At 43.1% G+C, this 111,209-nt stretch overlaps 2 protein-coding genes across 3 annotated transcripts; both read right to left on the bottom strand.

Moving 5' to 3' along the window:
• Window positions 1–669: 669 nt before the first annotated feature.
• Window positions 670–27,098, bottom strand: LOC141259127 (carboxypeptidase B-like). Of its 2 annotated transcripts, XM_073674647.1 has the most exons (11): window positions 26,756–27,098; window positions 26,603–26,678; window positions 25,302–25,426; window positions 24,458–24,554; window positions 22,550–22,651; window positions 19,970–20,071; window positions 8,649–8,759; window positions 8,459–8,549; window positions 3,862–4,064; window positions 3,001–3,085; window positions 670–924 (listed from the first exon to the last, which is right to left on the bottom strand). In XM_073674647.1, the coding sequence occupies exons 1-11, from the start codon at window positions 26,818–26,820 to the stop codon at window positions 737–739; spliced, it is 1,245 nt and encodes a 414-aa protein (XP_073530748.1). In that variant the 5' UTR covers window positions 26,821–27,098; the 3' UTR covers window positions 670–736. The 2 variants fall into 2 exon arrangements, with proteins under 2 accessions (XP_073530748.1, XP_073530749.1); XM_073674648.1 differs by lacking the exon at window positions 3,001–3,085 and having other exon boundaries at window positions 26,756–27,097.
• A 22,713-nt stretch (window positions 27,099–49,811) lies between these two features.
• On the bottom strand, window positions 49,812–110,478 carry LOC141259129 (mast cell carboxypeptidase A-like). Its single transcript, XM_073674649.1, has 11 exons — window positions 110,325–110,478; window positions 110,128–110,203; window positions 104,399–104,523; window positions 68,665–68,761; window positions 68,475–68,576; window positions 62,302–62,403; window positions 61,966–62,076; window positions 58,277–58,367; window positions 54,329–54,531; window positions 52,240–52,324; window positions 49,812–50,264 (listed from the first exon to the last, which is right to left on the bottom strand). Exons 1-11 carry the CDS (start codon window positions 110,393–110,395, stop codon window positions 50,077–50,079), a joined length of 1,251 nt encoding a protein of 416 aa, XP_073530750.1. The 5' UTR covers window positions 110,396–110,478; the 3' UTR covers window positions 49,812–50,076.
• Window positions 110,479–111,209: the final 731 nt, after the last annotated feature.

The raw sequence follows: 111,209 nt of genomic DNA on the forward strand, positions 1-111,209 counted from the left end.
TCATTGTTTCTTTTGATTCCTTCTCAGAATAATCACAAAGTATGTCTGGTTTTAGGTGGATGTTCATACAAGGGAATCAAAAGAACACCAGAGGGCACCATAACAAGAATGTAACAGCAATATCTGTTACTCACTTGTCCTTCAACAGGTGCCTGATTGCATATCTGATTGCATATCTGATTGCACATACAACTCTGTTGTTCCTCTGTGCTATCCAAATTCCTGAAACAAGGTTACTGATCGCCTACTCCATTCTGCTGTTCCTGTGTGCTATCCACACTCTTGCAAAAAGGTGCCTGATTTCCTATACAACTCTGCTGTTCCTGTGTGCTATCTTCACTCCTGTAACAAGGTACCTGATTGCCTAATCAGTCTGCTGTCTCTGTGTGATCCATACTGCTGAATCAAGGTGCTGTCTGCACATTGGTCTCTGCTACACCTAGTACTTCCAGCTTCACAGATCCACAAGCCGTCTGTTTCATGTGCCATATGGCAAGTCCAGCTCCACTGCATCAACATTTACAGGTTTGTGCATGTCACCCTGAGCTACAGCTTAGTGAATCCACCTCACCAGGTGAGCCCCTAACAATATTACATTTTACAGAAGTAAAAAAAAATCTCATTGTTCGAGTACCTGTATATTCCCTATAAATAAATAAATGTCAAAGCTGCTGATAACTCATTTATTTTTATGATTTGTGCTCAGTGAAGAATACAATAAATATGACAAGACTTGTTAGGAAATGTGAGACAGAACATAATTGGCGATGTACTTGATGGCCAGTGTAGTTTCTTTACAGGTTGCTCTTATCTTAGACTCAGGGAGGAGGAAGCCGTGCTTGCCCCTGTCCCGCAGCTCGAAGGTGAAGGCATACTGGATTCCTTGTGAATAGGCCCAGTCATCTGAAGATCCAGAAGTGGGATCTAGAAGATGTAATTTCATTATGTTAATTTTATTATATTCATTAATAGTATTGTCTCGTTATGTTTTAATTTTTTAAATCTTTCTTTTCTTTCCTTGCCATAAAATAGAAGTCACTTCCCGATAAAAAACAGCCTACATGACCTTAACTGGAAACGCACTTGCTGAATTTCTTTACAAGTCAACCATCTTTGTTTAGCCATTAATTTAGCCCACTCTTTCTTTTCCTCTTTTTTACAATGTCTTCAAGTGTTTCCACTTGTATAAAGGAGAAGTCTGGTTTACATTAATTATCACCTATCTTATGGATAGGTGGAAAGTGTTAGATCTGTGTGTTAGGTGGAAAGTGTTAGATCTGTGTGGTCTCCATTGCTCGTACAACTACTGATGGCCAAAACCAGGGACTTGTGTCCAGGAGCGTAACGACCGCGGTAGCAGAGGTCGCGTTCGAGACTGGGCCTGTGTGGGTGGGATCCCGTGCAAAAGAGGAGCCGACACCAGCAGAAACTTCAACTGAATGTGGGTCCTCGGATGTACATCCAGTTGAAGTGTATTGCTGTGCACAGACCCGTCAGGTCCGTGCACAGCAATACATGCTACCGGCCAATCAGAGGCCAGCAGCTGATGTCGGCGTGCATGTGATGGGGCACATGGCAGTGATGTCATTCGCTCCCGTTGCTTACACGCTGAAGTCAGCAGCCGACTTCAGAAGAGGACGCTGCACAGCGGGGAAGCGAATGGGAGATGAGTATAATAGTTTATTTTTTTCCATGCGTTAAAGAACAGTGAAAAAGAGGGTAAATTAGAATCAGACTTAGAATTGCCACTAAGTAATATATAATATGTCCATACTTATCAGTCATCGCAATCTCCTAGTCGGATTATATTGGGGCCATCGTTAATATATCAAAGGGGAAGGAGTTCGAAGCACAAAACAACGATAATAGCCCAATAGTTAGAAAATTAGAAAAATACTTTATTGAATATTTAAACAACAGAAAGTCTGGGGAGACGATAGATACACATAGATATACATGTAATTGCAAAAATCAATACACACTTGCGAAAAAAATTAAAAACAAGCACAACATCACACGAAGTGTGACAATATCATGGAGAGTGTCCGTTATTGAGAAAAAATGAAATGGACAATGTGCTGCGCTATATAGGTCACATGTGCATATAATCGTTAATATTCCATCAAAGAAAGAGCAGCAACATCACCATGAAAGATGGTCACATACATCATCCCCGCGGTATATAAATATGGATGTCAAGGGGACTTGAGGAAGGCACGCAGCGCCGAAACGCGCGTCGGGGATACACACACACGGAGTGTGCTTTCTTTGCTTCCCCTTACAGAGGTAAAATAGTCTTTTTTTGATTGACATCCATATTTATATACCGCGGGGATGATGTATGTGACCATCTTTCATGGTGATGTTGTTGCTCTTTCTTTGATGGAATATTAATGATTATATGCACATGTGACCTACATAGTGCAGCACATTGTCCATTTCATTTTTTCTCAGTAACGGACACTCTCCATGATATTGTCACACTTCGTGTGATGTTGTGCTTGTTTTTAATTTTTTTCGCAAGTGTATTGATTCTTGCAATTACATGTATATCTATGTGTATCTATCGTCTCCCCAGACTTTCTGTTTTAAATATTCAATAAAGTATTTTTCTAATTTTCTAACTATTGGGCTATTATCGTTGTTTTGTGCTTCGCACTCCTTCCCCATTAAAGAACAGTGGCAGAACGGGGGATATACAGTATATACCAGCATCGGGCCCAGGATGTGACCTATTACAGGATGGGTCCAGGATAAGTGACATACACCAGGATAAGGGACATATTACAAGAATTGGGCCCAGGATAAGGGACATACAGTATATACCAGGTTAAGGGACATATTACCAGGATGAGGCCCTATGTTATTAGTGTATATTCCTATTATACAATATTATAGAAATGAAGCCATTTTTTCTCATTTGTCTTACTACTGAAAGGAATGGAAAATCTAAACGCAAACATTCATTAAAATATAAAAATCAGAAAGTGAGTGGCTTACAAATTGTGGATGCGGAGGGTCCATAGACATATTTTGTTTTATAAAGACTGGATAATTTTGATATGGCTCCTTTAGCTATTTCATCCTGGGTAAAAACAGAATACTTTCTTTGCTAGTGTAATGAATAAAACAGTCAATATTTTCAGAATATTAATGTTTTGTAATGCAATTCTACCAAAGACATGGTGGGGTGGTCTGCCGTCTCAGTGGCAGAAGTTATTGTAAAGTATAAAGTTATCAAATGGAATAATAACTTCAGTCAGGGATCCAATACTGGATCATCAATGTATTGCCAAGTATGAATGTATTGTCAGATAAACACATAAATAGAGACGAGTGAATCGCTTTGAGGCAAATTCAATTAGCCTTGAATTTCATAATTTTTTTTGTCTTTTTCCAGAATCCAAATTTTTTCAAATTTAATTTTCACAAATCCAGGAAAATGATGTTATTTCTCTGGATTCCACTAACCAGGACCTTATCTGTCTATGGTCATCATCTTCTGGCGTCTGGCATCTTTATCATCTCTAGCCAACAATGTCATAACATTACGGGACAAATGCCACGAAACATCATGACAGTCAAAGAAAATGACAAGACCGGGTTAAGGCTGAATGAAGGGACAGGTGAGGAACCTATTAGTACACTGGAGAGACCTCCGAGTATAATAATATAAATTTGATCCATATAGAATAAATTTGACACAAATTGAATTTTCTGGAAAAATTTAAGTGAACTGACAAAATCTAATTTTATCAGATTCGCTCATCACTATAGACAATGGAAATCGCTTCTTCACTACATTTTTTTCCCCTTAACTCTAGCTCCACAGTGAAGTTAGTTATGTTAACAGTTACTTGCCAGTTCCTTCGAATTTGGTGCTGGATCAAATGTGTAGGAGTAGGGGTACAATAACATCTGGGAGTATGCATGGATACTTATGTAGGCTTTGATTGACTTTAGGCGGTTGAAGATGAAGTTGGCTACATTTTTTGTTTCTTCCTCAGATCCTGGTGACTTTCCACAGTAGACTTCAGTGCAGGGATCATCTGACGATCCAATCTCTAAAAGGCACAAATTAATTTCAGTTAATATTTTGGGTCATTTGAAATATATTTTGGCTAATTTGACCTCTTTATGAGAGACACCTGCCTTTTCACTATTGGAGTTTTCATCTATGGGAATTAAACCTGTGTTGCCCAAGGAGGGCAACATAAAATCAAGTGAGCAAGATTTCTGTGGAACAGTTTCTGTATGAATTCACATTAGGATGGGAAAATCAAACAATGAGGCATGGTCATCAATGATAGATTAGCCGGGGCCAGTTGTTAAAAACTACCATGTGGGGTTTTCTGATGCAACACAGTTGAGAGTAACCCTCGAACATTGGGATAAAAAAAAAGCATCCGGTGAAAGGGGATCCTATGGATTTAAACAGGAAGACATGAGAAGCATTCTGATGAACAGGCGGCGCATAGTCAAATACAATACTGGTTCTCAAACTAATGTGTCTGGATGCAGAACTCATCATTCCTTAACATGGATGGGATATAACAACAGTGAGTGCCATTGCTAAGGAATACAGGAAGGCACAACTTCAGTGGACAAAAATTGGATCACTGGGCAGTGGAAAAATATTGCCAGGTCAGATGAATCCAGATTTCTGTTGCACAATGCTGATGACAGGGTCAGAATTTTGCACAAGTAGAATGAAGCAATGAACCCTTAATGCTAAATGTAAACAGTTCAGGTTGGCAGAGGTAGAGTAATGGTGTGGGGAATGTTTTCTTGGCACACCCTAGGTCCTTTGATAACTGTGGAAGGATGTTTGTACAGTAGGGCCACACTAAGCATTGTGTACAACCAAGTTCATGTCTTCATAGCAGCTGTTTACCCTATGTCCGGAGAACCCTTTGAGCAGGACCGTGTACCACGCCACAAGGGCTGTATTGGTTCAAGGCACATGACAGCGAGTTTTCCTTGCTATTCTAGTCCCCAGATCTGTATTCTATAGAATATCTCAGGGACAAGGCAGAACTGAACGTCGGTGCATCCATCTACGAATTACAGTTCTGATGGCCAAACGAGATCTAGCTCACTAGATGGGAATCTCTAATAAGAAGGACACTCTGCATACACACGTGGTCAAAATTGCTGGTACCCCACGTTTAATGAAAGAAAAACCCACAATGGTCACAGAAATAACTTGGATCTGACAAAAGTAGTAATAAATTAAAAATACATGAAAATGAACAAATGAAAGTCAGTCATTGCTTTTCAACCCTGCTTCCACAGAATTTAAAAATAAATTAAAGTCATGAAATAGGCCTGGACAGAAATGATGATACTCTAAACTTAATATTTTGTTGAACAACCTTTTGAGGCAATCACTGCAATCAAACGATTCCTGTAACTGTCAATGAGACTTCTGCACCTCTCGACAGGTATTTTGGCCCACTCCTCATGAAAAACTGCTCCCGTTGTCACGTGTTTGAAGGTTGCCTTTTCCAGACGGCATGTTTCAGCTCTTTTCAAAGATGCTCAATAGGACTTAGCTCAGGGCTCATAGAAGGTCACTTCAGACTAGTCCAATGTTTTCCTCTTAGCCATTCTTGGGTGTTTTTAGCTGTGTATTTTGGGTCATTATCCTGTTGCAAGACCCATAACCTGCGACTGTGACCAAGCTTTCTGACACTGGGCAGCACATTTCTCTGTAGAATCCTTTGATAGTCTTGAGATTTCATTGTACCCTGCACAGATTCAAGACACCCTGTGCCAGATGTAGCAAAGCAGCACCAGAACATAACATAGCCTCCACCATGTTTCACAGTAGGGACAGTGTTCTTTTCTTGATATGCTTCATTTTTCCATCTGTGAACATAGAGCTGATGTGCCTTGTCAAAAACTTCCATTTTTGTCTCATCTGTCCATAGGACATTCTCCCAGAAGCTTTGTGGCTTGTCAACATGTAGTTTGGCAAATTCCAGTCTGGCTTTTTTATGATTTTTTTTTTTCCCATGAAGTCCACTTTGGATCAAACAATGACAGATGGTGCGATCTGACACTGATGTTCCTTGAGCTTGAAGTTCACCTTTAATCTCTTTAGAAGTTATCCTGGGCTCTTTTGTTACCATTCGTATTATCCGTCTCTTTGATTTGTCAATTTTTTTTCCTACGGCCACGTCCAAGGAGGTTGGCTACAGTCCCATGGATCTTAAATTTCTGAATAATATATGCAACTGTAGTCACAGGAACATCAAGCTGCTTGGAGATGGTCTTATAACCTTTACCTTTAACATGCTTGTCTATAATTTTCTTTCTAATCTCCTGAGACAACTCTTTCCTTTGCTTCCTCTGGTCCATGTTGAGTGTGCTGCACACCATGTCACCAAACAGCACAGTGAGTATCTGTAGCCCTATATACAGGCCCACTGACTGATTACAAGATTGTAGACACCTGTGATGCTAATTAGTGGACACAACTTGATTTAACATGTCCCTTTTGTCACATTATTTTCAGGGGTACCATCATTTCTGTCCAGGCCTTTTTCACGAGTTTAATTTATTTAAAAATTCTGTAGAAGCAGGGCTGAAAAGCAATGACTGACTTTCATTTGTTCATTTTCAGAGATTTTTATTTTATTATTACTTTTGTCAGATTCAAGTTATTTCTGTGACCATTGTGGGTTTTTCTTTCATTACACGAAGGGTACCAACAATTTGGTGTACTTGAAGCATGGAATCCACAGAATATTTAAAACATATACAAGAGAATTCCAGTGGAAAATGTATTAGTTATACATTGGTTTAAAATAATCTTTCAATGAGTAATCTTTTGGGAACATCATTCAGCACTTTCAGTATCTGCTCATTAGTTTCTCAAGTTTGTATTTAAAGGGAACCTGTCACTTGTTTTATGCCTTATAAACTACCCATCACCCTGAAATCATATAAATGGGATTCGCACAACCCCTTTATATCCTCATAGGTGTCCATGCATACCCCTGAAAAAGTGTTTTATACATGTCTCGTGCTGCATGTAAATTGTACCATCTGGTCCGATGGGTGAATCCAAATCACGTTCAGTGACGCCACGGTCCCTTCAAACGTAATTTTTTCTATCTGGTTGGATGTGGATAACGTCTCTACATCATCCACATAGTGCTCGAAGTCTCGCGCCTGCACAGTGGAATCAGACACCTTTGCAGGCGCCCCTCACTCTGTGTTATTGAACAGTCAAGGAGCTGGTGACATAGAAGTGAAGCCGACACCTGCGCATTGCATGACTTTACGCTGCTGGTCTCTGATTCCACTGTGCCGAAGCCAGACTTTGAGCATTGTGTGGATGATGCAGAGACATCATCCACTTCCATCCAGATAGAAGATGCGGAGTTTGAAGAAACCGGGGCTGCGATGATCTCAATCTGTATTTGCCCATCTGACCGGACCACACAATTTGCATGCAGCGCAGGGCATGAATAAAGCACTTTTTCAGAAGCATGTAGGGGCACCTATGAGGATATAAAGCAGTTGTAGGAACCTCATTTACATGATTTTGATAGTGATAGATGTGGTTTATAAGGCAAAAAAATGGCGACAGGTTCCCTTTAGGTAGGAAAACTGTTGATTAAAGGGGAATTATAAGCTTGCCTATTCTGTCAGGGTGGCCAGCATAACAGTGAACATCACGGTTTCCTTAAAAGAATCGTTTGCCATTTTGGAAATATTTGTTATGGAACTGTGAGTCTGTAATTGGTAAGTAAAACTTTGTACACTACCAAACTATGCATTACACTATTCTTACCTCCCAACTGGCTGCTTTGGAGAAACTGTCCCTATTAGACATGAGCAAATAAATTCACCGCACTCTGGTCCAGCAACTAGGTGGGTATTCTGTGGCCATTGGACGTGATGACTAGGAACCGCCACAGCTTCAGGCATCCACGCTTACTCTTTCGATTAGCTGCCTGGCACAACGTTGTGTGTGCTTCACGCTGCAACAATGACCTTGAGCCACCAGGCTGGCTTATCAAAAGAGGAGCCACGGTTCCATCAGGTTCGAGCTCCAATGACCACAAAATAGTGACCTGGCTGCTGGAACAGGGTCCTCCGAATCGTTCCGCTCATCTCTAGTCCCTTCTTTTGACCCAGATTGCTCCATTTAACTTTACTTCCAAATTGTCATTTTTTTTACTTGATTATTAGATTTGTATTAATAAATTTACCATATCTCTCCAGAAAGCATTTGCTTGGTTTATAGCTAAATATTATACTCCAAAGGGTATATTATTTCTTGCTTTGTAGATATTTTAACAATAAATATCTCTAAATTCAAATGATTTTTGTGCTGAGGTGCGGACAAAAAGCTATTTAAGTGCATACATGTGACCGTAAGTGTCTCTCTTTGTCCATTCACATAATTGGGAAATTTGCTACGAATTATATATTGATTTCTTACCGCACCATGATATGTTAAAGTTCCTGTTTAGGTCTGTGCCAAAACAGGCTCCATCTGATGCTGGTGAGCGATTCTTTCTCCACATACGATCCTATAAAATGAATTTTTTATTTTTACTCATTATTTATTAGTGTTGGTTGAGGGCCATTGAATGTGACCTTGACATTAGTTATAAAAAAAAAGTTATTACCTTTGTCCAGGTATAAATATAACCATCTATGTTAATTACAGGGAGAATGTAGAAATTCAAGTTCGTCAATAGTTTCTTTATTCCTTTATCTTTGTAATAGCCTGAAACAAGCTGAAGAGCAATGATTTACACAGTCATAACCTTGTTAAGATTTTTCTTAGATATCTAACCACAACTCGATACATTTTGCCAAACCAACCTACATACATGGAACATCATCCTCATCATACTAATTAGGATAAATGCACTATGAGAAGTATATTGATGCTGCATGATCATTAATTGACTTAATAATGTTTTTATAATGTGCAATACTAAGGAAATCCTAAAAACATGATCTGTTGGGTGCCGTAAGGACCGAGTTTAGGAAACACTGCTCCAGACCAACAAAAGGGAGAAGAATGTGATTTGCTACCAGACTTCATGGGCTGTGGATTCTCTCCCCAGAGAACAAAAGGATCAGGCATGTTAAAATCCAACAGCCTTTTAGGAATGTTGAGACAGTTGACTGATCCATGGAAATCAGTGGATTCAGACAACATTAATCTAATATGCATTTTATCTTCATTTACCAAACTAACTGCAGGTTTGGACATGCACAAGCCGTACAAATTCTGTAGATTATTCTCCTTGAAGAGAAGAGTCAAGCTAAATTATTCTTCATTTATTATCTTTTATTATCTTATCCTTTAATAATTCTGTATATAAGTCTATAGAACAGCAGGTCCAGATGAATTTTAAAAGAACATGGGAGTAAATTTATGTAACATCAGTACTAAAGAAATACCTTTAATCAGTAATTATCAAAAAAAAAGGTTACAAAAAAGTTTTCCCCTATCCATTTGGTAGGGGATAACTTGCCAATCGATGGGGTCTGACCTTTGGGCTCCCAAGCAATTATGAGATCAGTACTATAGAAATACATCTAATCAGTCATCTCCCACCTCCCCTAAAAAAACAAGTTATTTTCTATCTATTTGATAGGGGATTCAGGAACCCTCAGCAATTATTCTCCCCAAAAAACAAGTTATCCCCTATCCATTTGGTAGGAGATAATTTACTAATCTCTGGAGTCTTACCTCTGGAACCCCCAACAATTCGGAAATCTGAGCAGAGGTGTGCATTCTCGGCCTCTTCTCCATTTATTGTCTATGGGACTGATGAGTGTAGTACTTGGCTATATCCAGCAGTCCCACTGACAATGAATGTATTGGAGGCCGAACATGAGCACCTCCACCCCATGCTGTTCAAAGACCTCAATCTCATAACCGCTGGGGTCCCAGAGGTTAGATCCCAAGCAATCAGCAAATTATTCCCTATACAATAAATAAGGGATATCATGTTATTTTGGGAATTACCAGTAAGTAGATTCTAGGAAAATCTAGCAAGACCTTGACCATGGTTTGCTGGGAGGACAGCTGACATCCCATCAGCATGTTAGAAAGCATTGTCCATGATCAAGTTAGTATTTTCTGAATAACAGTAAAAAATATTCAACATACAGTATCTTTTCACTTCTGGAAGTGTAATAAGTGTAATGTCTGTAGGTGCTGTGTTTGTGCTTAGCATTATAGTTGAGAAATACTTATTTTCCCAGAATGTAATCTAATGTGACTTGGCACATGTGCTGTTATTTACCGACAATACACCAGGACAAACATTGGAGCAAAGAAGAACAAAAAGTATTTCCATTATCATGACATAAAATATTTATGGAATACAGATCTGAAGACATAAAGCAGATAAGAGTTGAGAAGATTTTGCCAAAACGAGCAAAACGATTTGATGCAAATTGAATTTGAGTAGAATTTTATTAAAGGGAATCTATCAGTAGGATCACCCCTCCTAAGCTGTCTATGTGGACATGCAGGTCATAGGAAGCTGAATAAAGTGATACCTTGATATCTGTGATCTGATGTCTTATTCCAGAGAAATACACGTTTTTCTTATATGTAAATGAGCTGTTCAGGACTATGAGCTGGACACTGATCTGCATTAGAAGTTGCCTCCAGAGTTTATTGTTTACCAGTGTGAGACAAGTAATTAACACAGAACAGGAGAAATGAACTTTGTCTTTTTACAAACACATTTTTTGCTTCTCTCTGAGCTCTGCTGTATTGTAACAATATTACGCCCTATCTGCCTGTGAGATGGAAGTTGAAGGTGAGAGGAACCTGCAGATGTGTTAGGTATAATACACAAAGCTCTGCAGTGAGATCAGGAGAGCAGAGAACGGCCATCACACATCACACTGGTAACTGCCCCTTCATGTATAATAATCTCTGGAGGCAGATTCTTAAGAAGAGAGTAGTAGTCTGCACACAAAATAGAGATTCAGTTGATATGGGGAGAGAAATAGGAGAGGTTCCCGGAGTAGTGCCAGACTCAGTGGTTGATCAGTGATTTGGCGTAGGTGGCATCTATTGTATCTGCATCTGAATTACAGTTACACTTTTTTATATTAATTTATAATACACTGTAAGGCTATGTGCCCACGATGTAGAAATGCTCAGGATTTTTTCCTGAGCGTTTCTGCATCTCCCTGGCAGAAAAAAACGCTTGCGGATTGTACATGCGGTTTGTACATGCGTTTTTCCTGCCAGGGACATGCGGAAGTGAAGCGTTCTTCACTTGCATTTCTGCATGCGGGTTGACAAGCGCTTTCCAAGCGATTAGCATCACTTGGAAAGTGCTTGTCAACTTGGTCACACTATATAAATCCATGCAAAAGGCATGAATTTATATAGTGTGACCCCAAAGAATGTTTAAAAATAAAAAAATAAATGTATACTTACCCTCCGATGGCCCCCGGCGTCCTGCTCACTCCGTTCTCCCTTGCCGGCAGCAGTGTATTGAAGGACCTGCCGACGTCAGCATCGCGTGACCCGTCACATGACTCTGACGTCAGCGCAGGTCCTTCAATCCACCACGAAGTGCCGGGAAGCAAGGAGGAGCGCACCGCGGGCCGCCCGAAGGTAAATATATATTTATTTTTTATTTTATTCTTTTTTTACAGATTTTTTATGGTACCTGGGTGTGGAGGAGAGTCTCCTCTCCTCTACACCCGGGTACCATCCGCACATTAGAACGCGCCAATTACGCAAGTACAGATGCAGTCTTGCGGAATTGACGCATTCTAATGCAAGTCAATGGCGGCGAAAACGCAGCACTTCCGCAAAATAATTGGTAGTGCTGCGTTTTTTTCCGCAATGATAATCCGCAGCGGAAATTTCCACAGCATGTGCACAGCACATGCGGATTATCATTGGGGGCCATGGCAGGCCTTCTACCATGCGTTTTTTAAGCGTTTCTGCATCGTTTTTGCCTCTGCGGAAACGCTTAAAAAATGCATCGTGGGCACACAGCCTAAAGCAGCAGCAAGCCAATACAATATTTTTTACAGAAAATGTATGAAATCAGGATTAGTCAGAAATGGTGGACTTGCTAGTCACAAGATTTTTCAGTTTTTCTGCAATCCGTAACTTTTTTTTTAAATGCACTAACAAAATTCTCCAAAATTGAACTGCAACTGTTTACCTCACAAAAGTGTGTATTTGGCTGTGTGCACACGATGCGTTTTTAATGCGTTTCCGCAGCGTTTGTGCAGCTGCGGAAACGCATTAAAAACGCATTAAAAACGCATGGTATAAGGGCAGCAATGGTCCCCAATGATAATCCGCATGTGCTGTGCCCATGCTGCGGATTTTTCCGCAGCGTTTATGATGCGCTCAAAAATCCGCAGCATGTCCATTAATTTTGCGGAAACGCTGCGTTTTCGCCGCCATTGACTTGCATTAGACCGCATGGATTACGCATCACTGTATATGTAGATGCGTAATCCACGCGTTCTAATGTGCGGATGGTACCCGGGTGTGGAGGAGAGGAGAGTCTCATCCACACCCAGGTACCATTAAAAAATCTGTAAAAAAGAATAAAATAAAAAATAAATGTATACTTACCTTCTGTCGGCCCGCGCACCGCTCCTGCTTGGTTCCCGGCACTTTGCAGTGAGTTGAAAGACCTGCGCTGACGTCAGAGTCATGTGACGGGTCACGTGACGCTGACGTCAGCAGGTTTTTCAATTCAAAGTTGCCGGCAGCCGGGACCGAGCAAAACAAGACAGCGCGGGCCATCGGAGGGTAAAGTATATATTTATTTTTACGACTCTCTCGGGTCACACTATATAAATTATTGCTGTTTGCATGGATTTATATAGTGTGACCTAGTTGTCAAGCACTTTCCAGGTGATGCTAAAATCGCCTGGAAAGCGCTTGTCAATCCACATGCGGAAACGCATGTGGAAACGCATGTGAATCCGCATGTATTCCGCAGGAAAAACGCATGCACAATCTGCATGCGTTTTTTCTGCCAGGGAGATGCAGAAATGATGCAGAAATTTTCTGCTTCATTTCTGCATCGTGTGCACATAGCCTTTCAAAAGAGTTTTTTTTGCACATCTGTTTTTATTGGTCAATTTTTACATTAGTACACACCACACCAACAGAGTGCCTTGTTGTAGGTGCTAGCTTTTCGGACATGTACCAAAGTAGCATTTCTTATCACATCATTTTTGAGAAAGGGTGAATTTTTTTTTAAAAATTGAGGTCACTTAACTGTGCATGTCTGTTTTTGCACTCCCGTTTTCCTAGTTGAATTTCACAATTGTACGCGCTACACCTATATTGCGGCTTCTTGCCACATTTTTACTTTCAATATGTGTACCTAATTAACATTTCTTATAATTTCTTCTTATCCTTTTTGGCAAGGGTTGAATAACTGACGTATCAAAAGTTCATTATATTGTTGTATAAAATGTGTAGTAACAGAATGTGGGAGCCACTACAGAGGCAGAAGGGCCACCACCACCACTGGCAATAGTCATCTGGGCAGTAGAAGTACCTATGCATGTCACAATTGGTCTCCTTTACTTCCAGCAAGTGCATTAGTTGGGGGAAGCAGATGGTGTTAAAGGGAACCTGTCACGTCTTAGTTGCTATGTAAACTGTCCCCATTGCTTTGTTAGTGATGCAATGTGCATCACTAACAAGCTTTTTTCATTAAAATCGGTGGTAGAATAATGATTTTCTAATATTATATATACTTTGTCCTACCTGCTCATATTCAGTCATAGGGGTGTGATTCTCATATTCAGTCATGGGCAGCACTGCATTCACTCACTGCTGGCGCCACCCATGTTATGAATACTGCTCCCGGCAAGGTTGTGTCTAGATTAGAGTTGATTTTTTGAGGCCCTCACATCAGCAACTCCCATCTAGTCTCCTCAGCAGTGAAGCGTGTAGATTGGAGTTGATTTTTTGTGGTCTTCACTTTAGCCACTCCGATCTAGACGCTTCACTGCTGAGGAGACTAGATCATAGTTGCTGGAGTGAGGGCCTCAAAAAATCAACTCCAATCTAGACGCAACCTTGCCGGGAGCAGTATTCAAATACATTGGCGGCGCGAGAAGTGAGTGAATGTGGTGCCGTCCCCTGACTGAATAGCAGGATCACACCCCTATGACTGAATACAGCAGGTTGGACAAAGTGTACATAAGGTTATAAAATCATTATACTACTGTGGTATCCCACAAAGTGGCCATTTCTATGGGATACCGGATATATAGTGTGTTTCATATAAATGCTGTTTTTTTGCGTGAGCTGTGCATTGTGAATACATTGTGAGACCTGCTGACAGGCAGCCCAAAAAGAGTAATCTTCCTCTCACAGGCTTGATCATGTGACCGAGCTCTGTTTAATATGCAGAAGCTTCTGGAAAAATGCCTCAGCCAATGACTGCAGCTCTAACAGTCACATGGGAGTGGGAGGAGCTAAATCCTGTGAGGTAGTTAAGGGTTGAAGTGGCAGTTGGTGGGCAGACATTTTGAGAAGAGGAAGCCATTTTGTAGGTGAAGGAGTTACCTACCTGCTCCCTGACTGCTGTGCTTAAAAAGGGGACAGACACAATAAAGGGAACCAGAGGCGTAGCTAGGGTTTTGGTTCAGGGGGGGCAAAACTTCTGAGTGGGCCCCTTACCAGGTAGCCCAGATTACAGCTATGATGGCGCACCCAGATAGTGGATGTAGGAAAACCTCAGCAGATGACAGCGCTGTTACTAAAAATAATCTCTATACAATGACCAGCATTGATACTACCGCCATATGGTGACATATATTGATAGATGCCAGTCCTGCAGAACATATAAGAGATCACAGTATGGTTATATATTGTAACTTACAGCTGACGTTCTTTCTGATAAAATTGTTCATTTTTCCTGTCTTTTCCATCTGGCCCAGACTGACACAACAACTCCTCCATCCAGGACTTAGTCTCAGGTCTGCAGAGATCACAACGCAGACACATTTGACTCCTTACATTTCAGGCCCTGTCCCCATCTATTCCCAACCTGCACAAACTCCTCATCCTGCTGATACCCCAATAGTGAGCCGCTGCTGTATGTGTCCCTATTACTGCACCTGCTGTGCACCCTCTAGATGGTTAAACAAACCTCTAGAATATAGTAATGCCATCTGTAAGTGTCCTAGAAAACAGTGCCCACATTTTGCCCCCTAGAAAATAATAATACCCTCTGTGTGCCCCTTTGACTGTCATATTAACCTGAGTTCCCCTATAACGATAATTGCCCACTTAACATTAAAAAATGTCTTGAGTCTCCCCCCATGTACAGCTCCCCTCTACACAGTGTGATGCTCTCCTATACACAGTATAATGCTCCCTCAACGTATAGTACCCCACACATTATACTGACCCCTTAGTAGCCTCCAAACTGATGGCTCCAACACTATATGATGGCCCCCACACTGCACAAAGACCCCACATTATCTCCCACACTGTATGATGGCCCCCACACTGTGCCAAGACCCCACATTATTTCCCACACTGTATGATGGCCCCCACACTATACAAAGACCCCACATTATCTCCCACACTGTATCAAAGCCCCCACACTGTGCATAGACCCCACATTATCTTCCACATTGTATGATGGCCCCCACACTGTGCAAAGACCCCACATTATATGACCCTAACTGTAATCCCCACACTGTATAAATAGCCTACATATAGTTTAATGCACCAGATAGTCCTTCATATAATATAATCCCCTCATAGGCAGAGTCCGTAGCATAATCCCCCCCATAGGCAGTCTGTAGAATAACCCCTCCATAGGCAGTCTGTAGCATAATCCCCCCCATAGGCAGTTTGTAGCATAATCCCCCCCATAGGCAGTCTGTATTACTGTAGTATAATCTCCCTCCCCCCATAAACCAAGTATGTAGCATAATATCCCCCCCAATAGGAAAAATAAATAAATAAACACAGTACTCACCTCTCCTCCTCGTTCCCTCGCTGCTCCGGGCGCCTAGCCCGCACACATCTTCAGCACAGCGGCCGGGCGCCAGGTGATGACGTCATTGACGTCAGACGCAGAGGGGGGACTGATGGGAGAGGGAGTGTCACACTCCTTCTCTCATCAGTTAACTTGCGGCGGTGACGGGCGGGGGAGCCCGATGCTGGCACCCGGGCCTCCCCCCCTCCTGCTCAAGGGCCGCATATCGTCCGCCGGGCAGTGCAGGGACATCCAGTCTCCCTGCTCTGCCTGGAATGTAACTGTAAAGGTGTGCTGTGCACGCCGATACAGTTACAGTAGTGTAGCTCTGGGTGGGCCCCCTCAGAGCGCGGTGCCCGAGGCGACGCTACTGAAGGGAACTAATAGTCTTCATATCAGGAAGATTACAATTGCACCTCTAGGAGGAAGAATTACCTCAGGGCAGAAACAGAGCACAGTGCTGAGGAAGAAATATTCAGATTTAATGAAACCAGAGGTTACCAAGATCTGCCTGTCTGCAGGTACACAGCAGTCTTCAACCGTGAGTGTAGTCCTGTACCTCAGTTTCCTACCATTTGTGAATAAGAATTTGCCCCATTATCCTCAGTAAAGAGACTTCTGTTTAAGTTCTTAAGGCTTCTTTATGACTTGGGCTCGGGTGCACAGACTACTACCACCATCATCACCCTCTACCTGGAGGCATTTACTGGAGAAACATTATATTGTGGAGTTTCATGTGGGTGTGTAATTTGAGAAGAGAGGACTCTTCTCCTGACAGAAAACTGGCCACAGCGAGATACATTGTATACTGCGAGGAGTACAGCACCCTGCCATACACTACATGAGATTACCACAAGAAATGGTGTCACAAACAGGATTTACCTCTGTGCCTTATACAACCCCTGGCAAAAATTATGGAATCACCGAGCTCGGAGGATGTTCATTCAGTTGTTTAATGTTGTTGAAAAAAAGCAGATCACAGACATGGCACAAAACTAAAGTCATTTCAAATGGCAACTTTAGGGCTTTAAGAAACACCACAAGAAATCAAGATTAAAAATGTACTCAGTAAGGGTAATTTTTTTCAGACCAAGCAGAGGGAAAAAATTATGGAATCACTCAATTCTGAGGAAAAAATTATGGAATCACCCTGTAAATTTTCATTTCCAAAACTAACACCTGCATCAAATTAGATCTGCTCATTAGTCTGCATCTGAAAAGGAGTGATCACACCTTGGAGAGCTGTTGCATCAAGTGGACTGACATGAATCATGGCTCCAACACGAGAATTGCTAGCTCACGTTGTGCTCCACGAGAGCCGGCGGCTCTGAACAGCGGTACACAGCGGGTACTGACTAAAAAACACTCATCAGAGCCGCCGAGTAATCCTGTGTTCAGCGAGACCCGGCGACGATGATAAACGTTGACTTCACTACCCGGCGCCTGTGAATAACGGTCACTTCACTGCTATTCACACTCTCCGGAGCCAGATTCAAGGAACGTAGACTACGACGGAGTCTTGGGGAACATTTTGAATAATAAATTGGTGAATGAGGGACAGTCTCTTGTGTTTATTTCTGTCTGTTTATGTTTTTCCGGTATCCTTTTCTGGACTACTTCGGATTCGGTGGATTACTGCAGACCTACATGCGATTTTTAATCTTTTTTTTAATAATTTGGTGAACGAGGGATAGTGTAGGGTAATTCAAATAAAGTGTTTTTTTCTGTGTGTGTGTTTTTTCTTTTTATTACCGGGTTAGTAATGGGAGTGTCTGATACACACCTCTCTATTACTAACCCCAGGGATTGATGGTAGCTGTGATTTTTGACAAATCACAGCTGTCATCAACCCCAACTACCATAACCCTGATTGCCACCGCAACAGGGCAATCGGAAAGAGACATGCAAAGCACCAGAATTGGCACAGCTAATGGAATATGCCAATTCTAGGGCGACTCTGGGCTGGTATTTTTAGGCTCAGAAAGGCCCAATAAACAGAGACCTTTCCAGCCTGATAATATGAGCCAGCAGCTGTGTGATTTATCTTTGCATATCTAACATCTAAACATCTCTTATTTCTATTCTGCATTCTATTCCAGTACGTGTCACACGGATGCTGCAGATGGATGCCACACGGATACCACACAGATGACACTAACGGACACGGATAGCACCGGTACTGATTCTTCCAGTACCGGAAATATCAGGATGTGTGAAGGAGGCATACGTAGAGGATACCCTGTTGATTGAGCTTTTACAGACACACATTGTCTCTGAGGTGGCCTATACAGGAGAAATACAGTATTAATATGTCAGTGGCTCTCCTCTGTATCTTATATGGGGCGTTCATTAAAGATTTCCCCTGACCCACTTCTATTTATCAAAAGAAGCTGAAACTTTACATGTGCAATGATATAAGTCTCCATAGGTTACGTGCCAATTTGCAACTCAGAACTGATAACGGTCTTGATTTTACAGGTACTGAAGTGGTGTGAAGTTTGATTATGGATCCAGTGGAATACAGAGCAGTCATCAAGTTCCTTTACTTGAAAGGCCGCACACCAAAGGAGAAGTTTGATGAGATGAAAGAGGTTTATGATGATGATTCCCCATCATATGATGTAGTCAAGAACTGGCATCGTCAATTGAAATGGACTTCGGTGCATTCAGCTCCAATTCCAGTGCGACCCCACTCTGCTATTGATAATCACACCATCCATCCAGCAAGTGGAGATTGCCATTTTGGAAAATCGCCGCATAACCATTCGCCACCTAGCCCAAAATGTCAAGATTAGTGTTGGGTCCGTGGAAAAAATCATCAAAGACCATCTTCACATGCATAAGGTATCCGCTCGCTGGGTTCCCTGGCTGCTCATACCTTTCCAGAAGCATGAACGAGTTGAATGCTCTCAGGCTCTATTGATGATGTGCCAAGGAAGCCAGGAGGACTTTTTCAACAGACTGATCACACAGGATGAAAGCTGGGTCCATCACTATGATCCTGAGACTAAAGTCCAGTCGATGCAATGGAAGCATCATGACTCACCTCCTCCAAAGAAGGCACGTGCCCAACCCTCGGCAGGCAAGGTCATGCTCACAGTATTTTGGGACCAGCACGGAGTAGTATTGATGGATTTCCTAGCAAAGGGTACCATGATCACTGGAGCATTCTATGCTTCACTGCTGCCTAAATTGCGGGAGGCCATCAAAACCAAGAGACATGGCATGCTCACCAAAGGTGTCCACCTTCTGCAAGATAATGCACCAGTTCACAACTCACATGTTGCCCAAATGGAAGCATGCGCCTGTGGCTTTGAAATTCTACCGCATCCCCCTTATTCACCCTACCTCGCACCATCGGACTTCCACCTCTATCCAAAAATGAAGTTATTTTTGAAGGGCAAGCATTTTCCAGATGATGAGACTCTGATTTCCGAAGTCATGACATGGCTTTTGGAGCAACCTGTCGACTTCTACAAGCGGTGTTTACAGTTGCTTAAAGAGATGGGAGAAGTGTGTGTCCCTAGGTGGCTCCTATGTAGAGAAGGACTAATAACTGTGCCAAATTTCAGTCCTCTCAGTCCACATGAAGTGGGTCAGGGGAAATATTTAATGAACGCCCCTTGTAGATGGAGTCTTCAGTGGGGGAACCCTCTCAGAAGGCTATATGTCCTAACAGAACATATGAAAAGGAGCTGTGTTGAAACAACCTGTTAAAGGGATTGTTTGAGATGAAGAAAAAAGTTGTTTTTTAATGAAACATCACCACATGCAATCATGATTTCATCTGATAGTATTCCTTCATAGCAGACACAGCCTGTGGATTAACATGGCACTGTTTCTAGAAAAGGGCCCCATTTTTATCAATCTTGGAAAATTACAATGGAAAGAACCCTGTATTGCAAAGAGTATGTAGCGCACTACCTTGAAATGTATGAGCCACTACGACTATGGATACTTCTACTAATAATACTGACCTCTCTAACAAACCACTGACAGAAGGCAGGTGAGATCCATTCTCTGGCATGTATACCACAATCCATGAAGATGGCAGGGCCTGCGATGCTTGACTTCCCAACCTTTCCAGCATAATGAAAACACATTGTAAGTATTGTACTGTACAGAGCATGACAAGCATTATCTATTGTTATCTCTTTTAAACTTTTGTTTCAGCATGTATAACACAGGATTTATCTAACAAGTAGATGCTGAATTTTTGTAGCATTATTCGACAGATTACTTATCACAAAAGACCTCTGTTATTCATTGATCTCTTGATTTTTTTCCTTGCTCTCAGATACATGGTGTGCATAATTTAAATTATTTCCATGATTAAAAATGCCTGCTAAATAATAGTATCATGCATAATACAGCAACTGAACTAGCTGTGGTCTGAAAATGATCATGCCAAGTCATGTCTTGGAAGCCGCTTTATTGATTCCGAAGGTAAAATATTGAATAAATTAAATAGATCTGTATTCCTATAACGTTTATGTGATTTTGAAATATTTAATCAGTCAGTACCACTCATATTTTGGATCTTAAACTGAATCTGTCAGCAGGTTTTGCTATGTAATCTGACAACAGCATGAGGTAGGGACAGAGAACGTAATTCCAGTGATGTATAACTTAGTTTACTGGGTGCAGCAGTTGCGACATAATCACAATTTTCTCTGTTGCAGATCTAACACAGCTGGTAATGCTGAGCTCCGTATAACCCCACCCACACCACTGGTTGGCAGCTTTCTGTGTAAGATGTATCTGGGAAGAAAGCTGCTAATCAGTGCTGTGGGAGTTCTTGGACTAGAAGCCATGAGATCAGTTGTCCTGTAGTGATAATCTCCTGCTGATAAAACACTGATTGTATTGAAACAGCAATACATTGCCAAATAAGTGACACATCACTGGAATCAGGGCATCTGCACTAACATTATGATGCTCTCAGATAACATAGCAAAGTTTACTGAACGATAACTTGGGGGGAATTATATACAGTAGAAAGCTGCTAATCAGTGCTGTGGGAGTTCTTGGACTAGAAGCCATGAGATCAGTTGTCCTGTAGTGATAATCTCCTGCTGATAAAACACTGATTGTATTGAAACAGCAATACATTGCCAAATAAGTGACACATCACTGGAATCAGGGCATCTGCACTAACATTATGATGCTCTCAGATAACATAGCAAAGTTTACTGAACGATAACTTGGGGGGAATTATATACAGTAGATAGCGGGCACACATCTTGAAGAACGTTTCCTTTACAATACGGAGCAGTTTCCACACACAGTTTCAATTCTTTCCTCTTTAGTCATCTGTCCTGTACCTTCAACATTTCTTTCTACTTCACCACAGCTCAGCTCACTACTACAGTCCAGTAAGCAAGAGTCCTTTACTCAACCCGCAGTTCCGCATCTTCTTTCCCATCTAGGAAACTATATTGCCAGTATGGCCAGTACTTATCCTCTCTGGCCCTATGCTTTGGAACTCCCACTCACTTCATCTTACATACTCTCTCCTATTTAGGCCCGTTACCTCTGTGAGTTATAAAGTCTGGGCCATACTGCTAGGCGTCCTGACCCAGGAGCCATCTCTGATCGATCACTCTATTCTTTTGGTCACTTCTCTCTCATTCTCTCCTCTAGGATCTTGCTATTTTTTGTCTCTGTCTCCTTTCTAGTTAGGGACACCCATGTCATACAGCACTGCTCACATCTGACCTTAAGTCCACTTTCTATGCACTCTATGCCCTTTCTAACATTCTAACAGGAAACTACCTCTGTCCCCTTAGCTTAGCTCCTCCCACTCGGGGCTAGTCCCAATCGTTAACTCTCACTTTCTCTACTGTCAAGCAGCACACAACAATAACATCATAAACACAAGTCATAATTTACATTAGGCAATTTGTCCACCTACTTACACAGTCTGTAAGGAAGGCTGTACTAACAGTCAGGAGGTGATTCAGAAAATATGAAAACCTGTAATACTTTGTACGTTTCACCAAATCATGCCTAGAAAACATTTTTTAATATAAAGATAAAGTGGACAACCCCTTTAATATGGTCATATGCTGAAAGGCACCTGACTTCTAAATCAGAAACCTAATCTGCTAAATGTATGAGACAAGTAGAGTTAAAGGGATTAATCACTATTTTTTTATTGATGGACTATTCTTAGGATGGGCCGTCAATATCTGATTGTTGGGATGGAAGGTCTCAGATGCTGCTGGAACACAGCAGCTCCATCAAAAGAGCTCAATCAATTTGAATAGGGGGTGGATCGGCAGTACCCGGCCATGGCTTCTATAGAAATGGCAGAGCTGCTGTGTTTCGGCAGCATCCAAGAGCTTCTGGCTATTGCCACCAGTAACAGCTGCCGGTTTTCACACCCTCACCGATCAAATATTGATGGCCTATCCTAATGATAGGACATCAATATAAAAGTGGTGGCAACCCCCTTTAAGGAGGCGCTAGTAAGAGGTGGATAAATATGTTATTTAGTTTTCATACACGGCTCTAGAAACTTGCAGAATAAGTCATATTTTTTTATATTTTCTCACCCTAAGAACATACATTGGCCGGCCTTCATAGGTTTTACCAATTGTAATGCGTCTGACAAGATGTGAATGTTCAGTAGTCATCTCGCTCATCCAATGAACAATCTGGATAAAACATATAAAGGAAAAAATGTATTTAGCATCAATAAAGGAAACTTTATAAATATAACCTAGTACACAAGTAGAAAAAAAGCAAGCTAACATAGGAGTGAATGTGACAAAATCACTAAAGGCTTTGTACCTATTTGCACATTTTTTTTATTGTTCATGCGCTTCTATTTGCAAAGTTAAGCAACTTTCTAAATAGTCTACATTTAAAATGTGCTCCTTTTTGGTGCTGCAAGTGAAGACAACAGCACTCTTGATACACACAGAACTCACATCAGCCTATATTACAGAGAGAGACACTCCCACAAGAAAAAAATCTGAATGGTAGCTTAGGCATATCAGAGGGGCAGTGGTGTAACTGGAGTCCGATGGGCCCTGGTGTAAGATTTGGCTTGCCCCCCCATCCTGGTATAAATATTTATTGTGGGGAAAATAAGTATTTGATACACTGCCAATTTTGCAAGTTTTTCCACCTACAAAGAATGGAGAGGTCTGTAATTTTTATCATAGGTACACTTCGACTGTGAGAGACATAATCGAAAAAAAAAAACCTTTTAATTGCTCCTGCGCTGTATGTAAATCAGATGGCTCGGTCCATTGCGTGTCATTGCTGCAGTGTCCGTGCCTCCTCTCTACTCCTAATGGCTGTCCTCCGGCTTTGATTTCTGTGGATGACACATCCTGCGTCATTCACATAGCCCAGCGAAATAACGTGCCTGCGCAGTAGCATCGCCGGCTCGCGCAGGCGCACTTTACTCTGCCCTACTGGTTCCAGTACATGGGAGCCGGAATGACATGTCTCGATGCATGCGCAGTTATGTTTTATGCCTTTCCCGCAGTAGGGCAGAGCAAAGTGCGTATGCGCAAGCCGGCGATGCCACTGTGCAGGCGAGAGATTTTGTTGGCTATGTGGATGACGCAAGACATTTTTTTTATAATCTATTTAAATTGTTTAGATTTTAGATTTTATTAAATGCTATTTCTAGTGCATAATTATGAAGAGGGGGGGGGGGGGGGTGGGGGGGATGGGGTATTTTGCCTGAGCTTCTGTTAATGGTGTTTGTAGAAGAAAATAGCCAGAATAGATTGGCTCTGATTCATACACTTCGGATCCGTAGACTTCTGCGGGAGAGTTTTCTACGGATGCACTGATCTGTGCTAAGGTGATTGGACTGAGGGAGGAAAGAGGTCAATTGTGAACAGCCGCTGTTGTGAATGGTATATCCTGTGCTATCTATATACAGGTGATACCTTTCATTGTAAACCTGTCTGTGATAACACAACCTGGTGAGTGATTTAGTGTGTTGAGGGTCTGTGTATGTTCGGGTTTTTATTTGTTCTGGTCTGGATTGGGTTCTCTACTTGTTATAGGAGTCTTGTCAGGGATCAGTTTTATTTTCGAGGTCTTGGTGTTTGAATTTATTTCTGTTTGTATTTTGAAGTGGTTTGAGGTACCTGTTTTGGGGATCTTCTAGGTCTGTTTTTATTTTTAGGGCTTGTCTGGAGCTTGTACTTATTCTGGGGTCTAGTTTAGTGAGTGGCTGCAGTGGTTACATGTGATCGTGATGTCACCGCTGCAGCCTGTAAACAATCACTGGAAGCAACAACGGAGAGGCAGCGCTAGATCAGGTGAAGAATAAGTATTGCTGGATTTGCTATTTTCAACATCCACATTCCTAAGGGCTGAATACGGTGAAAGTGGACTACTCAATATACTATTAAAATAAGCACAAAAAATAAATAACATTCAGTCATTCAAAGCCAGACACCAAACATCTATGTGCAGTATGTTAAGGTTCTTACAGTGTCCCAATCATTGTACTTAATATATTTATGCGTCCAAATCCTAGAATTGTCCCGCTGAGCTTCAATTCCTGCTTGGAGGTCATGGAATAAAACCCTAATATAAAGGAATAAGTGATATATGTTACTTTCCAGTTGTCATTGCCTAACCTATTACCCTACATTACATTTAAATCAGATCCTCTTAATATATGTTTTCTTTACATATGCACCTTATAACATCACAATTATGGAAGGGACAAAGAAAAATAATTATTTACTAATAATAACTTTTAACAGGTTTCTGCACCAGATTATAAGGAGGACAAAATTGTCCCTTTCTGAGTGATATAGTAGAGATAAGAAACAGTCCAGCAATACCTTTACATGGTCAGTCTGTCCCTCTGTTATTGAGAAATCACCGTTTGAATTAATATGCAAATGAAGCTGTAGTTCTAAAGCCTCTGTCATTCCAGCTCTATTCAGCACCATTTCATTCTACCTGACTGATAGCCTCTATACTGTGTGACTTCAGGCAAAAGAGCCGTCACCCAAGCAGAGGAGGCAGGTCTGAGCGGGGAATAGAGCTGGAGTGACAAAGGTTTCAGATCTTCAGTCTTATATGCATATTAATTCAAACTCTGATTTCTCAGTAATGGACTGGCTATGCAAATGTATCATTGGACTTGTCTTTGAAAGAGCTACAGTTGCATACAAGTAGTTTGGGGGCAAAATCCTGCTGATAGATTCCTTTTAAGAGCGATAACACATTTACTGCTCGAATTAAATAGCTTTTTTGTCCCATTAAATAAGTAAAATTAATTGTTTACAATTAAATATCTGCGGATCAAATAATGACACCTACTCATGGTGTACAGAATGCTGCTTCAAAAGATGAAGGACAGTTTCAGTCTGATTGACATGAATATGGAAATCCACTGTCATCCCTGGAGCAATTCTTGATGATGAATCTGGGCGCCAAAAATCGAACTTATAAAAAATATACAAATACAATATGGTTAGTGCTTCAAACTGTGGAGATAAAGCAAATGAAATGGTATAAAGCCCCCCATACACCTTAGGTATCTGCCTGGCCGAAAGCTATCTCACCCAACTCGCTACGAGAGAGATGCTGCCAGGCATGGCTTATCTCTGGAAGATCACCAGAGCGCTATGTTTCTGTGATGCTATAGAAAAATGGCTGCACAGGAGATTCCACAAGGTTGGGTTAGGTGCTGTCGGAGGCAGTCAGACTCCAATAACAATGAAAAATAAAAATGAAAAATATGAAAAATAACAATGAAAAATATGAAAAATAATAATGAAAAATAACAATGAAAAATAAAAGGTATTTTTGCATTATCTTTCTAAACACAGCATTCACATGAGTGCTATGCATGAAAAGGAGGCAATGGTGCTGCCGAAACATCTATTGCTCCAGCAATCACATGATAGGATCACTAGCTTCTGCACAGACCCAAGAGTGACAGCTTTCAGCGCTATTTTACTCCTTATCTTATGCTGATTTGGCAACTACATATTATAGGGGAAATAAGTGCTAGAAAAAAAATATCAAACACAAATCTGAGGTCTTTTCTGACCTGTTGAGGGACACATCATAAAAAAATGAAGCAGCAGTAAAAAGTACAATATAAAAAGAATCATACTTATTAATGATAAAATACAACTGCCAGTGACAAAGCCATGGCCCAGATGCAGTGACCTTAACTAGAGCATATAATATATCACAATAGTCGTCTCCAATAATGGAAAAAGCACAAATTTTATTTTAGGATTTTTATTTTACTTCATTTAAATAAAAAATTAGAATGTGTAAAAAGTTATTTCACTTTTATTCACACATTAAAAGGACAACATTGCTAAAAAAAATCCCCTATAACTGCTACTTGGTTAAAATGGTAACATAATACATACAAATGGTAACATATTGGTCACAAAAAAACTCCAAAACAAAACACAAAAAACAGCTCTAGGTGTTTGATTTTTCTGCTACTTGCAAGAAATTGGAAAATTGTACTAGTTATTAAAGACCAAGATTCATTTCAAGAGGGAAAAGGTTTAACTAGAAATTCATTGTAGGAAAATATTTTTTTAATCAGACCTCACTAAAGCTCCTCATATGCGTTACTCAATATGACTACTTACATTAAATGTCTTGTCCATACTTTTAATAAGCTTCACATGTTCTTCTGTCTCCAGCTCAATCTGGATCACCTTGTGTCTGGAATTAATTTTGGAGATTACTATGTAAAGTTTTCCTGTTTCCATTAACATTTAGAAATAGTGTAGAAAAGTTACCCATGAAAACTGGTTGATACAAAACCGACAGAAGAGGCACAAAACCAAATCCACAGCAATCTCATTGTGTTCACACGAGTTATTTGGTTGGTTTGAGTGCTGTTCTCTTCTTTTTGTAGATAATGTTTCCTGGTTGTGATATTTCTCCTCCTCAGCTCTGTAAGAGGATTTCCTGGCTTATGTGACTATTATGCTTCGTTTCATTTTCTGATTTGCTTTACATTTCTATTCTTCACCATTTTTAAGATGTTTTGCTTGCTGTCAGCGAATGAGAATGTGACACCCCAGGGGTCTGGTTGCCACAGTAATAGAGATATTATGTCTGAGAGCAAGTGGGAGGTTTCTCTGGTCAGGAGCCCTAAGCATGCAACACTGCCCGCCCAGACCTGGGAGGGGAGGAATTGGCCCTTATAAACTGGGTCTGGGGCGGGATTAGTGAGTGAAGCTGCAGACAGAGTCAGAGTCTGGAGAGGGAAAGTGAGATCAGGAGCTCTGTAGGAGCAGAGGCAGAAGGCCAGGGGCTGTGAGCAGAGATATAGCTCGCCCTGGCTGAGGACACTAAAACCGGACACAGGAGTCCGAGGCTGTGGGGACTGATCTATACCCAGCAGCAGAAACCAGCCGGCAGGGGATTCCAGGTCCTCTGGCCATAGAAGCCCGGAGGCTCAGTCACAAAGAAGGGACCAGCGCCGCCATCCAGGAGCGGAGGCTAACAGAAGGCCCCAAGTCACCAGCCATACGGGTGAGCACCACACGGTATACTCAGGGACGTGGGCTACTTGTAACCGCTGACAGCAAGGTAGCCAGGAAGAGTGCAGATAAACGGGGAGGCCTACAACTCCACCTGGCCAGGGGAACTCCTGCTTGCTCGCAGACTGACCAGGCCCCTTATACTAGCCAGTACTCCTGGGAGGGTCTGCCTTGTACCATCAGTAAAGACCCTGAACTGCACCTCACGTCTCTGTGATTCCTTGCCGCTCCTGCACCATTAGCACTGGGACCCTCACACCATCACTCCCATCATCTCTCACATTAGCTGCCCTGAGGCCATACTTCTCCCGTGGGGAGTTATCCCATACTCGGCTGCGCAAACAACATCAGCCTCAGCGGTCTGCAGCGCAGCGGCGGTCCCCACTGACCGCAATCCACGGGTGGCGTAGTCGGACATTTGCTATACATTAAGACTGCCACTGGTTTGACCACCCTGGGCACGGACCGGGTCACCGCCACACGGAGACTACAACCCCCAGCATTCTACAACAGGCCCGGTTCCGGGTTCCCCTGCACAACACAGGCCCAGGGGGCGCGTCAACTTTGGCGTAGTCGGCAGGATTTCGTGCCCGCAACCACCAGGTACTGCGTGCCTGAAAAAGAGACTTTTATACTTACCTGTGGTGAAGTTTCCCGCCGTCCGGAGTCGTTTCCCGCCATCCGGAGCCGATTCCCGCCATCAGACGCCATCTTGGACCGTTTCCCGCCGTCTTCTGCCTTCTTCCCGCCATCCGCAGCTGCTTCCCGCCTTCGGACGCCATCTTCGGGACGCCGCACGGGAAGAAGAGGGGCGTGGACGCTGAAAGCGCGCGAGATCCGAAGCTCCGCCCCACGCTCTGACGCTGCGCAAGGTCCTGGAAGGGAGGAAGAGCGACGCTGACGTCATCGGAGCGCGACGCCAGGTCCTCAACCCCGACGATCGACTGCGGAGCCGCGGCCTACGGAAGAAGAGCATCGCAAGGTAGGCCATGGTCCACTAGGGGGGAGGAGGATGCCGGATACCGAGGGGAGCTCCACTGCCACAGCCACCGCCAGCGCAACCGCTGCAGCAGTCATGCCATTCACCATGCCCTATATCCCGGGGGCAACCTGGCTACCCCAGTACTCAGGGGAGTCACATACTCTAAATGACTTTAGAGAAAGACTGGATAGCCTCTTCCAGGTGTACCCCCTCACAGAAGAGCAAAAAGTGAGCATCCTGGTGGCCCAATTAATCGGGGCAGCCCAAAGGGAGGTAAAGTCCTGGCCACCTGGGAGGAAGAGGACTGTCAGAGACATACTAACCCGGCTGAAAGACACATTTGACACCCGCACCTCAGCCGAAATAAAACTAAGATTTTATGGGTGCAAACAACGGGCACATGAGAGTATAAGAGACTATGCTCTAAACCTACAAGAGGCCCTGAGAGCCATTAAGCAGGCAGACCCTGACAGCGTGGGAAATGAAGATAAGCTGTTGACTGAACAATTTATTGAGGGTCTACTGTGAAATGCCCATCGAACCCAGTTGCGGGCAATGGCCTTACAGGACCCTGACCTGGACTTTGCACAGTTCAAGGACAGAGCCATCCGGGTGCTCCGAGAACCGGCACCAGGTGGCGCTGTGACCCACAGGCGCCCTGCTATCACTTACCACCAGGAGACGGCGCCCTTGTCTGCAGGGCCTGTGGGAGCTGATGCGCAGGCTTTAAACAGTGACCCGGCTACAGACCTGCACCATCAGGTCCAAGAGCTGACTAAGAGCGTTGCCGCGCTAACCAGAACTGTGCAGTCTTTACAGGTCTCTTCTCCAGGAAAGATCCAGCTGGCCTCCGGAGGACGTCCCGTGGCGCCGACAGGTGGGATTCAAAGAGGTGACCATTAAGATTGGTAAAGTCGAACTGGCGGCACAAGGACTGATTATAGTGGACATAGACCGTCATGAGAGCCACCCTAGAATAACCTTGGGGACTAATGTGATTGAAAATTGTCTTGCAGAGGTGATTCTCATTTTACAGCAGGTTGCCAAGAACGCCAATTCCGGCCAGCAGCGTGTGCTCCAAAAAGAGATCTGGGCACTGATGAAGCGGCAACAGGTGGAACTATCTGGTGGTGAGATAGGTAGCGTGAGAATGTGTGACCCGTTCCCTATTGCCATGCCCCCAAAAAGTGAGATGATGATTTGGTGCCAGGCAGCTATTGGTCTAAGAGGTAAAAACTACCAAGCAATGGTAGAACCCGTCTACTCAGACAGTAGGCCCACCATTTTGACAGCACGGGGGGTGGTCGATGTACGCCATGGGAGGGTGCCCGTTCGCATCATAAATATCGGGGAGAGAGAAGTACACCTGCCCCGGTATACCACGCTAGCCAAATTGTTCACCGTAAACCAGAATTCTGTACAGGCCGTGGAACCCTTGCCTCCATCTCAACCGGAGGAAGGTAACGGCTCTAAGAAACCAATGGAGGACTGGTGTCAGCAACTGCATTTGGGTACTGACTCCACTCCCTCACACCAGAAACAGGGAGTCTATCGGGTGGTTCGAGAGTACGAGAGAGTGTTTAGTAAACACCCGCTAGACTTCGGGCGAGTAAAGGGGGTAGAACACCACATCCCCACGGGAGACCATCCTCCCATAAAGGAGAGATACCGACCCGTACCCCCGGCACACTACCAACACGCCAAGGGGATGCTTAGAGACATGAAGGAGGCTGGGGTAATCAGGGACAGCTGTAGCCCCTGGGCAGCTCCACTAGTCTTAGTGAAAAAGAAAGACAACACCATGAGAATGTGTGTAGACTACAGGAAGGTCAACCGTATCACACACAAAGATGCGTACCCGTTACCAAGGATAGAAGAGTCCTTAGCTGCATTAAAATCCGCTAACTTCTCTACTTTGGATCTCACTAGCGGGTACTGGCAGGTTCCTGTAGCAGAGGCGGACCGGGAGAAGACCGCATTCACCACCCCGATGGGTCTCAGCGAATTTAACTGTATGCAGTTCGGGCTCTGCAACGCACCAGGAACCTTCCAACGGTTGATGGAATGCTGTCTGGGACACAGGAACTTCGAGACGGTCCTGTTATACCTGGACGATGTCATCGTCTATTCCAAGACCTACGAGGACCACCTGAAACACCTGGCGGAAGTGTTCGAAGCTCTGGCGAATTACGGCCTAAAGGTGAAACCCTCCAAGTGTCACCTCCTGAAACCAAAGGTGCAGTACCTGGGACACGTGGTGAGTGCTGACGGAGTGGCTCCCGACCCTGATAAGATCACAGTAATTAAGGACTGGCCAAGACCCTCCGGCATAAAGGAAGTGCGGCAGTTCCTCGGGTTGGTAGGCTACTACCGAAGATTCATTCCCGGTTTCACCAAAATGGCAGCCCCTATGCAGGACCTCCTGATAGGTCAATCTCGGAAAGCCAAAAACCAGAAGCCGCCCTTCAGGTGGGAAAAGCTGGAAGAGGAGTCCTTTTGCCAGCTGAAGATGGCCCTCACGGGGGATGAAATCCTGGCATATCCAGACTACAGCCAGCCCTTTATCCTCCACACGGACGCAAGCAACATCGGGCTAGGAGCCGTACTGTCCCAGATCCAGCAAGGGAAAGAATGGGTAATCGCTTATGCCAGCCGAAAACTACGGCCCACGGAGAGGAACGCTGAGAATTATAGCTCATTCAAGCTGGAGTTCCTGGCAGTAGTGTGGGCAGTGACCGAACGTTTCAAGCATTACCTTGCCTCCTCCAAATTCACCGTGTACACGGATAACAACCCGTTGACACACCTGGACACTGCAAGGCTCGGTGCCCTGGAACAGAGATGGATGGCCCGCCTGTCCAACTTTGAATTCACCATCAAATACCGGGCAGGACGCTCAAATGCCAACGCGGATGCCCTGTCTAGAATGCCGAACTTACCGGACGTAGGAGAAGATCCAGAAGATCTGGAAGAAGTTGAGCTCCCTGCGTTCCATCGTCATGGGATTACCCTGTATTCCCACCGTGTGAAGGACAGGCGCTCCGTGACGTTCAATCCCTTGCCCCACTACAACTGGGCGGAGACGCAAGACAGTGATCCCGCAGTCCATTTGGTGAAGGAAATGCTGACCCAGGCCGATGCCCGTCTTGACCCAGATGCTCCGGAGGAGACCAAGCAACTGTGGAAGGAGAAAAGTAAGCTGTTCCTCTACAGGGAGAAGCTGTGCCGGAGAATGGTTAACTCTCGAACGCATGAGTTGACCTGGCAGGTAGTGGTCCCAAGACGAGACGCGGCTATGGTTCTGGAGGCATACCACAATGGAGTAGGGCATTTCGGATGGAAGAAGCTGGAGTTCTTGTTGCGTGAACGGTTCTACTGGGTAGGCATGAGAGGAGCCATCGAGAGGTGGTGCAGAGACTGTGGCCCGTGCCACCTGAGAAGAAAGGACCGTGCTAGCCAGAAGACCCCCTTGCAGCCCATCATCACCAGACAGCCACTGGAACTGGTAGCCCTGGACCATGTGAAACTGGCTCCAAGCAGATCTGGGTATGTCTACGCCCTCACAATCGTAGATCATTACTCCCGGTTCCTGGTGGTGGTCCCGGTCAAGGACTTAACGGCTCAAACAGCAGCTAGAGCCTTCCAGCAGCACTTCTTCCGTCCACACGGGTACCCGGACCAAGTGTTGACAGACCAAGGACCAGCCTTCGAAGCGGAGGTCTTCCAGGAGTTCTGCAACCTGTATGGCTGCAAGAAGATAAGAACAACGCCCTATCACCCTCAAACCAATGGACTCTGCGAGAAGATGAACCAGGTGGTGATAGATCTGCTAAAGACATTGCCCCTGGAAGAACGCAATCTGTGGCCTGAGAAACTGCCCGATCTGGTGGACCAGTATAACCACATCCCTGTAGGTTCCACCAACTGTACCCCGGCTTACCTAATGAGAGCAAGACCTGGTAAGCTGCCTATTGACCTGGATATGGGAGTCCTGACGCCTGAGGACACCTCGCCAGAGGCAGACTGGGATACAGAACGGCAGCAGCAGTATCGGAAAGTACAGGAGAGCGTCGAGCGAAGTCTGTCTCAAGCTAGAGAAAAGCAAGAGAAGGCTTATAACCAGTATGCTCCCGCTGTTCCCCTGGTACCTGGAGAGCAGGTCTTGAAGAGGAAGAGGCGGCTCCACAAGTTGGACGACCAGTGGGAGAAGGACCCGTACACCGTACTGCCATCAAGCCATGAGAACCCAAAAATCTGCGTAATCAGTAAGGATGGAGGAGAAACCACAGCCATTGTCTCCAGAGACCACCTGAAGAAGTGTCCCGAGCAGCTGCAAAGCCCTGAAGAAGATCAAGAAAACCCTAAACCCGCAGAGGAAAGGGAAGAAATGATCAGTACCGTACTCGGAGACTTCCCCCGGTCTTGGACACAAGTAAACGGCGCTGTCGTGGTACCCGTCCTCACCTTTCTCCAGCCAGCCCCGCAAGTGCCTACAGAGGAACCGGTAGAGCTGGAAGAGCAGCCGGCCCAAGAGGTAGAAGAGTCCGCACCAGCAGTCCAGGAGAATCAACCCTCTGCTAGTAGCGAGCCTGCCGTGCCCCTAGTGAGCCAAAGAGTGCGCAGAAAGCTGCCCAGCTTGCCCATAACACCTCCTACACCCTGTAGTGCAGAACCAGTTAGTGAGCTCCGTAGGTCCACTAGAGTCACTAGAGGTCAGATGCCCGCTCGCTGGAGAATCTAAACCAATGCACTGTAAAGTTGACTGTTTATTGAAAAATGTTTATGGTTTATGTTTGTTGCCTGTTACTAATTATGTTTCTCAGTTACCCTGCAGATTTATTTGGACTAACAGGTTATGGACACTGGATAACCGGAACAGTTTTGTAGATAGTTACACCTTGGTGCCTCTTGTGAAGACGGCCGCGGAAGAGAAAACCTGTCTGGCGTGGCCTCCTTGCGGCCCAAAGTAGTTAGTCTACCCTTGCAGCCACGCCCAAGGACAACGCAAGGGGTTTGCTTTGGACAGGTCCCCTATTCTGTGCCAAGACTTCGCCTTGTTGGGTGACATGGACACCCCCTTTGTTTCATAAACTTCACCTTGGGTGATATGGACACCCGGTCACGGAAACGCCGTGACCTCTACAGACTAAAGTTTCTTGTGAATATGTTATTGTATTATTGTTATACCTTGTATTTATGTTTCTTTAAAAAATGTGTTTAGTCCCGGAGTACTAAAATTTACTAGGGGGGAATGTGACACCCCAGGGGTCTGGTTGCCACAGTAATAGAGATATTATGTCTGAGAGCAAGTGGGAGGTTTCTCTGGTCAGGAGCCCTAAGCATGCAACACTGCCCGCCCAGACCTGGGAGGGGAGGAATCGGCCCTTATAAACTGGGTCTGGGGCGGGATTAGTGAGTGAAGCTGCAGACAGAGTCAGAGTCTGGAGAGGGAAAGTGAGATCAGGAGCTCTGTAGGAGCAGAGGCAGAAGGCCAGGGGCTGTGAGCAGAGATATAGCTCGCCCTGGCTGAGGACACTAAAACCGGACACAGGAGTCCGAGGCTGTGGGGACTGATCTATACCCAGCAGCAGAAACCAGCCGGCAGGGGATTCCAGGTCCTCTGGCCATAGAAGCCCGGAGGCTCAGTCACAAAGAAGGGACCAGCGCCGCCATCCAGGAGCGGAGGCTAACAGAAGGCCCCAAGTCACCAGCCATACGGGTGAGCACCACACGGTATACTCAGGGACGTGGGCTACTTGTAACCGCTGACAGCAAGGTAGCCAGGAAGAGTGCAGATAAACGGGGAGGCCTACAACTCCACCTGGCCAGGGGAACTCCTGCTTGCTCGCAGACTGACCAGGCCCCTTATACTAGCCAGTACTCCTGGGAGGGTCTGCCTTGTACCATCAGTAAAGACCCTGAACTGCACCTCACGTCTCTGTGATTCCTTGCCGCTCCTGCACCATTAGCACTGGGACCCTCACACCATCACTCCCATCATCTCTCACATTAGCTGCCCTGAGGCCATACTTCTCCCGTGGGGAGTTATCCCATACTCGGCTGCGCAAACAACATCAGCCTCAGCGGTCTGCAGCGCAGCGGCGGTCCCCACTGACCGCAATCCACGGGTGGCGTAGTCGGACATTTGCTATACATTAAGACTGCCACTGGTTTGACCACCCTGGGCACGGACCGGGTCACCGCCACACGGAGACTACAACCCCCAGCATTCTACAACAGGCCCGGTTCCGGGTTCCCCTGCACAACACAGGCCCAGGGGGCGCGTCAAGAACACTTTATTTTTACAACATTTTGAGTTTGAAGTCTGTGGGTGTAAATGTGTTTCAATCAGTGATAGTGTTATGGCTCTATGTGTTTTTGTCCACCAATAAAAATGATTCATTTTTTGTAGAGTTCCGATGTGTCAGTCATTAAAAATCTGGTGAAATAGCAGATGCATATAAAGCTAAAATTGCCCAGCAGTGGTGTACCACTATGGGAGGCCCGGTGCCAGCAGCAGTACTGGGCTCCACTGACCCAACGTCACACTTTCAACTATATCGGCATCCTGGATACCAATACAGCTGAAATGATGGAAGAGGGAGGCGTTCCCTCCCTCTTCCATCATTCTTCTTTTGTGTCTGATTTCTCAGTGCAGCAGGCGCGATGATGTCACCACATCGCGCCCACTGTCCCGAGCAGTGAAGAGATTCAGAACAAACGCTACGCAGACTAGATCTGGGGAAGGGGAATATTTATTTTTTCATTTTTTGAAAAATAAATCAATGAGATTTGTGGGGGCCATCATACTGTTTGGGTGCATTATATTATATGGAAGGCTATGTGGGTTCAATTATATTGCATGGAAGGCAATGTGGGGCCTATTACACTGTATGGAGGACTATTTGGGGCCCTTTATACTGTATGGAAGGCAATGTGGGGCCCATTATACTGTATGGAGGATTATGTGGGGCCCATTATACTGTATGGAGGACTATTTGGGACCCTTTATACCGTATGGAGGACTATGTGGGGCCCATTATAATGTATGGAGGATTATGTGAGGCCCGTTATACTGGATGGAAGGCAATGTTGGGCCCATTATACTGTATGGGGGACTATGTGGGGCCCATTATACTGAACTGGGGCAATGTGGGGCCCACTATACTGTATTAAAAGCAATGTGGGGCCCATTATACTGTATGGAGGACTATGTGGGCCCAAGTATACTGCATGGAAAGCGATGTGGGACACATTATTCTGTATGGAGGGCTATGTTGAGCCTTTTATATTATATGGAGGGCTATATGGGGCCCATTACATTATATGGACAGCTATGTGGGAGCCTTTATACTTTATGGAGGAGTATGTGGGGGGCATTATACAATTTTGAGGGCTATGTGGAGGCCATTATACTATTTGCAGTTCTATGTGGGGGGCTATTATACTGTTTGCAGAGCAATGTGGGGCATTATACTGTTTCGAGTCCTATGTGGGGGGCCATTATACTGTTTACAGGGCAATGTGGAGGGCCATTATTGTGTTTGGAGGTCTGTGTTGGGGACATTATACTGTTTGGAGGGCTATGTGGAGGCCATTATACTGTTTGCAGGGCTATGTGTGGGGCCATTATACTGTATGCAAGCAATTATATGATGTGAAGGTTTGTGTTTGGTCCATAATACTGTTTGCAGGACTATGTGGAGGGACATTACAATGTTTGCAGGTCTGTGTGGGGGAGCATTATACTGTTTGGAAGGCTATGTGGAGGCCATTATACTGTTTGCAGGGCTATGTGGGGGCCATCATACTGTTTGCAGGTCTATGTGGGGCGCTATTATACTGTTTGCAGAGCAATATGGGGAGCCTTACACTGTTTACTGGGCTATGTAGGAGGCCATTATACTGTTTGCAGGGCTATGTGTGTGTGTGGGGGGGCATTTTACTGTATGAGAGCAATTATACAGAGTCAAGGTTTATGCGGGGTCCATAATACTGTGTGGAGGACTGTGTGGGGGTCATTATGCTCTTTGAAGGGCTGTGTGGGGGCCATTATACTGTTTTGAGGGCTAGTGAGGGTCATTATATGGTGTGGATTGTTGCATTGGGGCCATCATACTGTGTGGAGGGGTGTGGGGGCCATTATACTGTATGGAGACCCATTATACTGTATGGAGGGCTTTGTAGTTATCACAGTTGAGCATCATGCTGTATTGGGGTCACCATACCTTGCCGGTTGGGTTGAGGGAGTAGAGTAGGTTCATCATACTGTGCATGTGGAGGGTACTATGGAGGAATTCACTGTGGGGGTATCATAATATGTTTGGGTGGACACTTTTGTTGGCATCATACTTTATGGGGCAATGAAAGGGGAATCTGCTCTTCTATGACCCCGCTGAATATTATTATTTTTTTTTCTTGAGGTGGTCCCAATTAGAACTTCTTTTACAAAGACCCATGATCTCTATGTATGCCCCTGTGTGCCAGTGTGTGTTAATGTACCTGGAAAAAGCAGTGGAAGTACATTGTCGCGCACTAGTGGGTTTAAGGCCTAATTTGCATATAGTTTCTAAAATAGATTTCTCACGACTGGCACATAGGATCTCTACAAAATATGTATAATTTTTATTGGGAGACAAGCGATTATACAGACATACCACTACTTACATATGTAAAATCATGCTGACAGTTATCTTTAATTTGGGTGTTTGTTTCTATGCATATGAAGGTGAAAATTATGTTCAGTAAATGTTACACGCACGCCGCTAGGTCTTTAATTTGGGTGTTTGTTTCTATGCATGTGAAGGTGAAAATTATGTTCAGTAAATGTTACACGCACGCCGCTAGGTTCAGATAGGGGCGAGACAAGTTACATGAGACCATAGACCATGTGCTGCAGCTTCTCTCAGACACACAGGGGTATTGACCCTCAGGCACAGACACGTTGGTTGTTTCACTTGCTGACCAGACACACTTGACAAGAGTCCTCATAAATGGTAGAACAGTAGCATTTAATAAGAAGCCGCACAGCCAATGCAAGTTAAGTCTTATGAGCAACAGGCTCCAGTGACAAACAGTACAGTTTCCTTAGCAGCACAGCAGTTCACAGTCTTCCCAGTAGTACAGGACAGCACACTTCTAATGCAAAGGCATATTAATGAACACAGAATTCTTTACAGCACAGTGAGATGGAGGAGGGGGGAGGGTGTGCTGAGCGAGATGATCCCTGTGACACCATTTATTCCAGTCCTTATCTTTCTGCCTGACAATACTCTGCACTGTTAGTTCAGGAACTCTACCTGCCCTGTGCTTAGCTTCACTCCTGACTTGAATCCTTTTCACTTGCATGGGTGCTTCTGTGAGATACAGAACACACACACCACCTTTCTCGTCGGCTCCAGACAGTAAACAACTTCCCCACAATTCCCCTGCGTCTTTGCTAAAACACTCCCCTTCTCCTGTGACTGTGTTAACCCCTATAGTAGCTGGATGCTTCTTGAGCACAACACTTCCTGTCTCATGTGCTTGTGTTACTTCTAATAGTTGCTGAATGCTTTTAAAGCAACAGCACTACTTCTGCATGTCACACTCTGCAACAGCACTACTTCTGCATGTCACATAAAACTGTTTGAATTTATTTAGTCTGCAATTGTCTTCTTTATTTAAAGGAAAGCACTATAGAATACCCCACATTACATATTGTTTCAAGTAAGCAGTTATTACAATAATGAGAGAGAACTTCCAAAACTATTTTTTACATATGTGGATTTGATTTTAAAAGATGTTTTACTAATTCTTTTATAATACAACTGAGAAAACTATGCAATCTAATCTGTCAGAGGCAGAACATTTACAGTTTGTCTTTTTGCTATCTGAGATCTGAAAAACAGTTTGAGCATGCTAATCTGGCCACATCATTGAACAGTGGCTGCAGAGCTGAATGCAAAGTAATTTTTATTCCTTTAATTATCATCTCGGTTGCCAAGATTAGAGCTTGTAAAGGAAGTGGTAATCTTCTGGTAATAAAACATTCAATGTATTAAAATAACAGCAAACAGCCTAATAAGTGACATATCCCTGAAATCTGTGTCTCAACCCCTTACTTCAGGCTGTCCTCAGATTACATAGCAAAACCCTGTCGACAGATTCCCTTTAATCACATCAATTAATATCCTTAGGACATGACTCATTTCTCATTTGCATTTTTTTTAATACAGTACCACATTAAATGGAACTTGACAGCTGCCTGATCCATCGGTAGCATGTATCAGATACATGATGCATGATTTCAGTCAGGTATGTTTAAGTCTGAAATGCTGCGGTGTCTCTCCTTCCTTTTGATGTCCGTTTTTAAATATCTTCCATGTGGAAAATGAATACTTATCAACAGAAACTTTTGTTGCATCATCTAGTACAGTGGTCACCAATGAGTGATTGGGAGTCAGACGTGGCTTTCATCTTCCAGCTATGCATCTTGTGAGCCCTGACTTTATGACCAGTGGTATGTTAAACTGTATAACTTGCTTGCACCTCTAAAAAGAGAGGAGAGCTACATAGTCTTATAACTGCAGTGATGGTGTGCCCTCATTTATAATATTTAAAGGTTGCCCACTAGTGATGAGCGAGTATGTTTTGTTAACCCTTTCGCCAAGTATGCTCGGCAGAGCACCGAGTATTTATAGAATGCTCGGGCTTTAAATTTTCGACGCTCCATAAACATGATTTGCAACTGTTTGACTGATTTAATACATGTGAGGAATGCTGGAAAAACAGGCATTCCTCGCATGTATTAAATCTGTCAAACAGTTGCAAATCATGTTCACGGAGCGACGAAAACTTAAAGCCCGAGCACGCTATAAATACTCGGTGCTCGGCCGAGTATACTCGGCGAAGGGGTTAGCAAAACATACTTGCTCATCACTAGTCGCAAATCATGTTCACGGAGCAACGAAAACTTAAAGCCCGAGCACGCTATAAATACTCGGTGCTCGGCCGAGTATACTCGGCGAAAGGGTTAACAAAACATACTCGCTCATCACTATTGCCCACATGTTACCATGCTGCTACATGCTAATCACGTGCTAATAAGGCAGCTTATGCAACATGGCAATGTTCAAAATCCTACAAAGAAATTTGAGCCATTACCGCCAGATAATACCTACAGAGAAGGAAATAATTATTTGATCCCTTGCTGTTTTTGTAAGTTTGCCCATTGACAAAGACATGAACAGTCTATAATTTTAAGGGTAGATTAATTTTAACATTGAGAGATAGAATATCCCCCCAAAAAATCAAGAAAATCAGATTGTATAAAGTAGATAAATGTATTTGCATTTTGCAGTGAGAAATAAGTATTTGATTCCTCTTGCAAACAACACTTAATACTTGGTGGCAAGACCCTTGTTGGCAAGCACAGCAGTCAGACGTTTTTTGTAGTTGATGATGAGGGTTGCGCACATGTCAGGAGGAATTTTGGTCCACTCCTTTTTGCAGATTATCTCTAAATCATTCAGATTTTAAATCTGTCGCTTGGCAACTCAGAGCTTCAACTCTCTCCATAAGTTTTCTACGGGATTAAGGTCTGGAGACTGGCTAGGCCACTCCATGACCTTAATGTGATTCTTTTTGAGCCACTCCTTTGTTGCCTTGGCTGTATGCATTGTCTTGCCGGAATACCCAGCCACGACCGATTGGCGGAGGGAAGATGGTTGTCACTCAGAATTTTACGGTACATGGCTCCATCCATTCTCCCATTGATGCGGTGAAGTAGTCCTGTGCCCTTAGCAGAGAAACACCCCCAATACATAATGTTTCCCCCTCCATGCTTGACAGTGGGGACGGTGTTCTTTGGGTCATAGGCAGCATTTCTCTTCCTCTAAACACGGCGAGTTGAGTTAATGCCAAAGAGGTCAATTTTTGTCTCATCTGACCACAGCACCTTCTTCCAATAATTCACAGAATCATCCAGGTGTTCATTGGTAAACTTCAGATGGACCTGCACATGTGCCTTCTTGAGCAGGGGGACCTTGCGGGCACAGCAGGATTTTAAACCTTTAAGGCGTAATGTGTTACCAATGGTTTTCTTGGTGACTGTGGTCCCAGCTGCGTTGAGATCATTAACAAATTCCCCCCGTGTAGTTTTAGGCTGATCTCTCACCTTCCTCATTATCAAGTATACCCCACAAAGTGAGATTTTGCATGGTGCCCCAGATTGATGTCAATTGACAGTCATTTTGTATTTCTTCCATTTTCTTACTATTGCACCAACAGTTGTCTCCTTCTCACCCAGCATCTTACTTATGGTTTTGTAGCCCATTCCAGCTTTGTGCAGGTCTATGATTTTGTCTCTGACATCCTTAGAAAGCTCTTTGGTCTTGCCCATGTTGTAGAGGCTAGAGTCTGACTGATTAATTGAGTCTGTGGACAGGAGTCTTTTATACAGGTGACTATGTAAGACAGCTGTCTTTAATGCAGGTAACGAGTTGATTAGGAGTGTATAACTGGTCTGTAGAAGCCAGAACTCATAATGGTTTATAGGGGATCAAATACTTATTTCTCACTGCAAAATGCAAATAAATTTATCTAATTTATACGATGTGATTTTCTTGATTTTTTGGGATATTCTATCTCTCAATGTTAAAATTAACCTATCCTTAAAATTATAGACTGTTCATGTCTTTGTCAGTGGGCAAACTTAGAAAAACAGGAAGGGATCAAATAATTATTTCCTTCACTGTGTGTGTTAGTGTCACAGTTCATTCATTTCAAAACCTTTTGCTCTCTTCTGATATCAGTAGCATAGCATCGGAATTGCAATACGTAGTTTGAATTAATCAAAAACACTCAGCTGCTAGATTTAAATGTTGTTCACCATTAATAAGCTAAAATGCATAAATCAGATAGAAAGGAAATTACTACATTTCCACCGCATGGATAAGGGTAAAGACATACAAAGGGATTGAATGGACAGAAAACTACTTAAAGGAGTTGTCCACTACTCGTACAACCCCTCCTGAATCCCTATGCCCCCCCGTAAAATAATAGGACTATTATTAATAATTTTTAATTCATTATTAATAGGATAATAGGCTGGATCTATCTCACTTACTCTCCAGGGGCTTGCATATCATAACACTTCTTGCGGCCAATCAGAGGTGGTTTCGCTCTCCTCTCCTACATAATTGACATTGGGAGGAAGTGAGCGAGCAGCAGCTCTCACTTCTTTTGAATGTCTTGATTTTTCTGAAGGAGGGGAGAATGAAGCCTGCACTGATTGGCATGTCAGGCGAGCCCCGGGAAAGCCAGTGCCAAGTGGAATGGCGCTAGTACCAGAAGTGAGAAGGAGTGGTCCGAGTAGTAGACAACCACATTAAGGAAAATTTACCACAGCTGATGTAGATGAGCGCTTAAATTACCGAAAAATGATTAACCAATCTTCCCCAAATTTTTCACATAGGTAAATCAGGTACTTGAGAAGGTTTTACATCTAGTCTCAGGTCTCTAGGATCTACTGTTCTTGACATATTTGCAAAAAAAGCCTGAATACAGAAAATCAAAGATTAACTGAAATCTCTTCAGGACACCACTAGAGAGAAGTAAAATTTCTGTGCATAACAACTGTGACGATACAGCCTATAATCTTAATAAGACAGACGTTTAGATTTGTTAATCTAAGAAAAATACACTATTGTGGTTCTGTTGACTTGTGAATGTATGTGTATTTATATGCCTGGTCAATAAGAACAGACCAATATTTGTATAACTCTGATTGTTGTCTCCTCTTTGATTCTGGAACAATGATGTTTGCTAATATGCTAATTACATATTGTACTAAAAGCCAGATGAATGTTGATTTAAAGTGCCCCCTACTATACCAACTATGTAAATAGATTATCTCAAACAATGATACTGGAGCCCTGTGAGTAATTTCCTCCCTAACCCCTTACCTGTGAATGTGTACTTGAAGGACAACTGTAACCATTTTAAGGGACATGTGCTTCTGTAGCAGTCAGACTTAAAAACAGAGAATCAAGGAGAAGCAAGAGGACATTCAGACTCTCTGAGACCATCAGCTTGGAAGCATGGATTTTACCAAAGAGACACAGATTTGGATTCTACATGATTCTAGTCTAAGGGTATATAGCCCTGACTGGAAAGATACGGATCTGTTCCATTGACCATCAGAGAGCCCATGGATATATATGGGGAGACCAGCTTAGGACGATGAAGTCACCTGGACCTATGGATATGTTGTTTGGGGTTGCCAGGAGGGACCCACTAGCTGTCTGGAACCCATGGAAACTCTCGGAGAGGTCAGGGTGGGACCCTTGGGTCTCCTGGCCTTGTACCTTGATGGACTGCTTTCTTCCTAAGCTTGCCGCTACCTTCTCTCTGTGGGGGCCCGCCAGAAACGAGGGGCCACTGGTTGAGGTAGTTGGCCCTGGAAGTCCCAAAGTTGCAGCTGTTCTATCCCACGGAGCGGATGGGTGAGACTGTGTAATGTTGTACCATCTTGGGAATTTGCTGGGACTGTTCTACGTGTTTATTGTCCGCTTTGTGGTTCAATAAAGTATTGCCACACTGTTTTACCCACACCCTGTGTTGTCTGAGTAGTGTTACGCACACGGAAGCCCTGGGTCTTCACAACCACTACAGTGGGTATTTAGTCAGCCACCAATTGTGCAAGTTCTCCCACTTAAAAAGATGAGAGAGGCCTGTAATTAACATCATAGGTAGACCTCAACTATGAGAGACAAAATGAGAAAACAAATCCTGAAAATCACATTGTCTGATTTGGAAAGAATTTTTTTTTCAAATTTTGGTGGAAAATAAGTATTTAGTCAATTACAAAAGTTCATCTCAATACTTTGTTATATATCCTTTGTTGGCAATGACAGAGGTCAAACGTTTTCTGTAAGTCTTCACAAGGTTGACACATACTGTTGCTGGTATGTTGGCCCATTCCTCCATGCAGATCTCCTCTAGAGCAGTGATGTTTTGGGGCTGTCACTGGGCAACACGGACTTTCAACTCCCTTCAAAGGTTTTCTATAGGGTTTAGATTTGGAGACTGGCTAGGCCACTCCAGGACCTTGAAATGCTTCTTACAAAGCCACTCCATCGTTGCCCTGGCAGTGTGCTTGGGATCATTGTCATGCTGAAAGACCCAGCCACGTTTCATCTTCAATGCCCTTGCTGATGAAAGGAGGTTTGCACTCAAAATCTCACAATACATGGCCCCATTCATTCTTTCATGTACACGGATCAGTCGTCCTGGTCCCTTGGCAGAGAAACAGCCTAAAAGCATGATTTTGCCACTCCCAATGCTTCACAGTAGGTATGGTGTTCTTTGGATGCAACTCAGCATTCTTTCTCCTCCAAACACGACGAGTTGTGTTTCTTCCAAACAGTTCTACTTTGGTTTCATGTGACCATATGACATTCTCTCAATACTCTTCTGAATCATCCAAATGCACACTATCAAACTTCAGACGGGCCCGGACATGTAATGGCTTAAGCAGAGGGACACGTCTGGCACTGCAGGATCTGAGTCCCTGGCGGCGTAGTGTGTTACTGATGGTAGCCTGTGTAACGTTGGTCCCAGCTCTCTGAAGTTCATTCACTAAGTTCTGGGATTTTTGCTCACTGTTCTTGAGATCATTTTGACCCCACGGGGTGAGATCTTGTGTGGAAGAGGGAGATTATCAGTGGTCTTGTATGTCTTCCATTTTCTAATTATTGCTCCCACAGTTGATTTCTTTACACCAAGCTGCTTGCCTATTGCAGATTCAGTCTTCCCAGCCTGGTGCAGGGCTACAATTTTGTTTCTGGTGTCCTTCGACAGCTCTTTGGTCTTCACCATAGTGGAGTTTGGAGTGTGACTGTTTGAGGTTGCGGACAGGTGTCTTTTATACTGATAACAAGTTCAAACAGGTGCCATTACTACAGGTAATGAGTGGAGGACAGATGAGCCTCTTAAAAAAGAAGTTACAGGTCTGTGAGAGCCAGAAATCTTGCTTGTTTGTAATTAACCAAATAGTTATTTTCCACCAAAATTTGAAAAAAATTTCTTTCCAAATCAGACAATGTGATTTTCAGGATTTGTTTTCTCATTTTGTCTCTCATAGTTGAGGTCTACCTAAGATGTCAATTACAGGCCTCTCTCATCTTTTTAAGTGGGAGAACTTGCACAATTGGTGGCTGACTAAATATTTTTTCCCCACTGTATGTGGGATTCATATTAGTTGGAAACAAACTTTTTAACCACACATAGAAACAACAAACAGTTAATTTAAATTGTCTCGTGTACAGACTGGAAATTCTACTATATTATATAAAAAAAAATTATATGAATAAATTATATAATAATAATAATAATTAAAAAATATTTGGAATGTCATAACAAATAAACATATACAGTGCCTTGAAAAAGTATTCATACCCTGTGAACTTTTCCACATTTTTTCCACGTTACAAGCTTAAATGTTTATTATTTGGATTTCATGGGATAGACCAACACAAGGTAGCAAGTATTTGTAGAGTATAAATTGCAGCTGACAATTTGCATAAAAAATGCATCAAAAAATGCTGAAAAAACCATGATGTGTGAACATATCCTAACAGATTTCCCTTCAGGATTGCCTTGTGTGCAACACCATCTATGTTCTCATGAACCTTGACCAGCTTTCCTGTCCCTGCAGAAGAAAAGCATCCCGATAGCATGATGCTGCTCCACCATGTTTGATAGTGGGGATGGTTTTTTAGAGTGATGTGCTATCAGGACTCGAACCTAGTGATTCCTATGTACTAGGCAGCAGCTCTTTCCTTTGAATTATTCAGCTCTTTGGACAGTTGCTTGCTAATTCAGCTACCAGTACCTGTGTTGTACCTGATTGACTCTACTTTGTAGTTTCCTGATTCAACACTCTAGTTAAGCCTGGCCTTGCAAGATTATTGCACTTCCAATCTTTAGTCAAGCTCTCTCACTGCATTTGCTGCTACTCCATATTGGACTGCTGTTACCGTGTATCAACCTCTGGCTTCCCACTGATAACTTTACCTGCTGCTCCTCCTTACTATACTGCTGTTTCCCTTTACTGATGGATTCACACTGACAATGCTACCTGTTGCTCCTCTATCCTGCTGTTCCTATGTACCGACTACTGGCTTCCCAATGTCTGCGCTACCTGCCTGTGCTACCCTTAGTGGTTTCAATAATAAGACTCCCACCCAGACCCAGATAATTTCATGTACACTGTTACTTTTCCACCACACATAGCATTTTGCATTTAGCCCCAAAAGTTCTCTGACCTGAGCACCTTCTTCCACATGCTAGCTGTGTCCCCTACATGGCTTTTTGCAAACTGCCAATGGGACTTCTTATGGCTTGCTTTCCAAAATGCTTTTCTTCTTGTTACTCTTCCATAAAGGTCAGATTTTTGGAGTATACGACTAATAGTTGAGGATCTCTGCAGCTCCTCCAAAGTGACCATGGGCCCCTTGGCTGCTTCACTAATTAATGCTCTCCTTGCTTGAAATATCAGTTTAGGTAGCAGGCCATGTATTTTTAGGTTTTCAGTTGTGCCATTGTGGCGCCCAGGGGATGGGGACTACTCGGCGCCCGGGCCTTAATGCTTGGTCTTGGGGGATGTCGCGGTGGTCGGCTCCCGGGGTCTCACCCTGGGGTCTCTCTTAAAAAAGGGGGAAAATGAAATGTCAAAGTTCGTGATGCCACCTGTGGTGTCTGGTGAGGATCACCAGTGCTGCGGCAGTCCACTGAGGCCGGTGTTACGGCAGCTTTGATGGTGTAGCTCCCCACAGGTGGAGCTAGGCCTCAGGGCAGTGATGTTTGACGAGGTGCACGATTTGGCGGTGACCTAGCCGGGTCCAAGGAAGGACAGGGGACACACACACACGGTTTGCTACTGTACCTTTTACTGGTGGAAATGCAGGTACCGTCCGGAGCACTGTAGGGTGAGGGGTGCACTGCAGGACTCTCCCCAGTGAGCAGGTGTAGGGCCTCCTGTTTCTTCACTGCTTAGTGCTAGTCTCTGGCCTGCCTGGAGCTAGGCCTAACTTAGTCTCTGTTCTGCATCGGCTGATCCTGTGGTAGGGCCTTCTGTTGGAGTACACACTCCCTGGTATATGGGGCCTCGGTAACTCCTGACCCTGGTATAACAGTCAGCGTTTCGTATACCTGGAACATGTAGTTTGCCAGCGGTTCTGGTTGTCTTCTGCTGGGTGTAAAGAATCCCTGCAGACTCGGACCCGGTGTCCGGTATATGGTTCAAAGGGTGAGCTGGTAAAGCTCCTCTGCCCCCAATGCTATTCATTCCTCTAGCCTTCAGCCTACTCGGGCCCTCACTAGGCTATACACACTGGCAGTTAGCTGGCTGCCTCTTCTGCTGCTCTCTGAGCGTCAGCAACGCTCCTAGCTCCCTTAACTCGAGCTGCTTGAGTCTGACTGAGCTCTACTGCAGACTGACCTGTTTCTCTGTGTCTCATTCTGCAGGAACTGGCTGTGGACTCCAGACTGTTCTGTCTCCACTCACTTCCTGAGGAGAACTAACTAACAGACTGACTCAGCCTAGCTCCACCCTCCGTATTTTTATCCCTATCCGGGCTCCCTCTGGTGGTCTGAGGTAGGGTGGAGGTGTGTGCATGCTCTGAGGGCCTCTTGTGGAGTAATCCTGAAATGCACCCCTCCAGGATCTGTGGCTCCATGCACAGCAGGGCATCACACCATTCTCATTCCATTTTTGGATGATGGATTGAACAGTGCTCCTTGAGATGTTCAGAGCTTGCGCTATTTTTTTTTGTATAACCTAACCCTGCTTTACGCTTGTCCACAACTTTATCCCTGACCTGTCTGGTGTGTTCCTTGGTTTTCATGATCCTGTTTGATCACTAATGTTCTCAAACAAAACTCTGAGGCCTCCACAGAACGGCCGTAGTTATACTGAGAATACATTACACACAGGTAGACTGAATTTTCTAATTATCTGATTTCTGCAGGCAATTGGACTCACTAAGGATTTTATTTAGGGGTATCAGACTAAATTCAAATTCACGTCACAATTTTCATTTCCTTTACACTTCACAAATACTTGCATTGCTACTTTCTGCTCACAAAAAAATCTCAATAAAAGACATTTAAGTTTATGAGTGTAACGTGAAAAAAGGTGGAATGTTCACGGGGTATGAATACTTTTTCAAGCCACTGTGTAAGATACTATCATAAATTGGAGCAGAAATATTATTAATTAATGTCAATCTTGATGATTATATTACATATGTAAAAACATACCCATAGAGCAATTGCTTAAAAAAGTATAGAATTGCTAAAAAAAAATATTTCCGCATGGAAACAGAAACATATATAACATTAACCTCTTAACGATATACTTATGTCTATTTCACCTCTCAACCTTTCATGCAGGCTTGCAAGCCGAGCTCGCATCTTTGCCTGCAGTTGTTGGCTGTAATAATCAGCCATCATCTGCCTGTAATAACTACAGGTGGAGTGGAGTGAAGCAGTATGCCAGCAGGGGATGCACCATTCATTGGCGCACCCGTGACGTAATCGTGAGGCGCCGATGGGTTGCCATGCCGGCCAGGGGTCTACTGAAGAATGCCAGCCCATAGCTAGTGTTCATAGGAGACGATAATTTTTGCTATACCTTTGTATTGCTCTGTATAGCTCAAGCGATCAGATGATCAAGTCCCCAAGGAGACTAACAAATACAGTAAAAAGTAAAAAAAATAGAAAAAAAAATAGAAAAGGTTCAAATCACACCCCTTTTTCCCTCATTAAAAAATAAGTCATAGAAAAAATAAAAATAATGCACTTATTTGATATCGTTACATTCATAAAAGTCCGTTCTATCAAAATATTAAATAAATGAGCCTGATCGGTAAACAGCGTGATGAGGAAAAAAAATCAAAATGCCAGAATTACATTTTTTCGGTTGATGCAACAATGTAAAAAAGAGGTGATAAAAATATGTATCTACCCCAAAATTATATCAATAAAAACATTGGCTTTGGGCGCAAAAAACAAACCCACACACAGCTCCATATCCCAAAAATTTAAATTGTTATAACTCTCGGAAAGTGACGGCACAAGCAATTTTTTTTTACAGATTTATTAAAAAAAATGTCACTACCTAAGTAAAACAAAAACTATGAAGATTTAGTATCTGTGTAATTGTACTGACCTGGAGAATCATACTTACAGGTTATTTTTACCATAAAATGAACGTTGTAAATAAAACCTCCCAAAAAACATTGTGGAATTGCATTTTTTTTATTGCTATTTTGCCAGACTTGGAATATTTTTCCCTTCTTTCAAGTACATCCTATGATAAAATGGATTGTGTTATTCAAAAGTCCAACTTGTCCCACAAAAAACAAGCCCTCACAAGGTTATGTCGACAGAAAATGATAACAGTTATGGCTCTTGGAATAAGAGTAGGAAAAAACAAAATTGCAAAAACAAAAAATCGTCCGTCCTTAAGGGGTTAAGGTGTGTGTGTGCGGGAGCACATTCATGACTAGGTTTGGAGCATCATCTGTCTATGTCATATGTCTCCTACATTTCCGGCCATCTATCAAAGTTAAATGTTTCTAACAAGGTAAAAAAAAGTTGATTCCTCTGATGAAGAGGTTAATAAATGCGTTCACTTCATTTTGCACTAGTAATTTTTTTTTTAAATTTGCTCTCTAAAGTTTTGCTTAAGGTCTTATAACAGGGTGCGATTACTGAAATATGATCATTACTCGAGTAAGTTACGGTTTTAAAACTGTTGGTCACAATACTTATCTATTAAAGAACTGATAAGCTAAAGCGGAAAACTGAACTGAAGAATATTATCCATGAATCTCTTGATAATGATAAGCATGACAGTATATTGTGACAGTTGTACATGTGATCTCTGTCATTTAAAGGGACTTTCCTTTCAGAATAATTAGTCTCCATGGTCTGAAGACCTGTACTGTAAGCATGTCATGTTGGCAGTGCCAGTGAGGTATAAAGAATATACTTAATTGACAAATCGGCTACATCACAAAACTTAGTAATGTCATAATTTTTAGATATACGTCACTGTCACCACAGCAAATGTAGGTGAATAATAACAACTGCATTCAGAATTCTCCATTCAGATAGACTCTGCAGATTGATGGCACCCACGGATATCAGTCAGTTATCTCCCATCCCTGTTTGCATAAGGGATAACTTTTTGGGAAACCTCCTTTAATGCACACATTGGATTGCTAAGTGACTTTACTTTTCATTAAATGCACATTAGAAATTAAAATTCTGAAATTTCCGAGAAAACCTTTAATATGCATTATGCTGTAATGCGAAGATAATACATTTCATATACTGAAAAAATTGCCATGGAAAGGCCACAACTTTGGTACAAAAGAAACAAAGAAAATATTGAAGGTGATTATTCTCAGCTCATGCTACAACATAAAAAATAATAAAATTATTCTCTTATATCATTTGAATGAATATGAATAAAAAGCGAAAGCTTTAAAGTGATGCGTAAAATGAAGCGATGCGCCTTCTTGCATCGTACATGATCTTAAATATCTCGATCAATGAGATAGCTAGCTATGTTTCTCACAGCCAACATGGTCTCCATGCAGGTTGGTTCTATGTCATGTTCAGGAAGCAGAAAACCATATTGACCTTCATCACGCAGCTCAAAGCCAAATGAGTACTTAATGCCTTCGTCATAAGTCCAGTCGATAGAAGAGCCACAAGTTGGATCTAGAAACAGATATGATTAGTTAATAACAATTATATGGTACGTATATACCTAGCAATATGTAACTTTCATATGATAATGTTTTCTGAAGCCAAAGGGAGTATTTCATTTAATTAAAATAAGCCAGGTTACATATAATGGGCTTTTCCCAATGTGTCAGGACAGAAGAGTGTTTTTCTTTTGTCTCTGTGCCACCGGTGTACATCTGTCTTCCACAAAAAAGGTATGGAATAATGTAGTAGACTACGCTATCCCATTCCAAAAAGTCTACAATAAATGTCTACAGGGAGGAATGATTTTCTTTCTTGGTAGGCTATGGGTGATGAATGCTATTAATATGCTAATATATATAGCTTGTCATGACGTAGAGTATACTCTATATATAGCTTCCATTATAGCTTATGGGGGATGAATGACGTTGTCACCACTGAACCATCTGCTAAGACCTCCATTTGACATATCCATCAGGAACTTTTCCCTGTAAATATGTTAAATGGAGACCAATAATGCAGTTTGAACATATTCAGAAATGACTACCTGTCAGCTTATTATCATATGCTATTACCAACTGATCTGCTGTTGTGGTGTGCTGCTGACTGTTACCAACTGATCTGCTGTTGTGGTGTGCTGCTGACTGTTACCAACTGATCTGCTGTTGTGGTGTGCTGCTGACTGTTACCAATGGATCTGCTGTTGTGGTGTGCTGCTGATTGTTACCAACTGATCTGCTGTTGTGGTGTGCTGCTGACTGTTACCAACTGATCTGCTGTTATGGTGTGCTGCTGACTGTTACCAACTGATCTGCTGTTGTGGTGTGCTGCTGACTGTTACCAACGGATCTGCTGTTGTGGTGTGCTGCTGACTGTTACCAACTGATCTGCTGTTGTGGTGTGCTGCTGACTGTTACCAACTGATCTGCTGTTGTGGTGTTCTGCAGACTGTTACCAACTGATCTGCTGTTGTGGTGTTCTGCAGACTGTTACCAACTGATCTGCTGTTGTGGTGTGCTGCTGACTGTTACCAACGGATCTGCTGTTGTGGTGTGCCGTTGACTGTTACCAACTGATCTGCTGTTATGGTGTGCTGGTGACTGTTACCAACTGATCTGCTGTTGTGGCGTGCTGCTGACTGTTACCAACTGATCTGCTGTTGTGGTGTGCTGCTGACTGTTACCAACTGATCTGCTGTTATGGTGTGCTGCTGACTGTTACCAACTGATCTGCTGTTGTGGTGTGCTGCTGACTGTTACCAACTGATCTGCTGTTGTGGTGTTCTGCAGACTGTTACCAACTGATCTGCTGTTGTGGTGTTCTGCAGACTGTTACCAACTGATCTGCTGTTGTGGTGTGCTGCTGACTGTTACCAACGGATCTGCTGTTGTGGTGTGCTGCTGACTGTTACCAACGGATCTGCTGTCGTGGTGCGCTGCTGAGGAACACTAGACCGAATACATGAAGATCATCCAGAATAGGAAAAGATTTAATATGCTCTGGGTGGGGGATTTTGGGTGGGACATTTTCCTATGGTTTTATCTATGGCACTTGAAAAAATCATGTCCCAAATGCAATGCTGTACTAGTTATAAAAAATGTTATGAAAAACACTGGAGATTCAGGTCTGTATTTTTTACAAACGTCTTTACAAATGTGTGCAAGAGGTCTCCATACTCTCTTCTAACCGAGAAAAAGTGCAGAATATATTGCAATTCTTACTGAGTGCACAGACTGGGAGAGATGTGTGGTTGTGGCACAGTTGTTACACGAGTTTGACTTAGTCAAAAATCATGTGCGATTGACAATCAGAAAACCAGTCAGAGCAAGTTTATGGAAAAAACGCTTGAAGTCAACCACAGAAGTCATAAAATGTGAAACCTTAATCCTTGACGTGTCCCGTCTCCCATTGTAATTGTAACCTGGGATATTTGACTATTGTAAATGTCATTTTATCTTCATATCTGTTAACATTGGCGTAAACTCACAGATTGTGGTGTAAATGGATCCGTATGTATAGGTGGTGTTGTATAAACTGTGAAGTGCTTTCACTGCAGATTTTGCTATTTGTTCCTGTAAAAGAAATAACATGAAATATGAAGATGCATATACAAGCTATGGGTGCAGCAGGAAGCAGAGAAAACCCTTAATTTTATCCAAATGGCATTGTCTATTGAAGGCTTACCATCAGCACTCGCCTAATCCATGATTGATTGTCAGAGACATCACTGATACTTTTGTAAGATAAACTTTAAAATGATATTCAATATGGGAACATTGAACTCTTCCCACAGTTAGTTTAAATTAAGGTTGATCTTTGTAACAAGCACTCGCCAACCCTACTTCACAGGGGAGATGATCTACAGGAGATTACTGTCATTTGTCTTCTATTGCTTTCCCCCGCAGAAAGGGTATATTTCACTGATTCCAGCGGATTCCCCAGAAGAAGCCAGTGACAGCGAAACCCATATGTGATTTGTGCTCCACTGGATTTTAATAATAAAAGCTTTTTAACGACAGTTTTGACAGTCTGCACTATTGTACACTGTTCACTTAGCAGGATAGATGATCAGCAGACTTACAAACAGTGGAAAAGAAGACAGATTGCTGATAGGAAAGTCCCTGTGAAGTAGAGGTTGGTGAGTGCTTATGAAGATCAACTAACTATAGGAAGAGTTCGATGTTGTAGCTGTGTTATCTCTTGAAGGCTAACTTTGTGAGGATAGGATGAGAGAACTAGCCCCAAAAGACTTACACCAGGCTCCATAGACATTTTTTGAATTGAGGCCATATTAAAGAGTTTAATTATGTTTTTGTAAGATCAGTTTTTATCTATGAGAGGCATTCCTGTTTTATACTTGTTTTCTCTTTTAATCAAATTTGGATAAGCCAGAAGAATAAGATCTTCATCTATAAGCAAGAGCAGAGAGTTGGATGTCCATTATAGACCATCTAGACAGGCTGTTACAGGTGACTGGCGATCATTTATTGGTTATTTACACAAGTCTATGAAGCATTAATGGTGAAAGTATGATTGCAAATATGATAGTTCTGTCCCCATATAATTTCATGTTACCGGCAGCACATACACTATATGTTTGCATGGGTCGATGATGAGTATTATGTATGTATAAATATCATTGCACCTGATAAGCAAAGATTTTGCTCTTTCATCGGGTTATTGCCAGTCTTTTAAGATGGGCTGATGATTGGGAACGAGGGTTCCTATAACTGCTTTTCCGATGATTATTGGCTCATCTAAATGGGCCATAAGTTGCATTAGATCCCATGTGATGCTGTAGGTCTCCTGTGAATGCTCTGCAGGGGAAATGATGACTTGCTTCCAGACTCCCCCACAGATCACCACTGATTGCTGTAAGTCCTAACAACTGTATATCCTTTAATCAGTCATTTGTATTCATTGAATAAAAAGTGATAGTAGCCCAGTTAGCTAGAAAAAAATGGAGTAGCCTCATTTGGTAAATAAAACCTTTTAGTAAATTGTTTATTTCCTCATCCAAGGGGTAACGTTTCTCCTTGCGGAGAGTGACATGTCAAGCCTCTCACCCAGCCAAACTAGATCCCACACATTGCACTGATGAGCGGCAGTACCCCAAGTAACAGTGTCTGTAAATTGAGATTTTGATTTTGGCTATTATCCTAAGTCATGTGACAATGCTTGCTAAAGGGTCGATATTGACTTTTAGGATTGCTACTTCCTATAGGTGGCACTAGAGTTCTAGTCCTCTTCCTCTCTGAAGGGACAATTTGTTTATTTCCCCATGAAATACTGGTGCTGTTGATCTTTCTGCTCAAAGGAATTTGCTTCTGCTCAAGCGTCAAAGCTGTCTTATTAACAAGGGTACTCTACCCCGCTATTCATTTATTTATACATTTCCAGGAGGAATAACAGAGGAAAAAGTCATGCTCCAGAAGTGATGGAATATAAGAAATACAAGCATTTGCTAACAGAAAAGTCATGAAAGTTGGACGCATAGGGAAGGTAATCTGTTGCAATAAATGACTTTATAATGAGATGACAAATACATTGGTCACCAGTTCCACATTTGGACCTACCAGTTTTTCGTGATTTGGTGGTGCTTCTTCTGTATATCCATAGGGATATAATAATAATTGCGAGAATGAGTGAACACTTATGTAAGTTTTCAATGATTGAAGATTTTCACGAATATACGCAGTAAGAGCTTTTATTTCAAGTGCAGACTCGGGAGCAGTTCCAGCGTAGCTTTCACCACATGGCTCACCATCAAAGCCCTCATCTGCATGAGAAAGACGCGTATCAGTGATGTTTATGTATAACTGTAAATTTCTGCTTTAAAATTGACTTATTTTTTATTAAAGGGAACCTGTCAGGATGATATTTTTTACTATTGAAAGTAATAGTATGGCTGTATATATTCTAGTACAGCAAAAAAATGATACTACTTTCCTAGTAATCCAATGTTTCAGGAATAAAGCTTTGAAGCCACAAGCAAATTAGCCCAGAAGACCATTTGAGCATATTGTTCCACTCAGAGTTTATTGACACACCCCATACGCACTTTTAGTTAATCTGCATGTGGCTTTAAAAACTTGGTTTCTCAACACTGTTACATTTGATTACTACAAAACAGATATCACTTTTATTGTCATGACCTACAGTCATACCACTTGTTTCAATAGTAAAATTGTCTTGACAGGTTCCCTTTAGTGGTCATCTCAAACAGTGGGGAAAATAAGTATTTGATACACTGCCGATTTTGCAAAGAATGGAGAGCTCTGTAATTTTTATTGTAGGTACACTTCAACTGTGAGAGACAGAATCTAAAAAGTAAAACAAGAAAATCACATTGTTTGATTTTTAAATACCAGATTTTTCGGACTATAAGACGCAATGGACCATAAGACGCACCTAGGTTTTAAAGGAGGAAAATAGAAACAAAAAATTTAAGCAAAAAATGTGGTCATGATGCCCTGTTATGGTGGAGGGGGTCTGCTGCTGACACTGGTATAGGGGTAATGTCCCCCAATTCTGTTAATATCCTCCATCCTAGTATAGATGGCCCTTCCTTCCTGTTATACGTGGCCCCCATTCCCATCCTGGTATGCATGGCACCCCTCATCCCCATCCTGATATGCATGGCCCCCCTCATCCTGGTATGCATGGCACCCCAATCCACCATCCTGGTATGCATGCCACCACTCATCCCCATCTTGTTATGCATGGCACCCCTCATCCCCATTCTGGTATACATGGCACCCCTCATCCCCTTCCTGGTATGCATGACACCCCCTGATCCCCATCCTGGTGTGCATGGCACCCCTCACCCTGGTATGCATGGCACCCCTCATCCAGGTATGCATGGCACTCCTCATCCTGGTTGCATGGCACCCCTCATCCTGGTATGCATGGCACCCCTCTTCCAAGTATGCATGGAACCCCTCATCCTGGTATGCATGGTACCCTTCATCTCTCATCCCTCTTCCTGGTATGTATGGCACCCCTTATCCCTCTTCCTGGTATGCATTGCCACCCTCATCGCTCTTCCTGGTATGTATGGTCCCCCTCATCCCTGTTCCTGATATGTATGGTCCCCCTCATCCTTATTCCTGGTATGTATGGTTCTCCTCATCCTTATTCTGGGTATGTATGGTCCCCCTCCTTCTTCCTGGTATGTATGGTCCCCCTCATCCTTCTTCCTGGTTTTTATCATCCCCCTCATCCTTCTTCCTGGTATGCTTGGCACCCCCCCATCCCATGCTGCACACAAAAAAGTAAACACTAGTCCTACTCACCTTTCTTCCCTGTGTTCCAGCGCTGTGTCCTCCTCTGCTGCCAGCACTGATCTTAGTGTGAGCCACGCATGACGATGACGCCATGCGCCCTCACACTGTGAGATGCTGTGCCGGAAGAGTCACTGCACCCCATGCCCGGACTGTGTGCGTGGGGAGCAGTGACCATTCATTCTCTCCAATAGCGCTCATACTGTATGGCTGCGCGGCTCCTGCAGCAGCTGGCGGTCAGTGTGCCCGCTATTAAAGTTCATGAATATTCACTAAAACCCATGGGAGTGGTTTGTAGTTAATATTCATGGCCTCTAATAGCGGCCACACAGACCGCCGGCCGAAGCAGGAACCGCGCTGCAGTACAGTGTGAGCGCTATTAAGGAGAATGAATATTCAGTGCTGCACACGCCCATGGGTGTGGAGAGCAGTGAATATTCATATTCTTTAGTAGCGGGCACAGTGTAGACTGCAGCAGGCAGCTTCTGCCTACTGTGCCCGCTCCACCGCCACTGCCGCTCCCCCACACCTCCCACAGCCACCATCTATAGTCCATATACATTCGGACTATAAGACGCACCCCCCACTTTCCTCCAAAAGTGTGCGTCTTATAGTCCGAAAAATACGGTAATTCAATTGCATTTTGTTGCATGAAATAAGTATTTGATCACCTACCAACCTTCAAGAATTCTGGCTCTCACAGACCTGTTACTTTTTCTTTAAGAAGCCCTCCTACTCTGCACTCATTACATTACTTGTATTAATTGCACCTGTTTGAACATGTTACCCGTATAAAAGACACCTGTTCACACACTCAATCAATCACACTCCAACCTCTCCACTATGACCAAGACCAAAGAGCTGTCTAAGGACACCAGGGACAAAATTGAAGACCTGCACAAGGCTGGGATGGACTACAGGACAATAAGCAAGCAGCTTGGTGAGAAGGCAACAACTGTTGATGCAATTATTAGAAAATGGAAGCAACACAAGATGACTGTCAATCTTCCTAGGTTTGGGACACCATGCAAGATCTCACCTTGTTGGGTAAGGATGATTCTGAGAAAGGTAAGGAATCAGCCTAGAAATACACGGGGGGACCTGTTGAATGACCTGAAGAAAGCTGGGACCACAGTCTCAAGCATTACCGTTAGTAACACACTTCGCCATCATGGATTAAAATCCTGCAGGGCACGCAAGGACCCCTGCTCACACCAGCACATGTCAATGCCCATTTGAAGTTCGTCAATGACCATCTTATTATTATTAATAAAGATTATTATTATTATCTGGATGATCCACAAGAAGTATAGGAGAAGGTCACATGGTCAGATGAGACCAAAATATAACTTTTTGGTATCAATTCCACTCGTTGTGTTTGGAGGAAGAAGGATGAGTACAACCCCAAGAACACCATCCCAACCATGAAGCATGGTGGGGGAAACATCATACTGTGGGGTGCTATTCTGCAAAGGTGACAGAACAACTGCACCATATTGAATGGAGGATGGATGGGATCATGTATCACGAGATTTTGGCCAACAACCTCCTTCCCTCAGTAAGAGCATTGAAGATGGGTCATGGCTATGTTTTCCAGCATGACAATGACCCAAAACACACAGCCAGGGCAACTAAGGAGTGGCTCTGTAAAAAGCATTTCAAGGTCCTGGATTGACCTAGCCAGTCTCCAGACATGAACCCAATATAACCCAATGGAGGGAGCTGAAACTCAATGTTGCCCAGCGATAGCCCGGAAACCTGAAAGATCTGTAAAAGATCTGTATGGAGGAGTGGGCCAAAATCCCTGCTGAACTGTGTGGACACTTAGTCAAGAACTTCAGAAAACCTCTGTGATTCCAAACAAAGGTTTCTGTGCCATATATTAAGTTATGTTTTCTATTGTATCAAATACTTATTTCATGCAATAAAATGAAAATTAATTATGTGAAAATCATACAATGTGATTTTCTGGATTTTTTTTTCGATTCTGACTCTCACAGTTGAAGTGTACATATAATAAAACTTACTGACCTCTCCATTTTTTGTAGGTGGGAAAACTTGCAAAATTAGCAGTGCATCAAATACTTATTTTACCCACTGTATTCTTTAAGACATTTATGGAAAGAATAAAGTAAGGCAGACATTCACCACAAAATGTATGAGGTTGCCATATCTTCACTATAATGTGCAATAAACTGTGATACGGGTCTGGTTTTCATTATTGATTTATCTGTAACTTACTTTTCCATGATGCATTGAAATTTCTGTTAAGATCTGTCCCAAAACATTTATCAACAGGTGTTGGAGCTCGATTCTTCCTCCACATACGATCCTGCAGTCGTTATAAAATATGAGCATTGCCTTAAATCTAAAATAGCTTAGAATAACTGTTACTAAAAAGACGGAAGTTGGAGAGGACATTTTAATTTGTACAGGTGTATTGAAAGTACATTGTGCAGCATGTAAGAATTTTTTTAAATAATTTACTTCCATGTATAACAATTGATCACTTTAATCTTGAGTTTTAGATTAATATAGGGGTAGGATACACATTATTGGTGCCCATGGCAGTGGTTTCAGAATGATATGTCAAGTTAATCCTAATAGACATTTGGTAGACAGTCTCTACCAACTCCTATTTTTGTTTCATTTATAATACTGTGAGGAAATCTGTAGGAGTCCAAGGACAAACTTTGTACAAGTGATTTAATTTAGTAGGTCCCAAAACTCCATGATGTTCACCCTTTTACTCCTATAGAGCAAGTAGATTTTTTCTACAGGAGACTCCTGAGTTGCGTTCACTGTGTGGCTACTGGCACAAGTTGAGGAAAAAGAAATAATCAAACTGGGTCAGAACCAGAAAAACAGGATCATGATAAAATTGGAACTAAGTGCTGAGTTCAAATCTAAGACGTCAGGTAGAAACGTAAGGCAGAAAGAATAGTAAGGCAGGCCAGGTGTCAAATCCAGCAGAACAAGCAGGATCCAAAGCCAGGAATAGAAATAAAGCGCATCAGAGCAGTATTTCACATACAAGAACTGGCAATTGGCAATGAGTAATATGGGCATTTAAATAGGGCAACTTGCGCCATTATTGACCCCCAACCCATCTTGCTTTTGGTTTGTTAGCCAACGCGTGTGAAATATCAGGCAGCAACAACTTAAGATTCCTATTAAATGGCTTGAAGAAGCCATGAAACAGAATGTATACTGGAAAATTGTACAACTTTTCTTTATATAAATCTTTTTTTGTTTTTTTTCTGAAACTACAATAACATTTAAGGTATCCATGTACATAAGATGGTAGTTGTGTAATCCATGTATTGGTCATTGTTTTATAACATTTTTTCACCGTTGATTTTTTGGATTTTTTTAAATTAAAAAAAAGGCAGAAGGACGATATTACTACTGATTTGAACAGAAAATCTATGACTATAAACATGATATTACATGCAACATCTTCTCATGAGTCCCCAGATGAATGGAAGATCCCAGTTTGGCAGTTCTTATGAAAGAAACAGAAATGGAACGATGTCCAGTAGTGTCATCAGCTCAGAACTAACAACAGCCAGGGGCTCTTAGCTGCACCCATCTACTGTTTTGAGAAGTTCGTCAAGAAGTGGTCTTCATGGAAGAAGTGCAGTCAAAAACTATAATTTGGACATGGAAACAAAGACAAAACATAGGAATTTGATATATTTGGCTTTCATAGAAGGCAGTTTGTTTGCTGAAGGGCTGGAGAGTGGTACACTAATGAGTGTCTTCAGGCAAGTGTGAAGCATGATGAAGGGTCACTTCAAGCTTGAGGCTGCATTTCAATAAATGGAGTTAGGGGATTTGGTCAAAATTATTGGTGTCTTCAATGTTGAGAAATACAGGCAGATACTTATCCATCATACAATACTATCAAGGAGGCGTCTGATTTGCTCCAAATTTATTCTACAGCAGGACAATGACTCCGAACATACAGCCAATGTCATTAAAAGCTATCTATATGGTAAAAAAGAACAAGGGATCTTGGAAGCAATGATATGGCCACTACAGAGCACTGATTTCAACATTTTCTAATCTGTCTGGGGTTACATGATAAGACAGAAGGATTGTGCAAGCCTACATGCACTGGAGATCTGTGGTTAGTTCTCCAATATCTTTGGCGCAATCTCACTGATGAATTCTTTCAAATCCTGTATACAAGTGTACCTAGAAGCATTCATGCTTTGATGAAGGCAAAGGGTAGTCCCAAATATTGATTTACTTTGGATTTTCTCTTTTGTTCATTTACTTTGCATTTTGTTAATCGATAGAAATAGTCTGTTAGCACTTCTATTTTACGGTGGAACATTTTTTCCACACCTGCCTAATAATTTTGCACAATATCTTCTATGTTTGCAACTTTGTTGATTTTTGGTATTTGCATTTTTGGAAATTATTGCATTTATGGATTCTGTTAGATATCTATATTGGATCAATTTTTTTATTACTTTTTCAGATGTATATCCATGGAAAATAGTGACACCAATGGACTTTTCTTTTTGCATATATGCGCTCCATTTTATTCCTGTTTTATTATGTACTTTCCTAGTGGGAGCGCACACTGCACATGTGTTTCCCCACCGCTGTGGAAGGATTCCACTTGTGTGTCTACGTCGCCATAGTAGCTGTTGGTGTAATGTAGTCACAGTGACGCATGTCAGGTCACTGGCCGTTGTGCTCTTCTTCTACTGTGGTGTGACATCATGGAGGAAGTGCCCTCATTATTTCTGATTGGAACGTCACTCTACAGTATTTAATGCCTTGTTTAATACATGTATACTTACCTCATGACGAAGTCATGGCTGGATAATGAAATGCACCTTGAGGGTCTTTCAGGAGCTCCTTGTATTCATACCAGAATGTCTACAGGTACAGTCTGAGTTATATTTCATTACTGGGTCTAGTGGACTAGCCGTACTTACAAGTATTGCATCACAACTCTCTGATAATTATTTGTGGAGTGCTTTTATCTATTGATGTTGCGATTTACATTTGGGTCATGCTTAATATTTAATAGGGTCTTAATTAAAGAGCACTTGGGACTTGCTCAACAAAAATTGAGCACAGGTTTTTTGAATTTTCCACATCCATACTAGGTTAAATAGATTAAACATACTAATTTTAAAGAATAAACATATTAAAGAGGACTTGTCACTTACTCCCCAAAAATGTGTTAAACCCGTAAAACTCCCTGAACTACCCCGTTTCTGCTCTCTCTCTTTTCTGTTTTGTGCTGAGACACTCCATTACAGAGATATTTACATTTGTTGCTGTTGCAGCGCAGTATGTGAAATCTCTGCTTGCAGTCCAACTGGTCATTTTTTTCTCTGGGGGCATGAGCTTTCACCCCTCTTTAGTGTGTTCATTCTGTATGCATTGGTATGCTTATTTTATTGGACCTTGTATTGCTATTGAGAAAATAAAAAACCTGTGCTGTTGTGATGTTTTGCATGGGTGGTTGTTATTTTTTGTGTAAACGTTGAGGTGGGCTATTAAGAGCTTAGATCTTTCTCTTTCATTATATATTTTTATATGGCATGTATAATACTAATAAAGGGCATTTTTTATATATTCTGTTTATGGTATCCTTTTTATAGGTTGTTCTAATGTGTTTGTAATGGACTTCATTGTTTATGGACTTCATCAAGAATCTCTAGAAGACCAATTTTGTGGATAAATATACTGTAGATCCTTTGCCACCTTTGAAGTGTTTCATTCCTGATTTCCTACTTTGTCTTTATACTCTATGTGTACACGCTTATAGAACGTATTCTATTCTTCATGTTTGTCACAATGTTCAATGTCCATGAGTCAGTCCACTAAGTTTCAAGCGTCCTTCATTTTATCTCTTTCATGTTATATAATGTATGATAATTGTTCACATGTCTGATACTTACATTTGTCCAAGACCAAATATATCCATCAATATTTAGTACAGGCAAGACATGAAATGTCAAACTGTCCAAGAGCCTGGTCATTTCCTTGTCCTTTCTATAAGTTCTTATTGCCTGGTTAGGATGTAAAAAATGAATATTTGTATTCAATGTACATTATATATAAAATCTAAAACAACATCACAGGTCGTTCCTCAGTGGCTTTACAACTTCAATAAAACATGAGAGAAACCACAAAGGAACAACATGAAGCAGGTAAGCTGTCACACGACATGTAATGAGAGATGCAGAAACTTTACAGTTTTTATTTCTTAATTCAAAAACTTTCTGCCCTATTACCTCTGTTACAAACCACTGACAGAATGCTGGAGAGATCCATTCCCGAGCATGGATTCCACATTCTAGGAAGACTCCTTTCTTGGCAGTTTTTTGATTTCCAATCTTTATAAGGTGAAAGAAATGACATCATTAGTTTAATACCAATAAAGTAATATAAAGAAATAAAAGGTAAATATAAAGAAAGAGTTTCTCCTCACTAAGAGTACTCTCCATATTCTCTGTTAGGGTATATTGTATTTTTAGGGTCTATATTACAGGGATCCTACTAGAAGCTTTAGAGTCAATAAACTAATTACATTATTGGCCACAAATATGTATATATATATATATATGTATATATATATATATATATATATATATATATATATATAGTACAGGCCAAAAGTTTGGACACACCATCTCATTTAAAGATTTTTCTGTATTTTCATGACTATGAAAATTGTATATTCACACTGAAGGCATCAAAACTATGAATTAACACATGTGGAATTATACACTTAACAAAAAAGTGTGAAACAACTGAAAATATGTCTTATATTCTAGGTTCTTCAAAGTAGCCACCCTTTGCTTTGATGACTGCTTTGCACACTCTTGGCATTCTCTTGATGAGCTTCAAGAGGTAGTCACCGGAAATGGTTTTCACTTCACAGGTGTGCCCTGTCAGGTTTAATAAGTGGGATTTCTTGCCTTATAAATGGGGTTGGGTCTATCAGTTGTGTTGTGCAGAATTCTGGTGGATAAACAGCTGATAGTCCTACTGAATAGACTGTTAGAATTAGTATTATGGCAAGAAAAAAGCAGCTAAGTAAAGAAAAACGAGTGGCCATCATTACTTTAAGAAATGAAGGTCAGTCAGTCCGAAAAATTGGGAAAACTTTGAAAGTGTCCCCAAGTGCAATTGCAAAACCCATCAAGCGCTACAAAGAAACTGGCTCACATGAGGACCTCCCCAGGAAAGGAAGACCAAGAGTCACCTCTGCTTCTGAGGATAAGTTTATTCGAGTCACCAGCCTCAGAAATCGCAGGTTAACAGTAGCTCAGATTAGAGACCAGGTCAATGCCACACAGAGTTCTAGCAGCAGACACATCTCTACAACAACTGTTAAGAGGAGACTTTGTGCAGCAGGCCTTCATGGTAAAATAGTTACTAGGAAACCACTGCTAAGGACAGGCAACAAGCAGAAGAGACTTGTTTGGGTTAAAGAACACAAGGAATGGACATTAGACCAGTGGAAATCTGTGCTTTGGTCTGATGAGTCCAAATTTGAGATCTTTAGTTCCAACCACCGTGTCTTTGTGCGACACAAAAAAAGTGAACGGATGGACTCTACATGCCTGGTTCCCACCGTGAAGCATGGAGGAGGAGGTGTGATGGTGTGGGGGTCCTTTGCTGGTGACACTGTTGGGGATTTATTCACAATTGAAAGCATACTGAGCCAGCATGGCTACCACAGCATCTTGCAGCGGCATGCTATTCCATCCGGTTTGCATTTAGTTGGGCCATCATTTATTTTTCAACAGGACAATGACCCCAAACACACCTCCAGGCTGTGTAAGGGCTATTTGACCAAGAAGGCGAGTGATGGGGTGCTACGCCAGATGACCTGGCCTCCACAGTCACCAGACCTGAACCCAATCGAGATGGCTTGGGGTGAGCTGGACCGCAGAGTGAAGGCAAAAGGGCCAACAAGTGCTAAGCATCTCTGGGAACTCCTTCAAGATTGTTGGAAGACCATTTCCGGTGACTACCTCTTGAAGCTCATCAAGAGAATGCCAAGAGTGTGCAAAGCAGTCATCAAAGCAAAAGGTGGCTACTTTGAAGAACCTAGAATGTAAGACATATTTTCAGTTGTTTCACACTTTTTTGTTAAGTATATAATTCCACATGTGTTAATTCATAGTTTTGATGCCTTCAGTGTAAATGTACAATTTTCATAGTCAAGAAAATACAGAAAAATCTTTAAATAAGAAGGTGTGTCCAAACTTTTGGTCTGTACTGTATGTATATATATATATATATATATTTGAGAAAGGCAATGTTGAGTCTTTATGCAAATGAGGCTGTGGGGTCAAGGAGGGCCGCCCGATTCCCAGCTAGTGCTGTAATTTTCTGTATTATTCTCTGCCTAGTACAGTCCTTATGCGTGAGAAGTCTATCCAGTGCCACTATATCATTGCTATCAGCAGCACTGAAGAGAGATCATTCAAGGTAATAATGTAGAGCAAACCTGTGCAAAGTGCAGCCTGCAGGCCACATCTGGCCCTCTGACTGTTCCAGTCCGACCCGTGGACTGAGATAGCCGAAGGGCTGAAACAGTAGGCCCTAGGTCGCACTGTGCCCTTCCTTATCCAACCGCTGCTGCAACTCTCCGCACCCTCTGGATGCAGACAGTGGTGAATACTTTGGTGGAGGATGGTGCCGCTGGCTCCATCTTCCACCAATCAGCGTGTCACCTAGCAGTCACCATGATGTAATTTCATCGCATCAGCTGTGCACTGCGGAGAGTCAGTGCATCGGAGACAGGAGCTGAGACAGAATGCCAGAACGGGAGCGAGGTGAGTATGTGGTGTTTTTTTTTCATGTGTATGGGATATTTGTATGTATATAGGGAGCTGTGTGGGGCTCATACTGTATATGCTGACGAACAAAAGGGTAACAATGTTTTAAACTTTTAACTTTCAGGCTCCATATCTCACCATCCACTACTGATGTGAACGTGAGACTACCATCATTTTGTAAACAATTATCTTGGCTATCTCATAGATAAATTTGACTTGGAACTATTTTGCACATGATTAGTAATCCAGATTGTTGTCATATCACTGCATTGCTGTTGTTTTGCTCCTAAAAATCTAAATTTTAATTTGTATTATTTTGTTAGTATTTTGTAAATCCACCTTTGACTTTCAACATTGCCTGAATCCTTCTGGGCATGCTCTCGATCAGATTCAAACATGTCCTGACGGAAATCTGATCCCAGGTCTCTTCTACACATTCCCAAAGTTGGGGCATACTGGTCGACTCACTTGGGTATGTATACAGCTTTTTCTTCAACTCTATCCACAAGTGTTCCATTGGGTTGAGGTCTGGGAACTGTTGGGGCCAATTCAACACCTCTACTTCATTGTCACTGAACCATTTCTTTGCCAATCTTGACGTATGCTTCGGGTCGTTGTCCTGCTGGAATACTATGTCGTCCTTTTCTTACCCATAGTACTCGAGTGTACGAAGTAACTTGTCTTGTGGAATACTCACATATAGCTTAGCATTAAAACCACCATCGATCCTGGTCAAGTATCCAACGCCTTTGGCTGTGAACAACCCCATATCATCAGGCTTCCTCCACCGAACTTTAGCCCATTTTTCCCTTGTTTCCTGCAGATTTATTTGCACCCATCAAAACTCAGCCTATTGTCTTTCGTCTCATCACTCCAAATCACCCGTTTCCAATCTTCTACTGTTCACTTTTTGTACTTTTTTCCAAACTCGAGCCGACTCTTCTTATGACTATTTTTAAGTCGAGGCTTCTTCACCTTTTTTTGAACCACCATTCCAGACTTGTGTAACGTGAGTCACATGGTGCTTGCATAGACATTTGTGATCTCACTATTATGAAGCATACAAGCCACCTCCACTGCTTTGTTTGTCAAACCACAACTGATAGACCTTGTTAGGAGCAGACTTGTTGACTCCAATATTTTGCCGGGACATCCATCTCTTCCCGTTTGAATAGATGGACGGACTTCATTTCATATTCTTCCAACCGTCATGGCACTCACATAATGCATTTTGGCAATTTTCTTGGCCAAGAGACTGATCAATGAGCTGGATGATGCTGTTTCTCTTTTCTTTGGAAATCTTCATGGTTGCTCCTTGATTCGAACCAGTGACCTTTCACTTGGAATCAACCTAATAACACACTGAGCTATTAGGGAATGTGAGAACAGGTTGTAATTTTTAGTATACAGGAAGAAAAAGATTATTCCACCACCAGGAGCAAAACAGTAACAATTCAGTGACATGACAAGAATCTGCATAACTAATCATATGCTAAATAGTTGCAAGTCAAATTTATGTCTGAGATAGCCAAGATGATTGTCTATAAAACGATGGTAGTCTCACATTCGAAGCAATAGTGGAAGGTCAGATATGGAGCCTGAAAGTCAAAAGATGAAAACATTGCTACCCTTTTGCTCGTCAGTTTATAGGGGGTCCTCATGCTGTATATAAGGCTATGTGGGGCTCATGCTGTATATAAGAGGCTATGTGGGGCACATGCTGTATATAAGTGGCTATGTGGGGCACATGCTGTATATAAGAGACTATGTGGGGCACATGCTGTATATAAGAGGCTATGTGGGGCACATGCTGTATATAAGAGGTTATGTGGGGCACATGCTGCATATAAGAGGCTATGTGGTGCACATGCTGTATACAGGGGGCTATGTGGGGCACATGCTGAATATCAGAGGTTACGTAGGGCACATGCAGTATATCAGAAGCTATGTGGGGCACCCATGCTGTATATCAGAGGCTATGTGGGGCATATGCTGTGTATCAGATGCTACGGGCACATGCTGTACATGGGAGGCTATGTGGGGCACGTGCTGTACATGGGAGGCTTTGTGGGGACTCATACGGTTTATAGGAGGCTATATGGGGGCTCATACTGTGTATAGGAGGATATGTGGGGTTCATGCTGTATTTAGGAGGCTACGTCGGGGGTTTTATGATATATAGGGGGCTGTGTTTGGGCTCTAACGATATATTGGGGCTGTGTGTGGGCTCATGTGGTATACTTAATACTGCTCAATATTAAGCCATACAATTAATATTAATATAAAATAATTATAATTAATATGTTATTATTAATATTGAGCAGAATTAATTTTAGCCTAATGGTTCGGTCTCCACAACAGTCACAGTCTTTCATGTGGCTCCTAGGAAAAATTAATTGCTCACGCCTGATGTAGAGTATTGATGCACTAGAGGGGAAATTGTCCTGCTCTCTGTCATGCGTGTATGGGCTCCAGGCAAATTTTGAACAAAAAATCCTTGTATCATTGCTCAGGTTCCCAATGGTATTGGGGCCTTTACTGCTTATATATTACCAGCATGTATAGCTCTGCTGCCTAAACGCTGCAAGCCTTGCATGCTGCCACATCTATGTTATCAACAAAGGTGGGAAATGGAAATGCAGGTATTGTGTGCACGGTATTTGCAATGTTTAGACAGAAGAGCTATGTGTGCTTGTAATATAAAGGCAGTTGAAGTGTAAATATAAGTAGTGTGGTCATAGGTGAGCTGTGTTTGCGATATGTAGACAGCAGAGCTAATTGTGTGTGAAATATAGGCTGCATGGGGATAAATGCATGTAATGAAAACAATCTGAGTTGTGTTTGCAATGTGTAGATGGCATAACTTTGCAAACACATTTTCAGACAGTCCCGACACTTGACTGAATCATCGACACCTCTGCTTTTAGTGTTCTGGAAATGTGTGTTAAAGGAAGTGTGTAAATGTCAACTATCTGGAGCTGAAGTCTAGGAAATGTCATTTCTAGAGACAGTCAGGCCCTGGAACCAGAACCCCCAGTATACATGGGCATGCAAGGCATCAATATCTGCTGCTGCTCTATAGGAGACTAGCCTGGAGACAGTCCAGGCCATGATCGCTGCTCACAGTAGCACGAGCAACATGTGGCCTGCTGCTGTTGTGTTGAAAAATCGCTCCCGGGATATTTTGGAGAAATGGCCCTACTCCTGATTCCACAACCAAATCAATGTAACGCCAAACTGTTAGTGTACCTGGAATGAAGACTAGAGGGGTTTGGCTACTATGTCACCCCACAATATAAGGAATCGATATGTTTTAAAAAAATATATATTTATTTTTTAATCATTTTCATGTCATTAACATGTCTACCAATCCTGCAATTTCCATAGTTTCATGACATTTCCTTCTTGGTGTTACAATTTGGATGCTGTGTATTAGGAGTAGGAAACCTTGTTAGTAGTAGCATTCTAGTTTGTAGCTATGGATTGCTCCACATTTCTTGCACACTAGATATGAGCTCTGGGCACATCTAACCAATATAAGCAAGATAAAAGTAGAAATGTATATATAAGAAGACATTTGTATTTTTAAGTGTCAGGAGAAAGCAGATTTGTACCTTTAGAACAAGCAAGGGACGCCCTTCATATGTCTTTCCAATCTGTACTATGGAAGCCAAGTTTGGGTACTTTAATGAGATGGAGTAAGCCCATATGGCAATCTAATGTAACAAGCGAGATATATATTTAAATGCACATTCTTTCAATGACACTCAGATGACTGGTTAGTGGGTACGAGATGTTTCTGACCTCTTTCCATTCACGGTAGCGAGTGGAGATCTTCTTGTGTTTACTTCCTTTGTTAAATTGATTCTCAATAGATTTTTGTAAATCATGAAATATGATCCTATTGGAAAATGTTACAGAATATAATGGAAATAGAAATATAACAGTACATTATGACATTTATAAATTACTATGTCTGTCTATCTATCTATCTAAAGCCTAGCCAGTCTCCAAACCTGAACCCAATAGAAAATCTTTGGAGGGAACTGAAACTCAATGGTGCCCAGCAACAGCCCCGAAACCTGAAAGATCTGGAGAAGATCTGTATGGAGGAGTGGGCCAAAATCCCTGCTGCAGTGTGTGCAAAATTGGTCAAGAACTACAGGGAACCTCTGACCTCTGTAATTGCAAACAAAGGTTTCTGTACCAAATATTAAGTTCTGTTTTTCTATTGTATCAAATACTTATTTCATACAATAAAATGCAAATTATCTGGGTAAAAATCATACAATATCATTTATTTTTAGATTCCGTCTCTCACAGTTGAAGTGTACCTACGATAAAAATTACAGACCTCTCCATTCTTTGTAGGTGGGAAAACTTGTAAAATCGGCAGTTTATCAAATACTTATTTTTCCAACTGTATATATGTATGTATATATATATATTAGATATGATCAAATCGATCTTCTGAGTATTGACTTCAAATTAAATTTCATGAAATTAGAAGGTCCCCGCAATCTCAAACAATTTGCGATTCAATTCGTGCAGACAGGCCGCCAAAAAAGCCCAATGCCATTTCACACACTATTGAAGAGTCACAGAGTGGACTACTGGTGACAGCTGTGGCCCAGTCTGCTTCCCCGTAATGCCCTGCAGCTATCACATCACATGGTTTAGTGTAACCAATTTGGGGTGGACTGTCATAGCCAGTATAAAAGATGGGGGTGGGCCAAGCAACCCCATTTTATGCTTTTACAGTGTAGGGATAGGAGATCAGAGCGCACAACTCATTCCACACAAGAACATAATAGGATAAGATTGGATTGTGTGATAATACTGAATTGCTTTTATTGAAGCACATTGAAAATGGGAGTGGTAGTCAGTCTGCAAATAGGTACTATACCTATATATTTATGTGACTGACTTAATTATAGCACAGCTGCACCTGAATAACACCATTTCTAAAAAATCTTCACAGCCTTAATAAGGTTGTGTTTACACTAAAGAGCTCAAAAAGGATTAATAGTCTTAATATATAAATTAGAGATGATAGAACTGTTTGAAATCCAAATTCTTTGCATTTGCCAAATTTGCCTACCCCCAAAAAAAGATATGTGGCAAATAAATTTGCCACGAATTGCAACACTGCAAAGCCTTTAATCGCCCTGAACATTTTTGTATAACACTACACTGTGTTCCAAATTATTATGCAAATAATATTTTCTCAGATTTTCCCAAATTACCTATATGAATTGCAGTCATTGTAATTTTCCAGTCAAGTACTATTGAAAGGTTTTTGTACAAACTGCCTATGATATTTAAAAAAAAAAACAAAACCTCAAACTGCACTCATAATGCATGTTCCAAATTATTATGCACAGCAGAGTTTTCAACCTTTTCATTTTAATAAAGAACAAAAAAATGGTCATTTTTGAAATTATAAGCATTAGCAGGTTATTACTAGAGATGAGCGTTGTTCTACTCGAACTGTTCGCCAATCTCAAATTCGAGCTGTTTTGGGTGGTGTTCGAGCCGGTCGGCGAACACGAACAATTTGAGAAAAATTCGGCTGTTCGAGGTTATGTTCGATAACTGTTCGTGCACCAAAATCATAACTGGATTTTTTCTCAGTAATGATGAAAATTAATGTTAATACGCAGTTTGAGTGTACAGCGGGGCGGGGGGAGGGGCAGGGGATGGATCTCTGCAGGAACAATGAAGATCTCCATTTTTTTTTCTCTTTCCCGCATTTGCAGTGGGGAGGTGCAATCTGTCAGCCTATCAGCAGCGCACACACGGAGCGAAGTGCTTTTTTTCACACAAGCAAGGGCATGTGTGATTGGCAGTGTATGTCACATGTCCTTGCCCTATAAGACCAAGCCATTTTCCCCGTCGCCACCATTTTCTCACTGCTGCAGCTGCGTGTTAGACGGCACCGCTGTTGCTGTGTGCGCTATACCTTGTTAATTTCAAGCCAATTTTCGCACAAATATACAGATAGCTTGGGAGTAGGGAATAGTTGTGATTGCAGTCCTTTTAAGGACTAGGTTACAGCATTTCCTACGACTTTTATCAGGCAGGTCTGTGCTCTTAAATAGATAGATTGTGGGAGTAAAGACTAATTGTAATTGGAGTCCTTTTCAGGACTAGGTTACATCAGTTCCTATCAGTTTTTGCCAGGCAGGTCTGTGCCAGTGCTGTGCAAGTTTTTTTCACAGCATTTGGCTGAATCTAGCAAAGCTAATCCTTTTTGGCCTATTGCAGAGTGTGTTAGTCAGTGGAGTAGCCTATCTGTGTTGCAAGATATACCACCTGTGTATAGAATACCAATTTTTTTACTGCACCTAGTGAAGTAAAATCTTTTGGGCATAGCATCATTCTATTAGTCCATCTATACTGACCTCCATCAGGTTGCAAACTGAATATAATTTTTTTCTGCATCTAGCTCTGAAAAAATATTTGGGCTTCTAGCAGTGTGTGGGACTTGGTCTATTAGTCCATCTATACTGACCTCCATCAGGTTGCAAATTAAAAATAATTTTTTTCTTCATTTAGCTCTGAAAAATATTTGGGCTTCTAGCAGTGTGTGGGACTTGTTCTATTAGTCCTTCTATACTGACCTCCAGCAGGTTGCAAATTGAATATAATTTTTTTCTGCATCTAGCTCTGAAAAAATATTTGGGCTTCTAGCGGTGTGTGGGACTTGGTCTATTAGTCCATCTATACTGACCTCCATCAGGTTGCAAATTAAAAATAATTTTTTTCTGCATCTAGCTATGAAGAAATATTTGGGCTTCTAGCAGTGTGTGGGACTTGGTCTATTAGTCCATCTATACTGACCTCCATCAGGTTGCAAATTAAAAATAATTTTTTTCTTCATTTATCTCTGAAAAAATATTTGGGCTTCTAGCAGCGTGTGGGACTTGTTCTATTAGTCCATCTATACTGACCTCCATCAGGTTGCAAATTAAAAATAATTTTTTTCTGCATCTAGCTCTGAAAAAATATTTGGGCTTCTAGCAGTGTGTGGGACTTGGTCTATTAGTCCATCTATACTGACCTCCATCAGGTTGCAAATTAAAAATAATTTTTTTCTGCATCTAACCCAGCCAATAGTTTTGGCCTAATACCACAGTTTGGCCACTCAGCTCTGCTCGGTTACCATCCATTGTTTTTTTGTGCAAACAACTCCAGAGTTGTGAATTAGTTAACCACCAAAATGAGTGGAAAAAGGCCTGCTGCTGGTGGAAAGGGGAATAGGCGTGTTGGGAAGGGGAAAAAAGGTTGTGTCCGTGGGGTAGGTGCAGAAGAAAGACCATCTTCCAGCCAAACTAAAATGTCTACTTCTTTTAGCGGACAATGTGATAAGATCCCTTTCTTACGGCCACGCCAATCGCTACAAATTCCAGATGAGGCACAAAAACAGCAGGTGCTTCAACGGATATCAAGTGCTCCTTTAAGTGGGCTCTCCTCCACATCAACTTCAACATCACAAATACTCCAGTCCTCAAAGGTGTCACCCAAATCGCACTTGCTTCCTCACAGCTCCCAAATCTCCAGCTGCCCGTCTGAGTATGAGGTAGAACAGATGGTTGAGTCTGCAGAGCTGTTTACTCATACTATAGCCTGGGAATCAGAGGTCGACTCCAGCGCTTCTGTGAATCCAGACGAGGAAATGATCTGCACTGATGCCCAGAATCTTTATGAGTCGGATCCAGGACCAGACGCAGAAGGTTCTGACCATAATGTAGACCCTCATTCCCAAACTGTAACTCCTGTTGGTGGAGACAATGAGGAAGACGATGATAAGACTCAAATACCTGATTGGAGCGACAACTTTAGTTTTTTGTCAGGGCAGGAACAGGTTGGCTCTGAGGACGACGGGTGTGATAACGCACAGGGTGATGATGATGAGGTCGGAGATCCCACTTACTGTCAACCCACAGTCAGCCAAGAGATGAGGTCAGCAGAGGAGGTGGAGGAAGATGCTAGTGACGACGAGGTCAGGTTGCGCCTTCCTGGACAGAGACGTAGTACTGGAAGCACGTCAACAACTGCATCCTCAAACACAACTCTGCCTCTCACCACAAGTCGTGGTGGCTCTTCAGGTCGCATGGGTGCTAAGCCTTGCATAGCCTGGGCATTTTTTCAGATCGATAAAGATGACCCAACTCGTGTTATCTGTAACATTTGTCAGCAAAAGCTAAGTAGAGGCCAAAAAATACATAGTTTGAGTACTTCATGCATGAACCGGCACATGGACATGAAGCATAAGTTGCAGTGGGAAGCTCAGTGTGCTACAATGCGGTCTAGCCGGCCGGGCCAACCACCGTCTGCCATATCTTGTGCATCCGCGGCCTCTTCATCCTCTGTGACTGGGGGGACAGCAGTCACACCTGTTTTGGGGCGCAGACCTGCCACCTCTTTACCCGCAACAGCCAGCGTGATTGGCAGGTCATCATTTTCTTTGGAGGTGGTAACACCAGCTGGTCTTGAGCGCTGTCCGACATCGATAGCACCACCTTTGGATCAAGGCAACCTAACATGTCCGCCTGCATCTTCCTCACAGACCGGCAGTTTGCCGGGGACACCCTTATCAACCCCGTCTAAGCACAATAGCCAGCCCTCGGTCCCTCAGATGTGGACAAGTAAAAGACCATTTCCTCCTAGCCATGAGAAAGCTAAGAGGTTGAATTTCACCATCTGCAAGCTCTTGGCTACAGAAATGCTGCCTTTCCGCCTGGTGGACACAGAGGATTTTCGAGACCTTATGTCCATCGCAGTGCCCCAGTACCAGATGCCCAGTCGGCACTACTTCTCAAAGAAAGGTGTGCCTGCGCTCCACCAGCATGTCGCACACAACATCACCGCTTCTTTGAGAAACTCTGTGTGTGACAGGGTGCATTTCACCACAGACACTTGGACGAGTAGGCATGGACAGGGGCGTTACATGTCGCTGACTGGGCACTGGGTAACTATGGTGACAGCAGGACAAGGGGCTGCTGTCCAAGTCTTGCCGTCCCCACGAGTTGTGCGTCAATCCTCTTTATGTCATTTTTCCTCCACTGCTTCTGCCTCCTCAACCTCCTCTCTGTCTTCCACCTGCACCCAAAGCCTGTCTGGTCATGCCACAAGCTTTCTAACTGCACAGAAGGGATCCTGCACACCTCCTTACTATGCTGGCAGTAGGGCTCAACGTCATCAGGCGGTTTTTACATTGAAATGTCTGGGAAATGTGAGTCACACAGCTGAGGAGTTGTGGTCAGCTCTGGAGAACCAATTTCATGAATGGTTGTCTCCACTGGACCTGAAACCAGGGAAGGCCGTGTGCGACAATGCTGCAAACCTGGGTGCGGCCCTTCGCCGGGGCAATGTCACACACGTGCCTTGTATGGCTCACGTGTTGAACCTGGTTGTCCAGCAATTTTTAGCCCACTATCCCAGACTAGATGGCCTTCTGCAGAGGGCACGGTCGCTGTGTGCTCACTTCCGCCGTTCGCATCCCGCAGCTCAGCGACTTACATCTCTACAGAAGTCGTTGGGCCTGCCACTTCACCGGCTAAAATGCGATGTGCCTACCCGGTGGAATTCAACTCTGCACATGTTGCAGCGACTGTGGCAGCACCGACAAGCCTTGGTGCAATACGTTCTGACGTATAGCCTGGGCCAACGAGATTCAGAGGTGGGGCAAATCACGCTGGAGGAGTGGTCTCAGATCAGGGACCTATGCACCCTTCTGCACAGTTTTGAAATGGCGACGAAGATGTTTAGTGCTGACGATGCCATTATCAGCATGACTATTCCGGTGATTTACATGCTGGAGCACATGTTAAACAGAATTCGGAGTCAGGTGGTGGCACAAGAGGAGGTGGAGGAAGTAGAGGAGGAGGAGTTGTATGCGGAAGGGCTAACATCTGCAAGGTCCAGACGGTCGGCAGCACCAGGGCGGCAGGCATGTGAGGGTGGGGGAGATGATTTTACCAGGGCGCATGGTAGCAGCCAAACTAGTGAGGAAGGTGCAGGAGCCCAGGAAGAAGTGGAGGACGAACTGATGGAAGACTCATCAGATGAGGGAGACCTTGATCACATTTCTGTTGTGCGAGGTTGGGGGGAGAGGACAGAGGAAGGAAGCATGATTGTTACCTCGCCACCAACACAACAGGGACTTGGTGCTCCTGGATGCGCAACACACATGAGTGCCTTCTTGCTGCACTACTTGCAACATGACCCTCGAATTGTGAGAATTAGAAATAATCCTGACTACTGGGTTGCCACACTGTTAGATCCCCGGTACAAAAGTAAATTTGCAGAAATTATTCCTGCCATAGAAAGGGATGCACGCATGCAGGAGTATCAGCAGAGACTGTTGCAGAATCTTACATGTGCTTTTCCACAAAATACCAGTGGTGCACGTAGTGAATCTCACAGTTCCAACTTGCCAACCGTGGTCTGTATGGAATTGTTCAATAAAGGGCCCAAAATTAAGATAACATAGATGGGAGAGGTCTCTATGAATAGGAATTCCTAAGTATTTGATACCCTGTGAGGGCCAGGCAAAGGGAAAGTTGGACTGGATGGAATCCTATATGGATTTAGGGAGGGAGACATCGAGGGCCTCAGACTTCGCTGCATTGATTTTAAAATTTTACCATGTAACAAAGTGATCTATTTCAGCCATAACAGCAGGGATGGATATATGTGATTGAGTGATATATACTAGGACATCATCAGCAAATAGAGAGCACTTGTACTTGGTGCCTCCCACCTCAATCCACCTAATATTGGGGTTATGGCGAATTGATGAGAGCAGGTGCTCCGTCACTAGGATGTATAAGAGAGGGGACAGAGGACATCCCTGCCTTGTCCCATTGGTGATTGTGAAAGGTGATGAAAATGTTCTGACGCACCCCCTGGGCCTTGGGACACCCGGAGCCGGACCCTTTTTGGTGGATGCTGGTGGTTGTAGTCTTCGTGGCGGCGATCCGGTTCCGTGGCTCAGGGCGGTCAAACCAGTGGCGGAACTATTTATGTGGTTTTGATGTTTAAATGTCCGACTACGCCACCCGTGGATTGCGGTCAGAGTGAACCGCCGCTACAGGGCAGACCGCTAAGGCTGGTGTTGTGGGTGCAGCAGAGCGTAGCATAACTCCCCACGGGAGGAGTATAGCCTCAGGGCAGTGTATGCGGAGGATGGGGGTGATGGTGCAGGGCAGCAGCAGTAACAACACTGAGTCAGTGATGCAGTCCAGGGCCTTTACTCACAGTTCTTATTATCCAGACCACGTCTGCAGGTAACGGCTGCCCACGTCGTACTGTGCTCACCAGGTGAGGGGCTCAGACAACTCCCAGATAACTTTGGAGCGCTTCACAGGACCCCCTTTGTGTGTCCTTTGTCTGGCCTTTCTTACCAACACTTCTGTCCGGCTGCCTCGGGCCTCCTCTTGGTAAACTTGGCGCCAGTTTCCCTGACCCTATGTGGTGCCTTCCTAGCGGGTGGAGCAAGGGGCTGCGCCACATAAAATGTGAGAGCCTCCGGTTTCTAGCTGAGGGTCGTTTCCTGCCTCCACTAGTTCGGGGACCGGTCTCCCCCTTTGGCCTGACCCCTCCACGCAGGTGGATTCGGGCGTGCGGTTGCGACTCGCCCGTCCGCACCCCTGGGATCCCTTCATTCCTCGTTCCTGGAGCCTTCTCCGCTCCTCTTCCTTCCTTCTCCCTCTTGCAGGCCTGGGCCTCTGTTACTAGGCCCGCCTCCGGAGCAGAGCTCATGCAGAGCCCCTGCTCCCTGCCACTTCTGCTCAGACTTCTCTGCACTGAACTAAGATGGTGCCCACCTTTTATACTCCCTTCTCAATGCACCCAGGAACTGCTTCCTCCCTGCTCCTGCACTGCAGGGTTCCCCTTCCTCAGTGTTCCCTCCCCCCACTCCAGCCAGGGACAGGGACTGTCGTGCCCATCTCAGGGGCATATTGGTCGCCCTGCCCCACGGCAATGTGGTGTAATGCATGCAGGTGTCGGGTCCTGATCCACACTCCATCCTTATCTGAGAGTGAGATATCACACCTCTTGGTGAGGTGCAATACGTCTGTAGCAACCGAGCCCTCGGTGCTACAGTTCCATTTATCTTCAGCCTAGGTGACGTATTGTGATACAGGGCCGTGATTTTGGCTATAAAAGGGTCCCCTAGACCCCTACCCCAAGCTTTTTAAGAGAATCATATATGGCGTGCCAGGAGACTCTATGGAATGCTTTCTCAGCATCCAACGAGAGTATCTACTTACAAATTTTTAACTGCATCTAGCCCAGGAAATACTTTGTGCCTAGTAGCAGTGTCTGCTAGTCAGCGGATTATCCCGGCTGTTAAGCAAGCTACACCACCTGTAGTTTGGACACTTAATTTTTTCAAAGGAAATGCTTCGGGACCACGGGATACTTAGTGAAGAGCATCAGGAGGCACCCCAAGGCATAGGGGCTGGGACTGGCACTAGGATGCCTTGCGGTGGACAGCCGAGCTCGATCCTTATAAAAGCTTTTTAACTGCAGCAGCTTTAGTGGACGCTACTGGAGCTGGAATTACGCGGCTGCTGGCATGAGACTTGCCCTCCAATAGATCCTTGTAAATGGATTTAAAGTGTATTCATTCAAATTAGAGGGACAATTTAAATTAAAAAGCTTAGAGCTGCCTCCACCACAGGGGGGCTCTCTCGACCCACCAGCGGACAGGCACCAGTATTGGGAGAGGGGGGCTGGCCGTCAGGGTTCACCGCGGCTCTGGCACAAACCCGGCGACACGTAGGTGGCACGGGCAGGAGCGGACTGGCCGTCTCGGCTTCTCACTTTTTGGATTTTAGAAGGGCATGACATGCCTATATCTGTGTCTCCCCCTCCTTTTACTCCTCCACCTCTTTTCTTTTCGCATGACTATATGCACTTGTCACTTTTCCATGTGTTAGTTGTGTCTTCTGAGCAGTTTGTCAGCTTTTGGACACCTTTGAAGGTGTTTTCTATGTGTTTCTATGTGTTTTTGTTTGCCTGCCATTGGTTTTAACGGTGTTCGAAGGTGTTCGACGAACAGTTCGACGAACAGTTCGGCGAACACACGGGTGTTCGACGAACCGAACCGAACTCGAACACTACGGGGGTGGCTCAACACTAGTTATTACAAACTGAAATCAAACAGTTTTCAACTCAAAACTTTATTCTAGGTGATGTTACATTTTCACATAGGACCCCTTGTTCGAAAGGAGCTTCTGAACCCTCTCGTCCATTGAATTTGTCAGGTTTTGGATGGTTTCTGCTTCAATTGTTTTGCATGAGGACAGAATGCCCTCCCAGAGCTGTTGTTTAGATGTGAACTGCCTCCCGCCATCATAGACACTCCTTTTGATGATGCTCCAGAGGTTCTCAATGGGGTCGAGGTCAGGGGAGCATGGGTGCCACACCATAAGTTTGTCCCCTTTTATGCCCATAGCAGCCAGAGATACAGATGTTTTATGTGCAGCATGAGACGGGGCATTATCATGCATGAAATGATCTCGATAGTCCAAATGGATGGAGTGGAGGATGGCTGGTTGATGGACACCCCACGCAAACACGGCTACAGCGCCAACAAGGAGGAGGTGGAGTAATGTTTTGGGCTGGAATCATGGGGAGAGAGATTGTCGGCCCCTTTAGGATCCCTGAAGGGGTAAAGATGAACTCCATAATGTATGTGGAGTTTCTCAAACAGCACTTCCTGCCATGGTTCAAGAAGAAGAACCGTGTATTCCGCAGCAAGATCATTTTCATGCATGATAATGCACCGTCTCATGCTGCACATAACACATCTGCATCTCTGGCTGATATGGGCATAAAAGGGGACAAACTTATGGTGTGACCCCCATGCTCACCTGACCTCAACCCCATTCAGAACCTCTGGAGCATCATCAGAAGGAGTGTCTATGATGGCGGGAGGCAGTTCACATCTAAGCAACAGCTCTGGGCTGGTATTCTGTCCTCATGCAAAACAATTGAAGCAGAAACCATCCAAAACCTGACAAATTCAATGGACGAGAGAGTTCAGAAGCTCCTTTCGAACAAGGGGTCCTATGTGCAAATGTAACATCATCTAGAATAAAGTTTTGAGTTGAAAACTGTTTGATTTCAGTTTGTAATAACCTGCTAATGCTTATAATTTCAAAAATGACCATTTTTTTGTTCTTTATTAAAATGAAAAGGTTGAAAACTCTGCTGTGCATAATAATTTGGAACATGCCTTTTGAGTGCAGTTTGAGTTTTTTATTTTTTAAAAAATATACTGTTATCATAGGCAGTTTGTACAAAAACCTTTCAATTGTACTCTAATAGTTATTTGACTGGAAAATTACAATGACTGCAATTCATATAGGTAATTTGGGAAAATCTGAGAAAATATTATTTGCATAATAATTTGGAACACAGTGTATAAAACCCACTTTGACCTCTTTAATGCAAACACAGTCTTATTAATGTTCAAGTGACCTCAACCTACTGTATCTGAATAGGGAAAAATGATAGTCATTGTTAGTAACAACACACTGCAACAGACTTTTTAGTCTAATTGCAAAAACAGTAGAAAAATTATTCCTTTTTGGGGGCTGATACCTGACTTGCCGGTGTTTATACACAAGCTGTGGCTTTTTTACATGGGCTGGTGCAAAAATTATCTCTGTTTGGGAAGCTTCAGGAGTTTTTCCTTTGCTAATTGAAGAAACAAAATCTTTTGTGCAAGACGTCCAAAAAGTATCCTTCTATTTAAGAAACAAAAACAGGTGTACTTAGCACTTTTAAAAGTGAAGAAGTAATGGATTATCAAATAATAGTGGATTTTTTTTCCCTTTCTTGAAATTCACACCAGATTTCATATTCTCAAAATGAGTAAATCATTTTAAAGGCTTTTTATTAAGCCTTCCAAAATCTATCCCTCTTTAAGGGACCTGGAACAGGCTAGTTGTTTTCAAAGTGAAGAAACAATGGATTGTTGTCAACAAGCCAATGAAATTTAGCCCTATTTTTTAACTTTGTTAAAAAAGCAGTACAGTCAATCACTATAAAATTCAATGGGAAGCCAGGAAATGTGTGGCTGTCATGGCTGGGCAGTGGCAGTGGCACGGTTGATAGTTAGAATGGGGCAGATAATGAGATATGTGGCAGTGTAGAGTCAGCAACGGCAGCCTTGGCAGCAGCAATAATACAACTTAACATACATGATGGACGTATATTCCATTACGCCCTGCACTTCTTGCCCACTTGTTCGCTTGCTAGAGGCAAAGTAGGCCAATTCTGACCTGTGTTTCATAATACTGCTGGGAAGGTTGCCACCAGAAGTGCCACTGGTGTTGCTAGCGGCTCAAACAGTTTTTGCCCTGGTATGGGTATTTTTTTCTCTCATGGTACCATGTTGATAAGCAATGTCACTTTTTGGTTAAACATACATTTTGGACACAAATATAACATTTAAGTCCTTTACCAATATTTGTTACCACACATATCCAATCCTGGGAAACTATGGCATCAATCACAAATGTAAGGAATTGACAATTTAAACAGGTTGCCAAAACAGACCTTCCAGTATGAGGTAGGGGCTGAGATGTCAGCAATGTGTCACTTATTAGGATGTGTGCTGTTTCAATGCAATAAGTGTATTATCAGCAGAAGATTATCACTACCGGACTAGATACTGTGTGCATCCTGGTCCAACTCTGCCCCCATTACTGATTAGCAGGCTACTGTCAATACACAATGTACACAGAAAGGTGCTCAGAGTGTGGGCAGGGTTAGCTTTCTGCTACATATTACATCTATAAACTTGTATCATATCTGCTGTACACAGTAAACTAAGTGATACATCATTGGACTCAGAGTCTCTTTTCCTATTTTATGCTGCTCTCAGATGAGGTGGCAAAAACCTGGCGATAGATTCCTTTTAAATGTGTCAATTTACTCTAATAATTTGTATTCCATTTTTTTTGCGTAAAGCAAATTAATTCCCCTTGCCCAAAGTGGAACACGTAACAACAACAGATGCCAGGAGGTAGGCACACAGCTGCAAAATCCAACAACATCTCATAGAATAGTTGTGGGTTTTACGTTGCCAAATTGAAAGAGCCAAGCGTAAAATGGCAAAAGTAAATCATGTATATAGTATGTTCAAATTTCTATTTTTGGGTTTTAAAACACCATTATCTCCCTTGACCAAAAAAAACCCAGATCGTTACATAGTTTATTAGGTACACACACTGTAGGTAATACGCAGTATTTTTGGCTCATGTACATCTGTTAAATTCGACTACTAAAATAATTATAAAACTATTTTATTTTTTATTTATTCTCTTAAGTTATCACTCCCTGGTCAACAAATGCAACATACAACTAAAGTAAAAATACTATGTTACTGAAAGTAATTTACGGCAGCAGCCAGAAGTACTGTTGTGGCGCACACAATTGTTACATTTGGCTACTGCAACAATTGTAGAACTTCAACCTTTATTATTGTTTTTTTTTTTTTAAAAAGTGACATATATAATCCTAAAATACTATATTACTAGGTAGGTACAGAAGCAGAAAGTAATTTAGGGCTACAGCCAGCAGTATTGTTCTGGCGTATGTACAGCTGTTAAATTCAACTATTAAAACAGTTGTAAAACCATAATTGTATTTTTTATACATTTTTTTTTCAGTTATACCCCCTAGACCAAAAATTAAATGTAACCCAAACTGCTATGTTGTAAAGTAGGTACATGTAGGTTTAAGTCTAGAAATGAAATATGGCAACAGCATGCAGAAGGGTCATGGGGTGAACGGTTGATAAATTGGTCTATTAAAACAGGTATTCAAAAAATGTAAATGTGTCTCTTACATCAAAGATTTGAAAAAAAAATCACTTCAGTAATTTCCAAAAAAAAGAATGGGACAAAAAAGCATTTTAGTTTTGGATCCCAAAAGCGATCACCCGCAAAAGGCCACTATATTGGCGTGTACAGGTCTAATACTGCATCACTACAATAAAGAAGTCTGCAACAAAAAGGACATTTTTTAAAAACACACACATCTTGTGAGGTAGACCATTTATTTTAAATTTCTAGATTGTAAAAATGTATGATTCATATTAAAAAACATAAATATATATGGCTTCCCGTCTTGTGACACACAAGCTTAGGATTCTTGTTTATTGAGAAAATTAAGATACACACAATTAAACTGCCCTCCTGGTTTGCAACTGTAGTGTATGAAGATTAAAAAAAATGTTGTTATTAAAATGAATCTGTCAGCAGCATTTCATCCCTCAAGCAAAAACAAGTTTTGTTTTAAAAAACAAGCATGGTATATAACCCAGAATTTAAAAAAATGCATAGAAACCCTATAATTAGTGATAAGCAAGCATGCTCGCTACTGCTCGGTGCTTGCTCAACCATCTCACTGCTCGAGATGCTCGGCGCTCGCCGAGTATTTCCGGGGTTGCTCTGGGGGACCTCGGGTCCCCTCCCTGCATGTTTGGCGCTCTTTACAGAGCCAATGAACATGCAGGGATTGTCTGCCACTCACTGTAATGCCGCAGCCATGTTGGTTGTGGCATTACAGTGATTGGCTGGCCACACAGCGTCATCAGGTCTATATCAGACCTGGCGCCGCCATGCTCGTCACAGTCACTCCGGAATCAGACAGTGTAGGAAGAGGTGCTGCTGAGCTAGGGAGAGATTTGCTTGTTTCTAGTTAGTATTGGTATACCAAACTATATTAGAGACACATATCCATCTCAACTAACAGTACTTCTGAGGACTAATCCATCTGCAGAGATATCAGGCAGGCGGGGTGCATATAGGCAGGCAGGCAGTGTATATAGCAGACTGCAGTGCATATAGCACAAGAGGCTCCATTCCAGTTTAGTCTGCTGCTGCTGCTGCTGTCAGATATTTCTAGAAATAGGCCCAGGTCTCAGGGGCCAGGAATCATTTTTTTTGGATCTTAATCCTCATTATTTGCTTAAAAAGCAATCCAGAGAACACCGTTTTTTTGTGCCATTTGCTTGTTGGCACTGCAGAATACAGCCAGGTCCTTTCCATACTACAGCGCTAAAAATCCAGCTATTTAAAACTGTGCTTTGTCCATCACACGGATCACATAGAATTGCGCTGAAAATACTGCCAGTTCTGGCCTCCATTAAAAAATTTTTCAGTGTGTCACTGAAGCTATTGACACCAGTTTGCTGTTCAAAATAGTTACCTACAGGCCAGGTATTTAAAAGGGTGGTTTGTCCATCACATGGATCACATATAAGTTCGCTCCAAATTCAGTCATTTGTAGTGAGCATGGAAGATATTGTCCTCCATTTAAAATGGGCAAGGCACGTGGCAAGGGACGGGGAACTGGACGTGATGGTGATGGTGCATGTAGAGGCCGAGGCCGTGGGCAAGCTGAAATTGTGCCACAACAAGCACCCACATCTTTTCACTTCACCTTCCTGTCCCAATTAATAGGGGACCGCAGAGCACCACTATTGAGCACAGAACAGTGTGAAAAGGTTATTGGTTGGATAGCAGATAATGCTTCCAGTCACTTGGCCACCATCACCACCACCTTGTCTTCCACACGGTCAAGTCTCAGGAGCTGTGAGTCTGGACCGCATATTCCTCACCCTGAACCTCCTTCCTCCCACCATGACGAGTGCCCAGAGACAACTGATCCCACAGTAGGACACTCTGAAGAGCTGTTCACTTTTCCATTTATAGATTCAGGCCTCTTGCCTGGTCTACTTGAAGTGGGGCAAGAGGAGATCGCATGTAGCGATGCCCAAATTTTTGAGCAGCCAAGGTCACACGAAGGCGACGGTGGGAAAGTGTCACAAGAGGTGAACAATGATGAGATACAATTGCCAGAAAGTCAGGAGGAGGACTAGAGTGCGGAAGTGGAAGACGAGGTGGTGGATGATATAGTAACTGACCCAACCTGGCAGGAGGACATGCAGAGCAAGGACAGCAGCACACAGGGGGAGGGAGGCAGAGCACCCCAACAGGCAGGAAGAAGCAGTGTGGTGGCCACAGACAGAAGGCAGGCAACCGTTCCCCGTAACACCAACACGAAGGAAGTTGCCAGTACAACTGTTAGGTCTTCCCGAGTCTGGTTTTTAAAGACTCTGCCGATAACCCCAAAAAGGCCATTTGCACCACTTGCCAGGCCAGCATCAGCAGGGGTGGCAAAACGACCAGCCTGACCACCACCCGCATGATCAGGCACATGGCAGAAAAGCACCCGACTTTGTGGGCCGAACCCCAGGGTCCAGGAACAGTGTCTGTAGGTGGCACCACTGCTTCTTCCGCTGTTGTGCATGCAAGTTAATCCTCTGTCCATGGTGCATGCGAAGATGCCTCCTGCACTGTACCTGTCATTGCACACTCTCAAGTAGCAGCATCAGGAAGCACGTCCACGTCCTTGTCCCAGCGCAGCGTTCAGTTGTCCATACCCCAGTCCTTGGAATGCAAGCGCAAATACGCAGCCAATGCCCCACAGGCCACACTACTAAATTCCCACATTTTGCGACTGCTTGCGCTCAAAATTTTGCCTTTTAGGCTCGTGGAGACGGAAGCATTCCGCAAACTGATGGCGGCGGCCGTTCCTCGGTACTCGGTCCCCAGCTGCCAGTATTTCTCCCGGTGTGCCGTCCCCGCATTACACAAGCACGTGTCCCAAAACATTAGCCGTGCCCTCAACAACACAGTTACTGGGAAAGTCCACCTAACTATGGACAAGTGCTTGTGGCAGGGACAGTACATCTCGCTGACTGCACACTGGGTTAACATAGTGGAAGCCAGGACCCAGTCGGACCTTGGTATGGAACACTTCTGACGCCAAGGATCGCAGGCCCTAGGTCAATCAGGGTTGCCCCCACAGTCTCCTGCACCTCATCCTCCTTAGCCTTCTCCTCCTCTTCAGCCTCCACTTCCGAAATAACCACATCAGTCACAAGCTGGAAGCACTGCAGCACTGCCTCGGCCAAGCGGCAACAGGCTGTGTTGAAGCTAATATGCTTAGGTGAAAAGCCGTATAATGCTGAAGAGTTGTGGACAGCTCTGAAAGAGCAGGCAGATCTGTGGTTCACACCACTGAACCTACAGCCAGGCATGGTCGTGTGTGACAATGGCCGGAACCTGGTGGCAACTCTGAGGCTAGGCGAGTTCACACACATACCTTGCCTGGCTCATGTGCTTAACCTCGTGGTTCAGCTATTTCTCAAATCCTACCCAGAGCTGCCAGATCTGCTTATTAAACTACGCCACCTGTGTGCCCATTTTAGAAAGTCACCTACAGCTCCCGCCTCCCTTGCCGTGTTTTAGCAGCGTTTGCAGCTTTTGGCTCACTGACTGGTGTGTGATGTCCCCACGCGTTGGAACTCTACACTGCAGATGTTTGGAAGGATTTGTGAGCATAAGAGGGCAGTTGTTGAGTACCAGCATCAGCAAGGCTGTCGGTATTCAGTTCAGACTCCACACATAAGACCTCAGGAGTGGACGTGGATGTCAGACATATGTACCATCCTCCAAAACTTTGAGGACTCCACCAAGATGGTGAGCGGCGATGACGCCATAATTAGCATCACCATCCCGCTTCTCTGTCTTCTGAAATGCTCTCTGCTCACATTCAAAGAGGATGCATTGCAGGCGGAGCACGATGAGATGGAGCAAGGAACCATACAGGGTGATTACACACAGCCAAGCCCTCTCAGGTTTGCCCCCACAGTCTACAGCTCCTGCACCTCATCCTCCTCATCCTCCTCCTCCTCTTCAGCCTCCATCTTCAAAATGACCACATCAGTCACAAGCTGGAAGCACTGCAGCACTGCCTCGGCCAAGCGGCAACAGGCTGTGCTGAAGCTAATATGCTTAGGTGAAAAACCGCACAATGCTGAAGAGTTGTGGACAGCTCTGGAAGAGCAGGCAGATCTGTGGCTCACACCGTTGAACCTACAGCCAGGCATGGTCATGTGTGACAATGGCTGGAACCTGGTGGTGGCTCTGAGGCGAGGCGAGCTCACACATGTACCAGGCCTGGCCCATGTGCTTAACCTCGTGGTTCAGCGATTTCTCAAATCCTACCCGGAGCTGCCGGATCTGCTTGTTAAAGTACGCCGCCTGTTTGCCCATTTTAGAAAGTCAGCTACAGCTTCCGCTGCCCTTGCAGTGTTTCAGCAGCGTTTGCGGCTTCCGGCTCACAGACTGGTGTGTGATGTCACCAGTTGGAACTCTACACTGCAGATGTTGGGAAGGATTTGTGAGCAGAAGAGGGCAGTTGTTGAGTACCAGCATCAACAATGCCGTCGGTATTCAGTTCAGACTCCACACATAAAACCTCAGGAATGGACATGGATGTCAGACATATGTACCATCCTCCAAAACTTTGAGGACTCCACCAAGATGGTGAGCGGCGATGACACCATAATTAGCGTCACCATCCCACTTCCCTTGTTGAGGAACTATTAAAAAATTTCCCATCTGAAAACGCTGGGGGCAGAGATCACAGTTCGTTGGACAACCAAGGACTACAGGCGAGAAAGACACAACTCCAATCCAGCAGAGGCAGGGGAACACTGTCAAAGTTCTGGGAGAATTTTCTCAGCCCCTCCCATCGCACAGGCCCTGAGGCGCGGGGTACTCTCACGGTACTCTCACAAGTAGTGCAAAGTTTGGGAAGATGCTGAGGGAGTACCTTGCCGACCGTACCAACGTCCTTCGTGATTCTTCTGTGCATTATAATTATTGGGTATCCAAACTGGATATGTGGAATGAACTGGCTCTCTACGCCTTGGAGGTCCTGGCCTGTCCTGCCGCTAGCGTTTTATCAGAGCGTGTTTTTAGTGCTGCTGGTGGAATTATAACTGATAAGCGCATCCGCCTGTCAACTGAAAATGCTGACAGGCTGACTCTTATAAAAATGAACAAGGACTGGATTGGGCCAGACTTCTCAACACCACCGAATGATAGCATCGTAACATAAGCTCAAATCCAGTGTCTTATTTTGGGAGGTATATTCCCATGCACCTTTTCACACTCACACATGGGTATACGCTTCCTGATTTTTGCTATTTGCTCTTGTCCTCCTCCTTCTCCTCTTCCTCCACCACCATATCACCAGGGTGACCGTGGTCCGTGATGCAACACCTACATAATTTTTTTAAAGGGTGTTTATGATGCCTGTAAACATTTTTTTTTATACAGTATGTTCATGTATACCCCCCAGGGTTAAATGTTTGTGCATGGGCATTACAAGTATAAGAGACCCGCTCCTTTCTAATGGGAACATTTTTTTATGAGGCCTCTATGTCTCTTCCAAGGGGCATTGGTGTGCCTCCCAATTTTTTTTTCAGCCCTTGCATTCACTGCATAGGCCAACACTATGGGAGACCCACTTCCTAATAATGGGAACATTTTTTCATGAGGCCCTCTACATCTCTTCCAAGGGACATTGGAGTGCCTCCAAATTTTTGGCAGCGCTTGCATTCACTGCATAGGCCAACACTATGGGAGACCCACTTCCTAATAATGGGAACATTTTTTCATGAGGCCCTCTACGTCTCTTCCAAGGGGCATTAGAGTTCCTCGAAATTTTTGGCAGCCGTTGCTTCACTGCATAGGCAAACAGTATCGGAGACCCTCTCCTTTCTAATGGGAATTTGTCGTTACTGTGGCCCTGCTCTATGTGTCTTTAAATTGTTAATGGGGTTTTTCCTAAATTTTGTCAGCCGTTGGACTCACTGCATACCCTATAACTGTATAGCAGCCCTTCTCCTTTCTAATGGGAACATGTCGTACTCGTTACTGTGGCCCTGCTCTATGTGTCTTTAAATTCTTAGTGGGGTTTTTCCTAAATTTTGTCAGCTGTTGGACTCACTGCATACCCTATAACTGTATAGCAGACCCTCTTCTTTCTAATGGGAACATGTCGTACTCGTTACTGGGGCCCTGCTCTATGTGTCTATGAATTCTTAGTGGGGTTTTTCCTAAATTTTGTCAGCCGTTGGACTCACTGCATACCCTATAACTGTATAGCACATCCGCTCCTTTGTAATGGAAACATGTCATTACTGTGGCCCTGCTCTATGTGTCTTTAAATTGTTAGTGGGGTTTTTCCCAAATTTTGGCAGCCCTTGCAGTCACAGCATGGGAATTACCACTATAGGAGACCTGCACCTTTATAATGGGAACATTTTTTTTACTGAGACCCTCCTCTATGTCTCTTCAAAGGGGTATTGGGTTGCGTCCGAATTTTTGGCACCCCTTGCAGTCACTGCATACGCAATAACAGTAAAGGAGACCCACTTGTTAATAATGGGAACAACAAAGCATAGCCAGCTGATGGCTCTCTAACAATAGCGATGGCCGACTGCTGGCCTTTTAAGAATCGTAAGGGCCGCCTGATAGCCCTATAAAAATAGGCTTTTTGACTTTCAGAGTCCCTCCATCAATGTGTCTGAGGATGTGTCACACACCACTTGGCCAGATAAGGTTGTAAAATGTTAAAATGACATTTCCCGGTGAATGCATTTGTCTTAAAAATAACGTAAAAAAACAAAAAACAGTAGGATCTTTCTTTGGTATAAAATACAGAGTCGCCAATGTAACCTCAATGTAATCACATTGTTCAGCTCCTGCACCTCCTCCTCCATCTCCGAAATGACCACATCAGTCACAAGCTGAAAGAACTGCAGCACTGCCTTGGCCAAGAGGCAACAGGCTGTGCTGAAGTGTCCGGGAGCCTTTAAAGGTTCCTGGACACTCTATGGCTGCTTTTTTACTGAGGTGGAAACCCACGCAAAAATGGGGAGAACATACAAAATCCTTGCAGATGTTGTCCTTGCTGGGATTTGAACCCAGGATCCCAGCGCTGTAAGGCTTCAGTGGTAACCACTGATCCAATGTGCTGCCGTTCCCCCTCTGATATCTAAAAGGCTGGAAAAACTTGCACCTACTGCCACTCTATCTTCAGCTCCTATGTGAGAAACTAATGTATTTGGGCAGCCACTCAGTCTACCAAATAAAATTCCTGAGAAGGAAATTGGGGATGGCTTCGCTACTGGTACTGGGGGCAGTGCTAATAACATGGCGTCGTACCATGGTTTACTGGAAATATTCCAGGCTGGTAGGAGGCAAGCAGATTCCCACAGAAATGCACCAGCAGTAATGTTCAGGGACCCGCGCTTGTAGAAGGCGGAGACAATACCGGGAGAAATAGTGGCGGCTGGGGAACGAGTATGGACACCCGGCCGCCGCCATGAGGTTGTGGACAGCTTCCACCTCCCCGAGACTAAAAGGCCACATTTCAAGTGCAAGGAGCTGCCCAGAAATCTGGCAATTTCGTTTTGCGGCCTGTGGGTGGGTGGCTGGCTGTATACTTGCACTTGCATTCCAAATAACAGAAAACTAAGCAGATGGTGGCCTCTATCATCATCATGGCCCCATCATGGCACTATGAACTCTCTTGAAGGAGAAGCCAGGACCCACCAGAGGAGTCTCCGGTTCTCTGGTGGGCCCGACCAACCCTGCCGAGAAGCAGCCCTGGCTAAGAAAAATGTGTGGGAAGGTTCCCGGACACTCTATGGCTGCTTTTTTAATGTGGATTGGACGTGCTTATGCATGTTATTTCTCAAACCACATTGCAGATCAGGCCATTGCCCAACTCTGTAGTGATGAAATTAAAGGCGCAAAGAAAGATGTTTGTGTGTTGAAGCACCACCGACAAGTGCCAGCTGATGTTGGACGGGCTGCTATTGCTTATGCAGCAAGCTGCATTAGAGGACTTCCTGGGAAAAATGTGTGGCGCCCCTGCGGGTCCAGTTTCCACAGAGGTACTGCATCTCAGCCAGAGGTGTGGTACCCCACTCTCAGGTAAGGAGGGAGCACTACCCGGGACCCACACACCCACATCCAACACAACACCACTTCATTAGGGAAGGACGAGATTGCTCCAGAGGGAGAACACAGCCCCTGGTCCCTGTCTGGAGGGTGGAACTAGGTAGAGGAGGTGGGTGGAGGAAGTAGTTTAGGGGAGCACTGAAGTAGGAGTATAAAAACAAAGATAGAAACATCTAGAAGGAGTTGAGGAGGAGTTCTGCTCAGGGAAGCAAGGGGGGGCAGTTCAGTCCAGTCTCCTGTTCCAGGGCTAGGAGCAGGAGTACAGTTCAGAGAGGCCCAAGTGGAGAGTGAGGAGGGCTCCAGAGAGAGAGAGAAGGGATTCCATGGGCACGGCGAGTGCGGGATGCCACCCGTGCACCCGAATTCACGCTGACGTGGAGGGATCAGGCCACAGTAGGGGACCGGCCCCAGCCTAGTGGAGTACTTTAGGGCTCAGCTAGCAAACCGGAGGTTGCAGTATTTCATGTGCTGTAACCACATACCACACACAATCGCAGAAAAGGTGGCCATATAGGACCAAGGGGACAGACTGGACGTCGCACGACAAGGCCCGCGGCCACTGGCTTGGGACACTGGGTGTGAGGCGCAGGGAAGTAGGGCTAGAGCCAGCGCAGGGAGACGACCTGGAGAGGTACACAGAAAGGGGTCCCATTCAAGTGCTTCCAAGATATCTGAGAGTTGGCTGGATCACTTTACCGGAGGACACAGGACGACGTGGGCGGTTACAAACCAGTAACTGTAATTTCCACCTCCACGAGCCTAAAAGGCCACATTTCAAGTGCAAGCAGCTGTCAAAAATTTGGCAGTATAGTATTGCAGCCTGTGGGTGGGTGGCTGGCTGCATACTTGCGCTTGCATTCCAAGAAATGGGGTAGAGACAACTGAACGCTGCACTGCGACAAGGACGTGGACGATGATTGTTGCAAGTCTGCAACGACAGGTGCATGGCGGGAAGCATCTTCACATGCGCCAAGGATCACTTATGATGGGCACACTTTTAGGCAGTGACCTGGGAGTCAGAGATGCTTCCAGGGGTCTTCCCTATGCTGTTCCCATGTCTTTTCAGCACTGTATGCATGTGTCTGATGATGTGTCACACACCACATGGCCAGATAAGGTTGTAAAATGCTAAAATTACATTTCCCAGTGAATGCATTTGTCACGGTTGAAAGCAATGCAAAGGTGCAAAAACACATCAAAAACGCTACATATGAACATAGCCCAAGGTGTGGAGGAGTATTTTTGGTTTTGGTTATTTGTTTTGCCTTATATACAAATCATTACCCTGGAAAGGATGTTCCTTAAAGAAAATCCAATTCGGTTTAGTTTTTGTATATTTTATTGTGAGTCCGTAAAAGTGGCGTAATACCTCTGACAACGTTGTTGACAGCAGTGACCTGGGAGTCAGAAATGCTTCCAGGGCTCTTCCCCATGCTGTTCCCATGTCATTTGAGCACTGTTCCCATCGATTTGGGCAATTTTTAGGCCCTCTGCAGATCGCTGGGGGGAGCCGCCTGAAAAACGCTCGAGTTTCCCATAGACTTACATTGGGCTCGCTGCTCGGGTCGAGCACCTGAGTATTCCAATTTGCTCGACCCGAGCATCGAGCACCCGAGCATTTTAGTGCTCGCCCATCACTACCTATAATAAGCAAATAATCACACAGGTAAAAAACATAGGTTGCTTAGTTAATATTTTCTTAACAAAAAAATTGTAACAGCCATCCCACCTCGACAAGGTGTGCCCCATCAGGATGGTCCCTAATCCTAATAGCTATTCATTGTTTTTATTTTAAGTTATATTTGTCTGCTAATGGTCACAATGTGAATATGTACCTACATACTACATTTATACTAACAGGCGTGCTGGTCCATATTTTTGATTTGGCGTCAGTTTCTTGTTCTCACCACATTTGGGGGGGTGTGGGTTGGGTGGCAGCCCCCTTGATCTGTGCACCATTATATTTGGAGCTTTCCAAGATCGTGTGTTAAACAATCAGGCCCAGGAACTTCTCTGCCCCCATTTATTTTGAGGCCTTCTGACACATAGCAAGGTGAGTTACTAGAGAAGGGACCATACTACACCTTGTCGCGGTATAGTTTTTAAAAAGTTAAAATTTTTACTATATTAGATATTTTTTTTAACTAAGTACCCTATGTTTTTATTTCCATGTGTTACTATTTGCTTACTGCAGGGTATCTATGGAGTGTTTTTATTCTAGGTTATATTTCTCTGTTAATGATCACTGTGAGAATGTGTAGCTACATATTACACTAACAGTGAAGGAAATAATTATTTGATCCCTTGCTGTTTTTGTAAGTTTGCCCACTGACAAAGACATGAACAGTCTATAATTTTAAGGGTAGGCTAATTTTAACATTGAGGAATAGAATATCCCCCCCAAAAAATCAAGAAAATCACATTTTATAAATTAGATACATTTATTTGCATTTTGCATTGAGAAATAAGTATTTGATCTCTTAAAAACCATTATGAGTTCTTGCTCCCAAAGACCAGTTAGACGCTCCTAATCAACTTGTTACCTGCATGAAAGACAGTTGTCTTACATAGTCACCTGTATAAAAGACTCCTGTCCACAGACTCAATTAATAAATCAGACTCTAACCTCTACAACATGGGCAAGACCAAAGAGCTTTCTAAGGATGTCAGGGACAAGATCATAGTCCTGCACAAAGCTGGAATGGGCTACAAAACCATAAGTAAGAAGCTGGGTGAGACGGAGACAACTGTTGGTGCAATGGTAAGAAAATGGAAGAACTACAAAATGACTGTCAATCGACATCGATCAGGGGCACCATGCAAAATCTCACCTCATGGGGTATCCTTCATCATGAGGAAGGTGAGAGATCACCCTAAAACTACACAGGGGGAACTTGTTAATGATCTCAAGGCAGCTGGGACCACAGTCACCAAGAAAACCATTGGTAGCACATTATGCCTTAAAGGTTTAAAAATCCTGTAGTGCCCTCAAGGTCCCCCTGCTCAAGAAGGCACATGTGCAGGCCCGTCTGAAGTTTTCCAATGAACACCTGGATGATTCTGTGAGTTATTGGGAGAAGGTGCTGTGGTCAGATGAGACAAAAATTGAGCTCTTTGGCATTAACTCAACTCGCTATGTTTGGAGGAAGAGAAATGCTGCCTATGACCCAAAGAACACCGTCCCCACTGTCAAGCATGGAGGTGGAAACATTTTGCTTTGGGGTGTTTCTCTGCTAAGGGAACAAGACTACTTCACAGCATCAATGGAAGAATGGATGGAGTCATGTATCGTAAAATCCTAAGTGACAACCTCCTTCCCTCCGCCAGGACATTAAAAATGGGTCGTGACCCAAAACATACAGCCAAGGCAACAAAGGTGTGGCTCAAAAAGAAGCACATTAAGGCCTAGCCAGTCTCTAGACCTTAATCACAATGAAAACTTATGGACGTAGTTGAAGTTCCGAGTTGCCAAGCAACAGCCTAAAAATGTGAATGATTTAGAGATGATCTGCAAAGAGGAGTGGACCAAAATTCCTCCTGACATGTGCGCAAACCTCATCATCAACTACAAAAAATGTCTGACTGCTGTGCTTGCCAACAAGGGTTTTGCCACCAAGTATTAAGTGTTGTTTTCCAGAGGGATCAAATACTTATTTCTCACTGCAAAATGCAAAAAAAATTATCTAATTTACAGTGGGTACGGAAAGTATTCAGACCCATTTACATTTTTCACTCTTTGTTTCATTGCAGCCATTTGGTAAATTCTAAAAAGTTCATTTTTTTTCTCATTAAAGTACACTCTGCACCCCATCTTGATTGAAAAAAACAGAAATGTAGAAATTTTTGCAAATTTATTAAAAAAGAAAAACTTTGTGTAAGATGTCTACTCTTTATCTTTTTGCAGCCCTCAGAAAAGCCAAAATAGGTTACAATACCTTGTAATCTTTAGGATAAGTTTAAGTTCACATAGTGTGATCAATTAACATCTTTTTTTTTTTTTTGTCAAATTGTAAAATTTTTTGTAAAATTGCAGTAAAAAATATATCTTTTTCTGTCATTACTAGAGATGAGCGTTGTTCTACTCGAACTGTTCGCCAATCTCAAATTCGACCTGTTTTGGGCGGTGTTCGAGCCGTTCGGCGAACACGAACAATTTGAGAAAAATTCGGCTGTTCGAGGTTATGTTCGATAACTGTTCGTGCACCAAAATCATAACTGGATTTTTTCTCAGTAATGATGAAAATTAATGTTAATACGCAGTTTGAGTGTACAGCGGGGTGGGGGGAGGGGCAGGGGATGGATCTCTGCAGGAACAATGAAGATCTCCATTTTTTTTTTCTCTTTCCCGCATTTACAGTGGGGAGGTGCAATCTGTCAGCCTATCAGCAGCGCACACATGGAGCGAAGTGCTTTTTTTCACACAAGCAAGGGCATGTGTCATTGGCAGTGTATGTCACATGTCCTTGCCCTATAAGACCAAGCCATTTTCCCCGTCGCCACCATTTTCTCACTGCTGCAGCTGCGTGTTAGACGGCACCGCTGTTGCTGTGTGCGCTATACCTTGTTAATTTCAAGCCAATTTTCGCACAAATCTACAGATAGCTTGGGAGTAGGGAATAGTTGTGATTGCAGTCCTTTTAAGGACTAGGTTACAGCATTTCCTACGACTTTTATCAGGCAGGTCTGTGCTCTTAAATAGATAGATTGTGGGAGTAAAGACTAATTGTAATTGGAGTCCTTTTCAGGACTAGGTTACATCAGTTCCTATCAGTTTTTGCCAGGCAGGTCTATGCCAGTGCTGTGCAAGTTTTTTTCACAGCATTTGGCTGAATCTAGCAAAGCTAATCCTTTTTGGCCTATTGCAGAGTGTGTTAGTCAGTGGAGTAGCCTATCTGTGTTGCAAGATATACCACCTGTGTATAGAATACCAATTTTTTTACTGCACCTAGTGAAGTAAAATCTTTTGGGCATAGCATCATTCTATTAGTCCATCTATACTGACCTCCATCAGGTTGCAAATTGAATATAATTTTTTTCTGCATCTAGCTCTGAAAAAATATTGGGCTTCTAGCTGTGTGTGGGACTTGTTGTATTAGTCCATCTATACTGACCTCCATCAGGTTGCAAACTGAATATATTTTTTTCTGCATCTACCTCTGAAAAAATATTGGGCTTCTAGCTGTGTGTGGGACTTGTTCTATTAATCCATCTATACAGACCTCCATCAGGTTGCAAACTGAATATATTTTTTTCTGCATCTACCTCTGAAAAAATATTGGGCTTCTAGCTGTGTGTGGGACTTGTTGTATTAGTCCATCTATACTGACCTCCATCAGGTTGCAAACTGAATATATTTTTTTCTGCATCTACCTCTGAAAAAATATTTGGGCTTCTAGCTGTGTGTGGGACTTGTTCTATTAATCCATCTATACAGACCTCCATCAGGTTGCAAACTGAATATATTTTTTTCTGCATCTACCTCTGAAAAAATATTGGGCTTCTAGCTGTGTGTGGGACTTGTTGTATTAGTCCATCTATACTGACCTCCATCAGGTTGCAAACTGAATATATTTTTTTCTGCATCTACCTCTGAAAAAATATTGGGCTTCTAGCTGTGTGTGTGACTTGTTCTATTAATCCATCTATACAGACCTCCATCAGGTTGCAAACTGAATATATTTTTTTCTGCATCTACCTCTGAAAAAATATGTGGCCTTCTAGCAGTGTGTGGGACTTTCTCTATTAGTCCATCTATACTGACCTCCATCAGGTTGCAAACTGAATATAATTTTTTTCTGCATCTAGCTCTGAAAAAATATTTGGCCTTCTAGCAGTGTGTGGGACTTTCTCTATTAGTCCATCTATACTGACCTCCATCAGGTTGCAAATTAAAAATAATTTTTATCTGCATCTACAGTACCTCTGAAAAAATATTTGGGCTTCTAGCTGTGTGTGGGACTTGTTCTATTAGTCCATCTATACTGACCTCCATCAGGTTGCAAATTGAATATAATTTTTATCTGCATCTAGCTCTGAAAAAATATTTGGCCTTCTAGCAGTGTGTGGGACTTTCTCTATTAGTCCATCTATACTGACCTCCATCAGGTTGCAAATTGAATATAATTTTTATCTGCATCTAGCTCTGAAAAAATATTTGGCCTTCTAGCAGTGTGTGGGACTTTCTCTATTAGTCCATCTATACTGACCTCCATCAGGTTGCAAATTAAAAATAATTTTTATCTGCATCTACCTCTGAAAAAATATTTGGGCTTCTAGCTGTGTGTGGGACTTGTTCTATTACTCCATCTATACTGACCTCCATCAGGTTGCAAACTGAATATATTTTTTTCTGCATCTACCTCTGAAAAAATATTGGGCTTCTAGCTGTGTGTGGGACTTGTTGTATTAGTCCATCTATACTGACCTCCATCAGGTTGCAAATTAAAAATAATTTTTATCTGCATCTACAGTACCTCTGAAAAAATATTTCGGCTTCTAGCTGTGTGTGGGACTTGTTCTATTAGTCCATCTATACTGACCTCCATCAGGTTGCAAATTGAATATAATTTTTATCTGCATCTAGCTCTGAAAAAATATTTGGCCTTCTAGCAGTGTGTGGGACTTTCTCTATTAGTCCATCTATACTGACCTCCATCAGGTTGCAAATTAAAAATAATTTTTATCTGCATCTAGCTCTGAAAAAATATTTGGCCTTCTAGCTGTGTGTGGGACTTTCTCTATTAGTCCATCTATACTGACCTCCATCAGGTTGCAAATTAAAAATAATTTTTATCTGCATCTACAGTACCTCTGAAAAAATATTTGGGCTTCTAGCTGTGTGTGGGACTTGTTCTATTAGTCCATCTATACTGACCTCCATCAGGTTGCAAATTGAATATAATTTTTATCTGCATCTAGCTCTAAAAAAATATTTGGCCTTCTAGCAGTGTGTGGGACTTTCTCTATTAGTCCATGTATACTGACCTCCATCAGGTTGCAAATTGAATATAATTTTTATCTGCATCTAGCTCTGAAAAAATATTTGGCCTTCTAGCAGTGTGTGGGACTTTCTCTATTAGTCCATCTATACTGACCTCCATCAGGTTGCAAATTAAAAATAATTTTTATCTGCATCTACAGTACCTCTGAAAAAATATTTGGGCTTCTAGCTGTGTGTGGGACTTGTTCTATTAGTCCATTTATACTGACCTCCATCAGGTTGCAAATTAAAAATAATTTTTATCTGCATCTAGCTCTGAAAAAATATTTGGCCTTCTAGCAGTGTGTGGGACTTTCTCTATTAGTCCATCTATACTGACCTCCATCAGGTTGCAAATTAAAAATAATTTTTATCTGCATCTACCTCTGAAAAAATATTTGGGCTTCTAGCTGTGTGTGGGACTTGTTCTATTAATCCATCTATACAGACCTCCATCAGGTTGCAAACTGAATATAATTTTTTTCTGCATCTAGCTCTGAAAAAATATTTGGCCTTCTAGCAGTGTGTGGGACTTGTTCTATTAGTCCACCTATACTGACCTCCATCAGGTTGCAAATTCAAAATAATTTTTTGTCTGCATCTAGCTCTGAAAAAATATTTGGCCTTCTAGCAGTGTGTGGGACTTTCTCTATTAGTCCATCTATACTGACCTCCATCAGGTTGCAAACTGAATATATTTTTTTTCTGCATCTACCTCTGAAAAAATATTGGGCTTGTAGCTGTGTGTGGGACTTGTTCTATTAATCCATCTATACAGACCTCCATCAGGTTGCAAACTGAATAAAATTTTTTTCTGCATCTAGCTCTGAAAAAATATTGGGCTTCTAGCTGTGTTTGGGACTTGTTGTATTAGTCCATCTATACTGACCTCCATCAGGTTGCAAACTGAATATATTTTTTTCTGCATCTACCTCTGAAAAAATATTGGGCTTCTAGCTGTGTGTGGGACTTGTTCTATTAATCCATCTATACAGACCTCCATCAGGTTGCAAACTGAATATATTTTTTTCTGCATCTACCTCTGAAAAAATATTGGGCTTCTAGCTGTGTGTGGGACTTGTTGTATTAGTCCATCTATACTGACCTCCATCAGGTTGCAAACTGAATATATTTTTTTCTGCATCTACCTCTGAAAAAATATTGGGCTTCTAGCTGTGTGTGGGACTTGTTCTATTAATCCATCTATACAGACCTCCATCAGGTTGCAAACTGAATATATTTTTTTCTGCATCTACCTCTGAAAAAATATTGGGCTTCTAGCTGTGTGTGGGACTTGTTGTATTAGTCCATCTATACTGACCTCCATCAGGTTGCAAACTGAATATATTTTTTTCTGCATCTACCTCTGAAAAAATATTGGGCTTCTAGCTGTGTGTGGGACTTGTTCTATTAATCCATCTATACAGACCTCCATCAGGTTGCAAACTGAATATTTTTTTTTCTGCATCTACCTCTGAAAAAATATGTGGCCTTCTAGCAGTGTGTGGGACTTTCTCTATTAGTCCATCTATACTGACCTCCATCAGGTTGCAAACTGAATATAATTTTTTTCTGCATCTAGCTCTGAAAAAATATTTGGCCTTCTAGCAGTGTGTGGGACTTTCTCTATTAGTCCATCTATACTGACCTCCATCAGGTTGCAAATTAAAAATAATTTTTATCTGCATCTACAGTACCTCTGAAAAAATATTTGGGCTTCTAGCTGTGTGTGGGACTTGTTCTATTAGTCCATCTATACTGACCTCCATCAGGTTGCAAATTGAATATAATTTTTATCTGCATCTAGCTCTGAAAAAATATTTGGCCTTCTAGCAGTGTGTGGGACTTTCTCTATTAGTCCATCTATACTGACCTCCATCAGGTTGCAAATTGAATATAATTTTTATCTGCATCTAGCTCTGAAAAAATATTTGGCCTTCTAGCAGTGTGTGGGACTTTCTCTATTAGTCCATCTATACTGACCTCCATCAGGTTGCAAATTAAAAATAATTTTTATCTGCATCTACCTCTGAAAAAATATTTGGGCTTCTAGCTGTGTGTGGGACTTGTTCTATTACTCCATCTATACTGACCTCCATCAGGTTGCAAACTGAATATATTTTTTTCTGCATCTACCTCTGAAAAAATATTGGGCTTCTAGCTGTGTGTGGGACTTGTTGTATTAGTCCATCTATACTGACCTCCATCAGGTTGCAAATTAAAAATCATTTTTATCTGCATCTACAGTACCTCTGAAAAAATATTTCGGCTTCTAGCTGTGTGTGGGACTTGTTCTATTAGTCCATCTATACTGACCTCCATCAGGTTGCAAATTGAATATAATTTTTATCTGCATCTAGCTCGGAAAAAATATTTGGCCTTCTAGCAGTGTGTGGGACTTTCTCTATTAGTCCATCTATACTGACCTCCATCAGGTTGCAAATTAAAAATAATTTTTATCTGCATCTAGCTCTGAAAAAATATTTGGCCTTCTAGCTGTGTGTGGGACTTTCTCTATTAGTCCATCTATACTGACCTCCATCAGGTTGCAAATTAAAAATAATTTTTATCTGCATCTACAGTACCTCTGAAAAAATATTTGGGCTTCTAGCTGTGTGTGGGACTTGTTCTATTAGTCCATCTATACTGACCTCCATCAGGTTGCAAATTGAATATAATTTTTATCTGCATCTAGCTCTAAAAAAATATTTGGCCTTCTAGCAGTGTGTGGGACTTTCTCTATTAGTCCATCTATACTGACCTCCATCAGGTTGCAAATTGAATATAATTTTTATCTGCATCTAGCTCTGAAAAAATATTTGGCCTTCTAGCAGTGTGTGGGACTTTCTCTATTAGTCCATCTATACTGACCTCCATCAGGTTGCAAATTAAAAATAATTTTTATCTGCATCTACAGTACCTCTGAAAAAATATTTGGGCTTCTAGCTGTGTGTGGGACTTGTTCTATTAGTCCATTTATACTGACCTCCATCAGGTTGCAAATTAAAAATAATTTTTATCTGCATCTAGCTCTGAAAAAATATTTGGCCTTCTAGCAGTGTGTGGGACTTTCTCTATTAGTCCATCTATACTGACCTCCATCAGGTTGCAAATTAAAAATAATTTTTATCTGCATCTACCTCTGAAAAAATATTTGGGCTTCTAGCTGTGTGTGGGACTTGTTCTATTAATCCATCTATACAGACCTCCATCAGGTTGCAAACTGAATATAATTTTTTTCTGCATCTAGCTCTGAAAAAATATTTGGCCTTCTAGCAGTGTGTGGGACTTGTTCTATTAGTCCACCTATACTGACCTCCATCAGGTTGCAAATTCAAAATAATTTTTTGTCTGCATCTAGCTCTGAAAAAATATTTGGCCTTCTAGCAGTGTGTGGGACTTTCTCTATTAGTCCATCTATACTGACCTCCATCAGGTTGCAAACTGAATATATTTTTTTTCTGCATCTACCTCTGAAAAAATATTGGGCTTGTAGCTGTGTGTGGGACTTGTTCTATTAATCCATCTATACAGACCTCCATCAGGTTGCAAACTGAATAAAAATTTTTTCTGCTTCTACCTCTGAAAAAATATTTGGGCTTCTAGCTGTGTGTGGGACTTGTTCTATTAGTCCATCTATACTGACCTCCATCAGGTTGCAAATTGAATATAATTTTTTTCTGCATCTAACCCAGCCAATAGTTTTGGCCTAATACCACAGTTTGGCCACTCAGCTCTGCTCGGTTCCCATCCATTGTTTTTTTGTGCAAACAACTCCAGAGTTGTGAATTAGTTAACCACCAAAATGAGTGGAAAAAGGCCTGCTGCTGGTGGAAAGGGGAATAGGCGCGTTGGGAAGGGGAAAAAAGGTTGTGTCCGTGGGGTAGGTGTTAAAGCAACAGTAACATCTGCAGAAGAAAGACCATCTTCCAGCCAAACTAAAATGTCTACTTCTTTTAGCGGACAATGTGATAAGATCCCTTTCTTACGGCCACGCCAATCGCTACAAATTCCAGATGAGGCACAAAAACAGCAGGTGCTTCAACGGATATCAAGTGCTCCTTTAAGTGGGCTCTCCTCCACATCAACTTCAACATCACAAATACTCCAGTCCTCAAAGGTGTCACCCCAATCGCACTTGCTTCCTCACAGCTCCCAAATCTCCAGCTGCCCGTCTGAGTATGAGGTAGAACAGATGGTTGAGTCTGCAGAGCTGTTTACTCATACTATAGCCTGGGAATCAGAGGTCGACTCCAGCGCTTCTGTGAATCCAGACGAGGAAATAATCTGCACTGATGCCCAGAATCTTTATGAGTCGGATCCAGGACCAGACGCAGAAGATTCTGACCATAATGTAGACCCTCATTCCCAAACTGTAACTCCTGTTGGTGGAGACAATGAGGAAGACGATGATAAGACTCAAATACCTGATTGGAGCGACAACTTTAGTTTTTTGTCAGGGCAGGAACAGGTTGGCTCTGAGGACGACGGGTGTGATAACGCACAGGGTGATGATGATGAGGTTGGAGATCCCACTTACTGTCAACCCACAGTCAGCCAAGAGATGAGGTCAGCAGAGGAGGTGGAGGAAGATGCTAGTGACGACGAGGTCAGGTTGCACCTTCCTGGACAGAGACGTAGTACTGGAAGCACGTCAACAACTGCATCCTCAAACACAACTCTGCCTCTCACCACAAGTCGTGGTGGCTCTTCAGGTCGCATGGGTGCTAAGCCTTGCATAGCCTGGGCATTTTTTCAGATCGATAAAGATGACCCAACTCGTGTTATCTGTAACATTTGTCAGCAAAAGCTAAGTAGAGGCCAAAAAATACATAGTTTGAGTACTTCATGCATGAACCGGCACATGGACATGAAGCATAAGTTGCAGTGGGAAGCTCAGTGTGCTACAATGCGGCCTAGCCGGCCGGGCCAACCACCGTCTGCCATATCTTGTGCATCCGCGGCCTCTTCATCCTCTGTGACTGGGGGGACAGCAGTCACACCTGTTTTGGGGCGCAGACCTGCCACCTCTTTACCCGCAACAGCCAGCGTGATTGGCAGGTCATCATTTTCTTTGGAGGTGGTAACACCAGCTGGTGTTGAGCGCTGTCCGACATCGATAGCACCACCTTTGGATCAAGGCAACCTAACATGTCCGCCTGCATCTTCCTCACAGACCGGCAGTTTGCCGGGGACACCCTTATCAACCCCGTGTAAGCACAATAGCCAGCCCTCGGTCCCTCAGATGTGGACAAGTAAAAGACCATTTCCTCCTAGCCATGAGAAAGCTAAGAGGTTGAATTTCACCATCTGCAAGCTCTTGGCTACAGAAATGCTGCCTTTCCGCCTGGTGGACACAGAGGATTTTCGAGACCTTATGTCCGTCGCAGTGCCCCAGTACCAGATGCCCAGTCGGCACTACTTCTCAAAGAAAGGTGTGCCTGCGCTCCCCCAGCATGTCGCACACAACATCACCGCTTCTTTGAGAAACTCTGTGTGTGACAGGGTGCATTTCACCACAGACACTTGGACGAGTAGGCATGGACAGGGGCGTTACATGTCGCTGACTGGGCACTGGGTAACTATGGTGACAGCAGGACAAGGGGCTGCTGTCCAAGTCTTGCCGTCCCCACGAGTTGTGCGTCAATCCTCTTTATGTCAAAGTTCCTTCACTGCTTCTGCCTCCTCACCCTCCTCTCGGTCTTCCACCTGCACCCAAAGCCTGTCTGGTCATGCCACAAGCTTTCTAACTGCGCAGAAGGGATCCTGCACACCTCCTTACTATGCTGGCAGTAGGGCTCAACGTCATCAGGCGGTTTTTACATTGAAATGTCTGGGAAATGTGAGTCACACAGCTGAGGAGTTGTGGTTAGCTCTGGAGAACCAATTTCATGAATGGCTGTCTCCACTGGACCTGAAACCAGGGAAGGCCGTGTGCGACAATGCTGCAAACCTGGGTGCGGCCCTTCGCCGGGGCAATGTCACACACGTGCCTTGTATGGCTCACGTGTTGAACCTGGTTGTCCAGCAATTTTTAGCCCACTATCCCAGACTAGATGGCCTTCTGCAGAGGGCACGGTCGCTGTGTGCTCACTTCCGCCGTTCGCATTCCACAGCTCAGCGACTTACATCTCTACAGAAGTCGTTGGGCCTGCCACTTCACCGGCTAAAATGCGATGTGCCTACCCGGTGGAATTCAACTCTGCACATGTTGCAGCGACTGTGGCAGCACCGACAAGCCCTGGTGCAATACGTTCTGACGTATAGCCTGGGCCAACGAGATCCAGAGGTGGGGCAAATCACGCTGGAGCAGTGGTCTCAGATCAGGGACCTATGCACCCTTCTGCACAGTTTTGAAATGGCGACGAAGATGTTTAGTGCTGACGATGCCATTATCAGCATGACTATTCCGGTGATTTACATGCTGGAGCACATGTTAAACAGAATTCGGAGTCAGGTGGTGGCACAAGAGGAGGTGGAGGAAGTAGAGGAGGAGGAGTTGTATGCGGAAGGGCTAACATCTGCAAGGTCCAGACGGTCGGCAGCACCAAGGCGGCAGGCATGTGAGGGTGGGGAAGATGGTTTTACCAGGGCGCATGGTAGCAGCCAAACTAGTGAGGAAGGTGCAGGAGCCCAGGAAGAAGTGGAGGACGAACTGATGGAAGACTCATCAGATGAGGGAGACCTTGATCACATTTCTGTTGTGCGAGGTTGGGGGGAGAGGACAGAGGAAGGAAGCATGATTGTTACCTCGCCACCAACACAACAGGGACTTGGTGGTCCTGGATGCGCAACACACATGAGTGCCTTCTTGCTGCACTACCTGCAACATGATCCTCGAATTGTGAGAATTAGAAATAATCCTGACTACTGGGTTGCCACACTGTTAGACAGAAAGCTGGCAATCAGTGATGGGTGCGTAGTTTGACCAGGAGGCACAAGACATCTAGTCCTGTAGTGATAATCTCCTGCTGATAAAACACTTATTGTATTGAAACAGCATAAGACTGTCCTGTAAGTGACACATTGCTGGAATCAGGGTCTCTGTCCCTACATATCAGATTACATAACAAAACTATGGTGACAGATTCCCTTTAATGAATCAGTCCCATCGTTTTAAAGAGTCTGTAGGGCAGAGCTCACTTCTTTGGACCACTATTTCAGGTCGGTTTCACACATTCGTTTTTTGGGTGATGTACTACACAAGTTCATTTTATTTGATGACCTATTGTTTGCAAAAAATAAACAGAGACATATCCTACTTTGATCTGTGTTCCACATAATGCACTTTGCCAATGCACAAATAATAAGACTGATATCTGTGTAGAAAGCACAATACCAGACGGAAGAGCAAGTATTGTAAGTTTAATAGCCTGCTCAATTGTGCAAGAGGACAAAATTAGAACAGGAAGAATACGGATGTATAAACCTTATATGTGGATTAAATATGTCAACTGTTACAACCTTGTAAACAATAAATTGGTTAATTTTAATTGGCTGCACATAATATTCAAAATATTATTAAAATGATCAATGAAGAATTTTTCTTCACCCGGTTATGGTTTTGTCATAAATCACAGAGCAGGAAGCTATAATATGTGGAGCAGAACATGAGTCATAATTATAATTAATTACTTACTTGTACTTGATTCTCTCTTTTTCTAGGAGCTCTGTAATCACTTTAGATTGTTCTACGTCGGCACGAAAATAAACATTAGATTTTGGGGTAACATGATGACTATATTTGGGTTTCCAGAAGTCAAGCTACAAAAGTTAAGATAATAAAAAATTGTGTATTTGAAGTATGGGTAATAGTTTGCACACGTGTGAACAGTTCACAGATTACATTAGCAGCAGCTAGGATTCTAAGAATCTGTTCACATAAGACACATTTATTGAAGATTGTTTTGTGACTTAAAATCCACTCCAAACTCCATTCAAATAAATGGGACAGATTAAGAAGTTTCTACAACAAATACTGTATGCTGCTTGTGAATAAACTAAGGGATCAATATCACAGGATCAACAGCACCCCTGATTAGACAGATGGTTGGGGCTGCCTCCATCAGCTCATCACCTCTTAGAGACCTAAACAAGCTGATATGTTGACATGACATTGCCAGGCCTAACAGTGGCTTCCATGGCTCTCATTTTAGACCACCTATTAGACCTTCATTTAAAGTGAATCTATCATTAGAATCAACTATCTTAAACCATCCATATGGGCATGTAGGTTATGGAAAGTCTCGCACCCCTCCAATCTATCCTAAACTCTGCTGCTCGACTAATCAACCTGTCCCCCCGCTATTCCCCGGCCTCTCGTCTCTGTCAATCTCTTCACTGGCTCTCCATTGCTCAGAGACTCCAGTTCAAAACCCTAACCATGACATACAAAGCCATTCACAACCTGTCTCCTCCATATATCTCCGACCTAGTCTCCCGTTACATACCTGCACGCAACCTCCGATCCTCACAAGATCTCCTGCTCTACTCCCCTCTTATCTCCTCCTCCCACAACCGTATACAAGATTTGTCCCGTGCTTCCGCCCTACTCTGGAACTCTCTACCCCAACGTATCAGACTCTCACCTTCAAAAGGAACCTGAAGATTCACCTCTTCCGACAAGCCTACAACCTGCAGTAACCACCGATCCACCATACCGCTGCACGACTAGCTCTACCCTCACCTACTGTATCCTCACCCATCCCTCGTAGATTGTGAGCCCTCGCGGGCAGGGTCCTCGCTCCTCCTGTACCAGTCGCTGTCACATTGTGTTCAAGATTATTGTAATTGTTCTTGTATTATACTCCTTTTTCACATGTAAAGCGCCATGGAATAAATGGCGCTATAATAATAAATAATAATAATAACATTGATATGTGCAATCGGATGTCTTCCAGAGAAATCCATGTTTTTCTCATTATGTAAGCTGTTAAGATCGATGGGATGCACATAGATCTCCCTGAGAATCTTCCCCCAGCACATATTTTAAGTGAAAGGGGGCATTACCAGTGTGAAGTCAGTAATGAAATCTGTCCCTTTTGTGTTAAAATCGAAAGTTTCAGATATCGATGGTCACTACTTATTGATAACAGGCACCATTTCAGACAAATTGGTGACTTTTGTTTCTTACTACGCCCCGAACACTCACCAATCCACCTTTCCTTCCCACCTACTCAAGCTAGTGTCAGAACATGCCCAAGGCACCACGCTGCTCTGTAGTGACTCAAATTGTATACGTAATCCCAAGCTTGACAAGTCTACCGACCCTCAACTGTCGAGTTCCCTTTTATCTCCGCTCTCAGCAGACATGGTCTCCATCCGTAAGCACCTTTCTCTCCATCACTGGGTTATCTTGTGGAGAGGACTGCACCCAACAGTCAAAGATTAGACCTATCTTTCCCTGTGCCATTCAGTTTTCACCAAAATAGACTACATATTCACTCATCCACCCTTAATACCTAATATAGCAAACATTTTTATCCTCACCACTCACTGGTCTGATCACTTTCCAATTTAGAACCACAAATCTCAAAAACATAATCAGTGAAAAAGCATCTGCCACTAGTGACAGATGAATGTCACTAGAAAACAACCACTCCAATAAACATGAAAAAAAGGCAAAAACTGGAGTCTTACAGGGTGATGCAAAAGGTAAGAACTTTATTAGTGCAAAATTACACATAAAATCTAAGAATGTAAGAAGTAAATGGCATGTGTGAAAGGGTGGAGAAGGGAATGGCAGCACGGGCGCAAGAGAATAATAAAGCCCAAATGGCAAATATTATGTAAATCGATGTTGATATAGGATACAACAAAAGGGAAATGACCACCAAAAAGGATGATTGATTGTCAACTAGTGCTGTGGAGCTTCGTATTGCCCCATTACCTAGTGGTATAGAACAGAAAAAACATAATCGCCTAATGCATGGTGACTATCCCATGATGTCGAGTAAAGCACCAATATGTCCCCAATGAATCAACAACATTTTTGGCCATATGGTATTACCTCAGAAGATGAAATTGCGCCCAGGCAGGTGATGAGGAAGGCAATTGATAGTTTTTGCCTTTTTTTCACTTTCCAATTTAGTTGACCTGTTCCTCCCTGCATCCATACCCCCGGTCATTTAATTGGGCTCTGAATGACTCCATGCTTTCCTACCCAGAAATCTCCCAAAGACTAAGTAACCACATTGTTGATTACTTCTCTTTGAATCAACAGTCAGCTGCTTCATCAATTTCCCTTTAGGAAGCCCACAAAGCAGTCCTCAGAGGCTTCTGCATTCAAGGAGCTGCTGGCAAGAAAAAAGATAGTATTGCTAGAATGGCCAACCTAGAAATTAAGGTGTCAGCTTTAGATTCCCAAGTGAAAAACAAGCCCTTCCCATTGACATATCGGGACCTCACACACGCATGCACCGAATTATACCTTTGCCTTTCTCAGAACTCAGACAGAGCCCTTCGATGGTCCCAACAGTGGTTCTACGCTCTCAATAATAAAAGCAACTCCAGTCTCTTATGTCTCCCCATACCACATCCCCCAATACGGTTGCACACCGAAACTGGTATCACGTCTAACCCACAACGGATTACCCGTTAGTTTCAACAACACCTTGAACAACTATGCAACTACCCAACTCCTAACAACCCACACTCGATAGATGCTTTCTTCAACTCTGTTCCAGTCCCTGCTCTCAATCCCTCCCTGTTTAATCTCTAAAACCAAGTTATTTCCCCTACTGAAATAGAAATAGCTATCCGCCAATTAAAATTAAATGAAAAACCAGACCCTGATGGCTTTACAGCTTTTTACTACAAAAAATGCGCACCTACTCTTATCCCCCATCTCACTAGTTACTTCAACTCTCTGAAAAACGGGAAGAAACCAGGAGCAGCAGTCTTAACAGCAGCTATATCTATGATACCCAAGCCAAACTCAGACCATAGACCTCAAACTCTTAGCTAAAATCTTAGCTCAGCATTTGAACTCTGGTTTGGGATCCTTTATATGCAAAGACCAAGTTGGCTTTGTTCACCACAGGCAAACTTCCAATAATGTATGAAGAGTCTCCCATCTCCTACACCACTGCAAACAATGCAACCTGGAAGGTATGCTTTTATCACTTGATATTAAAAAGACCTTTGACTCGGTCTCATGGACCTATTTGTTCACGGTGTTGTGGAGATGGAACTTTCCTGACTAATTTCTCTCATGGATTTATGCCCTATACAGCCACCACTCAGCACAAGTCTGCTACAACGGCTTCTCCTCTGCCTCTTTCCCCATCAAAAGAGGCACACGCTAAGGCTGCCCCTTATCTCCGCTACTTTTTTTACTTGCAATCAAACCTCTAGCAATTAACCTTTGCCACAACCCAGACATCCACAGCATAGAAATCTCATCAATCCCCCACAATCATTTTATGTTTGCTGATGATAGTCTGCTTCTCCTTACTGCCCCTCAAACATCACTGCCCGCTCTGCTCCAATCTCTACAAAGCTTTGAATAAATTTCAGGCCTAGAGATTGACCAGTCAAAATCCCAACCTACTATCTTAAAATAGTTCAACGTCTAATCAATACTTTTGTTTGGAAGGCTGGTCTCCCAAGAGTCAACATAGCCACACTGTAACGCCATCGATTGAAAGGAGGTCTGGGTGTTTCCAATCTCACCAAATATTATCAAGTAGCTCAACTAGCCCAGTTGACACTATCTCATGCCTCCTCTGAACCACCTCTCTGGCGTTCCCTGAAAGCTCCAGAGTGCCATCCACTAACTCTCGACATCTTATTATGGCTCCTGCCTGTCCAACAAAGACATATCTCTAATCAATAAACTTTACCTCTACCCCCTTGTGGAGTAATTCTCAATTCCCCCAGGTACTGAATCCCTATTAACCTTCCATTCATGGATCGCAGCTGAAATCTCTAGAAGCCACCACCTATTTAACGTAGACCGCATTATTCAGTTCCCAATTCTCCAAGAAAAATGCAACCTTCCTCCTTGAGAAATATTCTGATATTTGCAACTTAAACACTTTATTTCCACATTATTAAGGAACTCTACTCCACCCTACACGTTTACATCATTCAAGCAAAGATGCCGCCAAAACCCACATGCCCCAGGTACCATCTCGCTGCTATACTATACTATAAATTATGCCATGCACAGACGCAGTTTAACTTACACCTCCCGCTGTGAATCTAACATTGGAATAATCTTAACTGACTCAGAATGATCCCAAATTTGGTCCTCCACAAGCGGTATACACAACACTCTGATGCTGGAAACAAATTACAAGGTATTAATGAGATGGTACCTGGCCTCAGCTAGACTAATCAAAGCAGTCTTCAACTACTCATCCAATTGTTTTAGAGGCTGTAGATCCACTGGTGACATGTACCACATGTGGTGGTTATGCCCCATAGTTTGTAGGCTCTGGATCAGGGTATATTTCCTCATCCTTTCAGTCACTGATCGTAACCTTAAAAAGGACCCCTGGGAAGCCCTGCTAGATAGACAAATTGCTAACAGCCCCAAACACTTGCACGCCGTTATTTCATTTATTTTCTTAGTGACTAAGCAAACTATAGCCTCAGCATGGAAAAAAACAGGTCTTGATCACGCTGAATTCAACAGACGTCTATCTTGGTTAACGAAAAGCTAATGGCTATATTCACAGACAAAGTACATAGATTTGAAAAAATTCACTATGCTTAAAGGCTTCTACTGCCCTCGATTCTCCATGAACTACTTTAATCTAAAAAAATCAAATTTATTGTTAAAAAACCCTTATTCGTTCTCCAGAATATAAATATTTTTCAATTTGCTACATGCAAATTCATCAAAATCATGGTCAGCTGTGGCCACTATTTTGCTGACCCATAGAGGTCCGTGCAAATGGTCAAGGTCACCTGTCCTACTGTCTTCACACCCTATCATCTGACCCTCAGGGCCTCTCCTTTTACCCTTCCTCTGCTGCGCGCATTTTCTTCAGCCTCTTCACTCTTGTGGGTGGCTTCAGGCTTGACTGGGCCTTGGATGTCACAGTGAAGATGCCAAAGAGGATGCACACGATGGGAAAAGGAGAAAAGAAAAGGACCGGACAGAGGGCTGTGAGGACAGAGGGACAGGTGTGCATAATATTCAATTCGCACAAAATAACTTTGCTGCAAAAGGAATTTTCCAGTTAGATCGATGCAATTTGGCAAATTCGAATCATGGCAGCTTTGATCATCTCTAGTAGCAGATGCTATCCCAGGAATGCAACTAGGTCTAGAACCATTTATTTTACAGTGATACAGCTAAGTTTTGTCCAGCATCATATTTTATATTATATGTATTTGATCAGATATCAAACAACTCACCTTCATTATGCTGCCCAAATATTTAATGAATTCCACCTCATCGTCATTTCCAGGAGTAACATGAAATAGCTTCTCACTGCAAAACGATGAAAATAAATTATAATAAGAAACACAAAACATGTAATACTGTCCATATTAATAGATCAGCGCATCAGCCATTCAATGAAAGCTTCACTATGCATAGAAAAGAACAGTACTTGTCAAACCGCCGACCATGAGGAACGCTGAGACTGGCTGCAACACAGCACAAAAGTAGGAACAGCTTCATTTTGTCTGCTGGCTTTTTCTAACTTCTTTCTTTTCCTTTTATTTTCTTAAAACAGACTACATGTGATTATATTCCGTTATTCTAAGATTAATCAGATTCTACTAGATAACATTTTATCTCCCATTCAAGGACAAACAGAATATCTCTAATCAGAAGCAAAAGAGCTTTGTCCCCTAAAATGAATGAAACACCACTTAAAGGGAACCTGTCACCAGAAAAAACGCTTTCAACCTTAAGATATGGGGTTAATCTGTAGGTTAATAGCATTACTAACCTGCTTGGTGACTCACCCCCAGAGCCGTGGGGTACTCGGCAGCCGGGCCTATGGATGCTGGTGGGCGATATGTCACAGTGGCTGGCCCGGTCCGTGGCCCAGGGCGGTCAACCAAAAAGGGGATTGTAACTTGGATAAAAGTAAAAAATAAAGTAAATAGTTTGTGACGCCACCTGTGGAATGCGGCTAAAGGGAGCCGCCGCTGCGGAGCAGTCCCCTGAAGCTGGTGTTACTGCAGCAGGGATGGTGTGGCTCTCCACAGGAAGAGCTAGCTCCAGGGCAGTGTAGGGGTTGTTGGTTGCGCTGGGCGTTGTAGTGCCGGGAGGCAAGAGGGCGCAGATGAAAGAATGGACGAAGGCAGTATGGTGCAGTCATCCGAGTCTTTACTCACAGTTCTTATGACAGTTCCACTGGTGCACTGTACGGGTGCCAGCCTCCCACGTCACGCTGCGTTCACCAGGCAGGGGTTCAGCTCTTCCTCAGGCTGATTAGGAGCACCTGACGGAACCCCACTTTCTTGTGTTCCTAGCTAGACCGTCT

Source organism: Phyllobates terribilis, unplaced genomic scaffold (genome assembly GCF_046119375.1).
Source record: "Phyllobates terribilis strain yellow unplaced genomic scaffold, ASM4611937v1 Scaffold_3__8_contigs__length_932513732, whole genome shotgun sequence".
NCBI lineage: Eukaryota > Metazoa > Chordata > Amphibia > Anura > Dendrobatidae > Phyllobates > Phyllobates terribilis.

Bases quoted from the DNA above. Each gene is read 5' to 3' on its own strand.
- LOC141259127 (XM_073674647.1), bottom strand. From the start codon at position 26,820: ATGAGATTGCTGTGGATTTGGTTTTGTGCCTCTTCTGTCGGTTTTGTA. The intron at 26,679-26,755 runs GTAACTTTTCTA...AATTAATTCCAG, and splicing joins GTATCAACCAGTTTTCATGG to ACACAAGGTGATCCAGATTG. The intron at 24,555-25,301 runs GTAGGTGTCATT...CCTTTATATTAG, and splicing joins CAGCATTCTGTACACCATGA to GGTTTTATTCCATGACCTCC.
- LOC141259129 (XM_073674649.1), bottom strand. From the start codon at position 110,395: ATGAAGCTGTTCCTACTTTTGTGCTGTGTTGCAGCCAGTCTCAGCGTT. The intron at 104,524-110,127 runs GTGAGTTGTTTG...TAACTTTTGTAG, and splicing joins ATTTGGGCAGCATAATGAAG to CTTGACTTCTGGAAACCCAA. The intron at 62,404-68,474 runs GTACAAATCTGC...CACCTTATAAAG, and splicing joins GTCCCTTGCTTGTTCTAAAG to ATTGGAAATCAAAAAACTGC.